At 39.6% G+C, this 144179-nt stretch overlaps 2 protein-coding genes, 1 long non-coding RNA gene, 1 other non-coding gene and 1 pseudogene across 11 annotated transcripts; 2 read left to right on the top strand and 3 right to left on the bottom strand.

The window, feature by feature from the left end:
- Positions 1 to 25842: 25842 nt before the first annotated feature.
- Positions 25843 to 108311, top strand: SGMS2 (sphingomyelin synthase 2). Of its 6 annotated transcripts, XR_012059741.1 has the most exons (8): positions 26068 to 26396; positions 57484 to 57634; positions 83863 to 84563; positions 87931 to 88048; positions 93266 to 93419; positions 98051 to 98217; positions 99497 to 99756; positions 108047 to 108311. XR_012059741.1 is itself a non-coding variant. In XM_031690623.2 (7 exons), exons 3-7 carry the CDS (start codon positions 84109 to 84111, stop codon positions 99698 to 99700), a joined length of 1098 nt encoding a protein of 365 aa, XP_031546483.1. In that variant the 5' UTR covers positions 25843 to 25986; positions 57484 to 57634; positions 83863 to 84108; the 3' UTR covers positions 99701 to 100107. The 6 variants fall into 6 exon arrangements, 5 of the variants coding, with proteins under 5 accessions (XP_031546483.1, XP_015101399.1, XP_006212127.1 ...); XM_031690623.2 differs by lacking the exons at positions 26068 to 26396; positions 108047 to 108311 and adding an exon at positions 25843 to 25986 and having other exon boundaries at positions 99497 to 100107; XM_015245913.3 differs by lacking the exon at positions 108047 to 108311 and having other exon boundaries at positions 57484 to 57548; positions 99497 to 100107.
- Positions 41710 to 41813, bottom strand: LOC116276738 (U6 spliceosomal RNA). The gene has a single exon (XR_004186238.1). It is a non-coding gene; the product is annotated as a U6 spliceosomal RNA (small nuclear RNA).
- Positions 71626 to 81651, bottom strand: LOC140700119 (uncharacterized). Of its 2 annotated transcripts, XR_012078346.1 has the most exons (4): positions 81374 to 81651; positions 77430 to 77607; positions 73497 to 73611; positions 71626 to 71937 (listed from the first exon to the last, which is right to left on the bottom strand). It is a non-coding gene; the product is annotated as an uncharacterized lncRNA (long non-coding RNA). The 2 variants fall into 2 exon arrangements; XR_012078345.1 differs by lacking the exon at positions 71626 to 71937 and having other exon boundaries at positions 73154 to 73611.
- A 7456-nt stretch (positions 108312 to 115767) lies between the features above and the next one.
- Positions 115768 to 142492, top strand: CYP2U1 (cytochrome P450 family 2 subfamily U member 1). Of its 2 annotated transcripts, XM_072939135.1 has the most exons (8): positions 115768 to 116368; positions 128427 to 129062; positions 130794 to 130955; positions 132129 to 132296; positions 133712 to 133840; positions 134560 to 136807; positions 141781 to 141868; positions 142424 to 142492. In XM_072939135.1, exons 1-6 carry the CDS (start codon positions 115879 to 115881, stop codon positions 134568 to 134570), a joined length of 1596 nt encoding a protein of 531 aa, XP_072795236.1. In that variant the 5' UTR covers positions 115768 to 115878; the 3' UTR covers positions 134571 to 136807; positions 141781 to 141868; positions 142424 to 142492. The 2 variants fall into 2 exon arrangements, with proteins under 2 accessions (XP_072795236.1, XP_072795231.1); XM_072939130.1 differs by having other exon boundaries at positions 115769 to 116368; positions 133712 to 136807; positions 142424 to 142488.
- LOC102541905 (capZ-interacting protein-like) lies at positions 137941 to 139133 on the bottom strand (annotated as a pseudogene).
- Positions 142493 to 144179: the final 1687 nt, after the last annotated feature.

The following is a 144179-nucleotide window of genomic DNA, read 5'->3' as shown; positions in this document are numbered from 1 at the left end:
GGAGCATGGCCCAGCCTTTACCTTGATTTCAGGCTCCTGGCCTCCAGAACTGTGAGATAGTAAATTTCTGTTGTTCTCAGCCACCTAGCTTGTGGGACTTCATTACAGAAGCCATAGCAAACTAATACACAAGACAAACGCTTCCTCTGTTCACTCTGCTGGCGATGACCTGGCCCTACAAAAAAAGCCTACATGTCCTCCCCAGGCTGGAGTCAAACCGGGTTAAGTGTTGGCAGGGAGGTGGTGGGTCATATTAACAAACCCATTAGCCAGGCTCCTTCTCTAAACAGCTTTTATCTATATCACAGCCATTAGTTTGAGTAATGTCTTATTTCTCAATTTTTTCTTAATTTGAAGTAGGGAGTGAGGCCTGATTTCTGACCTAAACTCCAAACCTAGGCTGAGGCACACAGTTTACATGTATTAACTCCTTTAACCTTTGTAACAGCCATGTAAGAGTCTGTCTCACTGTTGTGCCCATTTTACAGATGAGAAAGTTTAGGCAAGAAGAGGTTAAGTAACTACCCAAGGATAATGAGTGCTAAAGACTCAGTTATAGACAGCTTGAGGCCAGAGTCTGTCCTTCCTGCCTCTGAAACGGCTACATTCCAAGGAGCAAGTCATTAAATGGTCCCATTAAAAGAGATCCCATGGCCAAATATATATGAAAAGAAACCTGGGCGAGAAAAAGTAAACTTTTCTTTAATTTCTCCTGACCTTCTCAGAGCTTTTACAATGCCAATATGCCCTGTGATGCTATCAGGATATGGAGTGCAGCATTTGACCAAAGAGCACTTTTCAGCGACCATCTCTTGGGACTAATGTGCTGAGGAATACCAGTTTGGGAAACACTGAGAGAGTACTTTGGGTAGGAGATACTCTTTGGTTTGGATACAGTTCCAGGATTTTTTATAATTTTTGTATGCCAATTAAGATACTCAGAAATCTCTTCATTTAAATTTTATAGACACCTCTTTGGTTTACATACATAAGGCTGGGCCTTGATATCCAAGGGCAGAAGCTGACACAAATCCAAGCCACTGCAATAAAAAACAGTGCAATTGCTATAACAGAGGTACAGAGCAAGGTCAGCAGAAGGTAAGGCTCCTTCTCTGGATGGAGGAAGGGATGATCCCATGGAGGAGCTGGGGTTTGAGCAGGCCATGAGGGTTAGGTAGGACTTCAAGCAGTCATTTGGACTAAGTACGTCAGGCCTGAATTGATTCTGCTCCAGGATGAGGTCAGCAATCCTGGCGACTCTAGAGGTCAGTTATGGTCTGAGAGTTTGTATGGGGCATTACTCCTACAGCTAAGCAGAGACCTCAAATTGGTAGCCCCTAGGAAAGATGTGAGCAGCAGACCCTTGTTTGGCCAGCACAGTTAGGCTGGTGCATGTATGTGTAAGTGCAGGTTTAATTTAATCCATGTACTCTTGATTCCCACTGTCACTCCCATTTCACTCATCTGTCTGGTCCCTGATGGCAGCTGAGCTTCCATCTTCTAGGCTGGTGCAGACACATGCTGCAGCTAAAAGATGTGGTGCTTTCACTCCTCTATCAATATTTCAAAATGATGGGCAGTACCATGGAAAACATCGGGAGTTAGGTCCCTGATGAGGAATACTTATGAAATACTCCTCTGGAAATGGTTGGCTGATTCTTCCCACAACCTCCATCCAAAATAAATTCCCACTCCAGGGCAGTGGCATATATTTGTGCACTGAAGCATTTGAGTTCAGTAATTTTTATAATGGATTATATTACATTAAACTTGGTAGCTCTGTCATCCTCTTAAATATGCTGGAAAAGAAGAAGCATAGGATGCCAAATAACTTAAAATATAAACTTAAAAAATCATTAGATAATAATCTGCAGGCCAACTAAGTCATTCTCCTTAGGGACTTCAAATTTTTGCTTTAATATCTCTTGGGGTTAGTAAGGGAGAGTATAGCTCAGTGGTAGAGTGCATGTTTAGCATGCACAAGGTCATGGGTTCGATCCCCAGTACCTCTGAACACCTCTCATAGTTTTGGTTTTTGTTCTGTACTAGTATGGTTGTTTCGTTAATGTTCAGAAAGGTAAACACTGTATGTTTACAACATATTGTTATGGTTATAGGCACTTAAGTGCAATAAAATTTATCCCTACCTACAGTACCCTCAGTAGAAGTGTGACCACCAGGACTACTCTATGCCACTTCATAATTATGGCCATACAGGGTCTGGATAAAGATACCAAAAGGAAGATTTTACAAGCCTCTTTTCACCTTTTCTTCTCATTAGGGGCAGAGATAGGAAATCCTTCTCTTGACTTCCCCAGATTGGATTTAGCCCTCACAGCTTTAAGCTATGCCGCAAACAGAACTGGACTTTTCTTTCCTCTTTGCACAGGCATTTTCCCATGTGACACTGCAATTCTGAGAGATCACAGGATTCTGCAGAGCAATAACACACAAATGCCCTAACTGCATGCAGGCTTCCTTGCTTCCCCTCTGGGCATTCCTCTCCCTGTGGGTCATGGTGAGACCTGGGCAGAGAAGTGTGTCCATCTGCTTAGTCACAGGCTGGTGAGACATTGCTGTCAGTTTGCAGAAATCTTGTCTATGTCCTCCTCTCTAGGGCAGGGAAATGCATTCGTGCTACTGCACTGAGAGGAGCCATACTTTGACATGTTTATAAGTGAATGCAAAGCGATGTGTTGGAAACGGGGCAGGGGACAGAAAATTTTGCTTTTCATTATAAACCCGAAACTATTTCATTTGTTAACTAAGTATTCTTACTTTAATTAAAAATTATTTATATCCACCCTTGAATATTGGAGCTGTCCCATCCCTTTTCTCCCCTTTGCCAGGAGAGCTTCCTGAAAGAGCTGTCCACACTTCCCGTACAATATATTTTATGTATTTATTTTTTTAAATTGAAGATAGTTGATGCACAATATTATATGTTTCAGGTGTATAACGTAGTGATTCAATTTTTAAAGGTTATACTCCATTGATAGTTATTATAAAATATTGGCTATCTTCCCCATGTTGTACAATATATCCTTGTAGCTTATTTATTTCATACATAGTAGTTTGTATCTCGCAATCCCCTACCCCTATCATATCCCTTCCTTCTCCCCACTGGTCGCCACTAGTTTGTTCTCTATATCTGTGAGTCTGCTTCTTTTTTGTTATATTCACTAGTTTGCTGTATTTTTTAGATTCCACATATAAGTGATATCATGTAGTATTTGTCCCATACTATACACACACACACACACACACACACACACACACACATATATATTTGGGGGGTGGTTATTGAACTATACATGCAATATATTTTGAAAAGTTATAATGTGTACCTGAATTTTATCCAACATATGCAAATAAGCTTTAAATATTCTACTAGTGTTAAAAGGCTTTCATGAAAACTGACACTCCCCTTGCCCAGTCTACAATCCTACTCCCCCAACCCCACTCTCAGTGGAAACTTCTTTCAACTTTTATGCTGTTTCTACTAGTAATTACTGACATATTTTTATAGTATTGTATTGCTATTTCTCGGTCTATTTTAAACATTTTCTAAACACCTCCTGTTATAAAAGTTAAAGTATGTCATCACACCCACATACACACACACAACTTCCTTTTCCTTCTTCACCCTCTCCATGTAGACTTATAACTTTTGGCTAAGTCAGCAGACATTAATTACTAGGACCAATAAATATTCCCTGTTTAACTCAAGTTGCATGTTATGAATATTTCCTTTTCATATAACATTTTGTTTTTCCTGGAGTTGAAACTGCCTTTGCTTAGCCTCCCATGAGTTTACCATTTATTTTTTTTCTAAATGGGTCAGTAGACTTGGTGAATCTTTACCAATAATTTTTCCCAAATGTTTGACCACATCAGTTCCATTTTTCATTTGGTGACCTCCCTCCAAAAGCCCTCTATCTTCTTGCTCTAGGCAGGAAAGTTTGGTTGCCCTCTAGGAAAGCTTGGTTGCCCTCTAGATAAAGCTCTCATCACAATTCTCCTCTGTTCGATCCCCTTGCATTAATTGAGGTGGAATAACCGCCATTATGACCAGATCCCAAATGTATAAAAAGGCACACTATCAATGTATATTTCTTGTTCACTGATATGGACTGAATTGTGTCCCCCACTAAATTCATATGTTGGAGCTATAATCCCAATGTGACTGTATTTGGAGATAGGGCTTTTAGGAGGTAATTAAGATTAATGAAGTGATAAAGATGGGGCCCTAATCCAACAGGATTGGTGGTCTTATAAGAAGAGTGCAGAAATTTCTAACTTAATGTGTACAAAACTGAATTTTTAACTTTTTTCTCTTAAATCTATTCTTCCCCACAGTCTTCCTTATGTCAGTAACTGGCTCCACCCAGAAGCTAAAGCCAGGCACCTATGAGTCACACTTGTTTCCTTCTTTTCTATCATCTCCTTCTCCTTAAATCTGTTAACAAATCTTATCCCTAATCTGTGAACTCCTCTCCATCTCCAAGCCATTATCCCTGGTCAACAACCATTGTCTTTTGTCTGTAACAAAAGACAGCAGCCAAGTCAAATAAGATTCTGGCCTCAAATCTGTGACAATTACTGAGGTCTCCTACATTGGAGCTGCCAACAGCCACAGGGACACATCTTCTGATGATGGGGTGGGGGAAATCCCTCACTCACTCAGACCCTTCTGCCTTTGTATACCCCAACTGATACTTCTCCCTCCATCCTCCAAAAAGTAAAATTTTTTCCATTAATTTTTTAAATATTTTAAATCTTTTATTAAAAGAATGCTGAGATGATCTTTGAAGCAAGTCATTGTAATAGAAACCATCAAAATGATACAGAAATCAGAAGCAGCAACAATAAAATTTTTCCATTTGGGAAAGGGATAAAAACACAACTATGAAAGTATTCCTTTGCTTTTTTCTCTCTGCCACCCAAGTTCTATTTGTACTTGACAAGGCCAAACTAAACTTTTCGCCTTGTTAGGAACTGCAAGGATTTTTCCTTTTTTTTTTTCTTCTCCCCAGACCACAGCAGTTCTCTTCCAATATAGCTGGTTGACTTTAACTTTTCACCATAATCCCACTGGATTTCCTTTGCCATTTTCTCTAGAGAATGTGATTTGAGTACCTATTTCAGTGCCAAAAAGGATATTTTAGTTGGATTTTTTTTTTAATCCCTGATTACAACTCACTGAAGCTGGGATGCTCCAATATAGAAAATGATTTTTTCTTTCAGACATGTTTTTATTTGGCGGGAACTATGCATCTGTCTTTCTGTGAAGACTTCGCAGGAGGGATTCTGAAGGACTAACAAATTGCCTTTTTAAAGGTGGTCTCGACTTGCTTTTCTTTATTGACTGTTTCATTTATTTCCTTAACATTTCTGCAATTTGGAGTGTTTCTGCTCATGTAAAGGACGAGCAGTATAGTGGCTCAGACTGCAGCAGTCATGAGCCCACCTGCTTAGGTGACACAATCCCAGCCTGGCTACTTCGCTGTGTGACCATGGACAGGTCACGTAACCTTTATCTCAGTTTCCCCATCCTACTGACATAAGGTTGAGATATGCTCAGCACATTCTAAGTGCAATGTAAGTGCTTACGTCTAAAGGCTCGGGTATACATTTGTTGCTAGGGATCAGATGAAAGGTGAGACTGACACCATCTTGTCTTATGGAGCTTTCTAGCTGTAGATTTAAGCAACTGGCCTAACATCAGCCTCAGTTTAATTATTTGTAATCAAGTATCTCCCTCACAGGATTGTTATGGAAATCACACGCAACATGCCAAGGGAAAATGCTTAATAGTGTGTGATGAATATTAACATTCAACGTGAGCTAATATTGCACAGTAAGACAGGTAAATAATTAAGCAGCCTAAGAGGTGTACTAACTTACGATAGGAGAAGTTTAGGGTGCTACAGGAGCACCCACTAGGATGTCTAAATTAAGTACTGAAGGAGGAGTTAGCCAGAAAAAGAAAAGGAAAGGAGTTCCCAGAAGAGGAAGCCAGAGAGCGTCACTGGTTTAAGCAAACTAGAAGTTTAATGTAGTGACGAATGGATGCTGGGAGTGGCAAAATTAACAAACGGAGTGGTGGGCAGAAATCAAGTCATTAACAGAGCTTTCCAGCTATACTCGGAGTTGACTTCATCCTGAGAAATGGGAGACATGAGAAACCATGTAATGGGCTCAAATAGGGGGTGATAAAATCAGAATGGCATTTTAGAAAAAGCCTGCTAGCTGCAGAAGATGGAATGGAATGGAGGAGGCCAAGACTGGAGGCAGGACACCTGTTGGGAAGCTGCTGTAGGTTCTAAGTGAGGGCTGGAAGGTGATGACCTGAGACTGGGTCATGACAACGGGATGGAGAGACAGGGTGTCCTCTGCCTTGGTGAGCACTCCATGTCTTCAGTTTGAATCTTCTTCCTTCCTATGTAGATTCCACAGTGACTGTTTCTTTGGCTCACCTCTCACCTACTGCAGTGAAGGGTATTGTTTGTCCTCCTGAAACTTCCTAAAATGTCCTGCCACAGCAGCAAGCACCAGAGGAGAGTTCACCAGCTTTGCTGCTCGCAGTGCTAATTGACTCCCATAAAGAGAACAATTCTTCATCAAAGATTGCTTGAGGCTCTGTATCACTTGTTTTACCCGCTGCCATCTGGAGCTGCCCCCAGCTATGTCATGTGACCGCAGTGCCGCCAAGATGATTAGGACGGCAGTTTTCCATCTAGCAAGTTAATGTTTACCCCACTGGGAGGAGAAGAGCAAGTACTTCTTCATAAAATAAAATAATGAGTTACAAACTTCTACACCACCTGACCAGAATGTATCCAATTACTTATAAATAATTCCTTAGAAATGACCCAGGTGTTGGGCAGTGGGGAGGGTAAATTAGCTCTGTCATGGGAGCCCAACCCTAATCTCTTAATCCACCATGAGAGTTCAATGTGCCTGCCATGACATAGAGGTTGTGGGTTGTGATAAGTGAGCAGTAAATATCTAGTCAAATAAAGAGGAAATGCCATTTTAGAGGTCATTGGCCTCACTGTGATTCTCCTTGACCATTATGGGATTTGGGTAGGAGGTTAGTTTTATGGTTTGTTTTTCTTTCTGTTGTCATCTTTGCTCAATACAAGCCCTGATTGGAATAGCCTCAAGCAAAATTGTAAGTAAGGGTGGTGAATTTAAACAGCATTTTTGACTTTCCACTGCTGATTGCTTTCCAGCCTTCTGTGCCTTCAACTGATGCTCTCCTGAAAGTAGGGAAATGGATAAACAAATTCACAACAAGACTTTAGTTTGTGTGTCTTAGTGTAAGGTGAACCCAGGCCCAAAGAAGCAAAGGTGATCTGACTCAGGGGCCTGAGACATTCACTGAAAAACATGAATTTAGGTTCATGAAGATAACAAGAGGAAGTGCAAGTCAGAACTAGTTCAACTGAGATCAATGTTCAGTCTGAGAGCCATGAACAAGTCTTCGTCTGCTCCTCCCCTCTGGTTATGCCCTCTGCAACTTTAACTTTTAACTTCACAAACTGTCCAGCACCCTAACTTCAGATCTTTAACTGCCATACTGTAGCAAGCTCATGGTACTTATACAAAAAGTCCTTTGGCCAGAAATAGGTTAAGTCATATCACATGGAACTATGCCCACTCCAACATAATAAACTTATAAATCCCTCTCTGAAAACAATGGCCTCAAACCTACACTTCAAGTTCATGGAAACTTCCATATTTATCCCTTTTCCCAACCTCAGCCCTTCCTAGATTCAGAGCCTCTCTAATCAAACCTGAATTCCATTGACTGAACTTTAAATTTATCAGGTTTGTACTTTATGTTAGACATTCTTCTAGACCAGTTCTTCTAATCTTTGGCTGTAGACTGGAATTATTCAGAGACTTTAAAAAGTACTGTACCTGGGAGCCACCCAGAGATTCCAATTTAATTGGTTCATGGTGCAGTTTAGTCATCAGGAATTTCTAAAGCTCTCCAGGTGATTATAATCCACAGAGAAGTACCATTGCTCCAGGAACTGGAGATTCAGCAATGAGCAAACAAATAAAGCAGAACTCTTATTCTAACAAGTTCAAATTCTGTCCTTCCTCTTATTACCACCTGCCTAATTCTTTTGCAGCTTATCCTTTCGATGGCACTTGCTCTTCCAGGTCCTAGATGAAGCCACCTAACCACTGTTCCTTCTCAAGCACCCAGGTGTCCTGGCACAGCTGTGTGAAACACAGAACTCTGCTGATAAGCTTCATTACAAATTTATGAGCTCCATTCTCAGTTTGGCTCTCAACACTGGCAATTTTTTGCTTATCTTTTGCCAGCTTCCTTTCTCATTTCTGATAGCAGATATTTCAAATCTTCATTTTGTTCTTAAAAACCCATATCAAGATCCTGTCTTTCTCACTCTCAGTGGATAACTCAACTTCTCTTTCACAAAGAAAATAGTAGCCAGCATAGTGAACTCCCTCTTCTACCCTTCCACCTTAACATTGCGTACCTTTCCTCTCCCTTGTATCTTGAATTTCTCTTTATGGCCATATCCTTCTCTACTGTCTACAAATGTCCTCAAGCATCTGTCTATTAAACCTGATTAGAATCAGTCTATTTGCTCTCTCTTCTTTCTTTTATTGACGTATATGTCTTGAAATATTCTTTATATTCAGAGCCTCTACCTCCATTTCTCCACTTCGCCCTCCTGAATTGCAATTTGACTTCCACTGCTATCATTCTACAGCTAGGCTTTCCAAACTTTTCCATGTTGTGGCAACCAGAGAAAATTGCTATATTTATTTAGCATCCTGAGAACAAGAATCAAGGTCACTCTAGCCCTGCCCTGGCCATGTCAGGAACTTAAGTGGCTTAGTTTTCAGCTCACTTGCAATCCTCCATGACTCCCCAGGCTACCTTGGCACACCAGGTGGGAGGCTTGGCTCCACTGAAACTACCCTGGCAAAGAACACCAGTGACCTCACTAACAAATGCAGTGTCCGCTGCTCTGTCCTCATCCATTTTACAGCAGAGTTTATTGATCAGGGAAATTCTTTATTTAAAATGACCACAGTTTGGTTAAGAGAATGTGGAATTGGAGGCCAGGAAGTAGGTGGAGATGAGGTGAGCAGGCTACTTCCCTTTTGCTGTCTCCTTGATGGAAGCCCAGGCGCTCAGGAGAATCAACAGGCAATGCCTGGGGAATCCATGGTCAGACTATGTGGCCACAGAAGGTCATTTGCTACAGGTAAAACACCCCTAGTCTTAACTAAGACGTTGCTAAAATGTGACACTCAAGAGTAATTTTTTGTGGGGAGGGTACAGCTCAGTGGTAGAGCCTGAGCATGCACAAGGTCCTGGGTTCAATCCCCAGTACCTCCATTAACAACAATAACAAAAAAAAGAGAATCCTTTTGTGTATTACTGTACCCCTAGAATGTTTTCACAAATTAATTAAGATTCAGAGCATGGGTTATCTACATAGTTCTGAGGAGAGGCCATTTAGGGAATCTTTGCATCACAAACTTTAGGATGATTTTTGTTGGGTGTGGTTTAACTTGGGATTGTCCACAACATCCTTGCGTAAATGCCTCCCTTACCTTCATGTTGGCTTCATTTTTCTCCCAGTTGTCCCTTACTATAAAGGTAAGGTTTGGCCTGACAAGAGAGCAATTTCTCACCAAATAACAGGGGACAGAATGTCAACAACTTGGCTACATTTAAGCTGTATAGTAGTTGATATGGTGGGAGGGGGTTTGAGAAGGTGACTCACTAAGTTGAATTCTAAGGTCATTGGCCTCTTCAGTTTGCCCTGTTGTGCCTATTCCCAACTAGGCTGAGGATGCTGGAGTTCACTGCCTTAGAAATACCCTATCATAAACCACCGGCATGGACTCCTAACACTCTGCAGGGATTTGTGCTGGTTATTCTCTATTTGCCCATCCAGATCCATTCGCACCCATCTCAGCTCTGTTCTTTACCCCTGGACACTGCATCTTTACCAACGACATCATCGGGGCTTCCTTACCCTTCAGCTTTGGGTTAGGGTCACTTATCAGCAGGCAGTCTGAGGGCGGGAGGAAAGAGAGGTAAGGAACACTGTTCTTTTCACTCTCCCTGCTCTTGCTACAGTTCTGGGTGGCTACATTCCTCCACCTAAGGCCCCAGCTCCTGTCCAGAAGCCCCTTTTCACAGAGCTGCCTCTTACCTAGTGCTGGGAACATCTTTCCCTTTCTTCCCCCTTAAGGCAGCTCTCAGGGTGGTCATGACTTCCCAGTATCCTTGGGTGCTTCATCATTTCTTGTTACATCTTTGTACTGGCCTTTCTGACCACACCCTTTATAAAGTCATTGAAGTCTCTGTAGTTACACTTTTTGGGTATGTCATCTTTTTCCTGCCAAGGCCCCAGGGCATGTTATGGTTTAGCATTTCGGTGAGTATAATTACAATTGTCATTCTATGTTTTCCTCTTAACTTTTTCTGCTAATTTAGTTACCTACAACTTTAATCACCTAGTGTGTTTCAAAGGGTATTATCCTAGGGGTGGAGGGGCAGTGGGAAGCGAGAAGCTGTTGGCACTCGTAGAAACAATTAAAGTGGGTTCTCAGCAAAATGGCATGTCATCCATGCGTTGGGTTGAAAACCTTTGAAAACAAATGTGAAATAAGGACAATTAAGCTTTAAGTTACTTCCAGTGAAATATGACTACATTTTGATCAGTGTAATTGTAATGTGTTTATCTTATTTTCCTAACTGTACTGAGAACACTTGGTTTTTTTTAATGGAGGTACTGGGGACTGAACCCAGGACCTCTTGCATGCTAAGTATGCATGTACTGAGAACACTCTGAAACCAGAGACACAGGCTGTACTTTTGTCTCTCTCTTATAAAACTCAGTATTTTCAATAGTAAATTCTACAGTGCTACATGATCCACAGTTGATTGAATTTGCGGATACGAGGAACTGAGAATGTGGAGGGCCAACTATAAATTATTCTTGCATTTTCAACTATGCAGAGGGTTGGCTCCCCTAACCCTTGAATTGTTCAAATGTCAACTGTGTAATGAATGAGACCATATCAGAGGAAGAGAGGGTTAAAAGAAAGACACGATTAATTTATGAGACCTAGCTAAAAAGGGGCAAGGGCAGGAGAGAATGAACAATGCTAGGTTGGGTGGGTAGGTGGGTGGAGGTGATATAATGTCAAGAAATTAAATTTTAAAAAATGGATTTTAAAATTACAAAAGAAAACAGGAAATGTTTTTTATAAACTTTTATAGTTGATTACTTTCTTCTGAATCTTTGAGAATTTGATATTAAATACTGAATGCAGACTAAGGAGTCATCAAAATTTAAGAGGATGTTGTAAAGATATAAGAAATGAGTTACAGACATGAAAGTACTCTGGATTCTTTTCAATAACAACATTAGTATAAAAGCAAGATGTTATTTCATGTTAAATCTATAGATTGCATATATGATACATATTTTAATGGCCACTGTCTGAAAACATGCCTAGGATTAGAAGGCTTGAAGAAACTAAATCAAAGATGTCCATCTATTACTCATCTTTTATGTCTGTTTATTTCTGATAATATTTAACTACTAGAAAGTTGTAAAGATGATTTATATAGTATTTACTACATGTCTGAGGTCATTGACTGAATATTTTCATATAGAAAGCACAACACTGTGTAATTATTACCTCCCCTTCACTACAGAAAAGGCTTAGGTAAACAGGCAGACTTTGTACCTTTCTCGTTAGATATTTTAGTTTGAGCTAACGCTGAAAAATCAGGTCTGCATAAAGTTAGCATGTCCTTCAGCAAATTCATCCTTCTTCACATTTTAAATTAGAGGGGAAAAGGTCTGTTTTTGGAGTAAGGCAGTATAATCATATACAGTGCCCTGAGAAACTGTATTGGGGGAGGATGTGAGTGTGTGTGTGTGTGGGGTGTGTGTGTACATTCTAATTGGTATACAGCCAGGGAAACAACTGGAGAGGCAGCCAATGAAGACACTGAGTGTGGCCTGGGAGGCTAGCAGGCTGTCCAGATGTGTCCTACAGGGAATCATTTTCCTGCTATGAGCACCAGTCTGTGAAGTCCAGCCTTTTGTTTGGTGGGCTTAAAATTCATCTTTGCCAGAATAGCAAGGTGGCTGGCCTTCTAGAGACAGACTCACAAGAAATGAAGTCACAGAACACAGTAAACATCAGAATACAACTATTAAGCTTATTAGGGGATTCTCTTCCTCTTGACTAGAATCTAGACCAGTGACTATCAAACAGGGAAGGAGGCTGGAATGGGATGGTGGGGGATGACCCTCCCTATTGAGAAGTCACCCCAGTTTCTCCGGGACTGTCTAAACCTACTTAAATCTCACTATCCTCCCTTCCCTCCTCCTTCTTCCCCAACCCCAGGTAACCTTGTAATTCTGAGAGCCCTTCCAGGATGGCACAGTCCCTGATTGAAAATTATGGCTAACATTTCTCTAGGAAGAGTGTAATTTGCTCAACTATAAATTAAAAAAGTAGAGAATCATAGCCTTAGGCTAAAATTTTCCAAATTTTTCTCAGCATAGGAAACTCAGGCACGCACTTAAAGCGGTACCTGGAATCCCTCCCCTGAAGATTTATTAAGTCAAGGGTGAGCCCCACACAATGATGATTCTTACGCAACTGGCAAGCTGGGGCAGTGTTGCTCCAGGCTAATCTATCTGGGAATCAAATCATTGTCATGCAGGCCTCCTTTTTGCTGCTGCTAAATTTTCCAAGGCACCTGTTTCCACTACCCTCCAAGAGACTCAGAACTATATCTGCCATTTCTCATGTGGTCCCAATACCTACCCCTTTATGGTAGAAGTGAGAGACAAGTGGTAATAACAAAACTATCTCAACATTAGCCAGTCGAGCATATACAGAGACCCCAGAGGTTAGACCAGCTCTTACTTCTGGTTCAAGTGCTCTATTTCAATCAACCAGATTCCCCCAAATGATAGGTACTTGGTACTATTCTCTCTAGCCCAGTGAGTTTACTGCTCCATTCACAGCTGTATAGTATCTTGATTGACTCACGGCTTCCTATCTTGATCAGCAAAGCATGGCTCCCTCAACCTCCATCCCTACTGCAACTCTCTCTCTTCTCCAAGAGTGCTCAGTACTTTTAAACCAATTTTCTCCTGCCTGTTCCCCAAATATGGCCCTGATTTGTTGTTCATTATCAAGTCCATATAAATGTAGGTGGTTAGGAGAAAGTCAGTGATTCTTGGAACCTGAGGGAGGAAAACGGGAGGAACAGCAATCCTCGTAGTAGTTTGGCTTCTGAATGGACCAGCTAATATAAAATAAGACCATTGCACTAAGATTAATCTCCTCTTGACGTATCTCTTGAACTTCACTATGCCAAATATGTCTGCATTCCAGCCTTGAGTTACATTACACAACTCTACTTTCTATTTACCCTGGCTTTGGCACAGAGTCAGGCTATCAGCTCCAGAAAAGGCAGGAGTAGGTTTAGGGAGAAAACTGCCCTCACCCCACTCACATGCCTATTCCAGTTTCATACACTTATTTCCATAATACTCTGTGATTTATTTCCCCTGATCTCCCTGATTCTACCCATCACTCCCTAACCCTTCTCTTATATCCTCTGAAATCCCTACTTTTGATCACAAACTCTCCTATATGCTCAATCGCATCTCTGAATATTCCCTATATTTTTTTGGCCTTAACTGAAATCTGGGCACACACTTTGTCTGCAGCCTGCCAAGGACGTCTGATTTTCTTCTCATACTCTATGTACTTGGAGTTGAAAGGTGAAGTCTGTGTCTCTTTGATTTCTAGATCTACTTCTAGATGGAGATTATGCCAGGCTTTTGAGATACGCCCTGCTCCTTTGTGGCATTCATGTCTTCTAGGCCATTATTTTTCTCTCCTCCTTCCAACTCATCGTTAATTGTTTGGCACCTGATTTACTGTCTTCCCTATCTCTAGTCTGGCCATCTGTCTGGGTAACTTCAGCATCCATGAGAATTACTCTTCCAATGCCCCGAACTCTGAAGTGACCTCTTTCTTTTCGCCTTCCTTTCACCTCACTCATCCACTCACAGCCACATGCTAGGCCCTACCACTGCCCCAAACTGCTCAGATAAATAGTTCATAAATCTCACCTCCTGATCTCCATGCATCCAAATTCTTCCATTTATTGCTCCCAGTTTACATGTTCTGCAATGTCTCTGAGATCTCTAGGCCATGGATCCTTTTACTTTTCCCTTGCCCATCAGTCCTTCCTCCATTTGTTTGTCTCCCTGACCATCTTTTATTTCCTAGTCCATCATTTCATTGACATGATCCTAGACCATCTCCTTCCTTGGCCTGTCTATTTCACCACTACCCCCCATTCTCTGTGCTGTGCCCAGGAGGCTGAGTGCTGCCAGAGAAAGTCACTCTTGGTATCACTATGGTCCCAACTTCAATTCAGTCTTCAGTGCCATCTGTCACATTTACAGAGTTTCTCTAGTTGGTTCATGTTCTTACTCCCCAGGTGGCTACTTCAAACTTTCTGTTCTTTCTAAAACCTCTTCCACTTCCTGTTCTCAGTTGATGATGTCACTTTGTGGTCAGCAGAATGGACCCCCCAAAAGATGTCCATGCCCTAATCCCTGGAAACTGTGAGTATGTTACATTACATGGCAAAAGGGAATTTGCAAATGTAATTAAGACTATGGATGGGCTTTACAATAGAGTATCCTGAATGATCCAGGGGGGCTCAATTTAATCACACGAGTCTTTAAGAACAGAGAACTCTCTCCAGCTGAGGCAAACAGATGTGGCAGTCGAAGAAGTCAGAAAGCTCCTGATAGTGAGAAGGATTCAACATGGCGTTGCTCGCTCTGGAACAGATGCCTCTGCTGCTGACAGCTGGTGGGGAAATAGAAACCTTGGTTCTGCAACTGGAAAGAACTAGATTCTGCTAAGAACCTGAAGGAGTTTGGAATCATGTCCGAGCCTGCCGATAAGAGCCCAGCTAGCTGCACCCTGATTTCAGCCTCCTGAAACCTGGAGATGAGAAACCAGCAGACCCGCAGAACTGTGAGCAGAAAGTTTGTGATCATTTGTTGCAGTAACAGTGGAAAACTAATACACCCCTCCTAACTCACAGAAAAATGGAAGCATTGAAAGGAGTGATTTCAACATTCTACCAGCAGTCCACACACATAACTGCATCACTCCCATGCTTCTCTTTTTTCCTTTTTCCCTCTTGTTGTATCCAATTATCTGTTCTTTCTCATCTCTCCGGCCATTCCTTCCACCTGTATTCTGCCATCTCCCCTTGACTTCTCCTGAGCTATCACTGTTGATCATCCTCCCCATTGTCTCTCTTCTCATCCCTTCTACTGATTCCTTCCCACTACCATTCAGCCAGTTATAGAACATTTTCATCATCCCCCAAAGAAGCCCTGTACTTACTAGTCAGTCCTTACTTCCCACCAACCCTGAATTGTATTTTACAAATTTATTCTGGTAACACTTTAGCACCCCTTATAGATCAGCCCTCTAGGAACCCAGCTGCTCCTCCCTCCCACTCAACCAGGATTCATTCCCATCAGAACATAACCAGACTCCCTCCCATTAAGGCTAACAAAGATCTCTATGTTACCAAGTCCAGTGGATTTTTACATCTTTATTTGACCTGCTCTTTCAGGAGTATTTGGTATGGATAGCCATTCCACCTTTCTCAAAAAGCCTTTCCTTGTTTTCCTGGATACTACACTCTCCTGGTGTTCTTCCTATTGCTCTAGTTATGTATTTGCAGCATCATCAGCAGTGTTCTTCTCATCAAACCTATAATATAGGGCTCTCTCTTGGACATCTCTTCTTTTCACTCTGTACTCTCTTTCCAGACCATCTCATTTTTAACTATGGCTTGCTTTTTTAAATTGAGGTATAATTGATTTATAATATTGTATTAGTCTCAGGTGTACAACATACCGATTCACTATTTTTATAGATTATACCCCATATATAGTTATTATAAAATATTGGCTGTGCTGTATATTCCCTGTGCTGTATAATATACCCTTGTTGCTTATTTATTTTATACACAGTAGTTTGTGTCTTTTAATCCCCTATTCCTATCTTGTCCCTCTCCCTCCCTTCTCCCCACTGGTGACCACTAGTTTGTTCTCTGTATCTCTGACACTGTTTCTGTTTTGTTATATTCATTAGTTTGCTTTATTTTTAGATTCTACATATAAGTGATAACATAGTATTTGTCTCTCTCTGTCCAACTTGTTTTACTAAGCATAATACTCTCCATGGCCAGCCATGTTGTAAATGGCTAAAGTTCATTCCTTTTTATAGCTAAGTGGTATCCCATTGTATATGTACATCATATCTTCTTTATCCCTTTGTCTGTTGATGGACACTTAAGTTGTTTCCATATCTTGGCTATTGTAAATGAGTCTTCTATGAACACTGAGATGCATGTATCATTTAAAATTAATGTTTTCATTTTCTTCAGATATATGTCCAGGAGTGAAATTGCTGGATCATATAGTAGTTCCATTTTTAGTTTTTTAAAAACCTTCATACTATTTTCCACAGTGGCTGCACCAATTTACATTCCTACCAACAGTGTCCTTTTTCTCCACATCGTCACCAACGTTTGTTATGTATGATCTTTTTGACCATAGCCATTCTGAGGTGATATCTTACTGTGGTTTCAATTTGCATTTCTCAAATGATTAGTGATTTTGAGAATTGTTTCATGTGCCTGTTGAGCATATGCATATCTTCTTCGGAAAAATGTCTGTTCAGGTCTTTTGCCTATTTTTTAATTGGGTTGTTTGTTTTTTTGATATTAAGTACAATGAGCTGCTTAGATATTTTGGATATTAACCCCCCAAAATATTTTCAAGTATTTTCTCCCATTCAGTAAGTTGTCTTTAGGTTTTGTCAATTGTTTCCTTTGCTGTGCAAAAGCTTTAATGTTAAGTAGGTCCCATTTGTTTACTTTTGCTTTTGTTTCATTTGCTTTAGGTGACAGATCAAAAAAATATTGCTACCATTTATGAAAAAGAATGTTCTGCCTATGTTTTCCTCTAGGCGTTTTGTGGTTCCTGGTCTTACAGTTAGGTCTTTAACCCATTTTGAGTTTATTTTTATATATGCTGTGAGAAAATATTCTAATTTCATTCTTTTACATGCAGCTGTCCAGTTTTCCCAGTGTCACTTATTGAAGAAATTCCTTCCTCCATTATATATTTTCCCGCCTTTGTCTTAGATTAATTGACCGTAAGTGTGTGGATTTCTTTCTGTGCTCTCTATTCTGCTTTATTAGTTTATATGTCTATTTTTGTACCACTACCATACTGCTCTGATTAGTGTACTTTGTAGTATGGTCTGAAGTCAGGAAGTGTAATTCCTCCAGCTGTTTTTCTTTCTCAAGATTGTTTTGGCTATTTGGGGTTTTTTGTGTTTCCATACAGATTTTAAGATAATTTGTTCTAGACTTCTGAAAAATGCCATTGGCATTTTGATAGGGGTTGCATTGAATCTGTAGATTGCCTTCGGAGTATTGTCATTTTAACAAAATTAATTCTTCCAATCCAACGACACAGTATATCTTTCCATCTGTTCGTGTTATCTTCAGTTTCTTTCATCAGTCTCATAGTTTTCCTAGTACAGGTCTTTTACATCCTTAGGTAGGCTTATTCCTAGGCATTTTATTCTTTTTGAAGCGATGGTATATGGGATTGTTTCCTTAATTTTTCTTTCTGATAGTTTGCTGTTAATGTTAGAAATGCAACAGATTTCTGTATATTAATTTTGTGTCCTGCAGCTTTACTGAATTCATTGATGAGCTCCAGTGGTTTTTTGATGGCTAGTAGTTTCTTGAGGATTTTCTATGTATAGTATCATGTCATCTGCAAACACTGACAATTTTACTTCTTCCTTTCCAATTTGGATTTCTTTTATGTATTTTTTCTTATCTGATTGCTGTGACTAGGACTTCCAATACTATGTTGATTAAAATGGCAAGAGTTGTCATTCTTGTCTTGTTCCTGATCTTAGAGGAAATGCTTTCAACATTTCACCATTGAGTATGATGTTGTCTATTGGCTTATCATATATGGCCTTTATTATGTTGAGGTATGTTCCCTTTATACCCACTTTGTGTAGAGTTTTTATCATAAGTGGTTGTAGAATTTTGTCAAAAGCTTTTTCTACATCTATTAAGATGATTATATGATTTTTATTCTTCAGTTTGTTAATGTGGTGTATTGCACTGATTGATTTGCAGATCTTGAAAAACGCTTGCATCCCTGGGATAAATCCCAGTTGATCCTAGTGTATGATCCTTTTAATGAATTGTTGGAGTAAGTTTGCTGGTATTTTCTTGGGGATTTTTACATCTATATATGTTAGTGATATTGGCCTGTAATTTTCTATTTTTTTTTTGTATCTTTGTCTGCTATCAGGGTGATGCTGGTCTTATCAAATAAGTTTATATTTATTTATATTATATCATATCTATTTGGTTTAATGTGTCATGTAAGACCAATGTTTCCTTATTGATTTCCTGTCTGGATGATCTATCTGTTGATGTAAGTGGGGTGTTAACTTCCCTTCCTATTATTGTGTTGCCGTCCATTTCTCCCTTTATTCCTGTTAATATTTGCTTTATGTATTCAGGTGCTCCTATGTTTACATATATATATTTACAATTATTGTGTTCTCCTCTTGGATTCATCCCTTGATCATTATGTAATGTCTTTGTCTCTTGTTATAGTCTTTGTTTAAAAGTCTATTTTGTCTGAAATAAGTATGGTTCCCCTGGCTTCCTTTTGATTTCCATTTGCATGGAATATCTTTTCCCATCCCCTCATTTTCTGTCTGTGTGCATCTTTAGATCTAAAGTGAGCCTCTTGTAGGCAGCATGTAAATGGGTCTTATGTTTTTTTTTATCCATTCAGCCACCCTATGCCTTTTGACTAGAGCATTAAGTCTATTTACATTTAAAGTAATTATTGATAGATTGTACTTAGTTAATCCAATTTAGTTAATTGTTTTCTGGTTGTTTTTGTACTTCTTCTCTTTCCTATTCTCTTGCTCTCTTCATTTATGATTTGATGGCTTTCTTTAGTGTTACGTTTGAATTCCTTTCTCTTTACTTTTTATGTCTCTACGTTTGGTTTTGGTTCATGCTCACCATGAGGTTTATATATAGCAATCTATATATACATGATAATTTTAAGTTGCTGATCTCTTAATTTCAAATGCATTTTAGCAACCCTGCGTTTTTACTCTCTTCCTAGCATGATTACTGTTATTGACATCATATTTTACATCCTTTTTTTTGTATCCCTGAACTACTTATTGCAGATATAAACAATTTTACACTTTTGTCTTTTAATCTTCCTGCTAGCTTTGTACATGGTTGATTTACTACCTTGACCATATATTTGCCTTTACAATGAGCTTTTTATATTTGTAATTTTCATATTTCTAGTTGTGGCCTTTTCTTTTTCACTTAGAGAAGTCCCTTTAATATTTCTTGTAAAGCTAGTTTGGTGGTGCTGAACTCTTAGCTTTTGCTTATCTATAAAACGTTTGATCTTTCCATCAAATCTAAATTAAAGTCTTACTCAGTGGATTATTCTTGGCTGTAGGTTTTTCCCTTTCATCACTTTAAATATATTGTTCTACTCTTTCTGGCCTGCAGCATTTCTGCTGTAAAGTCAGCTGATAGCCTGATAGGAGTTCCTGTGTATGTAACTTACTAATTTTCCCTTGCTGCTTTTAACAGTCTCTCTTTATCTTTAATTTTTGCCATCTTAATTACAAATTATCTTTGTATGTTCCTCCTTGGATTGATCCTATTTTGGACTCTGTGCTTCCTAAATCTGGATTTCTGTTTCCTATCTCAGGTTAGGGAAGTTTTCAGCCATAATGTCTTCAAATATGTTCTCAGCGTCTTTCTCTCTCTCCTCTTTCTAGGACCCCTATAATACAAGTGTCAGTATGCTTGATGTTGTCCCAGAAGTCTCTTAAACTGTCCTCATTTCCTTTTATTCTTTTTCCTTTTATCTGTTCAGTAACAGTGATTTCCACAACTCTGTTTTCCAGCACACTAATCCATTCCTCTGTATCATTTAGTCAACTGCTGATTCCATCTAGTATATTTTTCATTTCAGTTATTGCATTCTTCATCTCCAGTTCTTCTTCTTTAACTTCCTGTTGATTCCTTCCAGTGCATTTTTCTTTTCAGTTATTGTATTCTCCATCTCTGGTTCTTCTTTTCATTTTCTAACTCTTTGTTAAAAGCTTCTAACTTTTCACTCTGTTCACCCATTTTTCTCCTGAGTTCTTTGATCATCTTTACAATCATTACCATGAACTCTTTATCAGGTAGTTTGCCTATCTCCATTTCACTTAGTTCTTCTTCTGGGGCTTTATCTTGAAACATTGTCCTCTGTCACCTCATTTGTCCAAGTTACTGTTTTATTTCTATGTATCTGGTAGGTTGGTTACATTTCCAGACATTGGAGTAGTGGCTGTTTGTAGGAGATATTCTATGCATCTTCATAGTGCACTCCCCTCTGGTTACCAGAGCTACATGCTCCAGGGGTATTCCCTAAGTTACACTGCATAGTTCTTCTGTTGTGATGGGCTGATTACTATGAGTGGTTTCATAGGCGTGGCTGGCTCCTCAGTCTGGTTGGTTGCTGGCTTTGACTTGTGTGGAGGCTGATAGCCACTAGTTGACAGAGCCAGGTCATGAGGCAGCTGGCTGCAGAAACCTGGGCTGTCCCAGGACTAGTGCTGCACACAGTGAGCAGAGCCAGGTTCCGTGGTAGGTGGTTGTGGGGCTGGCCTTCCCAGAAATAGCATTGGCCTGCTGGTGGATGAGACCAGTTCTTGACACAACTTACTGCAGGTTCTGGGGTTTCCAAAGCTGGTGCTGGCCTGTGGTGAATGGGGTTGGAGCCCAGGGTGGTTGGTTGAGGAGTCCAAGTATCTCTGAGCTGGTGTTAGCCTGCTGGTGGGTGGGCCCAGGACTCAGGAGGGTCCCAGGACTAGTGCTGGCTCACTGGTGTGTGGAGCCAGGTCCTGGTGTCTCTAGCTGCAGAGCCCTGGGGGGACCAAAGCTGGTGTCAGCCTGCTGGTGGGTGGGGCTAGATTCTGGGGCTACTGGTATCCCAAGGTGTCCCGGAGCTGGTGGGCATGGCCAGTACCTGGGGATTCCCAGAGCTGGTGTGTTGGCTAGGTCCTGACAAGGTAGGCTACAGTGTCTGCTCACTTCTGGGTGGAGGTAAGGGTCTAAGAGATCCCAGGGCTGGTGTGTCGCCCACCTGGGTGTATGGGTCTTGACTATATTGTGACTCCACCCCTCCTACCCATCTCTTTGTGGTTTCTTCTTTGTATCTTTAGTTACAGAAGATCTTTTCTGGTAGAATCTGGTCTTTCTCATCAATAGTTGCTCTCTAAATATCTGTAATTTTGGTGTGCCTATGAGAGGAGGTAAGCTCAGAGTCTTCCTACTCTACCATCTTGGCCAAGCTCTCCTAAGGCTCTCTTATCTATATGTTGACTATTCTCAAATGTATATATCCAGTTCCTTGGCTCTTTTCTGAGTTCCTGGCTACTATTGTCAGCTGCCCACTTGACATCTCCAATTATACATCTCATATCTCAAAGTCAGTATGTTTAAATAAAATTCATGATCATCTTTCATAAACATGTTCTTATCTTGGCATTCCCTGTCTTGGTAAAGGGCACTACCATCCACCTAAGTGCTCAAGTAAACTAAAAAAGCAAGAGTCATCTTTGGCCCCATCCCTGTATCCAATTGATCTGCAGGTTCTGTCCATTATACTTCAAATCTGCTCTAATTCCTACTTTCCCATCACAACTCTCCTAATGCAGATCACTGCCATTTCACACCTGGACTGCTACAGAGCTGCTTATTACTCTCCCTGTACCCTCTCCATTTTCCTCTATCCAGAAATAACATGGACAGTAATGTTAGCAAAATGTGGCAAATAGTACATTTCATTTACTTTTCTGAATACCCAAAACACTTTCATCTAATATAGAATATTTGTACATATAGTACAGTAGTACTAACTAAAAAAAGATAGCCCAATGATCTTCATTAACAGAGAATGTGAAAATATTAAACTAAATTACTCCCCAATCAAGAATTAGGCTCCTAGATTTCAGAGACTAAGTTCAATGCATGCACATACATGCACAAGCACATTTTGGGGGGGCACACCATGCAGCCTCTAAAATGATAATTTTGAGGAAAGAGCATCTGATATTATGATAAATTTTTAAAAATAGGAATAAGAATCATTTGTCTGACGTTGTTGAAATGATCTTAAATCTAAGGGAAGGAGACCAGACAGCAAAATGTTAAACAGTGGTTATATTTTTTTCTTCATTTTCCAATTGCTCTATATATAGTAGTATTACTTTATATTTTTTGATAAAGTGTAAAACATGTTTTAAAAACCAAAGTAAGAGTGTTGTTACATCAAAAGAGTTGTATCAGTGTAGATGCAATTTAAGGAATTGTGGCCCAAAGCATGAACTTTGTGGCCAGAAGACCCTGGTTTTATGCCCCTATGATGTCACTTATTTGAATGTGATCTCTGGAAGACGACAATCTCTCTTGCCTTTGGTTACCTCATATGTAGAGGAGGAGGGCATTAGGAGTCTACCTCAGACTGTTGCTGAAAGGATTAAATGAAATAATAGAGGTATGAAACAATTTGCATAGTCCCTGGCATACAGTATGTACATGGTAAGTGGTAGATGTTTGCACTTTGGATGGGCCTGGCACAGGGTGAGTATCTGAAACCCCAAATCCAGAGGGTAAGCAGCCTTAAACTCTAGCTGTTCTGGGTGTTACTATCTCTCCAGCTAGACAGTAAACTCTGTTATGCCATGGATTCATTTTAGTTCTAATATTGCCTGTGTTGTTGTTTTTAATTTCAAAAGTAATACAGGCTCATTGAAAAATAGTCCAGAAATACCAGTTTCCTCCTCACATTCTTCCCTTCCATACAGTTGCCTGGAATTGGTTCCAGGATTCTGGGAGATAGGGAAATCCATGGATGTTCAAATCCCTTACATAAAATGGAGAAGTATTTGTATATACCCTATGCCCACCCTCCCATAGACTTTAAATCATCTCTAGATTACTTATGATATTTAATGCACTGTAATTGCTATGTAAATAATTGCTGGTGCTGTGAATTCAGTATTTGCTTTTTGGAACTTTCTGTAATATTTTTCTTAATACTTTCTACCTGCAGTTAGTTGAATCCAGGGGTGCAGAATCTGCAGATACAGAGAGTTGACTATATCTCATTGCAAGAATTTGGTTCTGGATTTTGGGGGAGGAGGTGTGTTTGAATCACAAAAATGGCATGTGTCTATGTGTGTGTGACTGTATTTCCCATCTTACATTTTTCACTTCATAAGGACAGTTTTCTAAGTTCAAGTCTATGGAACTAATTTTTTTTATTGCCTATATAATATCTCATAACATGGAGTTACTTCACTATTAATTTCTTTTATTTCACTCACTGAATAATTACATGCCAGGCACTGGATCCTGGGAAAATTATAAATAGCACTACAATAGACATCCTTATGCAATTTTTTTTAAAGCAAAATTCCCCATTGCTGAAATAGGAGACATATGTTTAGAAGATGCACATGATGATTCTGAGATAAACAATGTGGGCACAAAGTGGTAACTCAAAAAATATCTGTTGGTTCAGTCAATGACTTAGGTACTTCCAGAGTACAAGTTATTATAGAGCAGATAAGTACTACAGATATATGTTTTCCTAACTTAATCAGTATGATTTATAATACCAAAGAAATATCTGTAAAACTCGATTTACAGTATGTACTGAGTTAGGAAAAAAAAATGACAGGAACACACATGTCAGCCCTTTCCCTCCCTTAGACCATTCAGCATTATTATTTTTGGTAGGTGACTAATCAGGGACTTAGTAAACTTTGATATGTTGTAAGAACAAAAAGATTCAGTTAAAAAAAAAAGAGAAGAAGAAATCATCTCTCTCTGTGAAATGGACAAGTCAATAGATGTTTTTCAAACATGGAAATTAAGACGAATAATTTGCTTCTCATATTGGCAGTGACTAGAGTGGGAAAACTTCTTGGTTTTTTTTTACTGGAGAATATTTAAGCGGTTTAATAAAAAATCATCTAATCATTTCACAGTATTTAAACTGAGACATGATAGTAACTGCAAATTCAAACATTAAACAGCCTCCTATACAGCCGGTGATCTTCCTCCAACGGAGCTGCAGGATTTACATCAGGAACAAGGGAAACAGGATGGCAGGCCTTCTTTTGAGCTTTTTGACTTCATCCATGTCCATGGGCCCCAAAGACCACAATATCAGTTGTTAAGATCGGTAGAAAAATCTTATTTAAACATACCTCCATAATATCTCAACATCTGGGTCATAAAGTAGGGAGTAGGTGTGATATTTACTCAAACTTGCCTGTGGATAAACAGTTGAATCTCGTACTTACGTGTCACCAATGGACACGACCCCCTAGCCTCTGATTAGATCTGTTGTTGTCTATAAAAACTGTTGGTTTGAATTTCCATTTACTTTGACTGCATCCTAGCAAACCAATCCATTTGCTATTGCCTTCTGGGCAAAATGCCTGGGCTTTGTAAAATTGAAAACGAACTCCTATTGCAAACGTAAAACAAACCCAAGGAAAATAAATTTCGATTGTTGTGTTCTCTTTTGGGTTCTTACCTTTCTGTAGCTTGAAATTGAATGCTGTTAAACCTTTGGTTACTTTCAGGACCATTTTCATTTGGGGGAAAACTTCTGTAGTGACAACATCTTACAGTTTCCGGACTGTCCTGTTTTTATCGTTACCGACATGTTTAATTACCATAAACAGAGGATTGTTTACCTCCATGATTTCTGCGCTGGGCACCCAGAGATGACTCTGGATTATTTTTGTTGCTTATATGGATAAGCCAGTGCAAATTCTAGACATAATTACCCCGTCTTAAAGTAGAAATTAACATAAAATATATTTGTCAATTAATTTCAATAAAGATGTGGCCAAATTCCCTCCAATTCATTCTAGTTAGAATCTGAGGGTGCCATCATTTACTTTGAACACTGCCCAGCAGGTGTATGAATAGCAACACCAAGAAATATAGAGCCTTGACCATTTTAAAGAGGGCAACACCCTTTCTAAAAAAACATAAGTGCTGAGCTCATCAAAGAAACCACACACGGCAGCCTTGTGTTCCAAAAGCTGCAGAAAAGCACAGTGTTCCGTTGAGCAATGAACTACTCTTTCACTGTTTATTTTGGTGACTGTTTTTTATCCTTAATGAGAAGCAAATCAATTAACAGGACAAATGACATGGTGGTTAGTCACCGAAGGGAAAGTATTATTAGCCTCATTAAGTTGGAGCACCCTTCCAGCTCACGCCTAGAGTTACCGTCGTGCGGATTCATGACTAACCCGGCCAGGCAACCCTGTGAGGTTTGGGAACTCACCTCTTTGACCTAGGCCGGGGCAATAACCTGTGAATAACTGTCCCAAGCCCACTCACACCTACGTCAGGAAGCAGTTCCCGAATAAGGCGAGGTGCGGGGGTGGGGGATCCCTTCCGGGCCCCACCCTTGAAAGTTGCAGGGAGTGGCACCCAAAGAACTTTCCCAGATTGATCTCTGTCACCACTCGGGAGGTCCGCTCCAGCCTTTCCGCCCTGAGCCAATCGGCCCTGCCTGCCAAGCCCCTCCTTCCCTGCACCTTTAACGGCTGCGAGAGGGAAGCGTTGGCTGGGGTTTTCTTCTTAAGAAGTCGCACCGGTTTTTCGAGCTCCGCTCTGCGCCTGGAGAGCCACAGCAGCGGGAGCGGCCGCCGCCGCCACCGGGCCGGCGGGTGAGTCACTGTTTGGAAATGGAGTGGGCGGGCAAGGGTGTGAGAGAATGAATGATGTCAGGAGCGCGCAGGGCGGCGGGCGGGGAGAGCGGGCCGCGGGGCCGCGGTAAACACCGAGCGCCGCGCCGCGGGCTGAGCGGGGCGGGGAGACCCCGCCCTCGGCGCGCTCGGAGCCGTCCTCGGCCGCCCGAGCCCGGCCGGTGCTGCAGCCTCGGGGGCGGCAGCCGCGGGAGCGATCGGGGCAGCTGCTTCCCTGGCGGGGCCGAGGCGCGAGAAGACGAGACCCCCAGCAAACTTTCCAGCGGCTTCGGCCGTGGTGGCTGCGGCAGCGGGCTCCGTCCCCTGGCAGATCCCGGGCCCGGGAGCTCGTGCCTTCAGCTGGGAAGGTCTGGAGCCCCAGCTGAGAGCTGGTAAGGAGTGCCCGAGGGGCTGGGGAGGAGGATGGGCTGGAAAGCGGCGCTGCGGGCGCAGCGCGGGGAGGGGAAGGTGGACCGCGTACGCAGACGTGGCTCCAATTCGGCCCCCAAGCGCCCGGCCTCGGGGCATCCTTCCTTGGTTTTGCCTGATTGAGGATGGATTTGTGGTTTCGTGTCCTTGCTCCGAGCAGTCATCTCATTCATTTGCAACCATTTCGGGTAACTCGGTCCTGGCGTTGAAAGGACACAGATGGAACCGTAGATTGTCCAGAGCCACTCTGGAGGAGGTCAGGGCTGAAGTTCAGGAGGTGGAGGAGGGACTGTCTTTTAGCTTTTTTGAGAGGCACTTACTGATGATGTGTGAACAGTAATAGCCCACTTCTGGGCTGCCTACACTGAAACCTTTCAGCGTTTGGCATGCCAGAGCTACTCCACTTAAGGAGAGGGAGGCTTGGTTTTTCAGCGCAAATAGGTAGCAGTGGACCTGTCTACCTTTCTGAGATTTGGATAATCGTTAATAGCCCGCGATTACATCTTGAAACAACTCAAATGTTTTGTTTGTCTCCTGTAATTTTTTTTAATACCAGCCTTTGCCATTCTTCTGTTTCATCTTGCTTACTCTAATATGAACTTAAAATCGTTTCGACACGCATGTTAAATTTTTGAAGAGGTTCAATTGTTTAGTGTCTCTAGGTGGGCGTGGATTTTGAATTTAAACTTAACTTTTCAAACTCTTGATTTCATTCCTAGTTTCATCTATGAACGGTGGGTTCTCAGTCACTCTAAACACTGTGAACCAGTAAAATGGGACTATAACTACTTCAGCGGATAATAATGAGGATTAAAGTGCAAAAGACCTATCATAATGTCTGGCACAAAGCAGACCTAAACAAATTGTAACTGTATACATACACAAATTGTAAATTGTAATATATATACATATGTATTATATATACATATATGTAAACACTGTGTTCCAGCTGACTTAGGTAATCACCAATTAATTTACACAAAATTTCTTACTTATAAACCTGGTGGGCTGAGGTTTAGTATATGAAATCCTTTTGACAAGTTCCTCAGAGTGAGAAGTGATGTCTTGGTAATTAAACACTTCTGTATGGATACCTGAACGATTATTGTTGCCCACACCATATACCGGAAACTGCCATTCACTGCTTGAACAGAGAGCAGTGGCTAAAAGTGACAAACCTGGAATTTGGAGGAAGATTGGATGTGTGAACTCTCTAACTTTACCCTTAACTTTTTTTTTTTCCTTTTTAAAAAATAAGCAGTACAAAATTATAGCTCTTTCCTTGGTTTGCTTCTGGTCTTATTTCACAACAGTCTTCTGGTTGAAGTGTTTTTTTGAGTTAATATTTAATTTGGTTTCTGTACTTTCATTTTTAAGTAAGGCTGGTTGACTTAGGAACCTGGAGGGAAACACTTGGACACCCGTGGGGTGCTGCTTCCTGTCCTCAATTTCTGTTTTCTCAGAATCTTATACAAGCTCCTAGGGAATATTTGGAAGGATAGGGAGCATTTGCTCAGGGTTATTGAAAACATTTCTTCTTATAGCTGCAACAACTTTTAGGGTCAAAGGTCACAAGGAATGTATGTTTTTCCCAAAGTGTGATGCAGAGAGATCTTGGCTATCAGAATCCAGAAGACCTGAGGCTATCTGGGTGGTAACTTACTAGCTGTGTTACTTTGAGCAATTTAAACTCTCTGGAATTCTTGTGGGACTTTAAATATACACAGGGAAAAAACAGAAATAATCTTATATCTATTAAAATAGACAACTTAATACAAATGAGAACTTTTCCTTTTTAAAGAAGTGGTACTTTGAAGTGAGATGTTGTTTGTTTTCTTTTTTTAAGGAGTAATTACCAAGAATTCTAGACAGTTTCAGACTAGAGTAGCCTATTTACCTTTATCTAATTCTCTTATGGGGGACTTGAAGCCTCTATCCTGAACTACTATTATCAGATATTTATTCAATTCAGTTGTTTAGTGAGCAGCTACTGTATTCCAGTCACTAAGCTAGGTATTAGCAATACTAAGAGGAAGGAGGCACCGTATCTGCACTTGAGGCTTACAGTCCAGTAAAAAGAGCCTCTAGGTTTTGATTATGCAGAGGAAGAAGGGTCAAAAGAAGATGGCTGGGGAGCTGGGAGGAAACTAGACGTGTTTAGGCTATGATAGACTGCCTCCCACTGATAATTCGAGATCTTCTGGCTTTCTAATGGATATTGAACTGGGGCTCATAAATTCTTATGAGGCTGAACAATGCTAGTATGCCTTGCTTTATGCAGTAAAAATATTATAGACAAATTTAGCCCTTAAATTAAATAATTTTAAATGTACCAGAGCAAGCTCGTTTAAAAGAAATCTGAAGGGTAAAATCAGTTCAACCACGATTTATTTACTGAGTGAAGCGCTATTGTAGATTTTTAAGAGAATAGTCACTGTGCAAATAGTGTTCCAATTTATTTATTTTTCCTCCTGTTATGAGTAGTATGTTGCTTATAGAAGTATAAAAGTACAGGGTAAACAAATCTGCAACCACCCAGATCCTCAAACTCTTTCTCACCGCTGGGAACACACAACACCAAGAGCTAACATGTATTGTGCTTACTGTGGGCCAGGCAATGTGCCAGTTCCTTTGTACACAAGACTTTCCTGTTCTCCCTACTCCAGTCCTGTGAGGTAGGTAGGTACTGTTATGGAGGATAAAACTGCTTTAGAGAAATTAAGTAACTTTCCTAAAGTTACACAACTAGAAAGTTATTCTCCACAAAACTGGGTTCATTCTCTGCATACTACCTTCTAACTTACTTTTTTTCACCCACATATGGACATCTCTATATCATTAAAATATACTTGTATAGCAGCTTTTATAATTTTCTGTTGTATGGCTGTATCCTGACTTAACCAAGCCCCTGTTGTTGGATATTTAGTTTCCAGTTTTCACTATTTTAAGCAACTCCGCAGTTAAGTATCCTTCTAGCCCTGTGTGCACATTCATGATTATTTTAGTCATTTTGCATTTTAAAAAGTGAATTTAATTTTTAATTTAGCTGCCTTTTTTTTGTTTGTTTGTTTTTACCAAATTCAGAATTAGAAAACTTTCTCCTTTCTCTTTAAAATTGGTTTTAATTTCTGTGTTCCTTTAGTGTTTCTCGTAAGATCTGAGCAATAGGATCAACATTCTCTGTGGAGCTGCACAATAGGTCAGTAGCTCATTACGCAAGGGATTTATCTGATGAAAGCGGAACACAGAGGCTTTCTTAAAGAACTGTTTGTGTCTTTATTATTATTAGCCATAAGGCTAAACTTTTGTGAGGAAATACTGTAGAAGGGAGCAGTGCTAATTTTGCCAGACAGAAAAGAAATTCTGCTTCTACAGTTTGCCTCCTTAGTACCCAGAAAGATAGACAGGTTACATTTTGTAGATAATCACGTTTAGCAGATTTATCGCTAGGTTTAGAATGAGCTCCATCACTTTTAAATAGGTCACCTTTTAAAAAATCTTACACCTTTGTTGTTGATCTCTTGGAAAGTGTATCATTCATTGCTAAGATATTTTGGGGTTGATTTAATAAAAGTACAAGATATTTCCATTAGCTACCTTTCATTATAGATATAAAGCATTTCTTCATTTAAACATTTCTCAAATTTTACTATAATATCTTACCCTCTTTGCTACTCTAAGTCAAAATTTTAATTTTACTTGGGGCTTAAATTTACATTTCCATTGCTAGCTACTTTATCCTTACAGTTTTGGTAAAAGATACTGGAATATGAGTGGTCAATCCAGCCTCTTCAGACAGAAATCCAGATCAGTTCAATTTATTTATTCCTAACAATGACTTGTAATTCAAAGCAGAATGTAAAGAAACAGCTAATATAATTAAAGTATAAATAGGATAACCATTTATTTGCTAATTGGTTTTCCACACTGCCAAACCCTAATTTGACTATTTGCTTAAAATTTAAAATTCTATCTTACAATTTTGTGTCTTTAGTTTGATAGCGTCAATTAAAACTTTCAAACCAAACTTGGGTACATTCTTACTTTTTTTTTTTTAAGCATTAACTGGATTGAGCATTTTATATTTACATCTTTTCTCTCAACATAGTAGTATTTAAAAAGAGTAAGTAAAGCCACATATTAAAATTATTAAAGGGTAGAGGGAGGAGATGAAAGATAACAATGTTGAAGCCAAAGTGTCAGAAAAGACAGCCAGCTACTAAAAGTCAAATAGGAAAAAAGCTCTGGAAGAGCCCTTCAGGTGAGTGTCACTTCTCTGCCTGGCAGAGCCTGTGCTGAGGTTCACCTAGAGCGATACCGTCTGACTGTGGAAGGAGAAGTGCCCAAACGAATGTCAGGGCCAGCCTCAGGCAAAATTGAGAAGGAACTGAAATACCTACCTCAGGGCATCGTTAACTCTAAGTTTACCTGGCAGGACTTGCCTTCACCAGGAAAAGTGCTCAATGAGTATCTGTATAAAGGCCCATTCCTATCCAACTGAAACTGGACCTGGAGGCATCATATTTATGGAAAATTGAGAGAGGAGAATTTATTTGCCTCTGGAATTTAATCACCTCTTTTCAATTAAGATGATTAGAAATGCAAAATATAAGATAAGAATTAAACTTAAAAAAAATCTATTCATCAGTGGACACAGGTTGTTTCCATGTCTTGGCTGGCTATTGTGAATAATGCTACCATGAACATGGGGATGCAGGTACCTTTTTGAGATAGTGATTTCATTTCCTCTGGATAGATATCCAGAAGTGGAATTGCTAGATAATATGATAGTTCTGTTGTTTTCTAAAAAAATTTTTTGAGGAACCTCCATAGTGTCCTCCACAGTGACTATATCAATTTACATTCTTACCAACAGCGCACAGGGGTCCCTCTCTCCACATCCTTGGCAACATTTGTTATGGCTCGTCTTTTTTTGGGGGGGACAGGTAATTAGGTTTATTTATTTGTTTGTTTATTAACAGAGGTACTGGGGATTGAACCCAGGACCTTGGACATGCTAAACCTTCTGCCACTGAACTCTATCCTCGCCTCTCTTGTCTTTTTGATAGCAGACATCTTATCAGGTGTGAGATGATAGCTCATTGTGGGTTTTGATTTGCATTTCCCTGCTGATTAATGATGCTGAGCAACTTTTCATGTACCTATTGGCCATTTGTATGCCTTCTCTGGGGGAAAAATGTCTATTCAGGTCTGTATTTAATTAAATTAATTAATTAATTAATTTTAGGAGGAGGTAATTCGGTTTATTTATTTAACAGTGGTACTGGGGATTGAACCCAGGACCTCCTGCATGCTAAGCGTGCAGTCTACCACTGAGCTATATCCTCCCCTCAAGAATTAAACTTTTGAAAAGCTTTTCCACAAATGGCAGTGACTGAAGGGGGCAATAGCCCTGGAGGTGGGAAAAACAACTGTAGAAAGAAAGATGCACATGTGCCAAAGGCAGGTTCTGTGTGCTTTGGCGAATTGTACCGAATCCCACGGCCTGCTGAGAACTGGCTCCTGCTGTTGAAACTGTGGTCACATGTGATCCTGGAAGGTCTGGCCTGGGAGAGGTGAAAACACACACTGGGGCCTCTCTGACCTGCTCTGCTGATGAGAGTCATCCTGGGAAGTCACCTCATAACACACCTCCCACTGAGATGGGTTAAGGAGACGTTTCCTTACTTCGGAGAACTTTAAATAGGTAGTCTGATCTGACACTTAGAGAGGTTTGAAAGAGTGAGTTTTCATTTAGGGGTAGGGAAGAGGCTTACAGAAAGCATGAGTGGTTGGGATCACGGATCACTTACCTGGCTGGGGTGCCGTGGAGGGATACCTTTAGATAGCAGCCCGCCTCCAGCTTGAAGTAGAGGCCTCTCGGGAAAAGGTTGGCAGCAGTAGCTGAAAATGAAGCTAAGCTTTGAAACAGAGAGAGGCCAAACAGGTTGGTTCCCCAAGCTTCTCCACACACAGAAGCTGGAGATAGTGCTGTAAAATGGTGATGGTTAGATAACAGTAGATACTGAGATAAGCTCTAGAGAAGATTAAGTCAAATGCTCTCTTCATCTCCAGACAGGCCTGCAAAGTAGAAATTGTGTTATCTCCACTGTGGAGTTAGGGGAACAATTTAGAAAGGTTAATGTACTCAAGGCTGCAGAGCTGGTAGGAAGTGGAGCAGGGGTTTGAAGCCAGGGCCAGCTGATTCTAGTAATGCCCACACACTGCCTAGTATCCCCCAAGGCTTTCTCAATCTCTCCACTAGCTTTGGAGGTGTGGCAGGTTTGGGGGGATATATATTTTGATATGGGACTGCGTGTCTGCTAACCCATCTCCTGGAATGTTTCTGTGGTCTGTGCTGCCAGAGAGGTGAGAGATGAAGGCAACTCGCACTCAGGTCGCAATACCACCGCTCACCACTAGGTGACCTTGAGCAACTTTGTCAGATGAAACTCCATTTCCTGGCTGTAAAATGGGAATAAAATAGTATTTACTTCCTAAGACTACTATAAATTATATGACTTTATGTGTATGAACCAACGAGGATAATACATGGTTCCTAGTTAATTTTGGGGGAAATCAGCTATCATTTTTTGCATGTAAGCTGGACCTCTAACTTTTAAAACAAAAGATTCATTCTTACTATCTCAAACACCAAATTGTTTCTTATTAATTCTTATGAAAGGAGTGTATTTCTCTTGTAATGGAATAGCCATTTGTACATCTTTCCTGTATCAGTAAGGTCTGGGGCCCATTCTTCACCCCGCCCTCCTCCTTTCCTTCAGGGTTAAGATAAAATTATTGAAATTGACTGCCCACTGCCATTGAGTTCAACAACTTTTGTAAGCAGTATATAACATCAGCTGTGAATGCTGAAAAGCTTTCAAAGCTGCAGTCACAATATGCCAGCCCGCTCAGCAGATGCTGGTGGTGTTAGTGGGGCACAACCGCTGCTGTCCCTCACAGAGCTCAGCCTTCTGAGGAGTATTGTACCATGAACACCACTGTCCCAGAAAATGCCGGGGCCATTAAGAATCACAGACCCTACTGTCCTCCCCGGGCAGTATGCTGTGTGTCTTTCTTTAGGAGGCCCTGAGATGGTTTATTTAATACAACTGCTACTGTTTCTGTGATTTGCATTTGATCTGTAAGTTATTTAACCATCCAGTTATTACTACCCCAGTAGTTTCTACCAAACTTTAGTAGCAACAAAGGGCATTGTTTTTGTTAATTTTTTTTGTGTGTATGTATGATATGTATGATATATGTTTTTGTTAAGTTTTTGTGTGTATATATATGTATGATAATCATATCCTCTGTGATGGATTAGTTAGTGTTGAGAAGTACACTCCCTGGGTATATAGTTTGATTGGCAAGTTGTAAGCAGCAAGCAGGAATATTTAAAATTTTATTTACCAAATAAAGTGCTCACTATGTGCCAGGGTTTGTTTTGAGCACTTAGAACTCTTACTCCTTTGTCCTTCTTTAAACACTCTGAGGCAGATATTATTATCCCCATTTTGAGAATCCTTATGTGAGACACAGAGAGGTTAAGTCACTTGCCTAAGGTCACAGAGCTAGCATGAGGCAGAATTAGGTTTTGAAAGCGGACAATTTGGCCGCAGAGTTTAACCATCGCACTGTTGATCTAGCATATATCTCACAGTTTGGGCCTCGTTTGTGTCCTTGCACATGCAGTTTTAGCAGAGGGAGCATCACACCTATCCAAACATAGTATCAACTCCGTATGATTTACCATGTGGAGGTCTACAGCTAGGTCATATTTCAGTGTTGGCATCAAAAGATATTTAATTTTCAATATGGTGTCAAACATTTCTCTCCAAAAGCTTCTGAGTGCTCAGTCAGGCCTGGTGTGTTGAGTCCGGGAAAGAAGTACGTTCATTCTCCCATCCCCCTGATTGGCACATGCAGCTGTAATCTGTTCCTGCTGCTCTAACGCTACTTATTTTTTAAGTTGTAGGGCTTTCACCTATTGTAAATTAAAATATTTAAAAATCCTCATTGGAGGAGAACAGCTTGTATATGGTGAGGTTTCTTTGACCATTTTCTAATTACTCTCGGAGACGGTAGTAGGCAGAATAGTGGCGCCCCAAAGATGTTCTCGTCCTAATCCCCAGACACTATCAGTCAGTTACATTACATGCCAAGGGGGAGTTAAGATTGCTAATCAGCTGATTTAAGATATGGAGACTATCCTGGATTAGCTGGGTGCACCCATTGTAATCACAAGGGTCCTTATAAGTGGAAAAGCGAAGCAGAAGAATCAGAATCAGAGAGTTGTCACTATTAGAAAAACTCAAACAGCCATTGCTGGCTTTGAAGAAAAGGGGGCTACAAGCAAAGCAGGGCTTGGCATCTCTAGAGGCTGGAAAAGGCTGGGAAATAGATTTTCCCCTGAGCCTCCAGAAGGGACCACAGCCCTGCTGACATTTTGGTGTTAACCCACTGAGACCCATTTTGGACTTCTGATTTCTAGAACTGTAAGAAAAGGGATTTGTGTTTTAAGCCACTAAATTTACAGTAACTTACACAGCAGCAACAGGAAACTAATACAGAGTTACTAGAACAGTCTGTGTTTTGGTTTGTTCCTCGTGCCAGCCGTGCAGAAGAGCTGCTTAATCTCATGATTTATTGTTTGGACACTTCAAGTATTGCAAGTATTTACGTTTTGGTGGCTGTTTTATTTTGCATGTAAACCGAACCACTTTGGGGCAGAGGAAGTTGACTTTTTGTAATTCTATACATTTTTATACCTAGCAAATATCTTAAATGACAGTGTCAAGATTTTAGGGAAAAAAGTCTTGTTGATTTCAGAGCAAGTCGAGCCATTCAGGCCTTGTATCAGAGTTGCCTAAAAGAAATGTGGCTCTGCACCCCATGTGGCCATCCTTATAACCTTGCATTTTTGTTAGGTAAGGCGATGGTCCACACATGATGGTAGTGATGGTTGCGGTGATAATTGCTTGAGTTTTAACTGCAGATTCCCTGTATTTTTTTAATTAAAAAATATTTTATTGGGGTATAGTTGATTTACAATATTACATGAGTTTCAGGTGTACAACATAGTGATTCACTATTTTTAGGTTAAACCCCATTTATAGTTATAAAGTATTGGCTATATTCCCTGTGTTGTGCAACATATCCTTGTAGCTTATATATTTTATACATAATAGTTTGTACCTCTTAGTCCCCTATCTTCTCTTGCCTTTCCCCCTTCTCTCTCCCCACTGGTAACCACTAGTTTGTTCTGTGAGTCCGTTTCTTTTTTGTTATATTCACTAGTTTGTTTTATTTTTTAGATTCCACATGTAAGTGATAATGTACAGTATTTGTCATTCTCTGTTGGACTTACTTCACTAAGCATAGTACCCCCAGGTCCATCCACGTTGCTGCCAATGGCAAAAGTTCATTCCTTTTTATGGCTGAGTAATATTCTGTTGTATATGTATATACCACATCTTCTTTATCCGTTTGTCTGTGATGGACACTTAGGTTGCTTCCATATTTTGACAGTTGTAAATGTTGCTGCTGTCAACATTGGGGTGCATGTATTTTTTCAAATCAGTGTTTTTGTTTTCTTTGGATATATACCCAGGAGTGGAATTACTGGGTCATAGTGGTAGTTCTATTTTTAGTTTTTTGTCCTCCATAGTGGCCATACCAATTTACATTCCCACCAACAGTGATCAAGTGTTCCCTTTTCTCCACATCCATGCCAGCATTTGTTATTTGTGGTCTTTTTGATGATAGTCATTCTGACAGGTGTGAGGTCAGATTCCCTTTACATTTTAAAAGTCTATCACTTGCTCTGCTTACCTGGCAAAATTATGAATTCTTTGAGAGCAAAAGCACTCCTATACAAGGGCTTTTAAAATTGTAATTAATTAAACAAATAAAAGGTGAATCATTCATTGGATCATCTGTAGTCAGCACCCAGAGGATTATAGACCCCAAAGTAGATAATATCTTGGAATTATGGAAATTAAAAATAGCAAGAATCATCAAAGCCTTTTTTTTTTTATAAAGAATCCTCCAATAACAATCTCACACTGTGATTTGGAGACAGCTTATATCATTTAAGGGTCTCCCTTTGTGTAATGTAGAAATAGCACCAATGTACTAAGTAAAATCTGGGGAATTTTCCTGTTTCAAGAAGTGAAATAGGGGATAATAGAGGATTTCTGGTAATTTGAAATAAATATGGGTGGACCATTAGCTGGATAGTGTAAATATATGTTTCTAAGGGGAAGAGGCTGTCTTGTGTAGAAATATAAAAAAATTGAAAACTCTTAAAACTATGGGGACAGGATATTTTCATATTTGCAATATATACCTTTAAAATATACCTTTTTAGATTTAGAGTCACTTTATTAAGAACTTATTTTTAGAGTGTATTTAATCCAACATATTAAAATGTTATGTTTAATATTGTCAATTATAATTAATATGCAACATAGATGGACCTAGAGATCATCGTTGTAAGTGAAGTAAGCCAGAAAGAGAAAGAAAAATAACATATGATATCAGTCGTGTGTGGAATCTAAAAAAAAGAGAAAAAGAGGACACTAATGAACTCATCTACAAAACAAACAGACTTGCAGACATAGTCAACAATCTTATGGCTACTTGGGGAAAGAGAATGGAAAGAGATAAATTTGAGAGTTTGGGATTTGCATATGTTAGCCACTATATATAAAAATAGATTAAAAAACCCCCCACAAATTTCTTCTGTGTAACACAGGGAACTAACTATATTCAATATCTTGTAATAAGCTTTAATGAAAAATAATATGAAAACATATATACGTATGTATATGCATGACTGGGAAAAAAATTCATAACATTTTAACTTTTTCCTAAATCTTCGAAATCTGGTGTGTATTCTGCACTTACAGCACATCTCAGCTTGGACTAGCCACACTTCAAGTGTTCAGTAGCCACGTGTGGCTGGTGGTTGGTTGCCTTACCAGGCATTCAGCTCTGACCAGCCTTATCCTTAAGGAACAACATCCTGCACGAATCTGAGGTCATTCTCAGAACTATCCCTTAGCAATTACCATCAGTGACTTTGGTGTATTGTGTTTTAAAAACTGAATTATATCCTGGAGTCAGAGAAAACTGGTTCTGGTGCCTTTTGCTAGAACTAGCGGGCAGGCTGAAGGGTACAGTGAAACATCTCTCTAAGGTTATCTGTCAAGTACGCTTGTGAATTTTGATGGCAGGAGGTGTGCCTGTGCCTATAAATGAAATATTTAAGATTCATGCATATAGGAACGATGGCTGCTCATGTGCCTTTGAGAGTTATGATACAATAGAATACGGGCATCATCTGCCCTGGCCTCAGCCCCCGTGCCTCACCGCGCTTCTCTCATCTGTCACCTCACTGCTCACCTGTTTATCCACTGCTGTCTTCACCCTAGCCCTGCCCTGTTTATATGCATGATGTTGCTTACTAATTTGTGCTCTTGTTGAGTTGCTTATTGTGACAATTTAGGAAGCCAGGCCACTATAAAACCTAGATCAGTAATCATTGCTTGATATCAAATCTCAGTCTGCCAGGAATAGTTAAGATTATAATGTAGAAAGACACAGGCACAGTATGAGAGGGAGAAAAGAGAGGGGGAGAAGGGAGGGAGGGAGGACGGAAGGACGGAAGGAAGTGCAATTCTGTGTGGGGAGATACTTAAATGTGGAGGAAGGAAATAATGGTGGAGGGTTTTGTAGCAAAAAATTCCCCCAGATACTGGACAAGGCACTGTTCTCACCAAGTTCTCAAGATAGGTTGCTTTGGATTTCATAAATGCATTGACTTTATCAGATACCTGTGCTACACAGGTGGCTGAGACTAGCTCCAAGCCCTCCTCAGTTCCTTCTGAAATTGATTAATGCATTCACACAATTTTTGAGCACTTGCTGTGTGCTAGACTTTGTTCTTGATTCTAAGAATTCAGTGAGCAATACTCAAGCTTTCTACCCTAATGGAAATTGTTTGAGTTGATGTGTTGAGAGAGAAAAAGGTGCTGAAAAGTGAGATTGAGCAGATGACAAGCAAGTAAAACTAATAAATAAATAAGATCAGTTCAGACTTGGATCAGCTCTTTAAAGGAAATGTGTTGAGAGCGAATGGGGAAGCCTCTCTAGCACAGTCAGGAAAGATTTGTCAGAAGAGGTAAAGCTTGCGTTGGGATGTGCAGGGTGAGAAGGAGCCAGTAGAGGAAACAGGGAAAGTGCTTGGTTACACAAGGCAAGGAAGGGAGGGAAGCCAGTCTGGCTGCAGTGTCTGAGCAGGAGAGAGAGGGGTGAGGGATAATGTGGTGGGGCAGGCAGAACCCAGTTGGGAGAGTCGGGGGTGCTTGCAAACTTTGTGGGGAATATAAATCTTATTCCATATGCAATGAGAAGGCGTTGTGAAGTGATCTAAGAGGGAGCGGGACATGATCTGATTTACATGTGTAACAGAGCTCTCTGCTGGGCAGAGTGGAGTGGAAGGGGAGAAGCAGTTAGGCAGCATTGTGCAGGAGGAGTGATACTGGCTGGAGCAGGGTGGTGGTGTTGGAAATGGAGAACAGTGGATGGATTTGAGAGGTTTGGAGATAGAATGGACAGGACTTAATGGATAGATTTGGATAGGAGACATGACAGAGTAGGAGAAGTCAAGCAGGTCTCCTAGTTTTTTGATGGGTAAGGGGGTTGTAGGGAATAGAGTTCTGTTTTGGCCATTAGTTAGTCTGAGCTGCCTATTGGTCATCGTAATAGAGACAGTTGTCAAACAGGGAACAGTGATTCTGAGAACTGCACTCATAGGCAAGCTCGGAGCCAGAGGGTGTCAGCATTGAAGTAGATTATGAAGTAATGGGAAATCTAGAATTACCCAAGGAGATTTAGCAGGCAGAGAAGAAAGGCAGAGATCAGGCCATGAAGAATAACAGAGTTAATAAATAGATCGAGTAGGAGACCAAGGAGTAGTAATGAGGTAGGGGGAGAACCCAAAGAGCATTGCTCCAGATGCCAACAAAATCGAGTGTTTAAAGCAGGATGGAGTAATCAATTTTGTTGTGAGTTCTTGAGTCGGGTGAGAGCACAGTGTTTGTCGGGTTTTACAATGCCGAGGATTCCTTTAGGTGGTGATCTTGTTGAGCACTTTCAGAGGAGTGATTTAAAGCACAAATGAGTTGACCTCCAACATCCTCTGCAGGGAGCTTTCCTGTCTCCCTTCCCCGCCTCAGTCCCTTGGGCTAGGTGTCCCCTCTTTGTTCCAGAATACCTAGGCCTTTCTCTGTCACTAGGCTACCATGTTGTAATATGATTTTCTGTTGAAATTACGGTTCTTCCAGACTGAGCTCCCTGGGAGCAAAATTTATACATTTTTTCCCCCTAGCATGATGTAGGCACTCAACACATGTTTTCTGAATTAATGAGTAGTCTCAAATACTGCTTTTTGGCTCATATTGCTTACCCCTGTGTTGCATCAGGCAGAAGCCAATGAAGAGCCCAGGTTTCCTGATTCTCAGTCTGCTGCCCTCTGCCTTCTCTGGCCACTGTGAGGCTACCTTTTGCCCAGGATCGACCCTCCCTCCCCCTTAGCTTAGTTAACACTTGCTTAGCTCTAGGGCTCTTCTGAACGGTTCCTTGTACCCTGCCCCTTCTTGGGAGCCACATGCGAAAACCTGCGGAAAGTCACTTCTTATCTATTTCAGAAACCTCCTCTCTTCCCCACCTCGGAGTTCTCTCAGTGAAGTCATCTGCAATTGTTCCATACACTTCATCATGTTAGAGACTTTTATTTGCTTCCTTGCATACTTAAGTATCTTAAAGGCCTAGTAGCAACTGACTAAAACGACCTCAAAATGGTTCTTTTTAGCAAGTTTTCTTTTTTTTTTCTTCTTGGTAGTTATTTTCCCACCAAGGCTGTGTGAAAGTTGTTTTTTCTTCTATACCACTTCTATCACCTTGTTTTCCACTTCATTATCCTCTGTTGCAACACCCCAATTATACTAGTTGCTGTGGAGATATTGAGTGTATTGCTAATAATGGAGGATTATTCCTTTAGGTAGAAGAACAGAAGCAAGAAAAGGATGTAAATCTTGTTTTCGTGCAAATGTCTCCTAGTAACGAAAATAACAAAGTGGTATTAGAGGCTGGTGCAGAAGTGTCTGTATGGGGTTGGTTTAAGTTTTTAGAAAGGATTGGCTTCCTTAATTAAAGAAAACATTAATTTAAGCCTCTGGTCCTAGAGATTAATTCCTTGTTTTAATACTTTACTATTCATTCTTTGATTTATACCCTTTGTTTAATTGGATATTTCTTCATATGGAGAAGATCTTTTGTAGACTTCAGCTTTTAAAATTCATTTCTTAAAACTTTTTTTTTGAAAAATCTTTTTTTTTAACTTTACTAAAGGAGACACATTTTAATATTGTCCATCCAATTTGTATTTCACGAAATCTTATAGTTCTCCATGGATTTTATTATAATTAAGGTGATCATGTATCCTGATTCGTCCAGGACAGTCCCAGTATATACACACTATCCTGGTGTAATTATTAAGTCTCTCTTTCACTCAAAACTGGCCTGGTTAGGATACTAAATTATATGGTCATCCTAATTAAAGACCATGTTTAATAGGAAACTGAGGGAATAAAGTATTTTATATATTTTTGTTTTAATCCATATAACATATATAAATAGATATGAATATATGTGGATTATATACATACATACATATATGCACTCAACTGTATATATGTTTTTGTTTTACTTTATCCAACTAAATTTATAGTTTAGAACTTGCTAAATATTTTGATACTGTAGAAATAGATACATATATTTCTTGTCGTAAGCAAATCAGAAGAATCTCATCTTCTTGATTTCCTCATGTTCTGTTTTCACTAAGATAAATTTCACTGTAATAACACCTGACCTGGCTCCTTCAAGGTGAGCAGGATTTATTTTCAGGGAGTGATATGGTCTCAACGTTAGCTGTTCTGATTTGAAATAACTTCCTGTAGGTCAAGTTTTGTTTCCCTCTGCGCAACACACATACTTACCTCTTGTTCACATTAAAATTTCCCGTCCTGCGTGTGGAAAGGGTATATGTCCCAGACTGTCCCATTGCCTCGTCTCTCTGTTAGTGGCTCCAGTATTGTTACACCCGAAAGTAGAACAGCCCCTAGGATAAGAAATGAAAGGTCTTTTAAAATCTTGGGCACCTTGAAGAATAAAAAGTGCTATTTTGATATTCAGTCTTTTTTTTTTTTAAATATAGAACACTTCACAGATTTGCATGTCATCTTTGTGCAGGGGCCATGCTAATCTCCCCATCATTCCAGTTTTAGTCCATATGTTGCTAAAGTGGGCACTGATATTCAATCTTACATTTTAAAAAATGCACGTTCCTTCTCTAATCCATTCCCCTTAATGTCAAGTTCAGTATGATTTTCAGGGTTTTTGCAATAATAAAATTTTTATAATTGATCAAAGATCTTTGGGAAACTTTCTGGCAGATTTTGGTCTGAGGCCAAGGGGACCTCGAAGTGAAAAAAAGAGTGAATTATTATTAGTATTGGAGACCATATCGTGGGGTTAATCTCTGGAGAAGGGTCCTGACACACCCGTCAGTATGTTAAGATAGTAAAAGTTGGTCAAGGGGAAGGGAACCAGCCAGCAGCTTGTTTTGTGCCAGGCTCAGGGTACTACTGTAAACACAGACACAGTCCATCCCCTCATGGAAACTACCACCCAAGGTGGGAGACATCCAGTCAAAACAAGGAAACAACTATCCAGTTACAGACTGTGAAAGTGGATCAGTAGTGCTGAGAGAGAATGAGGGGAGGCTTACTTTAAACAGTGGTTGGGAAAGGACTTTTTTGAGAAAGGAACATTCGAGTTGAGAAGTTAAGGTTGAAGAGATGCTGGCCATTTGTAGTTGTTAATCCAAGGAAGAAACCCAGGATGTTGGTGGTACATCAGGGTGCGGCTCGACTCAGGTTAAGAAATTTGTTCAGGGTAATGTAGCTAATTATGAAGCATATGTAGAGCAATGCGAAGCTCTCGTGGGTTCCACTATCAGTGTTTCTCAACTTTCTTATCCTCCAGTATTCCTTTTTACATAGGTTTTTCCTAACCACACCCTTCCTTCTGAGGAATTTTTACACCCTTCAGAGGACCACAAAACATTTTTCCCACACTTAGGGCACGAATTTTCCCCATTGAGAATGCACGGTCTATTGGTTACTATCTGCGGGCCTCCTTTTGGGGCAGACAGAAAGAAATGGGCTTTTATTGGATTTACTATCCTTGGATCTTCAACTGGATTTTAGATTCCTCGAGGCAGAGAACTATCTACAACATAATTGATGCCACTTATCGTGACTTTTTTTTTTAAATCTTCCAAAAAGTGGGGAAGGGTGGAATAGAAATGTTGGAAGCAGAGCATGAAAAAAATCCTTAATCCTTGGTCTAGTCTAATTTTTTATTTACATGAAGAAACTAAGATTACTAGGAAGTTATCAATCTCTCTAATCCAGTTCGGTGCCATTTCCAGGACACTCTTGGTAAGGAGCGGGTTTGGGAGTGTGCAGTGATTGTTAGGAGGAGGAGTTCAGGTTTGACTGTATAGCCTGAAGATTTGGATGTGCACAAAGTTACAATCAGGAAAATTAACTTGGCAGATTCTTTAATACTTTTCTGGAACATTATGACGATTGTGACAGGTGCCCTGCTGCTAATAGGCATAACAAGGAAAATCTGATTAATAATTGCTTCTGTATTTCTGAGGCAGGACAACATATGTCTACAAAGACAACTTTGTGGGAATGGAGGAAAAAAGTGAACTAAAAATAGAAAACACCAGTAACCTTTTGAGGGGAGGGTACAGCTGAGTGGTAGAGTGTGTGTTTAGCATGCACGAGACCCTGGGTTCAGTCCCCGGTGCCTCCTTTAAAATTAAATAAACAAGTAAATAAATAAACCTAATTACCTCCCCCCCAAAAAATAAAATAAAAAATAAATTTAAAAATTAAAAAAAAATACCAGTAGCCTTTTCCAGAGAATGAAATTGAGAGGGTGATTGTGATATAACTGTTCTTTCCCACTGAGAGTCTTTTGTCGTTAAGGTTGGGATTACACATGTCTAAAGCACGTGGGTTTGTTGAGGATAATTCATGTGATGTATGTTAGTTTGGAAGAAAGGCAGGGAATATATTTGAAACTAGGTCATGGAAGTTGTATTCCAGATCTTTTCCTGTGTCTGTGTGTGTGTGAGAGAGAAATTTAGCTCAGGCGAGTTCTAGTTATCAGGCAGCCACAAAAACTAGAGTAAGGTCTGCCTGTCTCAGTGAACTGTCTTGCAGTTTCCAGTTGTGCCTCAGTGAATTTTGGAGGTAGGTCTGTCTGAATGACCTTACAGACACATTTTGAATTAATTGATTCCATTTGTTTCTTCATTGACTACTAGTCACCTGTATAGATCTTACTTTTTTTTCATGATTCTTTATCCAGCCATTTCATCTAAGCCTACAATTCCCCCTCTTGTAATTTTGTTGTTGTTTTGTTTTCCTTCTTGACAAGTCAGTTGCCTTTAGTAGGTGAGCAAGGAACTGGAAAATTATGAAACAACAGCCTGAAGGATGTAATTTATAAAAGTGTTTCTAAGTGGTTTAGTAGAGAAGACAGAATACTAAAGGTAAAATACGATGTTAGACCCTACGTTTCATTTCTGTTCTAGGTCCGTTTGCCAAGCATTCGCCCTACGCTGCCATCATCATTAAAGAAAACAAGGCTGAATCTTTTTGTTTGAAACAGTGTACTTGAACTTTGCTTCTAAAATGCTATTTGTAAAAACAATCTTAAGGTTGGATACATATACTCATTTTTATATACAAGTAATTAATTAACTATTTTTGAATTCTAAGAATCCTTTGATCCCTTCCAATGTGAAACTTGAAAGAAGGAAATATTGACAAAATGCTTTTTTTGAATCACTTGTCCTCAGGTACATTTTTTGTTCATTGAAATGAGATTTGATTATAATCTAATGAGAATTTGGATTGATTCTTTAAACACAACCAATTTAACAAGTATAGCTGTCTGATGAACCAGCTGACGTACTAAGTATTTGTTTATAAACCGCAAGTGTTAACTACTAGTTTCTAAATACTGTGTCTTGAAGTGGAAGCAGTGGAAGTAGTGTTGTGTCAGCTGTGAATTGCCAAGGACACAGCTGTCAGTGAGAAACCAAATAAGCAGAGGATATGACTACGGTGGAGAACTGGAGGTGGAGCTCTGAGGTCTGGAGTCCTTAGGGTCTATCTCCATCCTAAGGGTGCCTTCCCAGGAAAATGAAAAGATCCCACTCCCTTTGGGTTAGGACCGAGGAGAAAAATAATCACGCATTGGGCTGCTGCTTTACAAAAGGTATTCAGGGTGACCAAGCAGGTCACCTGCACATGGTTGCTTGTGCAGTTCTGAACTGTAGATGTAATTCGTGGAAGCCTTAAGAAGTCTATTTGAAATTGAGGCGTTTTAATTTAAAATCACAGCATAAAACTTACATGGAATTTTGCAAATTGCAGAGAAATATCTTCTGGGATCTGTCTGTTATTCCTGTAGTCAGATTTCTGTCTCGTTCCATCTTCTGCAGGTTCTGTCTTCTGCAGATGTGTATTACGTTAGCTGGATTTTAGCTCGTAGCAAGGTTCTTGGTAGCAAGTTTTCTTGAGACAGGCAGCTTGGAAACTCTTGACTTAGGGAGCTCCATTAAATTGTGTCTTTGGCTATGAGACTGTTCTAAGGGATGTCCTAAAAATGTCATTTTGGAAGGAAAGCAAATCATCTCTTAGGCATAGTTCATCAGGGTACATGTTTGCAAATGGCACATTACAGATCTGTGCTAAGCCCCCTCCTTATATGGGCTTATGATGCACACTGAATGAACCTTTCATTTCAGCAGGATAAAGTATGCTGTAAACAGGTACATAGAGTATGAAAACCTGTAGGGGCGAAGATGGAGTTACAGATCTAAACACATCATACCACAGGATGGAGTGCTGCCCTGACCACAAATGTTGTTTCATCAACATTAAGCAGTGTTTAGAATGTTCTCCATATTTAAAAGGCTTAAGTGCTTTTGAATTGTAAGGCAGATTTAGATCAGTAGCTGTGTTTGAGCAAATTGTCATTGTCCTTGAAGGACATAACTGGGGGCTGTTTTGCCATTCATTTTCTAGTGCTGCTTTACCATATTTGGAGTATTTCTTGTTTTTATTTTTGAAAAAATTATTGCTCTCTTAAAAAATATATTAAAAATGAGTTTATGGGTAACTCTGAGAAGTACTTTTTTGTAAATTAATAGGCCTTATTTCTTGGAGCAGTTTAGGTTTACAGAAAAATTGAGCAGAAAGTGCAGAGTTCTCATATGCCATGCCATCTCCTCTCCCAGTTTCCCTTATCATTGACACCTTGCATTAATGGGGCACGTTTGTTACAATTAATGAGCTGATACTGATACAGTATTATTAACTGAAGCCCGTAGTTTACATTAGGATTCACTTTTGTACATTCTATAGGCTTTGACAAGTGTTTGACATAGCCATCTTGTACAGTATCATATAGAATAGTTTCACCACCCTAACAACCCCCTGTTCTTCACCTATTCATCCCTCCCTCCCTCTCCCCCAACCCCTGGCAACTGCTGATCTTTTTACTGTCTCTGTAGTTCTGCCTTTTCCAGGATGCCATAAAGTTGGAATCACATAGTATGTAGCCTTTTCAGATTGGCTCTTTTGCTTAGCAGTTTGCATTTAAAGGTCTTCCATGTCTTTTTGTAGCTTGAGATAGCTCATTACTTTTTATCATTGAATAATATTCTATTGTATGATGTATCGTGGTTTGTTTATCCATTCACCCTTTGAAGGACATCTTGGTTGCTTCCAGCTTTTGGCAATTATGGGTAAACTTACTATACACATTTGTGTGCAGGTTTTTGTGTGGACATAAGTTTTTAATTCCTTTGGGTAAATATCAAGGATTGCTAGATCATATGGTAATAGTGTCTTTAGTTTTGTGAGAAACCACCAGACTGTCTTCCAAAGTGGTTATACCATTTTGCATTTCCACCAGCAATGAGTGAGAGTTCTTGTCGCTCTCCATACTCACCACCGTTTGGTTTTGTCAGTGCTGCAGAATTTGGCCATTCTGATAGGTGTAAAGGTATCTCGTTATTGTTTTAATTTGCATTTCCCTGTGACATGTATGTGAAGCATCTTTTCTTTTGCTTATTTGCCACTTCTGTGTCTTCTTTGGTGAGATCTGTTTAAGTCCTTGACCCATTTATTGATTGGGCTATTTTCCTACTGTTGAGTTTTAAGAGTTTTTGATATATTTTGGAGAACAGTGCTTTATCAGATGTGTCTTTTGCAAATGTTTCTCCCATTCTGTTGCTTATTTTCTCACTTGACATTGCCTTTCACAGAACACAAATTATTAATGTTAGTGAAGTCCAGCTTATCAGTTATATCTTTCATGGATCATGCTTTTGTTATCTTATCAAGGAAGTCTTCTCCATATCCAAGATCAGTTGGTTTTCTCCTTTGTTATCTTCTAGGAGTTACATAGTTTTGTGCTTTACATTTAGGCATGTGATACATTTTGAGTTAATTTTTGTGAAGGGTGTAAGATCTGTGTCTGGATTCCTTTTTTGCATGTGAATGACCAGTTGTTCCAGTAGCGTTTATTGAAAAGACTGTCTTTGCTCCAAGGTATTGTCTTTGTTCCTTTGTCAAAGACCAGTTGACTTTATTTATGTACGTCTGTTTCTGGGCTCTCTATTCTTTCCCACTGACTTGTTTGTCTATTCTTTCACCAATATGAGACTGTCTTGATTGCTGTACCTTTACAGTAAGTTTTGAAGTCAGGTAGTGTCAGTCTTCTGCCTTTGTTTTTGTCTTTCAAAATTGAGTTGGCTATTCTGGGTCTTCTGTCACTCCATATAAACTTTAGAATCAGTTTGTCAATATCCACAAAAATAATTTGCTGGGATTTTGATTGGGTTCAAGTTGAGGTGAACTGACATCTTAACATTTATTCTTACTATTCATGAACACGGGATATCTCTCCATTTATTTAGTTCTTTGTTATCTTTCATCAGTTTTGTAGTTTTCCTCGTGTAGACCTTGTACATATTTTGTTAGATTTATACCTAAGTATTTCGTTTGGGGGGAGGGTGCGAATGTACATAGTATTGTATTTTAAATTTCAAATTCCAGTTCTTCATTGTTGATGGATAGGGAAGTGATAGACTTTTGTGTATTAACCTGGTATCCTGCAACCTCACTATCATTGCTTGTTAATTCCAGGAGTATCTTTGTCAATTCTTTTGGATTTTCTACATAGAAGATCATGTTGTCTGTGAAACAAAGATAGTCTTATTTCTTCTTTCCCAATCTCTGTATTTTTAATTTCCTTTTCTTATCTAATTGCATGAGCTTGGGTTTCCAGTTTGATGTTATGAAGCAGTGGTGAGAGGGCACATCCTTACCTTGTTCCTGATCGTCATGGTAAAAGTTTGAGCCCCTTGGCATTAAGTATGATATTAGCTATAGGCTTTTTGTAGATATTCTCTACCAAGTTGAAGTTCCTCTTTTTTCCTAGTTAACTGAAAGTTTTTAATCATGAATGAGTGCTGGGTTTTGTCAAATTCTTTTTCTGCATCTGTTGATATGATCATATGATTTTTCTTCTTTAGCCTGTTGATGTGATGGATTATAATAATTAATTTTTCAAAAGTTTAATCAGCCTTGCATACCTGGTATGAATCTTATTTAGTTGTGATGTATAATTATTTTTTTACATTGTTCGATTCAGTTTTTGAATTTTGTTGATTATTTTGCATCTGAGCCCATGAGAGATACTGGTCTGTAGTTTTCTAGTATTGTTTTTGTCTGGTTTTAGTATTAAGGTAACGCTGGCCTCATAGAATGATTTAGGAAGTATTCCCTCTGCTTCTATCTTTGGAAAGAGATTGTAGAGAATTAATATAATTTCTTCCTTAAATATTTGGTAGAATTCACCAATGAATTCATCTGGGCCTGGTACTTTCTATTTTGTAAGGTTATTAATTATTGATTCAACTTTTTAAATACATATAGGCCTATGCAGATGGTTTATTTTTTGTGTGAGTTTGGGTAGATTGTATCTTTGAAGGAATCAGTCCATTTCACCTAGGTTATTAAATTTGTGAACATATAGATATGTTCATAGTATTCTTTTATCATCCTTTTAATGTCTTGGGATCTGCAGTGATGTTCTGTCTTTTATTTCTGATGTTAGTAGTTTGTATTCTTTTTTCTTCCCTTAGTTAGCCTGCCTGGAGGCCTGTTGATTTTATTGATCTTTTCAAAGAACTAGCTTTTGTTTTCATTAACTTTCTCTTGATTTCCTGTTTTCCATTTCATTGATTTATGCTCAAATTTTGTATTTCTTCTATTTACTTTGGGTTCAATTTACTCCTCTTTTTCTAGTTTCCTAAGGTATAAGCTTAGATTATTGATTTTAGATCATTTCTAAAAGTGTGCATTCATTGCTGTAAATTTCCCTCTGCTTTTTAGAAATGTGTTACTTCAGAAAACTGCTGACAGGCAGAGCTGTACGGTCTCTTTCATTGCTTTCAGCTGTGACTCCTACAATAAAAAAGATCACAAAAAAGAAAAGAAATGTGTTGCTTATCCTTCAAGTATTTTGGGATTTTCCACAATGGGATTTTCCATTGTGATCTAAAAGGACGCAATGCATAATTCCTATTCTTTTAAATTTATTATAGTGTGTTTTATGGCCCAGAATGTGATCTCTCTTGGTGAACGCTCATGTGAGCATGAGAAGAATGTGTATTCTGCTGTTACTGAATGAAGTAGTCTGTAGACGTCACTTAGATCCAGTGGATTGTGTTGAGTTCCACTATGTCCTTGCTGATTTTCTGCATGCTGGATCTGTTAAAGTGACTTTTAAAGATCACACTTAGCAATACCAGAATCCAGTCTAGATTCAAGTCTCCTAATTGTAATAAAATATTCTTTGTCCATGCTCTTTTCCTCAGGTCCTCTTTACTTTCTTTTTTATCATATTTCCCACTGCTCTCAATTAGAGAGTGACTCACCACCTAATGCATTATTAGAGTTTAACCAAAGTACCATGAAAAAGTAAAAAATGGATGTGTCTACTCTCACTGGAGAAAGTACACATGCTTGCGTTTCCTTGACACATTTTCATTTCTTTAGAAATGTAATAGGACACTGAGTTTATTTACTGTCTGTAAACATTTTTACAAGGGTGAATAAGAATTATTCTTTACTTTTCTCTCTAGCAAGCTTTAAACACTTCAGGGAGGTTGGGAAGGACCTCGAGGCTTCTTTTTCCATGTGCTAAACCTCATCCTTCTCTTGAAGGTGTCAGATTCTGAAATCAAGGTGGTGTCTACATTATCCGAAGCCCATGGATTGTATTCTGAAAGCAAGAGAGAGGGTGGGACTGTCTTTAACGATGACATCTACAGTGTTTACTCCTTAAACTTTTCCTCTGTGTACTCTGAGGTGTGGCCTCTGACCACATGTGACTCAGAAGCTCAGTGCAAAAGCACATTGGCTGATTTATTTACTTGGTTAGCATCACCATCCATGTTGTGACAGCTCATTAGAGCCTGGGTTCTACCAGCGGGACCTCTGGTTTACATCTTGATTCTCGCCTCTGGCCCCTACCCTCAAAAATGTATTCATCCTCCCTGAGCTCTGGGTGCTTTGCTTCATTTTCCTTTATTTTGCTTGGGGTTCAGTTGCAAAAAGCTTTTTAGTAACGTGCCCCTCATTTCACTTCCATCCTTCTTCTTCCCCCTTTCCAGTTATTCTTGGTGCTTTCATTGCTATTTTATTTGGACACCAACTAACTCTTTGTGGTCCTGAGAGTTTACTTTCTTGATTCACATAGTGTTCTCTGAACATCATCCTTCAAGACTTGAAAGAAGACCTTGAAATAGTTGTGTTACCAAAGAGGATTATGTAAATCTGCCAATATGTAATTTGCTTTGAGATTGCTTAGAAGGAGTGTTGGAAACCTGTTGGGTGAGGATGTCTGAGATGGGTGATGACACACAGGTAGATCAGGTAAATTCCTTATAAAAGAGTTAAAGTACAGATTACTCATTTTCTTTTCTTTTTTTCTTATTTGTACTTCATTTGCATTAACTTTAGTGGAAGTGGTTTTCCAGAGTTAGCATCTCATAAAATAATCCATAACATCACTAAGCCCACTGAATATGTATGATTTAAAGTTTTTTTTCCCCCAAATTATTCATTTTCTAAAGGAAGAGAAGCAAACTGCTGATAACTACTGAGGAGACTGGAGTAAACAACCTCTTAAAAATATTAAGAGTATGGACAACAAAAGATTAGGAAAGAGGAAAATAAGAACTAGGGGATATGGATTACAGAACCAAGAGACTTGACCAGGCTGGGAATCCAAAGGAGACTTCCCGAGCAGGAGCTGGAAGGTTTGCACAAGCTTGGCCATCGCTGAGTTACTCAGGTGTAGCTCGTCTGCTCATTCTGTTCACCTGCTCAGATACATACTCCAGGATCCTTGCAATTTTTGTTATAGTACTTTCATGTATGTATCCTGAGGAGTTACTCTGCCTCCCAACAGATGTCCTTTCTCCCTGACCAGAGGTGAACTCCGTCTGGCAGCCTCTTTCTAATAATACCCCCACCCCAATTTGTTTCTGCCTAAATTCATATTTATCCATGTCTGGTTTCATTTTTACTTCTAGTTTCATTTTTATTTTCAAAGACAGGATTTTATTTGAGCAAGAGTAATAATCACAGTAAATATGCACATTTTACTTTAGTTTTATGAACTGTATAATTATGCTATATTTAACTACAGAGGCTGAGCTCTTTGCTACCTGGTGGTACATCACCACAACTGGCATCTTGCTAAAAAGAAAAAAACCTTTTAAGTTTTCAGGACAGAGTATTTTTATTTGCCTACCTCAAACATAGTGACCAAAATGAAAAATGAGGTTTACTATTTTTATCCTTAGTACATGATATGAAACAGACTATGTGCTTATCATAATAAAATTTTTAAAGAGAATGTCAATATGATAGCTGATATTTGGAAATTTGTGTTGGGAGCTGAAACTCATCTTTTCTCCTTTTAAATTACAATAACAACTTTTGTTTATTTTAGAAAATTTTAAAAATTGATAAGCAAAGGGAAAACTTAAGTCATCTATAGATCTATCACCTGTTAACATTTTGCCTTATCTTACCAGCATTTATGTTTATGCAGGCAACTTTTAAAAAACAAGGTAAATAGGGTCATATACATATCACTGTTTTGTACTCATAAGTATATCATGAACCTCTTTTGTCACTTCCCACTCGACATGGTAAGGAAGCATTTCAGTATTCTGTTGTATCCATTCACCACAATTTCTTTAAGCAATCCCCTATTGATGGACACTTAGTTATTTCCATTTTTTATTAATGATGTCAGAGGCTCAGACCTCAATCTTGTTCACATTCTTAGGGTATTTTTAAAATATAAGAAATGTGTTTCATTGTTGTCATGGAGAGCACCTTGATATTTTTGTTTTTTAAGCCAATTTATATGTATCTCACTTTTTTGTATTCTGACGGGGAGGTAATTGGGTTTCTTCGAGTTCTGCCTGGAGGAGGTCTGGGGAATTGAACCCAGGACCTCTTGAGTGCTGAGCATGCGCTCTACCACTTGAGCTATACCCTTCCCCCGTATCTCACTTTTTTGGTTTGAGTTCTTTGCTCACCAATAAGGTTAAAACACTTTTTCATTTTCAATGTTAAAGCATAAAGGAGTTGTCTTCTTTGGTTGCAGAAGGTCTGAAAGCATTTCTTAAAATTAAATAAATAAATGAAGTTTCACTGTTAACAATACAATGTGACCTTCTTGTCATTTCTTATGACTTGGACTCTAGGGAGATTGGATGTAACAATTACAACTTTGTGTCATGAAGGAAAGAACTAAATTGGTGATTGTTTCTTCATGCAAGACCTAACAGATAACCTGTAGAGGGTGGGAGACAGAGCGCTTTTTAATCTGTTAGTTCAACCTTTCTCTCTGGACTTTAAAAAAGAGGACTCCTATTCCTGGGATGTTTGAATGCTGTCTGTATTAGGCGGAGGAAAGTACAGAGTGACCTTTCAAGATACTTCAAATTTAAGAATCTATAATTAGAAAACACTATTTGAGGTCTCATAGTACAGTTTTACTCTTTAAGTGCCCGTCTAAATTACTGGGTCATCCCTCCCCCATTTTCTCCCTCCCTCTCTCATTCACACCTGCCACGTGTGCATCCAAGGACTCTGCTTCAGAAAATCTTCATGGCATCAAACCTGTGGTTGTTATGGTATTAAACTGCTTTCCTCCCCTCTCCCCTCTTTAGAAGATCACTTCAGTGACTTCAGTATCTTACTTGCAAGGGGCTTACCGGGGCCTCTTTAAGAACACAGCTGGCTGTCTTATAAAGAGGGGGTTAGTCAGTGAACAAATAACATCAACTGTGTGCCATAAGACAGCAGAAAACCTGACAGACGTGGTCCCTAGTCTGAAGAAGTCAAGAAGAGTCTTCTTTAAGGAAGTGGGATTTGTCCAGGAGTGCATGGGAATTAATTGTACCTGCCATCCCTTGCTGAATGCTACATTTAGGGCCTGTGAACTGCAAGTATTTTAATCTATTTCTGCTTTCCCTGGGTGGCTAATTAAAGTGAAAATACATTGCTACAGTTGATTAACAACTTTTAAGATGAACACTATTTCAATCTGAAGAAAAAAGTTCTTAAATAATTAGCCTTAAGAACAACATACTTTGCCTGATGGAATGGAAAAAAGCTGACAAATCGCTGGAACATCAGCTCATTCACAGGACTCATGGAATAGCTGTGGAGGTTCAGCTGTGTTATGTCTTCCACGTACAGTGTGGGACTATCCGAAGGAACAAAGGTCCTTTGCTAGCTAAGGTTTGCTCTCTAATAACTAGTCTTTAAAATAAAAAATTAATCTATTTTCCAACTTACAATAAAATATGCCTTAACCACAATGGCTTTTGTAATTTGAAAACGCTCCACATTTAACTGTTAGGTAGAGCATGAGAGGACTGTGAGAAATAGGAATATTCTTTTGAGTCGTTTAATCCCCTGAGATGATTATGGCTGTTCTTTTGCCAAACAATGACTCTCTAGTCCATTAGACTTAAAAACAGATGCTTCTGTGGAAAGTCACTTTCAGTGTATCATCAGGTTATGTAGTGTTTTTATGTGCTTTTTTTTTGGCCATCTCCTGATGGTAGAGAATTTTGTTCCACAAATCTGGAACTGTCTTCTCTTCAGCTCTTACCAGATGCATGGCTGAGGGAAATGGAAGTAAAGGATGGATTTCTGGTGCAGTTGTGTCCCTGAAATGAGCCAGACCGTCAGAGCTGCTTATTTGTGTTACTTTGCCTTGGCTTCCTACCATAGAAGCTCTAGAGAGTTACGCCTTGGAATTTATTGAGGGTCACGATGGAAAACTATCATATGACATCATACGATGATCTCCCTGGTCTGTGCTATTGCTCATCTCCCCTTGTGTACGGACCTGCAGTGAGCATGATACAGCTAAATGTTCAGAAAAACTTTTTCCCCCCGATGACCTCCTTCCACTACGTCTGTGATCAAGAACCCCCAATCTATATTCACCTGGCTCTCTGATCCTACTTTACTCCTCTTACCAGAGTATTTTACTTTGTAAGTTGTATCATTTACTTTATTCCTTTCTGAAGTGATGCATGGTATATATATTTCAAATGAAAATAAATGAACTTCCATGACACTTTTTTTTTTCAGTGGAGGTCCAGGGGCTTGGACCCCAGGCTTGAACCCAGAACTTTATGCATGCTAACCATGCTCTCTGCCACTGCACTATATCCACCCCCACCCCCTACCATGACACTCTTTTAAATGAGTCTTTTCTTAACTACTTTAGGATGCATGTGAAAAGAGTGTTTGGCATAGTAAGCATGAATTTAGTTCTACCATCCACCCCCTTTACCTATCTCCTTTTTGACAAGAGCACCCCTTTTAAATTTGACTAGATGAAAGGCACCATGTTTCACTGTGTAACTGAAAAAAATCTGTAAGCTAACAATATTATCAATATCATTAATATCATGCTATGAACAATTATAATTGCCCACAGACTTAAGTTATGGAGCCACTGTCTGCTCTTTAATTTGACTTGCTCTTGCTACCTAAGAAATAGAATGTTGTTCTGTTTTGTGAGCTACTTTAAGTTTCAACATCTCATAGCTTGACACTCTGGGCTTATTTCTATGTATGGATGTCTGTAGGTATGTGAAAAGCATCGGACCTTTGGGATCTGTCTCCTTGAGAAATCTCTCTGTTAGCCTGGTTCTTACTTTGTCAGGTATTCATCTAGGCTAAATTAACCCTTGACCTTACAAATAGGTGATTAAATAAAGATTAGCCTGTGAGATTATTGTTGGGTGTTTACATTGCAGCCACTGTCACTGAGGACTGTGACAGGCATGGTTTGGGGATACTTGGAGGCCATGTTGTAGGCACCTTTAATATTAAGAGCCATGTGACCCCTTTGACTATCTGATTGAATATGAATATCCATTAATTTCTTCTAATACTACCTTAGTGTTCTAGAAATGTCTTAAATATGGGAAACCTCTGAAGAATTTAAAGTAAGAGAGCAAATTTTTAGAAAGACCAGTGTGGAAAATGAGGGACAGGAAGAGATTAATGTAATGCAAGGGAAACATGGTGGTGACTGAAGGTAGGGTCAGGTTAGTAGGGGTGGTAGGTAAAGTCAAGAGAGAGGTGATAGCTGGAGCGAGGTCCCAAGTGGACGGAGAAAGACATCCTCTGTGGGTGGGGTGGTCTCTTCAAAGGAATAAACGTGTCCCTCTGAGAATATTCTTGTAGTTTATCTGAAATGTAAACTAAGTTGCTTAACTCATATCATGAGCCTTACTGGAATGCAGCATTTTTGACCAATTGAAGTTTATTTCATCTCTACATGGCATTTAAGATACACTTTTGTCCTTTAATTTTTATAGAAGCTTTATTGAGATGTAATTCACATACCGTAAAATTCATCCTTTTAAAAGAGAAGAGTTCAGTGATTCTTAGTATCTTCACAGAGTTGTGCAACCATCAGCTCTATCTAATTTTAGAACATTTACATCATCCCCCAAAGAAACCCCATACCCACTGATACTCCCCATTCTCCTCTGCCTCCAGCCCCTGGCAGCCACTCATCTACTTTCTGTCTATATGGATTTGCCTCTTCTGCACATTTCATATAAATGGAATCGTGAAATACATGGTCTTTTGTTGGCTTCTTTCATTCAGTATAATGTTGTCAAGGTTCATCCATGTTAAAGCGTCTATCACTCTTTCTTTTTTATTACCAGATTGTATTTTATTATATGGACACACCACATGTTGCTCATCCATTCATCCGTTGATGGACATTTGGATTGTTCCCACTTTTTGGCAATTATGAGTAATACTGAGTGAACATTTGTGTACAAGTTTTTGTGTGGACTAGTGGTTTCATTTTTCTTGGGTGTGTACTCAGGGTGACATTCATTCTTGTCTCTTCAACAGTTGAGTATTTTTGGTGAAAATAGGATCTCAATTGGAAATCGATTTCTGGTTGCAGATGGGCATATATCCTGTAATTGTTAGTTAAAAAGATATATATAGTTATAAAGTTATATATATATATACATATCAGTATCAGCTACCAGATCATGCGCGTTTATACTCTGATCTCGTATGGTGGTTCTGTGCACTGTAAACCTCTGGAAAGTGGCATATATTTTACTTCCACTCACAAGTCAAATTTCAGCTACTTAAAAATCCATTGAAAGAGGAGAGGGAGAGATGAATAGGTGGAACATAGAGGATTTGGGAGGCAGTGAAACTAAACTACTCTGTATGATACTTTAATGTAGATACATGTCATTATATTGTGTCCAAACTCATAGCATGTACGCACCACCAAGAGTGAACCTTGCTGTGAACTGTGGACTCTGGGTGATTATGGTGTGTCCGTGAAGGTTTGTCGGTTGTAATGAATGTACTGCTCTGTGGGGGATGTTGATAATGAAGGAGGTGTGCATGTGAAGGGGCAAGGGAAATATGGGAAATCTCTGTACTTTTCCCTTAATTTCACTGTAAATGTAAAACTGCTCTTAAAAAAGTCTGTTAAAAGTCCATTAAAATATTACAGCATGTAACATATGTATTTCAAAGGGACTCTTCCACCATTTTGTTGGAAGGCGACGAATTGTGCACTGCACAGCAGCCTGGGTTTCCATGACACCGAGTGTGCCTGTGTGTAGGCAGTCCTTCTGCCTGCTCTGTAGAGCCCTGGGTGACCTGGCCTCTGCCCTCTGGCCTCTGCTGCACTTCTCGGCTCCTGGGTCACGATGCTCTGTTGCCTTTTAGTTCTCTAAGCCTGCTCGGTTCATTCCTGCCTCCGGGCCTGTGAACCAGCTGCTTCTTTGGCCTGGAGTGCTCTTCTTCAATTTCCTATCACTCCCTGCCCCACCATTATTATTAAGTCTTAACTTAAATAGCATCCCTAACTGTTTGCTCTGAATCAGCCTTGCCAGCCTCCCTCTGACTCTGATTGACCTTGCTTGTCTACTTGTTAGAATGTGAGCATCATGAGGGAAGGGAATCTGCCTGCTCCATTGCTCCACCTCTGAAAAGGTCTGTCGAATGTTAAGTAAACAAGTGACACGTGCATGGCTGGGTTGCTTCTCTCCTCCTGAAATGCTGGTACCTGTTAGACCCAGTGTTTTCCTGGTGACTCTTCCAGAGGGGCAATATCACAGAGCTCATCTTTTCACCCTCACCCCCAGAAAACCAGCAAAGCATACCAACAGAGCATCATTCTTATTAACCTCTTACTTTCTCTGCCTTTTAGAGCCTTGTCCTCTGCCGCTGCCACTCTGCGCAGAAAGGATCTGCTCCAAGACTACAGGGACCAAGGTGGGATTTGCTGTGCTACCATCTGCAGCCAGCAGGTTTGGTGCTTCCTGGTGCTAGATCATAAGTATAATTTGCATCTGCTGAAGGTTGGTTGCCTCCCAGTTGTCCTGCAATTTCTCTGCTCTCTTCCCTTTTCTAGTTAAGATATTTCAAAAGTGCCTTAACTCTGAGAATGTCTGTTTTATTCTAAGAAGAGTCTTACATTTCAAGCGGTTTCAGGTGAATGGGTGAGTGAATATTTCCTCACTCATGGGACTTTTGTCTTAAATGACAGCAAGAGAAATGTAAGTGACTCCAAAACATCCTAACCTCTTTGCATTACTGCCGAGACAGCACTCAGCAATGTGCGTTCAGAAAAGTTACTGGCACTAAAAATCTTCAAAGAAACATCAGTCAGCTGTGCACCTGTTCAACAATATTACTAAAATGATTGCTAGAAAAGTTGGTGTGTTTCTCTAGTTACTAAAACCAAGGTAAAAGATGTGTGGCAGTTATACCCATTTTCTGCCCATGGAGAAGGAAGTTTTTGCTTTTATGATTGATATTGTGCAACTCAATTCATCGTCTAGGCTAATTCGAATTTAATTCCAGGATAATTTTTTCTTGAAAATAAACTAGCAGTTGCTTTTTTAACACAGAAGATTTTCTCTCTCCCGCTATGCACACCTTATGACTAGGGCTCTTATGGTAGCCGTTCTTTTTCATCATTTCTAATTAGTGTGGTGTTTGTCTAAAGAGACTTTAGCCCAAAGATGGACCCCAGGGCCATGTAATCCCAAGTTAATTAAAAATAACATTTTATAAATATTGAAGAATCATTGTTTAGCACAGCATTCTGTAAGCTTATTTGTTTGTCTTCCGTAAAATTCAAAATAATTGTAAGAATGTTGCTGGGATTAGAATGCCTATATTGAGCTAATACTAGGAATGACAGCTATTTCTGAGTATTTGATGCCTGTGATATCCCCTCTTTGTCTGGTAATATCTGTCCTGCTGGGTGAAAAAAAGAATTCATTTATTCAACAAATACTTACTGAACGATTTCTGTGTGCCAGGCAGTCTTTTCAGTGTGCCTGAATGAAATGAGGCAGTGAACAAAGCAAATTCCCTGCTTTCATGGAGCTTTTAAAAAGCTTCCAAATATCCTCAGCAAACGAATGGGAGAAGGGAGGTGCAGAGAAGTTGACTCACTCTCAGGTGTCCTGGAAAACCCCCTTCAAGATGGCAGACAGACACAAGATGAAAATGGGAGAGTTGGAATCTGATTCGGAAAATGCGAGCAATCTTAATGCTCTAGTTTAATCACTGGAAAAATGTGGAAGCTTATTAAAACAATAAACAAAAAACAGGTGCCGGGGTGATCTGATCTAGGCTGAAAGAAGGATTGCTCTTCAAGTATACCATTTAAATTCATTTTATTCAGGTTCACAGCTTCTGCCCAAATTCAGCCTCCATCATCCCCTCCTAGCCTCAGTTGTCAGTGTCTAATGCAGCTTTCCAGAGTTCCTCTGTGCACAAATCTGAATTCATATTTGCTCCTTTCATAAAATAAAGGATACCAAACTATACTTTTGAGCATTGTATATTTATCTTCTAATAAATGGAGGAGGGTTTAATAAATCAGTACTAAGAGAGTGTCCTCATTCTTCTTTTTTTTCACCCCCTCAACAGTCACAGAGTAGTCCATTGTATGGATGTACCACAATTTAAATAGTGACCTATTGATGGACATTTGGGTTGTAGCCAATCCTTGCTCTTAAACAATGCCACAGTAAATAACTTTGTACATGTGCACAATTATATGTGTATAAATTTGCAAAGTAGAATTGCAGGGCATATAGTATATGTATAATTTTGATAGCTGTCTTGTCAAATGGTCTCCCGGAGGGGGTTTACCTTATTCTCACCCCTGCTGGAAACTTGTGAGAGAAGTTGTTACCTGGGTATGGACATTTTCCCAGTCTGGTAAATTAAATGATGTCTCGGAGTTTCAATTTAGGAATCCTATTCATTCAGAATTCTCAGTAGTATTTTTTTAAAAAGAAAGTGTTCAGAAAAGTAAACAAAACCAGAATTCAGCTCTTTTTATTGTACAAAAGGACACTAAAGGCCTTAGATCTTCTCTTATGTAAGTTAAGATAACATTTGTCCACATTAAAAATGCTACATTTTAAATACTGAAAACATAGAGGGTTTACCCTGTGCTTCTTAGGCTCGCGATGTACCTAGGTGACCTGCTGAGAGTAAGACCTCTCTCCTGTAATTTGGTCCTGTATGATAGCTCATTGAAATAGGACAGCGTACAAAAGCAAGACCTGGAACTGCTCTCCTTAGAAATGCCTGCCTGGTAACTTAGATTTGAGGAGAGTTCCCACTATTTCCTGGTAAGAATGGCTCGCTGTGCCTTAACTGTTGTGCAAACAATATGTTTTCTTTTGAATACCTGCTTACATTCTGGGAGTATAGCATTTGGGTACGTGGCCAGCAGAAGGTTCCTGTGTGACCAACTCCAATAACAATCCCAGACACTGAGTCACTAATAGGCTTCCCTGGTAGACGATATTTCACAGGTACTGTCACAACTGGTTGGGGAAATTAAGCACAACCTATGTGATTCCACCGGGAAGGGACCCTTGGAAGTTTGCTCCTGGCCTCCTCTGGACTTCACCCTGTGTGCCTTTTTCCTTTGCTGATTTTGCCTTGTATCCTTCTGCTGTAACAAACAGCTGTGCGTACAACTATACACTGGGTCCTGTGAGTCCTAATGAACCATCACACTGGGAGTGGTCTTGGGGACCCCACCTAGTCAGCTTTGCAAAGACTTTAATATCCTTTCTGTCTGCAGGGTTAGTGGTGAGTGACACAGACACTTAGCATGCAGTTAACTGACCTTTGGCATTATATCTTGACTTACAGTCTGTGTTCTGTTGTAACCTGTTTAATGCTTCGGATTTCTAACAGTGATTTAGCATGTACATCTAACAAATGGAGGCAACAAGGAGGCTGCTGGGTACTGGAGAGTTTTATGTTTAGTGGTGAATCTACAAATTCGGTCTTCCCCATGTCTGTACTTAGGCTTAAAAGCTTCTTGCTTTAATTTTCTATAATTTGATTATTAGGTAAATGGATTTACACAAATCCCCTTGGATTCATAGCCACAGAATTTTAGTTAGACAGTCTGATTTCTAAGCATGCTCTGATTCTGAAGCTTAACTGCAAATCAGTAGTCCTGGAAACTTCACTTAGGATGGCAGATCTTTGTCCAAATAGGATATAAGGCCCAAAGATTGAAATAAAGCTTATTTTTGTATAGTTGTGTTATATTAGCATCCCATTTTAAATTTTTAAATATTAAAATGGAAAACTGATAAAAGTGTTAAAGATTTATTTCTTTAAGCTACTTTTTGTTTTGCTTTTGATGGGTTTTTTTGGTGGGGGTAGGTAATTAGGTTTGTTTGTTTGTTTATTTATTATTTTTTAAATGTAGGTACTGGGGATTGACTCCAGAACCTCATGCATGCTAAGCATGTGCTCTACCACTGAGCTATACCCTCCCGCTCCTTAAGCCGCTTTTTCGAAAAGATGTTAGGTGGCTTCCGAAGAGAAGTCTTCATATGGCTTAAAAATATTAAGTGTAGGACAGAGTGATGGTTCTTAATGCTTCTTGCTGATCAGAAAAATGGTAGATCCATAAAATATTAGGGAACTGGTAATAACTGGTGAAGAATGTACGTGAATTTTATTTTTATTCTTGATTTTTGGCTTCTAGAGTGACCTAGGCATGTGAGCTAACTTATGTTTAAAAACAAAGCTCAGTGAGGTGGACCTTAGGCTGATAGTGACATTTCTTTATATTCATGGTGGTATTCGAGGCTGAACCCCTTCAATTATGAAGCTACTTGTATTGTGGTATCAATTTCTTTCAGGTAAAAATGTGTAAAAGTATAAAACATGTAAAAGTGTAATAGTTGTTCTGGCCTGGAATGTAGCTCACCAAATGAGTCAACCCTCTGGTAGCCTGGGAGAAAAATTCTTTTTTGACTGTAAGGCCAGAATTACTGACCCAGGGCTGTTTAGGAATATATTATATTAACTATGACTTCATGAGGGAACTAATTCTTATGGGGATGGCAAGTAACTTCCATGACAGCATATAATTCCCATTCACTTTTATATGTAAGAACCCAGTAATTGCTTTTCTCAGAACTCAGAAGAAAAAATAACATAGCCTGTATTTCAGCTACAAAGGATCTGTTGATTCTGCGCATAGCATAGTGCCTTTTGAACTCCCCAACTTGAAAAGAATTGAAGGAGCCTCTACTCCCAGGGACCTGGGGAAGAGCAGTATCGAGGTTAAGGGTGAAATCAACAGTCTAGTTAGTGCCCAGAGGCGTTTGCACTGATAAATGTCTGTCCTGCTTCTGACTGTACTAGTGCCTGAGTCACCTTCCTCCTGCCAACCCCAAACGTGTTACTAGGCGACAGGAGTGATTAGATTCTCCAAATATCTCACCACAGTGAAATGACCATCTGCAAGATTTCCAGGAAATGTCCCTCTTGTAAGTCACTGGGGAGCTGGGCAAACATTCACACAGGCACTGAAGGCATCAGATGACCCAGAGCTAGTAGCTGTGTGTTAGAAGGTGGGGTCAGCTAATATTTGGAAGAAAGTCACCTCACAGGGCAAACACAGACTGTTATCTGCATGGTAACTGTGAGAAGGAAGCGTGGAGGAGGGAAAGGTGAAATATCTCTCCAGAAGGACTCATGGGGAAGGAAATCTGCTCTTAGGAAAAACAAAAACAAAAGCAAAAAACCCTAGCACACTCCAAACTGTAAAAATAGACCAAGATCTCAGAAAATCACATTAGCAGAGTGGCTGAGATTACTTGGGTTCAAATCCCACCTCTGACCACTTGCTGGATTTCTAGCAATGAAAGTGTCTCACTTCCTCAGGCCTCACGTGGAGGTGATAATGGTACCTACCCCTTAACGTGGTTGTGCATATTAACCTGTTAATGTTGGGGAGGCACAAGTGTCTGGTACCATAAGCTCTGGGAAGTGTAATTATGTTCTTCACCCTCCAGGCAACTACCTAAGTAAGAGATGGGGGCAAAATTGTGTAGAAACGAAGAAAAACCCAAAGATAGGTGAGAACTTTTCAGGGATTTATCTATTCTTTTATCATTTTGAGAACTGGAACTATTGAAATTATAGTTACAGTATCACTTAAAGAAACCTTTCCAAGGGTTTTCAGCAATACATACTTTAAAAATTATTTATATATTGAAAAACTACATCAGGATTATGCAGGGAGAGCAGGGTATAACCATGGAGATTGCTTGGGGGCTTCCAAGTTACCTGTAACATTCTGAAGCTATAAAGGGTTTTTGCTTTACTATTTTTTATACCTTATGTTATATCCTGCCTTTTATATGTGATATGTTACAATTAAAAATGCAATCACACAAAGTAAACCACTGTAAGTTGGGTGAAATTTTGGGGTTTCTGTATCCCATATGGAAATTATAATTATGTAGGCACGTTATTGACTCCTTTAGAAAAAGAAAGATGACTGCAGTACTTTGGAGAAGGGTGAGATAGAGCAGGTGTCTTTGAGTGTGTGAGCTGACACATTTATTCACAGACACTCTAGTGCTTCTGAATGCTGGGCATTTGGCTCGTGGCCAGCGACACTGACACAAATCAGACATGGATGGTCCTTGCACCTCCTGCCCCAGCAGAGGAGATAGCCTTGGGCAGGCTACAAACTACAGACCCATATAAGAGACTAAAGAAATGGATGGAGCATAAGTAAGGGGAGAAAGCCATGGCATTAAATCCCAATCTGATCCTTTAGGAGTTCTCACTTCCTTTGAATTTAGTTTTTGAAGGAAAGCGGAAGTTAGCAAACTGGGTTGAGATGTTGTTGTGCATCGGGCTAGGGTCACAGCAGTGCCTGGGTGATATTATATGTTACAAGTGTACAATATAGTGATTCATAGTTTTTAAAGGTTTACTCTATTTATAGTCACTGTAAAATATTGGCTACACTCTCTCTGTTGTACAGTATATCCTTGTACCTTATTTTCTGCCCAATAGTTTGTGCCTCCCATTAATTTAGATTCTCAATCTTTCATCAGGAATATATTATCTGATAGAAAACTGTATTAACCATTGTTCATAAAAGCTTACTGAACAAACATAACTTATTTTCAAAAACAGAAGAAGCCATAAATAATGCCTCAAATGATTCACATAAACTTTGATGGAGTTCACTTACTTTGTTTATTTGTTCTAAAAATGTTTGTGGTAGGAATTTGTTAATTAAATTCTAAGACATGATCAGCTGCATTTCCAAAGTTATTTGGGTGTGTGTGTGTGTGTGTGTGTGTGTGTGTTTGATGTCTGAAGGTAAAACTGAAATAGTCTGCTGCCCAGGAAAAAACTCCAGTCTAGGATTGCCAGTCTATTACCAGAGAAATCTAGTCCAATTTGATGCTGTAAATTGTCTGCCTTTAAACATGAATCCTAGAAGAGTAGATAGTTTAACTCTTTAAATCAAGATACCCAATTACAGGTTACTTGGGATATTTTTACTTTTTAATTTTAAATACCTTCGAAAAAGCCTTTTTAAACATAGTTAATACTAATTTGTATTATATTATTACCTAATTTTGAATCTTCACTCACATAATGGTTAGTTGGTATAATGAAGCATAATCCTGATTTGTTTATATCCTTTGGTGTTGGCACCTGAGCTCACTTAATAACTTTCTTAACCATCTCTTGTTATATGGGATATGACCTTCACTTCAACCTTATAAAAGTATTTTCTTCAGTTTTAATATCTTATTTCTTCTCTAATTAACCTGAGATCAGAAGCTCTTTGTTAAGATCTTATTTAATTGGCCTCCATCATGGTAGGAAAGGGGATTCTGCATCAGGCCCCCAAAAATAGTCTTCTCACTCCATTCAGGTGCCTAAATAGTGTATGGAACCTAATGGATGATTCTTCCTTGGATTTATTTCCGTCTTCATGTGGCCTGTTCTCACAATCTGATGTCTAACCACGAGAAATAAAGACAGAAGACAGGCCATTTTTAATTGTAACATGCCAATGGCCAGTCATTTAACATAGTTCCTTATTTGAGAATGTGGGAGAGGTAAGGCTGAAGAAACTGCAGACCACGAGGATTGCTTTAATTCCCATCAAGTGGTAGAGTCTGGTTTAGAACCCCGATCTTAGGATTCTAAAACGTTACCTTGCAGGTTTGACTTGTATTTAATTTGCTTCTGATATTTGCAAGGGCATGTCGTCGGGGCCATGATGTCGAGGAAACTTTTGTTCATTGTTCATTTTGTGAACATTGTTTTAATAAACTCACATGGACCTGTTAACCCATAAATTACCCACATCAAGCTAAATTAAAACACACACAAAAAAACTGTGAAATCTTTGAGGGAGTCGATTTCTCACCCGCAGGGCCCGCCTCATGGTGCTGCTCTGAGCACCAAGAGGAAGCACCTAGAGCCTCTGCTGGCTGGTACCCTCTCTATCAGTACATTATTTCACCCTGCTGCTTTTCTTTCTGTGAGAATGGGATTTTTGTTTGCCTTCTTTAACTGTCTTTGGTGAAATCACTAATACTTCTTTTTATATAATGATATTTTTTATACGTCTGGGAAATCTGAAAAATAATGAGGTTGTATTAAATGAGAACCGAAACCCAAAGTTGCTAAATTACCTACCCAGGATTAGTCACAGCTGGTTTGTGGCCAAATGGAGATAAAGATTCTGGTTTCTTAACTTCTGATCCAGGGCCTTGCCATGACACCAGTAGCTTTTAAACTTTCTTAGCCATTGAACCCATATTTCAGATGAGATTTTGGGTAACCCCTCCAAAAGAGACATCTTTGGTTTGTTTGTTTTTAATGGAGGTACTGGGGATTGAACCAAGGACCTTGTGCTTGCTAAGCATGTGCTCTATCACTGAGCTATACCTCCTCCTCCCTTCCAAAATAGAAAGAAAAGCAGAACTTCTCTAGTTGAAGCAAGAAAGGGGCTGGAGTCGTGTCCGCAAGGTCTCATTGAGACACCGCACTTCTTTCTTCTCAGCATGATTCACAACACAGATCAAGGGTGTGGCCCCTCTCTCATCCCCCAACGTCCTTAGCACAATAGACTAAATCTGATCTAAGCCTACTTTGCTGGAGCTTTTCTGTCCTCTGTATCTAAAAGTGAATACACATGGAAAAGTTGACCCAGTCCAGGAGTCACAGCTGTAAAGGAAATGTCAGGTCTTCCCTGTTGACTCTGAAACATTTTTACTGTGTGTCAAGAGGAAGCAACAGAAGAGATCTGGCTATGAGAGTTTGCTGATCTCCAGCGCTGGTTCTTCTGATTTAGCAGGAGCATGCTATCTTGTTTCTTTTTCTTCGCTGTAAGAATTCAACATGAAGCTGTGTGCTAGTTTGTAGATTTTCCCCCGAAGAATGGTAGAATGACATACTGAATCAGAGCCACCAAAGTATCAAACGCTGGCTGCACCATTTACTAGCTGGTGACCTTGGGCAATTTTACTTAACCTCTCTGTGCTCATCTCTGAAATGTGGGTAATAATCATGTCTACCTCATAGAGTAGTGTTGAAGATTTAATAAGACAAATAAAGCATTTAGAACAGTGGCAATAGTAAATACTATATGAGTGTTAACTTATTCTTAAGTCTAGGCTGTACACATTTAAATCATTAATAGGATGCAGATTCAAAAAACTTTAAACACTTGAATATTCTAATCTAGTGTTGATAACTAAAAATGTATATTTTTTTTCTTGTTAGACTATAGCACAATAATGGTAGATCCCAATTAACTTTGTACGATCATGTGTTGATAAAATTGTAAATACTTTTCAAAAAAAAAAGCTTTTCTAAAGTAACTACAAAGCTCAAAATACAATAATCAATTGGCTTCACAACATAAATTAGATTTGTTAAGGCCCCAGAGAAATGTTCTTTTCTACCTAGTTATTATGAATGGTCTTACTTTTGTAGATGAGGAAAGCTATACACAGTGGCCAACCAGTATTTCCTAGGAAACTTTCTGACAGTTGATCTTTAAACATAGGTTTCTGATTGCACTTTGGTGAAAATCTCTGCAAAGAAATTCTGTCTATTTAGCTGGTTATTTATTGACACACAGTAATGCCCTTGATGAGTGAGTGCGATTTTGTTTTTAAGAGTTGGTGCCACTCTCAGAAGAAAATGAAGAAATTATCTTCTCTAGTAACAGTAGGATTCCAAAACTGGCTTTAGAGTTAGGGTCTTCTTTTGCCCACTAGCTCTTTTGTCCCTGTCGCTACCACACCCAGATACTTGCCAAATATCTAATTCATATTTGAAAGCCTCATGATTATTAATTTATAGTATTTAAATGAGTCTGTGGGTTTTCTTACTATTGAAATCTCTGCACTAGTCTGATTTGCACCTATAGAACACCATTTTTATAAGAGATCTGTATAATAATTGTGCATGAATATATAGTCAAAAAGCAAAGACTGGTGACCATACCATGAAAATGTAGGACACCAGGCACCCCAGAGGGGAAGGGTGGTTTTTAACAAGTTGGAAGTTATAAATTGGCATTTGTTTTTCAATGGGGATTTGGGGAAAGAGGACTCTAGGTTTTGTTACCTCCCCAGGCAGTGGGTGCTGTGTTTGACAATTTGTTTCTGGGTCCAGGAGTTGTAGCAGGAAAGGTTTCTTGGAGAAAGTGACATCTAAGCTGGGACCTGAGCAGAAGAGGCAGGCATGTAAGCAAGAAGGCAGGGGCGAGAGGAGGTTTGGGTTGCTGAAAAACTCTGAAAAGGCCTGATAAGAGCGGAAAATGCATGTGATGGGGACAGAAGTTAAGTAACTATGCCTAGAAGCACAGGATGAAGGGAAAGGGAAAAAAATGAGTCTCCAGTTGAGCCCGGAAGGAAGCCGAGGCCAGATTTCAAAGGTCCTTTTAAGCAGTGTCACCTGTCAGAAGGACACACCATCTGGAGGAAAAACTAAGGTAATTGGGAAAAGGTGATCTGACTGGATATTCGTTACTAAGGAAATAATGTTAATTTTGTTTAGCTGTAATGACATTAGTGTTTTTTATTTTTTTTTAAAGAGTGCCTTGAAGAGGCATACTGAAATATTTACAAGTTTACAAATAAGATGTTTGGGATTGTTTCAGAAAGACTCAGGGTAGAAGACAGATAAAGTAGATTTCCCATGATGATCATTGTAGCTGATGAGATTTGCTGTGCTATTCTCTGTACTTTCAATATAACATTTGAAATTTTCTATTATAAGTTGTTTTTTTTTTTTTTTGTAAGTCAAAATAACCAATGGACTTATGGCCACAGAGAGCCATTTAGGGGCTTTAGAAGCAGCAGCCAGTAAAAAACAAGTTTCTTCTGTATAGCACAGGGAACTACATTCAATATCTTGTAATAACCTTTAATGAAAAAGAATATGAAAACAAATATATGTATGTATATGCATGACTGGGACAAGAAGCCAGTAGAGCAAGAAATGGACCAGGAACAAAACCAGAGCGGGAGGGAATGCTGCATTAAGTACTTGATCATCAGTCCTTTCCCCCCAGTGGTTGTGGTGCTTCAGTTTCTCCTTGTGCAAGATTATTCATAACTTCATGTCTTCTTAGTGACCTGTTCTGTATTATTCATTTCCTCATAATTTAGCTTTGTATTCAGTAGTACAAAATACTAGAGTATCCCATATTCCTAGGACTGCATAAACTTTCTTTTTAGTAAAAAAATAAATAAATTTTTTGTATCTTTTTGGTGGATGGATTTAATCCGTTAAAAATCTGTTGTGGCTACTGACATGTTTGGATTAAGTCATGCCCTCTGTAAGGAAGGGTGTTTGTGAGCTAGAGAAAGCAGAGTTACATAGATAGATGGAGAATTAAATTGGAAGGACTTGGGGTGATTGTCAAGAAAGCAGAGGAGGGACTTTGAAGCTGAGATAATAGCTAAGATTTTATTTACCCTCTAAATAACCCCCATTGCATACAATGGAATTCACTCATTTCATTTAAAGATACTGCCCATCAGCCCATCATCCTTTCTGACATTCGTAAGATGTGCCTCTGAAGTACAGAGACATATTAACCAGAATGTCATTTTTGGTCTTGTCAGTACAAGCTTTGGAAATGGGCTCACAATATTCTGATATCTTTAATACTGCAGATTATGCTACAGGAGATGTTAGAAGAAAAAAAAAACAAATCAAAAACAAAAAACTTCTGGGCTGTAAATTTTATTTAAACTTCTTGGAAAATGCAGGGTTTTTTTTTTTTTTTCTTAATACACGTTTTTGATAGCATGTTTTGGAAAAAAAAGTTTCAAGTGAATATTTCTGGTCAAATACTTTTTTTTTAAATGTAGTAAAATCAATGAAAATTACATTTAATGGAAATAAGATTAAATATGGAATTACATCTTTTAGCTTCCTGATGCTAATTGAACATTGAGAGTTTATAGCATTTCTTGACTACCTCTTGGCTAGATGTTCAGGTTTGGAGACAGTGGTTTTAATCATCCTGTGTTTTTCTAAACCTGCTTCACTCTGTAGAAAACAGTTTCTGACCATAGTTTACTCCCAAGAATAGACCAGTGCTAAACTGAATAGAGTAACTACTTCACTGATGTTCTATTCATTACTGATTTGTGGAGCTTGGCATTTTACAAGTCTATTAAAAAAGACTATTCTACTTTTTTAAAATTTTGTTTTCAGTTTTCATCTGTATACCCTAGACTTTTAAAATTCCCAAGATATATAGTATGTGTGTATCCTCCATTGTATGTTCATTATTTGAATTTTCTTTTCACTTTTACATCTATGTAGTATAGTTTTACTAAACTTCAAATGTTATTTCTTCTTGAATTTATAAAAGTTGTTTTTATTGCTCTTTGGTCTTTTTAAATGGCTTCTGGGTGGATGGGAAGGGGTGGGAGTTACTTAATCAAAAAACCTCTCCAGGATAGGCGCCTTTTCTTCTGCTACCCTCCTGAGCCCTTAGAGCTGGATTCCACGCGGAACGGGATGCCAGAAATCATCTCCGTTCTGCCTGGCCGGCCATTCACTTGCCTCACCCTCCAGGCAGTGAGTCCAGCAGTTATTATATGTCTAGCCCTGGAGTATTGCTTATCTTGGGTTTGGTCGCTCTGTTTCATTAAACTCAGGGTATAGCTTTTGCAGTTTTCTGTATGTCTATTTTCTATCCTACCTATTTAACATAAAATAATACAACTTCTGCGTCAAAAGTCAAGTTGAATACTGAATCCTTATTAGACATTTGATAGCTTTAACTCTTCTGCCCCCACACAATACCTGTTTTTATTCTTCCTGTGTTTATAATATTGTGTCTTTAACCTTTTCTTAAAAGCTTCATGTGGGTTAAACATTTCTTAGAAGACTGTACTGGGGTGATCAATTTTTAAAAAGTCCATTATGGCCAGTATAATCAGAATGCTGTACACGTACACACGTTAATCGATTAGAAATGGAAAAGAACTCAAAGGCAAAAATCCACAGTTAAGCTGTGGGAGCATTTTTAGTGGGATCCAGTTTTAGTTTAAAAGAAGTTATATTTGCGCAGGTTTCTGGAAGCTATTTACTGTGATTCAGTCTCGGCAGGTGGGAACATAGATGTTCTTGATATTCTCTTGCCTTGATGGTGTACTGATTTTTTTTCTGATAATGAGATTTCATTTAAAAATTTTAAAGTGTTGCCTCATAAGCCTGGCGATCCTAGTTTGAATAGCCCTCCTGCTTGATCTTCCTTCATTGCACTGTAAGTCTTTTTCTTGTTGTAGTAGGACACCAGCAGTATGTAAACCCCATGAGAGAAGGGACTTTCTATGTACTCACTAAATATTGTTGAATCAATAATTATCTTTGCTTTTAGGCTGCTTATTTATTTTTTCAGTACAAAAAGGTAAAAAGTGGAGCAAATGATCCATCTAATATCACTTTTCCAGGAACCATGTTTATTTATTTATATATAGCCCAATTTTCTCCCACACTAAAGAATTGTGCTACATACACCGTTTTGTAACTTCTTCGCCTAACATTGTATGATAGTATGATGGTATTTTATTGTACAGATAATATTTATAATGTAACTAGTCCCATCTTGATGGACAGTGTGGTTTCAGTCTTATAGGTCCAGAATCACTTACCTGCAATTTCAAAACCTAAACTTCTAAAAATAAAAGGCCCTTTGTCCTTCCTTCCCCCATCCCTCCATCCCTCCTCTAATTCTTGGTGTCAGAAACTGGTTGAACTGACCAAAAGTTTTTTATAGTTTTTATTCACCCAACTTAGTGTGAATATATCTACACCTCATTCAGAGATATTAATATTTGAATATCTGATGTTTCCCAGATCCGTCAAGGTGGTAGTGGTGAGTTCTGCGACCTAATATAGTTTTTTGAAATCTAAAGTTCTGAATTGTAAAATGTATCTGTTGCCAAAAGATTCTGATGATTGTATTTGGAAAATAATCCACAGGTACTTATCCAAGTATCTTTAGTAAATCCCTAGTAGTAATTCACAGTGGGTAACATATAGTTTTTGAAATTAGGGAGAAAAATACTAATATAAAAAAATTTTAAGAGGATATGGAACCAGAATTTTGGAGTACCTGGGATTGTTATTTGGTAATGTTTTTATGGATTTTTGCAAGATTAATTAGTGTTTAATTAGTGTTTCCAATAGTTCTTTCCACTTAAATAATTTTTATATATAGTGTATATATACTCCTTTAAAGCTATAATTTATTTAACTGATCATTTGGTGATTTTAGGTTATTTCTGCCATCTTGGTTGCCACAGAGTACAGAGGACAGAAACTCTCAGCTGATAATGAGTACAATAAAACAAATATATATGAAATATCCAGAAAAAATGTTTTTGAAAATGCGTAAATACACAAGCCTACTAAAACATCCACGGTGCATGAAAATTACCTATATTCACGAAAGAGGACTTGCAGATTCGCATTTTTGTTTGTTTGTGGTTGTCTTTTTTTTTTTTCTTTATTTTTTCCTTCCCTTAAAGGAGGCACTGGAGATTGAACCCAGGACTTCGTGCACACTAAGTGCATGCTCTACCACTGAGTTATATCCCCCACCCCACGGATTTGCATTTTTGACTGAATTGTCTTCTCCATCTAAATCAGATCTGGCCTCATTCTCTTCTCTTTAGCAGCTGGTTTTGCCCAAGGGAAACAGCATCAAATAAGTGGTTTCTTTTTGTGAAATAATGAGTGACATCCATTATGTGGCAATTTATAAAGCAGTCTTCATCCTTCTTGCAAATAAACCCTGCAGAAGACATCACACCTTATACAACAAAGTCTCCTTTTGAAAGTTGACACTATGTAAAGACTAATTTAATTGTCTCTGTACTTGAAGTTAGGGCTGTACTGTCCAAATAGTTACCCGTTTTACCAGGCTTTCTCAAAAGCAGCAATAATGCAGACTTATCCAAAACACAACATTCTAGACATACATTTTTTTTATTGCAGTTAATGGAGGCTGAGTGGAGACATGAAATAAACAGATTTCTGTTGATAAATGCTTCTTGTGAAATAAAGCAACAACTATACATGGTTTCCAATACTTTTAGCTATAAAATAACACACTTGTAATGAAAATATTTTTAAATGCAGACTGTATACAATGTAGGAAGGAAAAAAATCTCATACTCCTACCACTTGAACAACTATTCTTAATATGTTAGTGTACTTGTGCCCTGGCTTTTCTGTACATGCATTTTTTACATACTTGAAGTTGTTCAAAACAAAATACCTTTTTAAGAACAGAAGCACATTTTCCCTATTAACTCTGTCAATACTTTCATAGTTAAAATAATCATTAGGATTTTCCTGATTGTCAGGATGATTAATGTGGAAAATCAGAAAATACAATCCAGAATAAAGAAAACAATTTAAATCACTCATAAATGCAAGCAGTGTTAATATTTGGTTTACTTTCTTCAGAGTTTAAAAAATATATGTGTGAAGATCTTTACATTGCTGAAATCATACTGTAATTTCCTCACCATTAAAATCTTAAACATAATTTTTATAAACTATTTGAAAATACAATTGTATCTAGATATATGGGTGAATACTTTTATTGCAGAAAATTTGAAAAAAATAGGAAAGTACCAAAGAAAACAAAAATAATTGGTAAATCCCACCACCAGCATTAACACCTTATATTCTTGTTGGTGTATTTATTAACTTTTTTTTAAAATTTCATACATGTGCATTTTTGAACAGTAAATGCTATTTTTTAAACAGTAAGTTCAATGTATTTCATGGATGCTTCAAAATGTCTACTATAGACATTTAGATTGTTTTAATGTTTCACCAAATATATATTTGGATAATGTTTTTTCTGTATTTAAAATTTGTTCCAAAATAAATTCTCAATAGTAAACTTAATATGTCAAGAAGCATAAGCATTTTTAAAGCTCATCATGTGTTTAAAAAGAGATTTTCCAAAAAAATTATAACAATTTATGATCCTACCAGCAATTCATCATAGGTTTTATGCATCTTTCTGATTACAGCTTAAATTACATTCTGATGGGCTTTGTTTCACGGTAAAACTTTCCAGTGTTCTTATCCATGAGTTACAATAGGGTAGGAGCTTGCTTATGTAATTTGTCAGTGAGACATTCTGTAGGAAGTTTTTGTTATTAGTAATTAGGAGGCATTTAGTCACAGGAACCCTTTTACTTAGGATTTGTCAGAGGAGGTGCAGGGGAAATCAGCTCCAAGTAGAAAGTAAGGAAATGAGTTCTGGCTATGAGACGGAGCCACAGCAACTTTATGCTCTACTTCTGTTTCCTTTCCAGTCCATTCTTCACTCACCACATAGGTATCCCACCAAAAATCATTCTCTATTTCCTCCTGCCTCTTTCCAGGTTCTCCCAGTGCTTTTAATGGTGGACTTCAGGGGTTCGGTTCGTGAAATGATCTGCCCTTACTGCAAAGAACATGAAAATGAAAAGCTGACTTAATGTGCAAAGAAAGATGAGCTCCACATGAAAGCCTTGATTAAATAATCATAATTATAATGCATTTTATATATTTATATGGAATCTATTTATATTTTTTATAATTATGATACATTATGTTTTTGTCTATTTACATGTAATGGGTAGTAACCATTTCTGCTAAATAGACTATCTGACTTTCATGTGCTAAATTAATTTTAATTGTGGTTGTGTTTACTAGTGCTAAGGTAGAAATGTTTCAGTAAAGGTAGACTCTCAAAACTATGTTGTTGTGTAACAGCTCCAACCCCCAGTCCCTACCATAGTTTTGGTTCTCCATCCAAATCCTTGGGGGTCCCCTGGTTTTGATTCTGATGACAAGGATTGGTGCTCACCTCCAGTGCCTCTCTGTACTTCCCAAGCTCTAAGTGCCCTTGCACAGAACGTGTCTTCCTTTGGGCCCTATGAGCCATTTACGTGCAGCAGTAGTATCTGTTCTTTCCCATATATTCTTTCTCTTTAAGGGTTTCTTATAAAAACCCTGACTCTTGTTCTGTTATGTCTTTTCTTTCCCAACTCTTCTCTCTCTTTTTCTAATTATCTCCTGGAGGGACAACATAGGTGTATTGGAATTAAGTTCCTCATGTTATGGTATTCGTAAAAGAAATACAAAATAGAAGCTGGGTATCCTGTTCTAGATTTTTGCTTAGGGGGAATGGGCAGTTGGCTAAGGGTCACTAGGAAATTAACAGTGTGCAAATAGTCACTCTAAAGTCTGTTATACCAACAGCCACCTCCGCTTTGCAGCGGAGTGTTCAGGCTCCATCCTTCACGTTGAGTAGAGCAGGCAACAAAAGACACATTTGTTTATCAGAAACCTTGCTTTGCAACTTTGTGAACCAGCACAGTTGGTCACAAAAGGAAATAAAATTCTTGAGTGAGCTGTTCTCCTTGTTTGGAGAGAGAAATGCGTCAAAACATTTTGACACAGCTGAGGGTTGCTGGAGCGTTTGCTCTTGCTGAAGACATTGGAGTTTAGTTCTCATTTTCCCTAGCAGACCATATGTCTGTTGACTATTATTCTGAATATCCAGATATTCACTAATATTTCCTAAAATAATATTTAAATACTGTGGTATATAAACCAAATTTCTTTATTTCCTTCAAATGAATTTTTAACATACAAACTTTCTGGCGAGATCATAGAAAAGGACAATTTGTGACAGTTTTCTTCTTTTCCTTAATTTATTAGGATAAGTGAAAATTCAGTAGATAAATATTTCATAGGTCTGTTTCAAGTAGCAATATAACACACTTGCATTCCTTAAAATTGTTAAAATGGCATTCTGTTAGGCTCAAGAATTTGATCTTTTCAGTTGCCTTTTGCTGCCTCTCCTCTACGTGTGTCATTCCTTGTGTTGGAGTTATTTGCAGAAACCAAAGCCCAGATTGGAAGCATTGGTCAAATAAGTGCCTTTGAGAAAGAAAGAATTTATTTAAATACAACACAGAAGTTTAAGTTCTGGGAGAAAGTAGAGCCAAATATAGTGACCTTAATGGCTTTGGGGAAGTTATTGCTTTTTATAGCCTCATAACATTCGAAAGCCATAGCTTATTCAGCCAGTCATGCAGAAGAACCTTTCTGTGGCTGGCATAAGAGAATGAAAAAGGGAGGCTTTTTACAGACCTCTCTAGGTCTTCTATGCTTGCTTTCCTTTCCAATTTTTTCCCTTTCCTTATATGAAACCGTGCTCTGCCTTGAAGATGCCAGCTGGGCTGCAGCACAGGACTTTAAGATGCAAAGAGTTGTCCAGCCTTCCTGCTCCCCACTTGCCTTTCCCCTCTACCCGAGCCTGGAGAACACCATACCTAAACTGCAACTAGCAGATGGGACTAACCTGTGATGGTGCAATTTCTAGAACCTTCCTTCTTAAGTTTTCAGTGTTTAATTCTTGCTAACAGGAAATGCTCCCCTTAATCTCTTAGGCTGAATTGAGCTATTTCTTGAATGTGTTTTGTTGGCATGGAGTACTAAGCAGAAATATAACAAGTAACCCATTGTATTTTAAATACATACCAGAATGTCTAATTCTAGATTTTAGAATTCTACAAGGAAACTGTATCAAAGTGTACTTAGGTGTCATTTCGACAGCAGCACTGGGGAGTGAGTAAACTTCCTGTTCTTAGGCCTGCCTCTGCTTCTGACTATGAAATGGACTGACCACAAGACCTGGGTTCCGTGTTTCTCATTCAGTGTTTCTCCTAGAGTCTCGCCTTTGCCTCCACACTACAGCAGGATTATTTAACTCCTTCTACAGATTCTTGCTTAAAGGTGATTTCACTCAAATCTCAAAAGAAAGCGTTAATATTCTCTTCTAATGCACTAGTAAACAGCAGAGTTTCAAGATGTCGTTTTTTAAGGTCGCCTGCTTACAGTATTCTATGCAAACTTTTGAAATTGTATAAAATATACATAGGGTTTGGTCACCATGTGGTAGAGGGAGAAATCAGTAGGTGTATTTTTAAATAATCTGAAGGGCGTGTAGTACAGGAGCTTGATTAAAGTAAATAATTATTAAATTTAAAAAAAGTTCTTTTTTCCCTCTCATTTCTTCTCATGGTTTTCCTGTAATAAGATATCATGCTTCCAAATCTAGAAAACATTTTGTTGTTGATGAAGAACAACACTGTTGACTTTGTAATCTACTTATTTACTTAGAATGAGATCTTTAATATAGTTTAGAAAATGTTGTGTGCTTTGGAGATACAATATTAAGCTATTAGACCCCATTTCTGTTTTTCTCTTGTTCTTAGACAATCCACTGTTAGGAGAAAGTGTAGGCTCCACTATCAGACTTAAATATCTTTTAATAATTTACTAAACAGAGTGGGTTTTATTTTTTAAATTATTGTTTTCAGAAACCTCTCACTTCAGTAAGTAATCTGTGCAGACTCCTATTACAGAGTAAGATATTAAAACCTGTGGGAATGAGTTTCTAGGTATTTAAATCTTTAGGGTATATAAGGAAAGCTAGGAATGGAGAAGCAGATAATTATCACTGTTGTTCCGTTAGGCTGTTAGAGTTAACCTTTCTGATAAAGCCCCCTGGGTGTTTCTGCTAAACAGGTGCTGGCGGGTTTTGTTTGACCATTAAACACGGAGCAGGTCGTGCCACTTAATGCTTGATGATTCTCTGACCAAACACCTGTCCTGCAGGGCTTCTCGTGAATTAACAGAATTACAGTTCAGGTGGTTAAAAGTACAAATGTCTGTTTGAATTATCGAGGACTTCTTTTGCTCGGCTGCTAAAGTAGAAATAAGCTTTTTAACACAAACACCTTTTTCTCTGAGGTCACAGGTTTATCATACTTCCCTGGCTGTAAATTCATAAAGGAGCGGGAAGGAGAAAATTCCAGTCTTGTTCTTTCCTCTCAATGCTGAAAACACCTAGATGAAGGAGGAGGGAACCACCAGGAAAGCCCAGCCACCTCCACCCTCTGGAAATTCTCTAAGCTCCGAGATGTATCAGGAATGGAGGTGGGGAAAGGGGTTTGGGGGAAGCGTAACCCAGTATCTGAGGAAAAGTGCGTGATGTTCCCCCGCTCTACTCCGTAACTCTGAGAACCTCTGATGTAGAATATATCCCAAAGAAATGTAAAGAATTGTTTTAAATATTCCCTCATCTTTGACCTTATTTTACAGCCCTCTTCCATTTTTAGAGTCCCTATCTTCAGGGTCCCATCTGTCTGTCTGTCTGTCTTCTTGTCTAGTCTATCCATCAACCCACTCATTCATGTATTTACTCACTTGTTCATCCATTCCCCTTAACACACGTTCCACATCGCACCAGGGATCGTTAACTTGTCTTTCCCTGTGACTCCTTTCCTCTTTAAGATTCCTCTCCTCCTGCTGGAAAAGCTTTTGTCCTTTGACCCCAGGGCTGCAGTTTTTACCTTCCAAAATATACTGGAATCAGATCTGAATTCTACAGCCACCAATAAAAAGGAAGAACAGTTAGGAAATCGAAGCCAACATTTAAAACATCCTGTGAAACATTTTGCACATCACATTTTAGTAACAGTGCTTTATTCTATCAAACAGTTAAGTCAGAAACAGTGGATACAGGCTGAGCGCTATTCCACCCTCTCAGGCGGCCCTATGGACTGCAGATTATCTTTTCTTGTGAAATACTCGCAGTCACACAATTTATTGTTTTTCATATTTGCACAGCCAATATTTGCCCTGTGTAAATAAGTATTCAGTTCAACAAGTACTGAATTGTCTGCTTCACCAGTTAAAGCGATCAAATTTTTTTTTAGTGAGAAAGAAAACAGACCATCCTTTTCCCCTCATAATCCAACTTGTAGTAAATTTTGATGAATTCTATTACAAAATTCATCTGTTTTTTGTCACTTCATATTATTTAGTTACAAGTTTATTTTTGGAGCACAGTTTACACAAATTTTGTTAAACAGTTTGCATTTTATTGGCTGGTTCTTGATCCTGTCTGTAGAAAACTTAAAAATGTGTGTTATTTCAGAATCACTCCTAAAGAAGTGCTTAGCTAGTAAGTACAACACTTTAAAGGGATAAGTGAGCCTGGGATATAATAACAGAACATGGGTTAGTTCTTGGTTTTCTAATTCTTTAGAAACTATGTCTCTTGATGGGCTATAGCTTTAAAAAAAAAAGCTTAATGGAGTTACAACTTACATCCTATAAAATTCAGGTGTTTTAAGGATAGGTAAGTGGTTTTTAATAAATTTACAGAATTTTGCAACCATCATCCTGGTCTACTTTTACAACATTTCCATTACCCCAGAAAGAAACTTTAGTTTATTTGCAGTCACTCTCCATTCCCACTGGCAACCACTGTTGATAGGCTGTGTCTTTCTCTTATGACAACTGGATATGGAACTAAAGTTGTCCAATCTGCCTTAGCATGGGATAGTAAGTTAGTACCAGAAATCAAAACATCTGTTCTCTACCCAAGCGTCTCTCAGCCAAAGTTCAGGATTAGTTATTGATAGCTGCTTTTTCAATTCTATCTTAAATAAAAGAAAAAAAATTTTCCCCTGTTCATTCTCAGAGTAGTGTCACAAAGCTAACTGACAACCCACCCATTTCCCTAATTTAAATCTATCATACTTATACAGCTGTGGGGCCTAGAGCCAGATGTGGGACCTATGATGGTCTGGCAAGGACTCTTTTCCATGTTACTTTTGTTGGGAAAGTATTTCACAAATATGCATGATAATTTTTTAGTAAACAGTGGATCTTCTTTTCAGTTTTCAAAAAGTTTTAGTAAAAATATTTAACCAATTTTATGGGTGTTTCTGAAATAGAATGCCATGACTCACAAGGCACCCTTGTTTCTGTAAGCATGCTAATGCCTATCCATTTTAGGTAGGAAGACTTTTACAAGTAAGGTGAGCTCTAAGACTGTTAATAAAGAAAAGCTCAGATGTCTTGGTCTCTGAAAAAAACTTTTTTAGACATGAAATTCCTTAACTAAACTGGATCCTGTTAACATAGCAATATACTTATATTATAAATTTAATATGGTGCTTTATTAATTACAATAACTATAATTAAATGGCAGATATGGGGAACAAGGAAATACTTAACAGGCTCTTTCCCTGTTCTCCCCACCACGAGAGGAGAATTATATATTGATTTTTTTCCTAAGTTTATACACTTGCAAAATTATGAAGATTTAAAATATGTATCTCTCTTTTTAAAAGAGAATTTGTCCCTTTATCTTCTTCACTGCTGACCTGCTTTTTCACTGCTTTTTCTCTGCTGGCCTCTAATACATAATAGCACTAGAGATGGTGGTGTGGAATTAAGAACAGGGTCTCCTCAGGTCAAATTCCTGGTTCAAATCTAAGCTCTGCCAGTTCCTACCTGTCTGACCTTAGGCATATCACTTTATCTCAGTTTCTTTTCTTTAAAATCTTTTCAAGCATTGTTACAGGATTAATTAGATAATACACAGGGCACAGTACCTGGCACCTAGGTTAACATTTAATGAGAACGATGATATTGTGGCTATTTTTATTGTACAGCTTGACTTTCTAATGGCTTTTGGTGGCAACTGGGTTTTCTTTTTTAAGGACTGAGAAAGCCTTGATGTCTGTTAAGAAACTCATCAGCTCTTTTGTTTCCATTGATATTCAATTCCGTTTCAGGACCTAGTTTTTCTTAAGCCTTTAAATAATGTGTAAATCTCTTTGATTCATCATTTGCAGTTTGTAAATGTTAGCAACATATTTTCTTCGATCAATGTTTAACCTCTGTTTTCAACAATTATATCTTTTTAAAGATTAAAACTCACATATAAACTCAGATAAGTTTCCTTAATTTTTAAACTATGTTTACACATTTAATACATCTTATCTTCTTAACGTCTCCAAATGCACAACCAGGGCAATACCGACATTTAGCAAGCCAAGCATTTCCAAGGCCATCAACAGGAGCCCATGTCTGTGCTGAGTCTCCTCTGCAGGATGCTGTCTGTGAGCCTCAGGTCAGAACTGCTGGGGGAGACCTGGGAGTTGGCCACTTCCTGGAGCCTAGAATCGGTCACGTGGTCCCTTTACTATTTTTGATAAACCATAATCTCAGATATGAATTACTGAGGTTCTTCTTCTCCTGTTCAGATCTAAGTTTTACTTAAAATCAGTTACTGCGCCTTTGTACTATTAATGTACTTGTCTCACAGTTTTGTAGTTACTGTATCAAAATACAGTATTTTACAATATTAAGATGGCTGTAATTTATTTAATCCCCCTGTTGTTGGATATCAAGCTATTTCTAATTTTTTCCTGTAAATAGCTGTGTTGAAAACCATACTTGTGGAGATACTTTGCATACATCCTTATTTCTTTGGGGTAAATTCCCAAAACAGAATAACTGGGTACTATTATACCAATATTAGTTACCTGCTATAGTCTAATACCTGCTGGTACAACCCTTCTACTGCTGCTCTCATTTCCACTCCCTGATGAACTTTAGAATCATTCTGCCAAATTACGGAAAAAATACTGTTGGGATTATTAGGAAAAAATGACCAATGTTGTATATTAATACATTCAGGTTGAACCCTTTATAGTATGATAGAGGTGATAGAAATAAAACATAGACGCAAAATTATGTATTTTCTTGTAATTTGACAGAAAGATTCTGAAGTTCCTTTAGGGATGAAAAGATGGAGGACTTTTTTCACAATAGATATCAGAACACATCTTACACAGCTAAAATTGTGATATGGCATTGAAAGAGCATAGCCCTATATTTCTGCTCCTATTGTTGAACAATTTCTCTCCCCAAAATCAAACGGGTACTGAGTTTTATCAAATGTCCCTTTGACCTCACTCAAGACGATCATATCTTTTCTTTTTACATCTGTTTGTATTTGATTACAATTATTTTCTAATTTGAAACCTTCCTTGCATTTCTGGAGTAAATCATACTTAGTTCTTAAAAAAAAAAGGAAAGAGACCTAGCAAACACTGTACTAAAAGTTTCAGAGTTTTTCACTTGCCTTTAAAAGGGGGATTAGTCTATAGAGATGTTAAAGTTCTAAAATATTTTCGAGACCAACTTCCAGTGTTTTGCAATTGTAAGAGGACTTGGAAAGCTTTTCATCTGCTTTGTCCCCTGGTGTAGTACCCTAAACAGATGATCTAATGGGGTTGCCATCCATCAAGAGGAACTACTGTGGCTTTTGTCACTTTCCAGATACTTACTGGTAGGAAAGTATCACCATAGGAATGAGTGTGTTGTAATCATCTTCTTGATGACAGACATTGCGTCCCAGGTTTGGTTGACACGTGATGAAGGTGCTTTGTATATTTAATCTTCTTAATGAAACCCCATGGAAGGTATCAGTCCCGACACTAATGACGATAAATGGGCTTTGCACTCTCAGAGTGCTCTTACTCCCAGGAGCTCAGCGCTCCTCACGATTAATTATTTCAGTCATTCTCCTTGTTGTCCCAGGAGGTGGGGGGCTGAATGCGTCCTCTTAAAAATAAAAGTAACTCTTTTCTTCTGTTCTACATTCTACATTCTAGAACTAGGTAGCTACCTTATAAAGGCCATCTGTATGTCCGCTGGTGGACCTCAGTCTCAAAATCACAAGTTTCTTTCACATACGAGTACCAGGCTCACAGCAAATGTGGAGTAGTAAAGCTGGAGGGAATTTGGATGACAGTTTGGCACGATGCTATGAGTGGTGTAGCCTGAAGTTGGTAAAAAAGAGACAGGCAGTGGCTGAGTTAGCGCTGGGAACCTCCATTAGAAGTAGTAATCCATGGCACTGAGGGTTGGTTTTGGAGGTATCTTACTGAGGCACCTCTTAATTATACTTACTCTTCCTCCAGCATTGTGCTAGGCGACTGCAGGGCATCACTGTCAGCCCTGTTTTACAGAGAGGGGCACTGGTCCTTTCTCACCCTGCTCTAATGTGTTAGCACCTGGGGGCTTTTCACAGGGACAAGAGAAAGGTCAGATGTCTGAAATTTTCAGTAATACCTCTTCAGCGGTCCTCATCCTCCAGTGACCCTCTGTTTCTCGCCAAGATAACTTTCCTCTTGCTTTCACTTCAGTACCCACTTGATTCTGGGGAGAGAAAGTATTCAATAGCAGGAACAGGGGTCTATATATAGCTTTGCTCTTCCATGCCAGTATGACAGTCTGAGCTGTCCGCTCTCTGCAGACACACCTGGTCAGGGGAGCAGGGATCCAGCTAAAGCTGCATTGTAGTCTGGTGACCACCTCATCCTTCGTCCTTATACAATAGCCAGTCAGTCTTCAAAGTTTTGTCATTTTAGTTCTGTCTCTTCAGTTAGACTGCAAACTCTGTGGGTGAATGTTCAGGTTGATTTTTTTTCTTTTAAACTCCATTAAATTGCCCCTACATGTATCTCAGCACCGGGACATTTGGGTCCACAATAAACACTTGTGGTTGAGCTCTTTGCCATCCACAACTGTCACCAAATACTGCCTGTACATACTGACTGCCATTTTAACTTTTCTTTCCCCTCTCTTCATCGTTAAATAGAGGCTTAGCTGTCACCACTTTGAGTTTTTATTCCTCCCTGTTTTCCTTTCCTGAAGTTCCCCTGAAAGGGAGTTCTTTAAGATGCAAAGGATTGTGCTTAACTTGTGCAGTGAACTCTGGGTGGGGACTAATTACGAGGTTGGAAAACCCCTTCAGGTGGCTGGGTTCTGGGGCATGACTAAAATGCGGCTTTCCTAAATTGAGAACAGCTGGGCTGTGTGGCTAGCGCGTATAAAAGAGGTGGCACTGGTGCTCTGTGTTGTGGAGACGTCGTGGCTCTTTGGAGCCTGTGGAGCCTCAGCAGAGAGCACCTTTCATCACTGGTGTCGTGACGGGTAAGTGCCTGGAGCTGGCCCTCTGGGTGCCCGTTTCTGTTGTTCCGTAGACATTGTGGTGACCTCATCAAAATGTTGTTAGTTAATAATTTATTGTATTAGTTCTAGTAAGTTTTATTTTATCCTTCCAGTTACAAGTAGAATTTGCTCCCTAAATCCATAGCGAAGGCTTCGTGGATCTTCTTCACAGTGCTATCTCGAAGGCCAATCGGCTTTTCTTGTGTATGGTCTGCATCCCTGAATATAAAGGGATAAATAGAGGTAGTGCCATTTAAAGTATCTTGAACGTGTAGTTCTTGAATGTGTTGTGAAAAGCGGTCACTTAAAAAAAGATCCTAGTTTTTAATAAGAAAATAGAAAGTTGACCATTTCGACAAATGTGGAGAATAACAATGATTTAGTGTCTGTAAACAACTCATCACAGTTTTTTATTCTTTAAGGTTCGTAGAAGAGGTGCAGGCTTGGGGAGGGCTGATGTGAACTCTGGGGAGGTTCTCGCTTATTGTGACTTCACAGGTAGCAACAAGTGCTAGTGTCTGAGGAAGTGTTTGCAATGTTGGGTCCTGACTTTTATTTAAAGAAATTTCAAAGGAATTGATTATTAAAATGTTCCCATTTACACTGACATCAGCTCCAAAAGAGAAGAACTCCAAGATAAAACAGTTTAATGTTTTATAAATAAACTCCATCCCTGCAGCTTGAACTATGTTCTGATGATATATTTATAAAGCAAATGGCTTTGGTATTTGTTTTCTTATTTTGATAATGTTTTTGTTTTGGATAGTGGACAGTTTGGACAGGCACAATTTCTGAACATAGTTCTGTTTTGTTTTTACAGGTGGGATAGTAACATCTTTGGGGGGAAAGAAAATTGGCTTCCTTTCCTGAAAGTGGTGAATGTACAGCAGGTGGCCACACGGGAGGAACAATAGCCAGATGGCCACCTTCCATGTCTTGTCCTAGGAAACAGAATCCCTTGTAAGAGTCCATGTTGATCTTGGAAATAGAAGGATTAAGAAAAGTTGAGTTTCCACAGAGAACAAGAACTTTACCATCTCCTTTTTGATCTGAAGACTGGGGGACAATGGATGTCATAGAGACTGCAAAGCTTGAAGAACACATGGAAAATCAGACCAGCGATCCCGCAAGCACTTACACACGACCTGCTGAGCCTGCTGAAGAAGAAAACAAAAGTGGCAATGGTAAACCTAAGAGCTTATCCAACGGGTTGCGGAAGGGCACCAAAAAGTACCCAGACTACATCCAGATTGCTATGCCCACTGAGTCCAGGAACAAATTTCCCCTCGAGTGGTGGAAAACGGGCATCGCCTTTGTGTACGCTCTTTTCAACCTCGTCTTGACAACTGTCATGATCACGGTTGTGCACGAGAGGGTTCCTCCCAAGGAGCTCAGCCCTCCACTCCCAGACAAGTTTTTTGATTACATAGATCGGGTGAAATGGGCATTTTCTGTATCAGAAATAAATGGGATTATATTAGTTGGATTATGGATCACGCAGTGGCTGTTTCTGAGATACAAGTAAGTAAGGTCGAACATGTTCTGGGGTTTTTGGGCGGGGGTGGGAGCGGTTTGCTATTAGTTTATATTTAAGTGAACAGATGTGTAATTGAAATTCTCTTTCTCGGTTTTATCTGATAAATTCAGTCTTATCCTGGCATTTGATGGAAGGAAGCAATAGAAAGAGCTACAGCATTGAATAAATCCAGTCATTATTCAGTTAGCATTTATCAAGCAGCTGTATGAAAGTGGGAACCACGTATGAAAGTACAGACATACTGTGGTAGATGAGTCAGGGTCTGTAAATTTAAGGTGCCGTTCTGATTTCAAGCAGCTCGGCACTATGGTATTTGCCTGATAAATCAGGAGGCTTGGAAAGGACGAAGATTCACTTCATCATGCTTGTGTTATTTCAGGCTCTTGACAGGTGGGGAAAGGAGTGGGCTGGGAAGCTTTTTTCTCCATTGCTCATAATGTGATGACTCTTATCGGTCTATAGTCAATAGCAGGCTTTGAGGTTTGCTCCTTTGCAAGAGTGCTCAAACTTTGCATTTCTTTTCCTTTTGCCTATTGATAATCCAATCACAAGAGTTTGTTTAACAAACTGCATTTAGAGCTGGGTCTGTGCGGTTTGGGTTTTATATTTCTAAAGTAAACACGCCTTCTAGTCTCCCCACACCGTCACAAAGGAGCCTTTAGTTCGCTGGTTTCAGTCTTCCCATTTTAGAATAGTAGGAACCAGGAAGTAGTAAGCCAGGTACTTTTACTATGAAGACACCTAAAAATAGGACACGGCTCTGCATTGGTTGGTTGTTTCCTTGTGAATTCTGACTGTGAGTCCATAAAAAGCAAGGCCCCTCAGCATCCCCTTTTCTTCTCAGCCACCATTCAGATGGTCTCTTCTAAGATTCTGGTGATTAAATCGCTAAGATACAAGTTTGATCAAAGCATTGCCCATAAACTGAGGCTTTTGAAAATGTAACGTATGCTAACATAGTCGATACAATTCAAAGTCAAATAGGATTTCAGTATTAATACCACAAAGATCATTTTTTAAAGAGGGAATTTATGCTGTATTTTTCTTTCAATTGGTGCTTTGAGATCAGAAGAATTCACTCTGTCTTTGCTTAAGAGTTTGCAGTTTTGAAAAGTTATTCCACAAACTGAAGTCATTCCTAAGCATTTTCTTTAAAATACCTCTCTTAACGTTTCCCTGATATGTATAAGTAAAAGACCTGCCTGTCGGTTGTCTCTTGCTTAGGAGAAGATCTTTTTGCTGCTGAAGTTGTTAGTTATGCCATGCTTTGTGATAAAAGCCAATAATGTTTTTTGTTGAATGTTAGCATTTTTCTTGTTAGTGTCTAGATTTGGCACTGACTACAAGAGAGACTGCTTGGGCCAAAGATACTTGCTTCCCCCTTTATTTTAGAGCAAAGTTTTATTCACATATGTGTGAAAAGAGAAATTTTCCAGGGTCCAGTAAGTAGCTGACTTCTATCCTAAATGAAGTACAACTTCAATTTATTTGCATCTTCACCTAGATAATTGTTGTTAACTGCCTCTCCATTACCACTTTAGGTTTTACCATGTCAAAACCTGTGGTCACACAGGCCAGCCACACATTTTAATGATAACCACTGTTTTGGTCACAACCATCATCAGAAACTTGCGGGGGAAATCACATTAATTTTCCTTTTTACTTTTCAGGTAGAATTGGATCTTATATTTTAGTAACTAGTGGAGTAAGTTTTATACTCTTTTGAACACTCCAGCTGAGTAAGAAATGCTACGGGGGAAAAATCATTGGCAGCAGGTCTTTCTCTAAATAAGGCTGCAGAGTACATGTTTCACTTCTAGGTTAATTTTTATTTCTGAGTACAGCTCAGCTCTGAATACCAGGATGAGTCTAATCGACTCATAATAATTCCTGCTATTACTTCACCCTATAGAGCACAATAATTCAGCACTCTTTTCAAACCTGGGGTTGAATCAAAGGGTGAATAGTTTTTCACTTAACCAAATAGAAACGCTCAGCAATATTTTATCACTTGTAACTTTTCAGTACTGGAAAAGGCAGAGCTAGAATAGCAAGCCTTTGAAAGAAATGCCTTGCAATAAGTAAATACTTTCAACTAGTCAAGGTGGTGTTTCTGTCTATATTTTGACCCCAGAAACCCTGAAATATCCTTAAAATAGCTCCTGGAGACCAGCAGGCAGCTAAAATTATATTTGTACATAATTCTTTAAATTAGGAGTCCTAGCAGTTAACCTGAATTAGACCTTGATCCATGGCAGACCACCGTCTTGGAGAAAACTTAAAAATATGCAACATGCCTGTAACTGTCTGTTTTTCCAGAGGTTTTTGATCAGTACTAGTTTTGGAAGTCTGAGAGCCCTGAAAACGGGAGACCTAGAATGAGTATATCTTACGTACTAGGGAAGTTACAACTAATAATTCTAGGGGCTTTGTGGATCCCACCCATCTCTTGATCCCCAGAGCCCGGAGTTTATAGACCCACCCACAACTACACAACAGAAAGGGAGTTGCCATCTTTGCCTGGAAGTGAGGACACTCAGCACTCCTGATCCCCCTTCAGGTACCCGTGACGTCCACTCCACCCTTCCCTTTGGAGGCCCGTGTGCTCAAAGCCAGCTCTGGGAGCCACTGCCTTAGAGTGAGGGCTCGCTCACTGGTGAAGGACAAGGACTCATGTTAGTCAAGACAGCTGTCTCCACCAGAACATATAAAGTGAGAAGGGACTTGAGGGGTTTTTTGGGGGTTTTTTGCCCTTTTTAAAAAATCAAGATCAAATAAAGTAAGGGTAAACTAATCAGCTCACAGCCTCACTTTTAAATGTCCTTAAATGCATGAGGACACACTGAACTTCAGAATGTCATTCTCTGAAAATCTATGTAGTCATAGACAAAATGGTTCATGCCCAAGTTGTCAGAATATTTTTGGATGGATTCCCAAATACACCTTGCTTATATAACTGAGGTTAAGCAAGTTGTCCCGTTTCCCTATGTGCCCAATTATGTAGCACCACGTTAGCGCATTAGTTAATTCTTCTGTGACTGTGGCTCGCTTGCACCTTTGCTGTGTTCTCAAGAGAGAGCTTATTTATGCAGTGAGTTGACTGACAGCGTAGAGAGGTTCATTGAATTCTCTGGCAAGGAGTGCTGGTGATCTAGAACCCTTGGTCTACTTTTAACTCCCCCACCCCCACAGACTCGTTCCTTTGGGGCCCAGCCCACCTAGGTTGATTGCAGTATATGAATCTTCGGTTTTGAAAACGGCGATTATTCTTTATTCTGCATTATTTTATATTGCCTTAGGAGAAAAAAAAAACAGTAAACCCATATCTCCTCGTCCCTATTCTTCCTTTAGGTCAATAGTGGGGCGCAGATTCTTTTTTATCATTGGAACTTTATACCTGTATCGCTGCATCACGATGTACGTCACCACTCTCCCTGTGCCTGGAATGCATTTCCAGTGCGCTCCAAAGGTAAGTCCCTCTGAGCTACCATGTGGAGGACATTAAGAAAACAGTCACTGAACACCTGCTCTCTGTTGGACACTCTTCTAGGCACGTTCATATGTGCTAATGGAAATGCAGCATATTTTCTGGTTTTCTTTATTTCTGTATTTTGAGAGGAGAAATTAAGATGTGTTCATAACATTTATATCTTTGTGCATAAAAAAATGCATTTTCTACTAACTGGAAGTTACTATTGGGTCTTTGGCTTTTTTTTTGAACACACTCAATTTTTCTTTTTAATTTTTTTAATTGAAGTTAGTCAGTTTACAGCATGTCAGTTTCTGGTGTGCAGCATGATGTTTCAGTCATACATATACACACATATTTGTTTGCATATTCTTTTCATTATAGGTTACTACAAGATATGAAACATAGTTCCCTGTGCTGTACAGAAGAAACTTGATGTTTATCTATTTTATATATAATAGTATTTTCAAATCTCAAACTCCCAATTTATCCCTTTCCCCCATGGTGACCGTAAGTTTGTTTTCTATGTCTGTGTGACTCTTTACTTTTTGCCTTCTCACTTACTTATTCATTCATGCTCATTTCTAAAGTTTTAAGCTGCTGTTACATACCAGGGGCTGTGTAACACCAATGACCAAAACAAAGTTCTCCTCCTCCAAGGGCTGATATTCTTACTGAAGGATGACAACTGGTAAATCATAGTTTGTCACATGGTGGTAAGTCAGGTGGCTGTCAGATGAAGAACAGTAAAGTTGAGTAAGGGTGAGAGGGACTGTGAGAGTAGGAGCTATTCTGTAGAGTCGTCCAGAGAAGCTTCTTCAGTAAGAAAGCTTTGGGGCAACCAAGATGAAGGAGTGAGCCACGTGGATAGGGTGAGAGCTCCAGGACGAGGAAATAATAGCTTAGTCACAGTGTGTTCAGGGAAGAGCAGGGGGGAAGAGCAGGGGGACCAGTGTGGCTGCGCAGAGCTGTGGAGCATTGAGGTGATGGAGCCACAGGTCCCACGGGGCCATCATGGCCCATTGTAGGAACTTGAACCTTGGTGGTGGCAGTGGGAGTGAGGAGGAGTTGTTCGATTTCAGGATACGTCTTGAAGGTAGGGCCAACAGGATGTGCTCATAAGTTGGATGTGGGTTTAGGAGAAAGAAGTCAAGGATGATCTCAAAGTTTTTAGTAACTGGAGTGACAGTGTGGCCTTTTGCTGAGGTGGAGCGTGAGAATGGATACTGAAACTGTCTTCAGCAGGATTTGTAGTTTCTCCAGGTAGAGTCATTTGGCGAGAGAGCTGTGAATCATCTCAGACCCCAGTGTGCCCTGGTTTGTAAAAAAAGGAAACTTGCAAATCATGTGCTTTTTGGACAAGGGAATGAAGTCCAGCATATTTTACTGAACACTAAGCAGACGTCCAAGGTGGAAGGAAAAACAGAGCTGTTCTGAAGAAGCCAACAGTCTCCTTCACCAAATTTAGGTGTGGTTTGGAGAAGCTGTGTTTTCCCAAAGCCATCAAAGCAGAGAGTGTCTGTAATTAAAACAGTGTACATGTTGAATTTAAACACCGGCTGGTTTTTAGTGAAACTAATCTTGGGCACGAGAGAAGTTCAGAAGCATAATAAACAACTCTAAGGGGTTATTACAATGGGCTTTGAAGAAATGGCCACAGAAAAGAAGGCAAACCCACCCTAGTGATGGGTCAGGTTTGCAGGAATGAATTGCTATGATTACAGAAAGAAAGAAAATTAAAGATTATCTTCTGTAGAAAAGTTGCAATTTTCAGAGGTCACATGAGTAAATGTCCTGCTGAATAACCAGGCTACAGATACTCACCACGGGCGCCCTGGGACCATCCTCACTAATCAGCACCTGTGTTCAGTTGTCGAGACCTAAGACCTCTCCCCGAAGCATCCTCCAGCTATCAGTGCCTGGACTGTGGTTCAGTAAAACAAACACAAATCATTTTGTTTGGCTTAGATGACGTGGTGCGCTAGAACAGGAGTCCGAGCTGCATTTTCAGTGTGGTTCCGCCAGGAGCTTTGAGTGCTCCCTAGATTTTTTGTGGTTACAAAGCCATTAGATCATCTACCTGTCTCCTTTGCTGCTGACACTGTAGAATGTCCTCAGTGACCAAGAGCAATGGCAGACCCGTGTATGCTGGAACCACTTGCTATCGGAAGGTGTCTGACCTAGTCATTGATGCCTGATATCGCTTGTCACTCGCTGGATGTGATCACAAAAGCCCCCGCAGTGATAGGCTCTGGGTGAAATCCTCTGCTCTCAGTTTCCCCCTCCTCTAGCCTCTGGTTTACTTTAAGTCCTTTGCTTACAATTAGCTTCAACCTACCAACCCAAGCTTCGGTTTGTAGTCACAAAATTTGTGTTCTAAAAATTGTGTTTTTAGATAAATGTTGACCTAGTTATTAGGACTCACATGAAGTGATTTAGCTTTTCAAATCCATTTTGCCACAGGAACGTTGGGCCAGCATAGCTACATTCCTTTCCCGGAGAAAGTGCCCCTCTCATCCTGGCCATAGGTGTCCAAAGGTCTTCTCTTCTAAATTGAAGGGGTGGTTTGGAGGGTAAGGTTTCTGGTTTGGCAGCAGCCAAGTTGGGCTCTCTTGTACCTGATTTATTTTTGTGGGAAGTAGTGTGTGGAGGTCACAGTTTGAAGAACCCTTGAACACTGAACCCTGTCTGCTTTGGCTGTTCTGAGTTATGCTGCTTCTCTTAGTTTTCTGCGTCTTCAATTCTACATCCAGGCATAGCACGGAATGGGTCTGAAAAAGGAGGGCATAGCTAGAGGCGGGAGGGTAATAGCACATGCTTAGCATGCACAGGGTCCTGGGATCAATCTCTCATTCCTCAACTAAAAAAAAAATTCAACATTTTAAAAAATGATAAAGTTACTGCACCATTTAAGAAAGGAACGAGTCTTATTGATGTGTGATGGGGGCTTGATGAAATAGAGCAGAACTAGAAAAAAAATCCATTAATCCCACCTTTCTCACTGTTATCCTCTCTTCCCCAGTTTGCCCTCCACCCTCTTCTTTAATTTTTTTCTTAAAGTTTTGTTTAGCATTTACGCTGAGCATGATCTGACATCGTAAGATAGCAGTGACAGAAATGAGAAGTGAAGGGCTGAGAAAGTACAGAAAGAGCAAGAAGACCTTGGTCTGTTCTGTGAAGTCACATTGAATCATATGCTATCAGAAATCTCCATATGCCATCACTGCTGAGAGGAAGAGGGGAGAAGAGAATGTGTAGCAGCGTTTTAGCTCCTGGTTGGTTTATACCTTTGGATTCATCTAACCCCAGATAAAAGGGGTTTAAGTGTTTCTGCCCTTAGAAAATTCGAGTGTTGACTTGGGAATGGGTGAGTGGATAAAAAACATTATTATGGTTTTGAAATGAAGAATAATGTGTCCTCTTAAACTGGGAACACAATGGTCAGAGGGAGTATATGTACCTTTTTATTTGATCTCAGTGTTGACAGTTGTTTGTACCAACCCATGATGAGAAATTCCCAAAGGTCTGTGGCTGATCTGTGCATGCTACTGTCCGCATCAAGGGCACATCCCATTTTGTATGGTTTGTAGGCTGCCTTTCCTGAGGGGCACTTTATGTGAGTCCTGAAGCTCAGTCCTCAGCCCTTATCTTCCTTGGGTATGAGTCCTTTGCTGCCTTGTAGATCCTGGCTTTTCAAGGCAGGCTCACCTGATTCTTGGTTTTGCCACCAGGCTTGGTCTCTGCCGACTTTTGAAGACGGTTACGTTTCTTTGAAACCTCCAGTTTCTCCCTCAGCCCTCTAATTCAGTTTCACGTCATTTTCTGTTGCAGCACCTTATTCTCCACCAGCAACCAATCGCGGTGTGTTTGCCCTTTTACAAGGGTCACCTGAATACCAGAAAGAAATTCCAGATCCATGAGGGTTTTATTGTTATTTTGTTTTTTTTTAAATCAGGGAAATTTTAGGCAAGGAATCCTGCCCCAATTCCTGTTGTACTTGATAGGATGGTTTTCTATCTGCTTTGGAGGCTGACTTCATTTGTCTGCCCCTAGGCTGTCTTCTTACCCATCTGTACACATCTTACCCTCCTCCGCCACTACACGTCCCCCTGGACAAGACACTGCCCGTCTTCACCACCAACAGTTTAACCACCACTGCGGCTGGCCTGGCCGTGCTGCAGGCGCCAGTTGCCCAGAAGGTCATAGTTGAGTATGAAAGGCAGTGTATCCTGCAACTATCCCCCCAGGTCCCAAATGAACAGTAAATAATGGGCTTTCTAGATTTCTCTTCTCGTGTGTACTCTTACTCCGTTTTACTTCTGAGTATCCCTCTTGATTTTCTAAACCTATTCACTTGGTACAGACTGATCTGGAAGCCTGCATCTGGCCCCTCAGTGTTTCAGTATTCCAGTTTTCCAAGTATTCCAACTCAGTCCACGACTCCTTCCTGTGCACTCACATTTTAATGGAATATAGGCTTTTGACCGTTGCCTCACATGCCCTCCCTAGCCCATCCTGGTTGCCCATCCCTCTTGATGGCTTCCTGGAGCTTCTCCACCTTTGCGCAAGGAAGGGAGCTCTGTCCTCACCCCCTTCCCACAGCACACAGGTTATTGCTTTGGGAGATGTTTCTGCTGATCAAAGCTACTCATTTTAAAGCTGCCGGTACATCCCTAATCCATCACTTTCAAACCTATTTAAATTATTTAATGTATTGCAACTCCTCTTTTTAACTGTCAGTGTTTTGATCAGATGTTAATGTGGCAATATGCACACGTTAGGCTGCCCACTTAACACAGGGTCTGAACCCACAGTAGAATATTAGTAATGTGGAGTGCAGCCGAATTAAATATTAACCATCCGAAACCCTGAATTCCCCCTGCAAAGAGGAAAGAAAGAGCTTTGATTTTTTAGTGCATAACTGTAGTGAAGTCATTGGTTATTAATATTTTTAAAAGCTTTGCCCAAGGACACACCACCACCAAAATGTATTATTAGTAGCATGTTGAATAATTTAAAACATGTCACTAAAAACTGGCCAATACAATGAGTAAAACTCAGTTTGAGGAGCTTCCTCTCTTGCATTCTCTCTGACTTTTTAAGTAAAAAAAAAAAAAAATCACAAACTGGCGACCTTTCTAAATATCACACAAAGTAGGCTGAAATGTGATTTTGTCAGCTTGTAAATTTTCTTCCTGACCTTCTTGTGTCATTCAGCTCAATGGAGACTCTCAGGCCAAAGTACAGCGGATTCTCCGGTTGATATCTGGTGGTGGGTTGTCCATAACTGGATCGCATATCCTGTGCGGAGATTTCCTCTTCAGTGGTCACACGGTTATGCTGACACTTACTTACTTGTTCATCAAGGAATGTAAGTAGAAACTCATTCTTGCCATATTGATGGCTGACGTGGGTGGGATCCCTAGGTCCTGAAACTGTTGGGAGCCCTTATTCTGTTGGAATTGATAGCTATGAAAGTGTGTGTGTGTGTGTTAATCATGCTTAAGACTTCCCCTGGCTTCTGGCTAACATTTAGCATGCCTCCAAAATGCCTCCCTCCTCCGTTAGTACTTCTGAAGGTATGAAAAGCCATTTTAATGTTGGAACTGAGAAGAACAGTTGTTAAGTTTATTGTAAAAAGAATCAGCGTGTTCCAGAGTCGAATGGAAATGACTTTTGAATGAAACGTCCATTCTATGGAACGTCCATTCCAAGTACTTCAGTTAATGTCCCCCCCCCCTTAAAATGTTTAAAATGTTTCCTTGTCCCACTTTATTGTGATTTCCTCATTTTCCAGTACCTTCTATGCTTTAATAGGCATCTTCATGGAACATTTTGCCAATACTGACCATTTTCTTCTTGAAAAGCAACATGGAGATGAGACTGTGAAGTATCTTTCCATGTTTACATATTTAATTTCCATTACGCAAAATTGCTGTGTATCCTGGCTGTTTTTGTGGGGCTGGAAGAACGTTCATTGTGGGGGATGTTGTGCTTGGTTTTAGCTGCCTAGCAGGTCCGGTTCTTGTGCATTTCTGAGGTTTTGTATATTTAGGCCCATTTTGTCAAAATCCTTTAGGAGTAGTGATGCTTCTCCCTCCATTTTTACCAACCTGGTTGGTAGCAACCTTCATGTTTAATTCCAAGATATCCCATACCAGTGTTTTTTTGTTTTTGTTTTTGTTTTTGTTTTTGTTTTTGTTTTTTTAAGGCTTATCTCAATTCTCTTTACTTTTGCAGCATATTTTAAGGGAGGTCTTGGGCAGAGACCAGGCCTCCCCTCTCTGTCCTCCTTGGTTATTCCTGCTTTCTTCCTTCTTCTCTGGGCCTGTCATTCATCCAAATGGGTTCAGGCCCATCAGGGTTTATCTTCCAGGGGTACAGAATTGAGTTCTTGCCCCATGGATTATCCAGGATGATAGGTTTTAATTCTACTTTGGGGGCAATATGACAAAGAGTTGAGATTCTCTGTAGTAGATGAAGTGAGTCTGTTTTTAAGTTTGGAAGATGACAATTGTGTATCTTTTAAATTGTCTTCTTTCTAAATGCTACATACACACTTTGAGTAGGGAGAGCCACGTGTGAAGTGTTCACCTTGCATCACACTGCCTGACTTTAAGGTGAGGGGTCTTCTGCACCTTGCCCCTTACTTCATTTCTGTTCTCACATGACTGGGGAGGTAGTGGAGGGGAGGAACCCAGGTCTGTCTGTGCAGCAGTATCCCGTCCTTAAATTTCAGTCTTCTGAAATTTCTTTTTTTTCCCCCTTATTTATATACATATTGAAGTCAGGTTGATTTGCAGTGTTGTGTAGTCCAGGTGTACAGCAAAGTGATTCAGTTACAGATTCTTTTGCATTATAGCTTATGACAAGATGGTGAATACAGTTCCCTGTGCTATACAGTAGGTCTTGTTATTCATCTATTTTATATACTGAAATTTCTAATTTCTGATACCTAGTTATTGGTTCTGGGTGGTGGGTGGAGTGATTTATGTTGTTTGTGATTCTGACTCTAACTTTCGCTGCTGAGAGTTCCACCTGTGTGTAAGATCAGTCACTTTCAGTCCAGAGGTCCATTTAGGTCGTAGAATCTTTTCTCTAATCTGTGGATCATGGAAAGCTTATAGAAGATGAGGATGATGGTAGGGAGGAGCTGCCTGTTAGAATGAAGCTCCTGTGGGTGAAAACCAGAGTAATGAAGAGAAAACACTCCAGGAAACAGAGTGAGTTTTATAAAATAACCGAAGACCAGGTGGTGCTACCAATAACAGCACGTAGACGTTGTACTTACTCCGCCAGGTCCCTATTCTAAGCCCTAGATGCAAATTAACTCATTTAATCCTTGCAGCCACCCCATGAGGGGAAGCACTGTTTTTCTCCATTTTTCGGAGAGGAAACTTAAGCCTAGAGAAGGTGAGTGAATGAGCCCCAGCCCACAGTTAGTAGTGGGAGCCTGGGGCATGCAAACTCAAGCAGGCTGACTTCAGAGGTTTTGCTATCAATGTCTTGGCTCTGTTTAGAATTTTTGGAAACCCAACTTGTCTGATCTTACAGAATTGCTAAGGAATAGTCTGAGTATATTGCTCATTACTGTTCTTTTACCTCACAGCAATAGCAGGGCCACTTCGTGATTATTTTTATGCTTAATAAAGGCTAAGCAGGATGTAGAAACATTTTCTTCCCAAGGTACGATTTGGGCTGGAGGCTTTTTAAATTGTGTACATTTACATAAGGCAAGGAAAGAATTACATTCTACTTTTCCCAAGTTTTGGTGAGAAACAAAACGGCAGATCTGTAATGCTTGATACAAACTCAACTTTAGAATCAGTTCTGTATGTAAACAGAGCAGTCCATGTTTATGCCCGTTTCCTATGCAATTAGGAAAAACAGTCACCTTCTACATTATACCATGTGTTCTGAGTAAGCCGTGGTTGCCGTGGTTCCCATGGTTCCTTTGAACAGTCGGCTTCTAGAATTAGATGCATCATTTATATATTTTTTGCTTTCCTGCCTTTTGATCATTTAGACTCTCCTTGTTTACTCCGTCGTCATGAGGGGATTCGAATTTAATCGTAAGAGTAGATGAAAACATGGGACTGGGGTCATTTTGTGGGTTAACAAGAGAGGGTTTTACACAGTTGTGCCAATATTATCACTGGGGCCTAGGTTCCTTATAAAATTAGCCTGGAGAAATCAATCTAGCTCTTGGCACTAAATGTCTTGCTAGTCGAGAAAACTTTTTTTTCCTACCTTACTGCTACACCAAGTCCATTGTCTCTATTATTCACTGACGTTAGGGCTAGGATCCCACACAGACAGTGGAGTTCATTAATAATTGTGTCATCATGTCTCAGCTCGAGGTTATCCCTGTGAGTAGAAGGAGAGAGCAGAGAGGATTACCATTTTGCCATTTCTATGTCAAAATAGTTTATTTTAAATCTGTTCTTTGGGCCAGCTGGTGTTCTCAATCAATGAGCCAGTGGTCCAATGTGGTAGCATAACAGAGGATAGATACATTTTTTATGGGAAAGCAATGCAGGGGCTTCTGGCCCCTCCTAAAACCTCATGTTCAACTCCACGAGTAGAAAAATGACTATTCAGGCCACCTCCTCACTCCCTACATACTCCAGCTTTGCTTCTTGCGGATAAACAAATACAAAATAGTTCTGGTTCGCTCAAACATTTTGAACTTTTAAGGTCAATACCAGATGACCTGTAAGGAAGGGAAGCAGGGCTGATGTGAGACTTCGGGGCTGGGTGAGGGCTGTGGTGCTGGAGAATGCCTGTTGAGCAAAATCTCCAGATTTCTAAATGTTACTTCCATTTTTAAACTTCAGAGCCTAACAGAACAGTTATGGGGACTGGATCTGGCCCCTCAGGCTACAGGAGTAAGGCCTCCCCCAGCTATGAAATTCCTCTGCCAGAACCTAGTGGCAGGATGAGCCAAAGGAGAAACAAGTTGCATATTCAAAAGTAGAAAATCAGACTTTCAAGTGCAAATGTGGATTTCTCATCTTACTGTTCCACTTGGGACCAAAAGAGCAACCTCTGTTTTACCAAAAAATGTTTCATTTAAATGACACCCAGTTTGATATTTCATCTAAAGTTCTGGAAATGAATCTGTTGTTCAACCATTCTCCCACACTTGAAAGTAAATATCACTATAAAAACAGTTAAATGTGAAATTTCAGTTTATTATGTTATTAACTTTGTGAGCGAATAAAGCTTTAAAAAGAAAGTTGTTAAAGAAGAAGAGCAGTTGTCAGAGGTGAGCTCTGGTTCCGTTCACACCTGTGTCATTACCATGTGTGTGGGAAATCGGTGGGGCTTGGCTTGTGATCATCTTTAACCTGATGAGCACTTTGGTTCTCTCGTATGACCGATCAGTGCCGTGAACTTCTTAGTGGCCTCGCTGGGTAAGGCTCAGATCCATACGTGAGTGGGCGAGAATCCTAAGCTTTGCATAGGAAGGGTCTTACTGTTGCTATTGGCCATAACAGTATAAAATTGCTGAGAATCAAAATATTGCCAGCCACAATGCCATTTTTCTCCCTGTGGAGAAATCAAAGTAAGTTTATGTAAGACCCGAAGTCACTCTGCCTGTCTCACCCAGCCCCGCTGTGCCCCCGTATTTTCACGGACAGCTACCTTTTCTTTTGACCCTACTGTTTTTCTCTCTGGTGGGGTCCGTACATGAGCCAGTGTGAGCCACTTCCAGCCAACCCAACGTGAAACGTTTCTCTTCCTTCTTAGACTGTGAGTGTATCTCGTGTTACCAGCCTCCCCAGCCGTGACTGTTGTACCTGCCCTCAGCGGTGCGCCCTCCTCCCTCCCTCCCTGAGCAAGTCCCGGGCAGTTCTCAGTGACTCATTTTGGGTTATGCATTTTCTCCTTCAGTGACTTCCTGGCCTTAGACTTTCCTAAGGCCTTTAGGTTAGACTGTCATCATTCACCTCCTCTCTGGGAGTCGTGTATTAACCCTGTGATTTTTCTGCTGTCCAGACTCGCCTCGTCACTTCTGGTGGTATCATTTGATCTGCTGGCTGCTGAGCGCTGCCGGGATCATCTGCATCCTCGTAGCACACGAGCACTACACTGTCGACGTGATCGTGGCTTATTACATCACAACACGGCTCTTTTGGTGGTACCATTCCATGGCCAATGAAAAGGTGAGAGCAGTGACATTATCCTTGGATAATTTCTTTTCTTTCAATGCAGGGGACCCTTTTTCACACGGGGGTTTCTGATAGCTTAATGGGAATCGCTGCTGTTGCTGCCTAACTGTGTGGTTTGGATCAGTTCACTTAAATTTATAGTAATGACGGCCTCTTAATGAGTATCACAGATATAAGTGGCGTTTAAGGGTAAAGGTGCCGTATAATTATAGAGCTCGAATTCAACTCATTTACAGGAGAATTAAAATTAAATGAAAATCTAGGAAGCTGCTTTGTAGAAGCATTTGTGGTGCAGCTAGGTAAGACACTCCCTGCCCTCAGAGTACTTCATTCTGAGAAAAGACGGCAACTGTTTTAAAAAGTTGGGCAGGACAACTTACAAGTAACTGGATTCAGTACTCCTTCTGGTGATACCGTGCTCTCTGCCTTCCCTTCTCGTCCTTTCCTTATTTGTTTCTGCTGCCTCCAGTTCCCAGACGACTTCTTTTCTTCTGCCATCGTTCTGAAAGAGCTGGCTTAGCTGCCGTCTCTTCTGAGAAGCCTTTTCCAACTCCTGCTCTCTGCCTCTAGTCCCACGTGGGAATGATGCCTTCTCTGTGCCGTCTAGCCCTAGCGTGTGTCTTTGTTGTAACAGAGTTAGTCTGTGTGCTATGACTGACTTATCTTGGGATGGTCTTACCGTATTGTGTGAGGCATATCATGTTTGGAGACTTTGTGCGCAGCTGAAATATGTCATTCCCCCCAGGATCTAAATCCAATTCTCAGTTAGCAGTGTCCACTAGGAAATGCCCTCTCTATGGACATTATTGTCTTTGTGGCTCTATTTCCTATTCTTTCGTCTCCTATGTCCGTCTTCCTCCTTACACTTCATCTCAATGTCTAGTGATGCCACTGAACCAAAATTTTCGCCTTTCCCCTTACATACGCTCAGCCTTGTGAGCTCTCCTTCCACTCTTCCATCCTCCTTGACCCATACATAGACCTGACCACTCACACATCCTACAGATTGTTCCTGGAGAGCTCGCACATCCATCCCTGAGTCTCCATTCTTACTGGAGTTGCAGGCAGTAGATTCACCTGAGCCACAGAGAGGAAATGAATGTGGGGCGGGTCCTGTCAGAGTCAGGGGAAGAGGCGCAAAGACAGTCATTGCCTTGTGGTCCCCATTCGGGTGCTTCCCTTGTTAAGTCACAGCGAATGACAATTCAGAAAAAAATTATATTGCAAGTTATGAAAAACGTGTCTCATTTTATTTTTTTCCTACCTTTTACAGAACTTGAAGGTCTCTTCACAGACTAATTTCTTGTCTCGAGCATGGTGGTTCCCCATCTTTTATTTTTTTGAGAAAAACGTACAAGGCTCAATTCCTTGCTGCTTCTCCTGGCCACTCTCCTGGCCTCCCGGCTGCTTTAAATCATCCTGCAAGAAGTATTCGCGGGTTCAGAAGATCGGTGAAGATAATGAGAAGTCTACCTGAGGAGCAAAGCAAAGGCATCAGCTCTTACACCAAAAGAGTCATTGCTGTAACCAAAGGTATAGTTTTTTTTGTTTTTTTATTTTAGGAGAACTGACTGGTAAATGAAGAAGTGGACCAAATTTTGTGCAAATGCTTAGAAAGATGAATGAAGTATTACCCTTTGACTGGTTTTCTATTCGTCCTGAGAAAGTTACTTTCTCCCGTGGCTCTTCATTCATTGGTGACAAGCCCTCAATCTGGGACTTTACTAATGAGCTTGTTAAAGAGGTGCCAAAGAACATACTACTCCTTTCCTCATTCTTTCTCCACTAAAGCGCTCCACTTCAGACTTTTTTCAGGATTTTTTTCCCCCTCCAAGGTCAAAAGAATTTGTTAATGTTTTAAATAAAAATATCTGGATATATACAGCTACTGTGTAAATAGAATCACCTGATGTTAAGAGTGGTTTTTAGCATTAGCCCTACTGGTGAGGGGGCGATCCACTCACTGGGCCGTGAGTGGACTTCGGGTGAACATTGTTTCTGCCCCGTCGAGGGGAAGGTCAGGGTCAGGTCTGGGAATATGCACTGCTGCTGCTCCCAATGTACTGTGTATCACTTTTACTTTATTCTTTTTAAACTGGTAATTTTATAATTTAAAAAAAAGCTTTAAAATAATATAAAAGTATTTGGCGCACCCCACATGTGTGTAAATATTTCATTGTAAGATCTCTGTGACAGACACACAGGGAAACATGGGGTGTTCCTGCTAGGAATGGTCTTGTGCACATGCTTACCTGCTGTCTGCCTGGTAAATTGGCACCTGTACCCCCAGGGCAGTGGACTGTGTAGCTCAGGCTGAAGACACGTATGTGTGTGAACTGATGCTCATGCCCTTTGGGGAACAAGCCCGTGTTTTTCTCCCAGGTCATGCCCTATGTGAGATCTGTTTTAGAGCTGCTCATTGGAACTCACAAATACAATTGGTCACATTTCACTGAAAACCATTTCTTCCTAGTTACATTGGGCTTTGTGGAAGAACCAAGATAGAGTCCAAAAGTTTAAAGCATCCTTGCCTTTTGGTAAGAGACTTAGCTTCTTATATACTGGTCCTAAGGACACATACCACAATTGAGTAATTTTACTTTGACCCTGAAATGATACCACGGTGCTGCACTATAATCTACGGCTGGAACCCGTGTATTAGACAGTTACAGCTACTCAGTAAAGGGGAATAACTGTTTCTAAAGTTCTTTCAGGTGATGCAAAAAAAAAAAAGGATTAAAAAAAAATCTGACCAGATTTAGTACATTGATTAATGCTGTTGAATCTTTTTGATAATTCTTGGCTTAATTTCTTTAGACTTCTAGTAACCTTAGAAAAAGATTCAAGGTTACAAAATCATTAACACTAGTCAGAGTGGAGAGGCCAACAGGGGTGGAAGGGAGGCAGTTACATTTGTATTAAAGGTGAAAACTCCCTCCACTTAGAATGAAAACATCCCTCGATTTGTCCTTGTAAATGAGTGAGCCCTGATCTGGTGCACAGAGCTGACCTTAAATCGTTTAAGAGAAGCACAATACAGATCTGTTCAGAAGGGTCATCGTCCTTTGGTGCTAAAATTCTGTATACGTTTTCAGTATGCCTTTTCTCCGTGTGAAAAAGAAACACTAAAGGTTGAATTCAAAGGCAGAAAGAAAGACTAATCTGGTTACATTTAAAACAAGAAAGCAAATCCTAAACATCCTGGGCAGGCTTCAAAATGCAAGAAGTTTTTCTGGTATTTATTAGTAAGTAAACCAGTAAGAAATGTTTGTGTAGCTTACTTGATGTGTTTAGCCATAATGCTACATAATTTTCACTTATTAAATATTGACACGTGATAGAATGGTGTGTTCTTCTTGAAAACACTGATTTTAAATTTCTGCTAATTGTGAAGAGAAATATCTGGCACTGAAGCCCAGGTTTTGCTCTCCTAATACTGGTATATTCCTTGAGCCTCTAATTCAAATAAAACAACCTGATATATACCTTAGAGCCTTATTCAACTGCATCTTGGGTAACCCAGTCCTCTGCAGATTGAGGAAGGAAAGGTGTATAAGCTTTGAAAATCATAGTGTATTGATTGCTGGAGATCCTTGAAAACAGTTTAAACCTTGCATTTTAGTCAAGTAATCTAGTTTTTTTTTAAAATAATACTATCACCTTTTAAAGAACTTTAAAAACATCCATGACTCCACGTGTAGACATTATTGCTCCTGTGTTCTTTGCACATACATGTCATAGCTCTCTAATAAATGCTGTGCAAGCATGTGGTATGAAAATAAGGGGGCACATATCGAAGTTTCAAGATGGGAAAATATGAGATATAGCAAAGCATATACATTTAGGAAGGCAGACTTGAAGTTCAACCCAACATGCCACTTTGGGATATAAAGCCTAATTACTAGACTTACTGTGGTGATTATTTCACAATATATACAAACAAAAAATTACTATGTTGTATACCTAAAATTAACATAATATTGTATGTCAGTTATACCTCAATTAAAGAAACCAAACAATTACAAGCTTGCCTTTTGAAACAGTAAAATTTTGGAGCTCCTTTTTCTTGCTAACCAAGATACAAGATCTTATCTATTATCCTTGTTTTTGTAATCCAGTGCTCCTGTTACGAGCCTTTTCTGTGATTTAGTCCTCTGTGCGATATCTATAATAGATATATTTCTATAAATGATGCAACATTTAAAAAATATTCTTTCAAATGGAAATCCATTCCTTTCAGATTCTAATTTTTGAGCTCCCCTGCTAGCTCGGAAAATAAAGCATTCTTCCCCATTCAGTTCTACCCAAGGTAATTTTGAGTTTGTTATTTAATTTACTGGCATCTTGGGAAACATGTTTTTCTGTGGAAGGAAGGCTCTTGTGAGTGAGCCCAAGTTTCTAGTCTTGGTTGACACTTGGATGATGCTGCATAAGGTTCTTTGCTGTATACCAGTGCCCCCTTGTGGAAATATGTTATATAACTTGGAACACAAAGGCGACTTTTTAAAGGATATTTTCAAGTTTTTAAAAGGCATTTGTTTTTTATTATTTTTGCCAATAATCTGAAAGAACCACAAAAAAGGAATTATTTTAAAGACATATTAAACCTTTCCCAAAGGGAAAATGTGCTTAGATCACAGGGAGTTGTAATTCTAATCTTTTATCCATTTGATCAAAGAAAATATGCAGACCATTTTTACCTCTCACCATCACAATCATTAATGTCTCCCTTTATAACTACCTATACTTTGTTTACTTTGAAACACCAAGTTTCAAAGTCCTACATGTTTTTTTAACACGCTAGAACTCATGCAGTTTCTTTCTTAATTTGAAAGTTCACATCTTGTTCCTTGCATATTTCGAACATTTCTTTTTAAATTCTTTTATGTTGTTTTTGTTTTGCACTGTAAAACTGATTAAAAATTTAAGCCGGTCTTAACACACTCACTTCTGTAGTGTAAGGAAGTGTGAGAAGGAATTTAATAAATGAGTTTACATGTTTAAATCAAGTATATTATAATTAATATGCCATGTGTTGAAGGCTTTTCTATTTGTGTGTTTAGAGTCCTGGTGTTTTTTTTTTTTTAATGTCATTGTGTTGCAATAATTTAACTCCTTTGACTTACTTGCTAAAAATATTTCTTCTATTAAGAAGTGCTCTTGACTTCAATACCTGAACACTAAAAATCGTGTCAAAAGGTACCCAAAGATAATTTTTTATACAGATACACACCTTATAAATTCTGATTTATATGTAGCTGTGTTCTAAATGAATCATGAATGAGAATAGTTCTTTATTGTGAAATTATTTAAAACTATCCTTTAAAAGAAAAAGAAGAAACTATAAATTTAAGGTAATCTAGTTGCCAAGTTGGAATTCATTATTTAATTTACCTCCTATGCAATGATTAATGCTGCAAAATGTATGGTTATGTTATATTATATTCACAAAAGAAATATCATTACAAGGTTTGAGAGGTAGCCAACTGCTTTCTTTTGGAAGTTTACTGTACTGTTTCAATGTGTTAAGTGCCTTGTTGTAAAGTAAAATTTTAAGTCTAGAATTCATTATTTTCCTGACATATATTTTTCATTATGATATATACTGTATATTATTGTAATAGTTTTATTAAATGCTTATGTTTTAATTAAATATGTAAATTTCAGAAGCTCTTTTTCCTACCCACCAGTACTTTAGTCATTGGTCTATCATATGGGATTTGAATTCAGGTTCCTTTTTTTTTTTTAAAGAGGAAATTATCTTAGTTTAGAAATATGTTTTCCATGCTTGTGCTTTTGTGTTTGTAAAAACATTTCAGGAGGAATTTGGGAGTGTAACTACAGTTTGTACTTGAAAATGCCATTTTACATTTACATTTTAAGTGCCTAATTGTTAGTTAAAACTAATTTATGTTTCTATTCTAAACAGAATATGTCTACTTGGTTTCTAATCTCTTTGGCTTTGCTTTAATAAAAAAAAAGCAAGAGCCTATACTTTGTATTTATCCAATAAACCACCATGACATCGAGTCTTTTCAAAATTAGTATTACTATTTCTTACAAATTAAAAAATTTAGTTTTCTTTAAAGATTTTTAAAACTTTAGTTTAAAGTACTCATTAAAATCACATGAGGGTTATTTTCTTCAAGCACTTTTTTAAATAAGTTGATAACCTTCAATTAATGGAACACTAAGTAAACTGGAGTGTGTTGTTTTTTCTGCCCTTGGATTTAAGGTTCAAAGTAATTCACAACAATATAAAATCACTCATGGAGAAGAAGAAAATCAGTTACACACCCCCATGATTCTGATTCTCATTGTTCACAGAGGGACAAAAATCATTCATTCTTCCAGGAAAGCAGAGTCCTTTCTGTCAGTCAATTCTGAAAGAAATATCCTCTTCCTTCAGAAAGGGGGCACCAGGGTAACGTCCTCAACTAGACTTCAGTAGTCGTTGCGACAGTGGATTGCAGAAAGTTGTTTTTGGAAAGATGAAGGCCTGGCCCTCAAAGACAAATTTAGTAAAAGCAACTCGGGAGGAGGAGGGGATGAGGATAAGATAATATTGTTCAAAAAGCAAGTTGATGGATAATCCAAGTTTCTTTGAACTCTCTGGAAATGATAGAATATAAATCACAAGTCTTTCTGCCACCTCCACCCAGGCCTGGGATGAAAAGCCTGTCCTATCCTCCTATTTGAAACACTGGCGTGTTGATTTTGCTGGCCAGAGCCCAAAGACTGCCCTGATCTTGAATGCATTATATAATGGAACTAAGGTGATACTTCATTAACCTTGACATCTAACATTTATTTTCTTCTAATAAAGTATATAAGAACATCAGAAACACAAGACCAGGTTACTCACTGATGTAAGTTGCATTGTATCAGTAATGGATTCTGTGCTACTATGTGTCTCTACGTGGCGTGTTTAATTCATGTGTGAGGCATCGCATTTTTCAGTTTTCATGCTTGACATACATTCTTTCATCTTCACAAAACCCCACGAGGTAGGCAAGGAAAGAGATGGTGACCAGTATTGTGAGATGAAAGAGCTCTTGAGTGTTGGAGTTGGAACCTGAATTTCATTTTCTCTCTTTTGCTGCCTCCCTGTCATAATTGCTCTGGTCACCATCACAGGTTGTTAGAGGTTTTGTTGTTACTGTTGCTTGTTTTTTAGGGGAGTTTATTCCCTTATCATCCAGTTAGTTCGTTAGGAGGGAAACTGGTCCTTGAAACAGGTTCTTTATCGAATGCTACTGACTTTTCTTACAGTTGGAATTAACTGCATTTCAGAGGGAAGAAAATCAGTGCTCCTAGGGCAAAATGACCTTGAAAGCAAAAGAATCCCCAAGTGTTTGAGCTTACAAATTTGTTAGAATAAGCAAACTCGTTGCAGTTCTCTTGTTTGCTAGGACGTAGTGATGCCACCTTTGCCTTTCTTACACAGGTTAAGGGGGGGGGGGCACCACAGTGCACCAGGCTTCATTGCTAAATGTAACTCTCTCAGAAATTATTCCTGGGGGATTATCAAAAGGAGGAGAGGTACAATGACCTGCCTTCAAAGGATAGCAAAGCTCTGAGGAAATGAAACAGAGTCTTGGGAGTCATAATAGTCTAGGCTGACTCTGGGCTCCCCAAAGGACCAAAGTGAAGCCATAGGATTGTCTGGTCCAGGCATGAACTGGTGAGTTCTCGGTGCTAAAAGTCTGTCCAACATGTGTGCTTGCTTCTGGCCAAGTTTCTGAGCACACTTTGCTTCAGTTCTTATATCCAGCATTTACCTCTTTTTCTTCCTAAGTTCCTTAAGTGATGTGTGTATTTGGGTAAAGAAAAAAGCCACTACTTTTGAGAAGCTACCACAGGTCAGGCGTTGCCAGTTGGGCTCCTCTTATTTAACACCAGGTGAATCTCATTATGCTCTTTTTCCAATTGAGGGAACTTAGACTGGGAGAGGAAACTAGGGGGCAAGGAGCCCACCTTGCACACTGATGGCTGCCCAGGGGTGCCAAAGCCCATCATTTCCCCACTGCACCAATGTGATGGAAGAATCACCCCAAGTGCGAGGAAGGAGGGAGAGGAAGAATTGCCTCTTCCGTAAATTTCTGGACAACAGGTTTCGTGTTGCTGAGAGCAGAGTTAAGGAGTGCTTGAGCTCGAGCCCTGTAAGATTCTGTGACCCACATTCAACAGATTTCCTGTCTCCATGTGAACTCTGGTCCTTTCCTCTGTAAATCTGCTCTAAGTCTGCGTGCCCCGCCACCGATGTGTGTGGGGAGGGGGCAGAGCCCTGTTGCCTGGCATCCCTCTCCTTTCATCACACACCTGCTACCTCAAGCCAACGGCAGGGGTTCTGGCTCCAGGAGGAGACCAAGCCTCAGGGCAAACACCTGTGGTCCCCAGGCACTCAGGTCTTTGCAAGGAGGAAATGATACTTTTGAACATCTTTTGTATTACATTTGGTCGGTTTCCCAGGCCATGGTTTGAAGGGATTGTTCACATTTGCCGCTGAGGGAGAGACATTTCCCTAAAGTCCTCACCAGTTAGGGCTGCTGAATGCTGTGAGCTGGGTGGCTTTAACAGCAAGCATGTCTTTCTCACCGTTCTGGAGGTTGGGAAGTCTGAGACCAGGGTGCCAGCATGGTCAGACTCTGGTGAGGGCCCTGTTCTGGGTTTTCTCATACGTTGGGGAGAGAGAGCTTTAGTCTCTCTTCTTTTAAGGACACTAAACTTGTCCCCTCCATCTAAACCTAATTACTTCCGAAAGACTGCACCTTCTAATATCATCCAGTCAGTGTTTCATCATATGGATTTGGGGGGACACAAACGTGTAGTCCATAACATCTGGGTTTCTTGATTTTATACAAATAGATCTTTTAGGCAAAGTACACTTAATAGTGCAAAGCCTTAAGCCCTTTTGGTACCATGGTTCTTCATAATCTGTGAACCCCATCCATGCAAGGCACTTTCCCACTGCTTCCACGAACAGCGCCCTCTGTCGGCGTCGGGCTGCTCTCATCCCCGTGCTCTGTACTGCTCTCATCCCCGTGCTCTGTACTACCGAGCTCAGTCCTATGAGATGTGCTTGCCCAACTCAGACCATCGCCTGCCTCCTGAAGAGGGCAAGGTAACAGGATGGCCCTGTCCTCTTTGGGTTTGAATCTCAGTTCTTCCAGTGCTGGCTGGATCTGGAAGACCTTAAACAAGTTGCCTAACCTCTTTGAGCCTTGGTTTCTCTATCTGTGGGATGGAAATAATAGTCCGTGTCTCACAAAATCACTGGGAAGACTAAATGAAAGTTCAAAAAGTGTTAGCCAAATTCAGCTAACAAATATTTTAGGTACCATAGTTATAGCTCTGAAATTATTAATCTTTATCCAGCTCTTGCTTGTCCTGAAAGTTCAGCTGAAGTCTCATCCCCTAAAAGGTTTGCCTTACTTCTCCAAATCTGAATTCTTCCTCAGAAAATGCATACAAACTAATTGTCAAAATGTGAGATACACTCACTGCTTTTAAGTTTTAAAAAAAAGTCCTGTTTCCATACCAAATTAAAGTTCCTTAAGAGAAAAGATTGTCTTAGTATTCCTTCCAGTGGCTAATAAAGTTCTTATTACATACATTTGTGGAATGAAATTTTTTTAATGCCGTCTTTTGTGTTTGGATTATTAACAGAATTTGTGGAGATCTGATGGAAAGGAGACTGCCCATCATGGCACCAAATAATTGGCTTTAAAATAACTGAAGCACTTACCAAACTATAAGATGTTTATAACTTGAAAATCTTTCAGTAGCCATCATATCATATGTATTTTTTTGATATTTTTAGACAAAAATATGGATTGAAAAATAAAGGCTGAAGTGGAAAATCCAAAGACTTTGGACTAGCCCCTAGGTTTAATTCCTAAGCAAGTTACTCACCTTTCTGAATCATCATGTCCATCCCTTCTGTAAAATGAAAGTGAAGAAACCTACCTCCCAATGTCATGGTGAGAGTTATAGATAATGTATAGTAAAGCATTTGATACTACCTGATTCATTAATATATGATAAAGTCTAATCAGAAAATAAATTCATGGGAGTTTGAAACTTTTTTTAATTCTTATTTTTTATTGAAGTGTATTCGATTTACAGTGTTAGTTTCAGATGTACAGCAAAGCATTAAAACTTTAATTTTATTATAAGGGATTTTAGAATTTTTACAGTGTAAGAATTTAAGAATTTTCTACTTAGTACAAGACACATATATTTGTCGTGCAAGGTTTTGGATTTCAGTTGAGAACAATGTCAGATATTTAAGCTTATGCTTCCAAAGACCCCTCTCTGTCTACCTTCCCACTTTTTGTACATTAATTGGGCACATGAATTGTTCTGCTGTATCTCTCCAGAAATACCCAAAAGTGTGAGTGATGAATTGCTAGTGTGGAAATAATTTTTTCTAATGAAAAAGGACAATTCATTCAATAAGGTAAACCGTGGCTCACCCTGACCCCACTGCCCTTGACCATGGGATTAAGAGTTATTATTTTATCCCAGTCATAAATAGCTACAGCTGGTCCTTCCTAGTGGGGTTATATGTCTGATACAATGTTGAACTACCAACAAAGTTACTAGATTTCACCAGTAACTAATCTAGTGTGCTGACTTTCGAATGACTTGCCTATATACTGGGGGAAACACTAGAGTTTTGGCAAACCCCAAAGGGTCTTGGGATTAAATCACATCAAAGGCAGTTAAACTCAAAAACAGAAGAAGTTTTTCAAGGCTGTTTCGCTATACAACAGCCCTCCCAAGGAAGTGAATGAGAAATATATTGCCGAAGCGATTTAAAATGAACTGTCTACAGAAACATTTACAAAATTATGAGAATTAACCAACATACTCTTAACCAACAGGTCAAGAAGTCACAAGGGAGATTTGAAAATACTTTGAGACAAATGACAATAAAAACAACATACCAAAATGTGTGGGGTACAGTGCTGAGAGGGAAAGTTATAGTTATAAATGCATACATTAAAAGAGGAGAAGGATCTCAAACCAATAACCTAACTGTAGATCTCAAGGAACTAGATGAAGAACAGCAGACTAAACCCAAAGCTAGCAGATGGAAGGAAATAAAAATTAGAGATAAATGAATAGAGGATAGAAAAACAATAGAAATCAACGAAACCAAAAGTTGATATTTTGAAAAGACCAACAGAATTAATAAACCTTTAGCTAGATTGACTAAGAAAAAAGAAGGCTCAAATTAGACTAAAATCAGAATGGAAGTGGGGACATTCACTACTTGATTTTACAGAATTAAAAAATTTATAGGGGGGAGGGTATAGCTCAGTGGTAGAGTGCATGCTTAGCATGCATAAGGTCCTGGGTTCAATCCCCAGTACTTTCTCTAAAAATAAATAAACCTAACTACCTCCCTTCCTGCCAAAATAAAAATAATTAAGTAATACAATGACAAATAAAAAAAAACTTTCCTTTAAAAAAATTCATAAAGATACTATGAATGATTATAAGCATATTTGATAACTTAGATAAAAGGGACAAATTTCTATAAACACAAAGCCAAGCAGCACTGAATTGTGAAGAAATAGAAAGTCCAAATAAACTTTTAAGTTATAAGGAGAATTGAATTAGTAGTAAAAACCTCTCAAGAATAGCCCTGGACCAGATGGCGACATTGATGATTTATACCAAATGGCACGTGAATATATACAATCAGCACATGAAAAGCTCAGCATCATTAGTCATCAGAAAAATGTAACAGCCGCAATGAGATACCACTTCATAACCATTAGGATAGCTATTAGGAAAAGGAAAAAACAGCAAAATAACAATTGGTGATGCAGTAGAGAAATTGAAACCCTTGTCATTGCTGATAGAAATGTAAAAACGGATACAGATACTGTAGAAAAAATTTGGTCATTCCTCAGAGTTGAACATGGGGGTTACTACGTGATTCAGCAGTTCCACCCCTAGATATATACCTGAAAGAACTGAAAGCCGGGGCTCGAGCAGGTATCTGTGCACCAATGTTCACAGCAGTATTGTTCACAATAGCTGAGAGTGGAAGCAACCCAAAGCGTCCATTGATGGATGAATGGATAAACAAAGCGTAGTATATACATACAGATGGTCCCCAACTTAACGTTATTTCCATTTAAGATGTTTTGACTTTATGACAATGCGAAATACCTTCAGCAGAAACCACATGTCGAATTTTGAATTTTGACCTTTTCCTGGGCTAGTGGTGGGTAGTGCCATACCCTCCTGTCATGCTGGGTTGCGGCAGCGCCACAGCTGGTCAGCCAGGCAGTCACGGGGATAAACAATCAATAAGCTTAAAACCATCTGAGACCCTATTCTGTTTTTCACTTTCAGTGCAGTATTCAGTAAATTACATGAGATACTCAACACCTTATTATAAGATAAGCTTTGTGCTAGACGGTTTTGCCCAACTGTAAGCTAATGTAAGTGTTCTGACTACATATAACGTACGTTTGGCTAAGCTATGATGTTTGGTAGGTTAAGTGTATTAAACGTATTTTCAACTTACGATATCTTCAACTTAGGGTGGTTTTACCAAGATGTAACCCCATCAAAAATAGAGGAAGATCTGTGCAATGGAATATTATCCATGAAAAGGAATGAAATTCTGATATGTGCTACAACAAGGATGAATCTTTTAAACATTATGCTAAGTGATGTAAGCCAGACACGAAACAAATGTATGATTCTCGGTATCTAGAATGTGAAATACAGAGAGACAGAAGTTACCAGGAGCTGGAAGAGGTAGGGAGTTATTGTGTAATGGGTACAGAGTTTCTGTTTGAGATGATGAAAAAGTGTGTGTGTGTGTATGCGTGCCTGTACTTTTGTTCTACGTGGAATAGCCTTAGTACCAATTCTAGTTATTGGTATTTATCCTACTAAAATAATCAAAGATGTATATATTACATTGTTGTTCATAATGGCAAAAACATTGAAAACAGCCTGTGTTGACAACAGAGTATTGGTCAGATAAATTATGAAATATTCCTAAACCATGGACTAGATTTTTAAAAGCCCAGAAGTCAGCCAATAACGGCCTGCCGGTTAGGTCCATCTGCTGTCTTTTTCTTTAATGTCTTTTTTTATATATATATAAATAAAGATTTATTGAAATATAGCCATGCTCATTTATTTACATATTGTCTACAGCCAGTTTCTGGTTCCTGTGGCAAAACTGTATGGTTGTGACAGAGAACAAATTGCCAGTAAAGCCTAAAATATTTACTGTTTGGCCCTTTACAGGAAAATGTTGTTGAACCCCTGGCCTAGAATATAGTAATTAAAAATGATTTGTGGGAGGACAACATGGAAATTGTTAATGATGTATTAAATAAAAATATTGAAATAAATAAAAATATAAAGATTAAAAATAGAGATATATGGAGAAAAAGACTGGAAGGGTACATACAGAAATAATACTGATTATTATTTCCTCCTTTACAGTTTCTTGCATTTTCAAGTTTTCTACAAAAACTATGTACTGCTATTTTTAAATCAGAATAAAAAATTGACTTTCAAATATCTGGTTCACACTTTAAATAGGTGAATGGTATGGTATGTCAATTTATATCCCAATAAAGCTGTTAAAAAATTTAAAATTTTTAATAAATTAAAAAAAAACTGGTTCACTTTGAGTATGTTTTTGCATAAAGGAAAGAGTATGTAAACTTTCAATGTCCTTTCTAAATCGTGATTCTTCACGAGACTTGGAAGTGAGGCTTCATTATCAGGCAAAGGGCCAAATGATTACTGGCACCAGAAAGTAAAAACCCTATGCTTTGTTGAGGCAACCAGCTTATCCTTTACCTTATCAGTGTACTTTATTTTTTTCAGATTTTATTGACTAAGCATGCTATTAATCAGGGGCCAAGTTCAAATTCCTGAGAATCTACTTAAGAGGGCGAATGTTAGGGACTGGAGGAATTTCAGGCTCCTTATGTTAAGCTCTCTCATTTTACTCCATGAAGGAGAAAAAAGAAAGGTTAACAGCCTGTCCATGGCAGTCCAGTTAGATCTGGGCAGACTCCCTTGTGGTTTCCACACTGACTCCTGCATAATAAATGGAAGTAAAAAAGGGGGAAGAAAGGAACAGGGATTCGAATGCTTCAGCTTGCAGAGGAATCAGTCAGGAGCCGGGCACCATTATGGCCATGCTGATTGTAAGAGGAAGATTATGTTTATTTCTTAAGAGGAATGTTAGTCTTTAACCACTTTCTCTTCTGTCCTTCTTTATTTACATTCTAAACTACTAGTCGCTGTTGTTATAATAACAGTATGTCACATAACGGATAATGCGGGCATACATTTCAAAATAGGTAGCTAAGTCTTTTTACTTCACTATGTCTTCAACCAGGATATTGGATTTTTTTTTCCATCTGTTCTACTGAGATAATATTCACGTAGAGCAAAATGCACAGTTAGGTTTTGACAAATGCAAACGCCCAAGTAACCAACAACCCGATGAAGATAGAAAACATACCCACCACCCCAGAAAATGTCTCATGTCTCTTCCTGGTCAGTCCTGCCTTCTGTTCTGAGTATCTCACCATGAGTTAGTTGTGCCTTTCGAGAACTTCTTATAAATGCAATTATTCAGTATGTATTCTTTCATGCCTGGCTTTTTCACTCAGCATGTTGTTTTGAGATCATCATGCTGTGAGGTGTATCGTAACATATTCCTTTTTATTGCTGAATAGTAGTTTATTTTTACAAATATGTCACCGTTTCCTCCCCCCACCTCTCTTATTGAAGGACACCCAGACTGTTCCCAGATTTGGCATTAAACAAAAATTTGTTCTGATCCTGGCGTCACTTTGTCAAAATAAAAAGTTTTGGAAATTGGATTTTGTTACTTTTGAGATTCTGCCTTCCACTTATATTTTTTAGGGTCCTCCCTTCCTTCATCGCCTCTTCAGGAAAATCATAATACATTCAGCTGGAGAAGAATGAATGGGTAATATTGAATATGGGCAAATTAATTTTTTCACCATACAAGGTCTAAAGGCTGAATATAGAAAACAAATTAATATTCTGGCCAGTCTCACAGTCTAATTTTGGAAAGGGAAAGTAAAAATGCAAGGGGTGCAAAGGAGGTTGGCAATAGTGCCAACCCTTAGAGTTTAAAGCATAATCAGGGCCCCACTAATAATGATTACAATTACAACTTGTACTTATGAGGCCTCAACTAAATGCTAGACATTGTGCTAATTACTTCATCTAATCCTTACGCTCAATGTAGGCACATTTGTCATCTTAATTTCATAGAGGGCACAGGGATGCTCAAGAGTACATAAACAAGTACCTAAACGCTATATGTAGAAGAAACTCAAAGGAATATATATGAAGCAAATCATAGGAACTTAAAGGAAATGAAGGGATTCATTTTGAAATGGCTAGTGGAGTTGTGCAACTAAATAGTATAAATAGCATTTCAACTTTCTCTTTTCATTGGCGTTTTGCAAACTCTTCTTAAGCCATAAGCCCTCTCTGTTCATGCTCACTGACTCTGAATGGGACTAGGGTGCAGCGTTTACCTCCCAGGGAATTATAAACCAGCTGGACAACTGTAGTTTTACAAATAGAGTAATTTAACACCACTCTTGATAACATAATAATAAGTACTTATTTATTTTGGATATACTGTTACCAACAATTTTAGCAAAAATCCATGTACAGCAAGAAGGACTTCAATGGGAAATCAAAGGGTAAAATTATCTTGGGGGATTCAATTAAAAATACATTTTTTTCCTTAATGATCTTCTTGTCTTCCTTTCCCTCTCTCCCCACCCCAAAGGTCTTTTAGTATTCTCTTCCTTTACTGCTACTGATTATTATATTATTCACCCACTTAAATAGGGAGGATGGAACAGAAAGTATTCCTTTTTCTGGCAAGAAAGCCCTGAACATTATTTGGGACACAATTCAGCCCATAACACTTCTATCTGCATCACAGAGCTGTTAACCTAAACAAGATAATTATTTAGAAAAACAATGTGAATTCAATTATATCCCGTACAAGAGGGTGTCTGTTAGGGTTGTTAAATTAGTCGCCTAGTCTTCAACTATTTTTAAGTCATTTGTGAATTTAAGTTGCTTGTCAGGAAACATGTTAGTGGCTACTGTCTTCAGAGAACAGGCTACGAAGACAATCAGATGACATGCTGAAGATCACACCTGCAAATAAGTAGTTCAAAATTTTTTTAATTCTCTAAATTCAAAAAAAAACAAGAAAAGTAATCTAACAATTAATGATTAATTATAGAAGATATGAGGTGTGTTTTTTGGTAAGCTGAATTTATGAAGAGCACGGCAAATACAGGATTAGAATAGAGTAGATTTGAAATTTAGCATATCCCACTGGAATCATTTGTTAAGAGAAAAAAATGGGATGACCACAGAATGAATAAACGGGGCCCTCTATGCTTTGGTCTCTTTTATAAGTACAGCATGGTGTTCAAACTTTCAATGTGTGAAGAAAAATAAAAAGGATTAGAAGACCGGAAACAAGCAAATTTGTTCATTATGATCAATTAAATTGACTTACATGAGACTGATCTTTCCATAGATTAAAAAAATGGCTTAATATCGACAGTTCTGTGTGTCAACCTAACATAAAAGAGAAACCAGACGATTTACCCTGTGGAAGAGAGAAAAAAAGAAAGTGCCTAGGAGCCATAAATCACTTTGATGAACTTTGTATTTAAAGTATTATACAATTCTTAATCTCTCGATCTCAGCATTTCAGGTTTGGTCTCATACTAATAATAGCATTGTGACACCTTCTCACTGACTGATATTTTAATGTTATTAGCTACTTAAATCCTCCAAGCAAATTCCTGGATTATCTTCTCCTTTATCCAGGCCACACTCTGAAATGGACGCTGTGCTTTTACTCGTCGCGTAAGAGATAGTCCTGTCTAACGTAAGTTCTAAGAGCTTTACTCCATCACCCCACCCACCCCTCTATCCCCTGCACATCCTTTCCGGAGCGTTGGCCACCTACGCCTACAAATTCTACACATTGCCTTTCCATCATCCTGCTGTCTCTGGATAGAGGAACGGGTCACTTCTTCCTCCAAATCCCGATTTGAATAAAGCAGCAGCCCCGTCTTTTTGCTACCCGGGAGGGGGCGGGGACCTCTCTCTCCCAGTTCAGATTAGAAGTACTGGTGTTGAGGCTGAGTCGTGTGAGGGGCCTGTGGACCTGGCACGGTTTCTGCACTCAACTGCCAAACAAATGACACAGAAAACCCGACAACCAATCAGACCGCAAGGATGCATTGCGAACATCTTTTCTCAGAGGCAGTCACTACGAAGCCCGACCCAGCGCAGGGGGTGCAACTGAGCTCTGGGGGCAAACTCAGATCGCGCGCCCAGCCGGGTCCGCGGATCTCCACTGCGCGGTTGCGAACGCGTCTCCGTTTCCGCTGCGGCGTTGCTGATTGGAGGGGCTGGGGGGAAGACAGTGGGCGCAGCCAATCCGGAGCGCCCTCCGCTGCTCCCCTCCCGCCCCCGGGCTCCCAAGGGAGCTGGCACTGAGGCCGGGCACCCGTGTCTGTGTGCAGTCTCTGAGGTCAGGAGCGCAGGGCTGAGGACGCCGGCGCACAGGTCATGGCCGCGCCGGGGCTGCCCCAGCCTTCCGCCGAGGGCTCGCCCTGGCCTCTCAGCCTCCTGCACGCGCCCTCGGGGCTGCTGCTGCTGGACCCCACGGGCGGCGCGCTGCTGCTGCTCGGCCTGGCGGCGCTGCTGGGCTGGAGCTGGCTGTGGCGCCGCCGGGCGCGGGGCATCCCCCCGGGGCCCACGCCTTGGCCCGTGGTGGGCAACTTCGGCTTCGTGCTGCTGCCGCCTTTCCTGCGACGGAAGAGCTGGCCGTACCGCCGGGCGAAGGCCGGGGGACTGAACCTCTCGGGCCTGGGCGCGCAGTTGCTTCTGGCCGAGATGGCCCATAAGTACGGCAACATCTGCAGCTTCTTCATCGGCCACTACCTGGTGGTGGTCCTCAACGACTTCCACAGCGTGCGCGAGGCGCTGGTGCAGCAGGCCGAGGTCTTCAGCGACCGCCCGCGGGTGCCGCTCGTCTCCATCATGACCAAGGGGAAGGGTGAGCTGGGCCGCGGCCGCCAGAGGCTTGGGGGTCACAGGCCGTGTGAACGCGCCGATGGGTCTGCAGGTGCGCCGGGGCTGCGGGTCCTGTGCCGCTGCAGCTGCGCGCACCCAGTCCGGCTCACACCTGCATCCTGAGGCCAAGGAGGAGGGCGGCACCGCCTTCCTTTCCTGGTGCCTTTTACATCCCCTCGAGCTCCTTCCCGGAACAAGGCCTCCCTCTTCGGGCTGTGTTCCTAGGAAGAACTTTGGCGGCTTTAGAAAGAGAGGCGTATTTTCACCTTCTGAGTTTTGAGTGCAGGAGTATAAGAAAATGATTTTCCTATTAAGATACAAAGTCTAGAAAACATGACAGGAGCCTACTGGCAAACCTAATGCACTGGGTTTGTAGCCTCTGTGATTCCTGCTTATGGAAGTCTACCTCAGGCAGTTCTGAGGGTTGGTAAACATGATTATCTACTGCAGTGGACTGTCACATTTACCCTTTGTTTATCGGTCCCCTTTGTCTTATTGGCCGGCACAGGTTCCAGACTTTTTTTTTTTTTTTTTTTTTTTTTGTGGTCTGTGTCACTCCTCCCCTTCAGTCCGGTGTTAATTTAAGTGTCCTTCCCTCGGAGTTTTTTTTTTCCTCACTTCTCCAGGTAAGTTAGGCCCCCTTGTTAGAACTAGTTTCATTGCGCAAGTAATTTTCCTTCCCTGCACGTATCAGTCTTGAGGCTTCATCATTTTGTAACCTTGGGCCTGAATGTGAGTCTTCACCACTAGACTGACATCTGGGAGGACAGAGTAATTCCTTGTCCTGCCTGGCACGTAGTAGGAGTCAGTAACTATTTATTAAATAAGTGGAACTACTACTTCACGTTCCTGGAATGTGACATAAAGAGATCTAGGCTTTTTAGAATCTGATTAAGCCAGAGTTTTGCATCAGGTTTTTAAATGAAGAATAATGATGATCTTAATATATAAATGTCCCGCTGGAAAACAAATGTCACAGTTCATACCTTGCCCTCTCCATGCCGTCACACATGCTGCTTCTGCAACCTGGAATTCTCCTGTGATCTCATGGCCTCCTGGAGAACTCTAGTCTGCTTTTCTTTTCTCTCTCTTTTAAATAAAAATTGTGATGAAGTACATATAACATAAAATTTACCATCGTAGCCATTATTGTTATTGTTTTTATTGAAGTATAGTTGATTTACAATGTTGTGTTAGGCATCTTAACCATTATTAAGTGTACAGTTCAATGGCATTAAGTCATTCACACTGTTGTGAAACCATCACCACTATCTCCAGAACTCTTTACAGCTTGTGAAACTGAAACTTGGCACCCATTAAACAAACACTAAAAAATCATCTTCCTCAATGTAATAAAAAGAATTTTATTTGCAACAAAAACCCTATTAAACATCAAAAAATTCTAACCCCTGGCAGCCACCATTCTATTTTCTGTCTCTATGAATTTGACTATTCTAAGTAGTTTACATAAGTGGAATCACACTATATTTGTCCTTTCACTTAGCATAATGTTTTGAGATTCATCTATGTTGTTGCATGCGTGAGAATTGCCTTCCTTTTTAAGAGTGAGTACTTTACTGAATGTATATGCCACATTTTGTTTACCCATTCATTCCCTGATGGACACTCGGGTGTTTCCACCTTTAGGCTATTATGAAAAAAAAAATGTGGCTATGAGCATGGCGTGTCTACAAATATCTGTTCAAGTCCCTGCGTGCAGTTATTTTGGATATATATCTAGAAGTAGAATTGCTTGATCGTATGGTAATTCTGTGTTTAATTTCTTGAGTAGCTGCCAAACCGTTTTCTATAGCAGCTGCACCATTTTACATTTCTACCAGCAGTGACCAGTGTTCCAGTGTTCAAGTTTCTCCACATCCTTACCAACACTTATTATGTTTTTTCATACCTGCTTAAATGTCACCTCTTTGAGAATGTGTTCCCTGACATACTTCTGTACCCTCTAGGTAGAAGTGAACTGTCTTTTTCTCTATGATGCCACTGTTTTAATTTTAACACCCATCTCATCCCCTACCAGTCAATCAACAAGTCTTGTCTGTTCCTACTGCAAATACATCCACATTGTGCATCTATCCACTTCTCTCCATTGTCAGCACCCTCATCCAAGCTACCATAGTTTCTCATCTGATACATTAGAAGCCTCTTAACTGGCCTGTGTGCTTCTGCTCCAATCTCTTATCCACATAGCAGCCAAAGGGATGTCTTGTATAAAAAAATCATGAATCAAAACAAACATGTCTCCCTCCCCTGCCCCATCCCCACTGAAACCAATTTCCTCCAACTCCATACTTGACCTGCTATGCCCTGACGGATCCTGTCCCTTCCTGCCTTTCTGGCTTCATCTCTTTCCACTCTCCCTTTACCTGTACATTTCAACCTGCTGTAGACACACTACGCTGATTCCTGCCAAGCTGGTGACCGCCCCAGGCTACTGGATTTGTTATCCTTGGGCCCAGAATAGCTTTTTACTTTACTTCTTGTCATCTCTTAGGCCAGTTGTCACCTTTTCCTCTTATTTTAGACACTGCTCACTATCACAACTTATTTTATCTCATTCGTATTTCACTAAACTCATTCACTAAACACTTTGAAAGTATTTAGCCTGTTACCACCAACCCCAGCCCCCACTGGAATGTAAACTCCATGAGGGCATTGATTTGTCTCATCTTGTTAACTGTTGTATCCCTGTTAACTGGCACAGAGTAGGTAATAAGAAGGAAATGAATGCGTGCATGCCAGCATCTGCTGAAGCCCTCACCACATTGTATTGTAGCTGTTGTTGTGTGTCTACCTTTTCCTGCTGGTTTTTAAAGGTAGGAGTTAGATTTTCTTCTTTGAGGTCCTTCTTGGTGGGTGTATGGTTTGGTAAAGAATCTATAATAAGGTAGGTTCTAAATATTAATTGCATCACAGCTCATTATTGGATCCCTCTTTATTTAGGAAAGGATGGGAAGCCTGGGGTAATTTGGTGCTTCAGTGTCTCAACTAAAGCATTAATTTCCCCAAGAGACAGGACTTTTTAGGTGATGCTGCTCTGGTATTGTGGTGGGTGTGTGTTGGGCAAATGTGCAGTGAAAGAACTGAGAGAAGATTCTGTAGCTGGTGAAGATGATTGACTGGAGAAGAAAAAGCAGGAACCATGTGTCACAAGGAAAATGCTTGTGGATTTAACTTGGACTAGAGAAGAGATCATCTGAATAGGAAGGTATGGATAGTTGAGGAATTTTTTTAGGGAACTTTTTCAAGGGTGGAGAATAAATGGGGAGAATGTGAGTTTATTTCAAGATGCCCATCGAAGGATGAAGGAGCAGATGAGTTCTGAGGACACTTCACAGGTTAAGAAATGGGCAGCATGAGCCTGATAAGAGAGGCCACGGGACCCAAAGGCTGAGCGGCTGAGCTCAGCAAGACTTGAGGAGTCCCCGAGCCACCTTTGGTGCTGTTTCCAGTGGCAGGACTGTAAAATGTGAAGTTGTCCAGAAGCAGGATTTGTAGACTATAAGAGAAAGAGAAGGGATATTAGGAACTGGAGGCCTGTACTGTTATTAAATGTTTATCACAGAATATCTTTAAAGAATTTTGCTGTTAAAGTTGTGTCTAGCAGAGGAGAAATGTTTCATAAGCAGTGATGTGCTGGAAATAGTTCACTTAATTCATCGCCAACAAGCTCTAGAATATGGGAGGTTATTTTTTGTATTTGAGTTTTTCAAAATATCATGCTTAGACAAGTTGATCTTCTTAAGCCCATAAAAACTGCAGGAAGCTCAGAGGCCATAAAGGTGTTCTGCATTAGCTTCACCTGCCGCGTTCTCCGTCTGACTCTGTTCCTGGCCAGGAATAATTAATAAAGTTACAACGTCAGATTAAGAGGTACAGACTACTATGTATAAAATAAATAAGCTACAAGGATATATTGTACAGCACAGAGAATGTAGCCAATAGTTTATAATAACTTTAAACAGGGTATACTCTATAAAAATTTTGAATCACTGTCTTATATACGTGAAACTAATGTAATATTGTAAATTGACTATACTTCAACTTAAAAAAATGTTACAAAGTCAGAGCCAATTCTACCAAAGGAGGACTCTACTCTAAGTGTGGTCTATTTCTTCTAAAAGGTTTGTGCACATCACATTTTTATTATAAAATATTTCAATATAAAGTTCAGAGAACAATGTAAACTCATTCATCCACTATTCACATTTGCTTCAGATTCTTAAATAGTACATAGATTTATTTGGTATGTTTTTTAAAAACTTGCCAATGTCATATATTTGAAGTATCTTTCTACTTGTAGTTTTTGATTTATCTGTTTCCCTGTTGATAGAAATTAGATTGCTTCTAATTTTGAGACATTGCTGGAGACTTAGAGCAAGAGTCAAAGCAAATTGCAAAGACATAAAAGTGGGAGGCAAAAGGAAGTTTTGAAGTTTAAAAAGTACAGGATAGATCAGTCAGTATTGAGCACCTCAAAGGGGTACAGGATACAAAATGAAATTAGGAAATAAAAATAGAAAATGAAAGTTCATTTGAAGAATTTGAAAATGAGTGAGGAAAATAAGATAACTGAATCTTGTAGCAAATGCAGTGAAGAAGGTATTTGAAATAGTTATGTGCTCATGTCAAGAAAGCCTGCATTCCCACTAAGAAGGATACTTCTGTGACCTTGTGGAAGAAAAGGGCAGATATAATCAATAGATAATACTTTTTCTGCTTTAAGAGGAAGAAAACATATGTGATCAATGTAGAACTACATCAAATTTAATGTATTTTAACTATTTTATGTGTTATGTTACAACACATAAAATATGGAAATGGAATAAAAGAGTTCGTTTTCATTCTTTTCAAAAAGAATTAAAACCATCTGAGATCATTATTATTTTGAGAAAGCCATTGTTGGCATTTTTACATACCACCTTTGTTTTAGTCTATTTGAGCTGCTATAACAGAGGACCACAGGCTGTGTGGCTTATATACAGCAGATTTTATTTCTCACAATTCTGGAGGCTGAGAGGTCCAAGGTCAAGGTGCTGGCCGATATGGTGTCTGGTGAGGGCCAGCTTCTCGATTTATAGGCAACTGTCTGTAACCTCACATGTGAAAGAGGGGAAGGGAGATCTCTGGGGCTTCTTTTATAAAGGCACTAATTCTATTCAATGGCTCCACCCTCCTGACCTAATCACACCCAAAGACCTCCCTTCCAAATACTATCACACAGGGCATTAAGATTTAATGTATGAATTTTGAAGGGACACAAACATTCAGCCTGTGGCAACCTTCTAGTATTTTTTTTATATGTACAGGTATTTTTGAAAATATATTTGCTTCCTTAAAATAAAATCATATTCTTCACACTAAAATTGTTGTTTATCACTTAAAGTATTGTGAATATATTTCCATATTGTTAAATATTCTCTTGCAAAGTTCTTAAGAGCTATACAGTATTCCTTTGTGAGAATGTATCATAGTCATAGCACTTACTCTTCTGAGAAGAACACCCCTTCTTCTGAGGAACTATTTGTGCCCACCACCCTTTGGTGTCCATTAAGTGTGGTCGGAACAGGAGATGCTGTATCGTTATATGAATTCCCTCTCTGGCTGCAGTGATTAGTCAGGGCAAAGACCCCTGATCAAAGGTGACTTGATCAGAATATCTCACTAATTTGTGGTGGTTAGTCTGTGGGCTGGGTAAAGAACTCAAGTTCATAACTATGGATCGATCCTCACAGGGTAAGAATTGATGCTTGTGGCATAGTGTGGAAACCTCAAGCCACAAAATAAACTTAAAGTGTTGCAAATTGGTGTCACTGTGGAATACTGCCTGAAGCATTTGAATCCTTCCCTAGCATTTTTCGGGTTGGAACTAGAGAAAAGAGGCCCTTACAGGGCTTTTCTCTCCAGTGGTGGAAATGGGAGGATGGGCATCTCGAGATAGCTCCAGGTTCTTGGAAAAACGGGTTTGCAGTAGGAAGGAATGAAGTCAGTCAGGCAGAAAGGAGTGAAAAACAGGTGCAGAGAGAAGGAGGTCTGTAGCATTTAGCCTCCTCTGAGGTGGTAACAGCCAGCGCTTCTTGTCTTTTGGTTCCATCCACAACCTAACTGGCCTGTTTGTCAAACTAACTTGAGGGTATGTTTTTGTCATTTGCGAACAAAAGAGTCCTGATTTTTGCTTTGGAGCCATTTTTATTTTTCAGTGTTATTCTCCTCCTTGAGATGAAGTCTTTGTACGCACCCATGGACACCACTGCTTTTCAGGGCTGAGAATGGAGATGTCAACAACTGCAGGCTGCGCTAGAGCCTCTTCCAAACACTGTCAGACTGTAAGCCATTGTGGCTTCTCAACCTGGCTGTTTTGTAAAGTTTGAAACCCCAAGGCTGTTAATCCTGCCGGTGCCTCCGCCCCCGGCATCCTCTTTGACTCTTTGGTCACCTCTTCTGCCTTGCACTTCCTACCGCTCAGCTTGTCATCAGATACACCGCCGCTCAAATATCAGCCTCTCCTGAGAAGTTCCCTCCACTTCCTTGCGTTATATGAACCTGGCTTTTCCCTCAAGATAATTCAGCTCTTCTTAAAAATAGCTTCTTTAAATTTGTTCATGTTCTTTATTTTTCTAAAATGTGCCTTCATACACATTCTTATTTACAAAGGAAGTGTCGCTCAAATGTCCTCTCTTCTGAGAAGTACTGCCTCTCAGCTGACACAGTGCTCCTTCCTCTGTCTACACTGCAACTTCTGTACGGTCCAGCATAATAACATTCCATACCACGCAGCCAACAATGCAACATTCAGTGCCATGCATTCCAACTGTGCAACTTCAGTACAGCTCACCATACAACTTTCAATGTGATATGGAACTTCAATAGGGTTGTTGGTTTGTCCAGTTCCTCATAAAATTATAAGCATCTTGAGAACAGGGACTGTGTCTTTGAAATCTGTGTGCTCTTGTATCTGGCACATAGGGGACTCTAAACAAATATTGGAAAACTGAATTTAAGAAAGGGCATTTGGCTAGATAAACTGTTTCTAAAACCCAAATGTGTGGTTTAAAAAGATGATGATTAGATGACACAGACTGAGGACTTCACAGAGGAATAAAGCTCCTTGAGAAATAGGACAGAGCAGAGATGTCAAACGTGATACCTTAAATTAGACAGTAGTTAAAATTAGTCTCAAATCCTGCAGTTAAAGTGAGAGACCATATCTTCCCAAGAAAAGAAAAAGGGACCCATAGGCACTTAGCATCTGAATGCTGAAAGCAGCAAAAGACTTGGCCATGGTTAAAGACAGGAAGAGTGAATGAGCTGTGGTTGCTGAGGAAATGGTTTATGGGACTTTATTAAACAAAGGGAGAGTTCTGGTTTCAGGAATGGTTAAGATGTTTCAATTCCTTCTTTCTCTTGACAATCACACACTAAACCAGAGAGAATTTTAACAGAAGTGCATACACTATCCATGATGAGATAAATCTGCAATCCTGTACCACAATATCTGAAGACAAAAAGTAAACATAGGATTGGCCCAAATGACTTTAAAGAATAGAGGGTGACCACCCTTAAGTTTCTACAGAGAGAGGTACTAATGGGGTATGGGACAGTTTGCCCTGAAGAAGCCCAAAAGTTTCAGGAATTGGAAGTACCAGGGATCACAGGAGGCAGGGGTGAGCTAGAGGGCTGAAAACAGCTATTGCTTGAAGTACATATAAACTATAGTTAGACCAGTTCCTTATCACCACCCTCTCCCCTGCAAAAATAGAAAGTAGATGCGCTGGAGAACTTTGGAATTTAGTGACCTCTTAGCCAGCCAGAGATGTGAATTGGGTTGACAGAGGCATAAAGATAACCTTGTACCACGCAAGATGAAAAGTTGCCTGTAGATGAAGAGGGGCTCCTGAAGAGCCTCACTCTGAGTGGGAATTAGACAGAGAACACCGAACAAGCCCGGCCAAAAAGAAAACAAGGAAACTTGCTTGTCTTGGCCTGAACTCTGGCAGAGGAAATGTTCTCCCTACACCTCTAATCTCTGTTGCAACTACTCTGCCATTTTAGTGCACGAGCAGCCATAGACTGTATGTAATTGAAGCTCAGTGGCTCATTAGCTGGCTGTGTCCTAGTTAAACTTTCCTTACAAACCCTGAAATTTGAATTTCATTTGGTTTTCACTTATTGCAAAATATTCTTTTGATTTTTTTCAATCAGGTAAAATTGTAAAAACTAGTCTTAGCTCTCTGGCCATACAAAGGAGGTAGCAGGCTGGATTTGGCCTGTGGGCTTTAGTTTGCTGACCACTTGTAGTATGCTTAAGTAAAAACTTAAGGGTGAGCATTCAGCCTGTTTCTCTCAATGCAAAAAAAAAAAAAAAGTGAGAAAGGAAGGGGAAAAAGAATAGACACAGAAGGACAAATAGAAAGTTCAAACTAATATGATAGAAATAAATGAATAATTATATTAACTGTAAATGGACTGAACATACTGGCTAAGAGACTGATTGCCAGAATGGATTTTAAAAAATTCAGATATGTGTTGTGTTAAAAGAGACATGTCCCACACCCAAAAAAGAAACATACATACCCTAAACATAAGGGTACATTAAAGTTCAAAGTAAAAGAAAGGGAAAGATTATACCAAGAAAATACTTTAAAAAGAAAAGCTGATGTACTTTTGACAAAATATTCTTTAAATCAAGCTGCATTATCAAGAATAAGGAAGGCATTACATGATGATAAAAGGAGCCTTTTCTTTGAACGAGGAAGATAAAATAATTCTAAACTTAAATGTACCTAATAATGTTGTTTAGCATAAATAGGTACCTAAAACATAGATAGATACATAGATATAGATATAAATATCTATATAGCTGTGATGGTTAGCTACACATAACAAACACTTACAGAACTGCAAAAAGAAATTGACAAATGCACCATTATATCAAAATATTTTAACATAAGTGTTTGTATAGTCGAGAGATCAGGCAGACAAAAATTTGATAAGGATATAGAAGATTTGATTCCAGCAATTATCACGCCTTCTCTGTTGGAAAGAGAACCCTATACCCAACAATTGCATATATAAAAACTCTTCTGAACTTTATTTGGAGATTTTATTAAAATTGATCACATACTAGGTTAAAAAGTCTCATCAGTGTCAAAAATCCATATAAGCCAAGTTAACCAAGGTGGCAAAAGAGAATCAAAACAGAAATAAAAAAAATTTTACTTAAAATGCAGTGCAAATGCACGCATCAGTGCTTGCAGCCTGCAGCTGAAGTGGTACCCAGAGAAACTTGTAGAGCCTTAACTTACTCATCAGGATAAAGGCCTGGAAATTAGTGACTTAGATAGCCAATTTTATTTATCTGGAAAGAACAAAATAATAAATTTAAAGGAAAAAAGAAGAACATGACATTATAATTTTAGACAAATTCTTTCAGAGAGAAAGGATCATCATGGCTCATTTTAGGAGGACAGTATACCCAGAAAAGTACATTATGAGAAAGCAAATTTGTAGTCCACTCTCATGTATTAATATGAATTTTAAAAAAACTTAACATATTAGGAAACCAAATCCAACAATGTTTTTTAAAAGAGCATAGAAATACCATAACCAAAATTGGATTTATTGTTGGATTGCAAGTAAGTCCAATGATCATAGAGAAGGCAATTTTCAAACAAATCTATACATTAAATGCAATTCCAATCAAAATCTCAAAGGTGCTTTTGTAAAAGTAGAACTTGACAAGCTGATTAACAATTTTATAAAACAATTTTATAAATATAAGTGAAGAACCAAGAGTAATCAAAAAGAATTTTGGAAAATAACAAGGTGGTGGTGGGGAATTCCCTATTAGATATTAAGACTTATTATAAAGTAACAGTAGTTGAGACAACGTGTTTTAAACACAGTGATAAATAAATAGACCAGTATAGAACATAGCAGACTAGAAAACTTATCAACTGACCTGCCTGTGTATAGAAAACATACAACAGAGGCAGGGTTGTAAATCAGTGGGGAAAAGGAGAGGCTATTCCATAAATGGTGCTTGAACAATAGGTTTTCTAACTGGGGGGAAAGAGTGGATTCCTACCTCACAGTACATAGGAATACCTAACATAAATATGAATTCCAGGTAGATTACAGAGACTTAAAGTTGGAAAAGCAAAATTTTTAAATTTTACAAGAAAATATAGCATGTATTTATGAACTCATGGTAGGAAGATATTTCTAAATTAAGATATGCAGTACCAATCAGTAAGAAAAAGACTGATAAATGCGACTATCTTTGTATTTAAAGCTTGTTTATCAAATAATAGCATTAAAAAAAGTGAAAAAGCAGTTCACATGATAGGAGATATCTGCTGTGCATCTAGAATATGTAAGAAAAAGAAAATTGCACAATTAATAAGTGCAAATCACAAAACAGGAAACCTGGTCAATAACCATCTGAGAAGCTGCTCCAACCACTGGTAATAATCAGGGAAATTCAAATAAAAATCAAATGAGATACATTTCAGCCCTCTGATTGGCAAAACTAGTGTTGACAACCACCAAGTGATGGCAGCTATTTGACAAGAGAACGTTCATTTACTTCTGGTGGGTACACTTTTGGAGAGTAATTTGACAGTGTCACATTGAAGATGTACATGTTTTATTACACATCAATCCACTCTTAGCAATGTCTTCAAAATTCCAAGACAGTGGGGAAGTTACAATATATACATTTTCTAAAAAATCTTTAAAAATTCTCCTCTGATGCATCCTTTCTCAGGAAACTGCTAGAGAATATGCTTCAGCAAAATAAGGGAATAAAATAAGAAAAAGACATAGAATCCAGAAAATGGATTCAACACAGGAGAGTCCAAAATTTTTCTAAAAATTTCTAAATGATGACAAATGGAAGTCACAAAACACCTGAACAACAGGCTTAGAAAACAACCACATCAGAATCTTGAGCAGAAGATTCCGGGCAGGAAGATGGAAGTGATAAATCATCCGATACGTTTGACCATGTGGATGTTTATATTGAGAGTCATTTTATAGAGATATTAAAGATTGCAAGGAGACTTAATCATAGAGAGAGGTCTTTATTCTCAGCTGTATTCACATCATCTGAATGTCTGGCACATGGTAGGCACTCAGGAGTATTTGTTAAATGAATGAAGCATGTCCTTGAAGGTGGCAGAAAGGAAGTAGATGGACAATGGGAGAGAAGGGAGAGCTGGCAGAAACAATGATGGACATCATGGAAAACAGGAGGAAGAAGTAAGTGACTGGAAACAAAGAATATCTGAGAACATTTGATACAACATCTGGGAGCACTTCTGTTGGGTTTGGTGGTGGAAGATGTATAACATAAATGAGAATCAAATAAGATGTAGCTGTGAACGACCTTGAGTTCAGATGCTTTTAAGTTAGGACTGTTTTCAGCTACAGACATTTTAGATTATCTGCCAGGTATTCGATCCAAATTTTGATGGCCGGTGTCCTAATACAGTTGGGCTATTGATTTATTTGGCTAATATTTAACAAGCTCCTCCTTTCCATGCAGAACTATGCCAGAAGCTCGGGTTTAAATGATGAATAAAATCAGATATTGTCCCTGCTCTCATGTGCAATCTGTTACCATGCAATAGATTTTTAGATAAATACTGTTTTTAGAATGTGGGTGCATCTAACCTGAAATCTGAATCCACCCTTATGAAAAAAAGATTTTGAAATTTACACTAACTCTCGAAATTGAAACTCATTGCTTTTCATTTCACCAGGAGTTAATAGCTATAATAATAAACTTTATAGTAAAATTTCCTAATCATATTGGAGACGACCTTTGTTATTAGAAACAAACTTGATAACTAAAGTTTGCTAATCATTCTTCTTGGCTGGTGATCTTTATCTGTATGTGCATGAACTTTGCACAAGTGACTTGAGAAATATGAATTCGCTTCATGGTTGGTTCTGTTCAGTATTATCAAGCATTGCCCTCTCTCACCTTCTTATCTTCTTTCCTCGGTGTCCTTTTGCAGGGATTGTATTTGCACATTATGGTCCAGTCTGGAAACAACAGAGGAAGTTCTCTCATTCAACTCTTCGTCATTTTGGCTTGGGAAAGCTTAGCTTGGAGCCCAAGATTATTGAGGAGTTCAAATATGTGAAAGAGGAAATGCAGAAGCATGGAGAAGACCCCTTCAATCCTTTCCCCATTGTCAACAATGCCGTCTCTAACATCATTTGCTCTTTATGTTTTGGCCAGCGCTTTGATTACACCAATAGTGAGTTTAAGAAAATGCTTAATTTTACGTCACGAGCGTTAGAAATCTGTCTGAACAACCAGCTCCTCCTGGTCAACATATGCTCCTGGCTTTATTACCTTCCTTTTGGACCATTTAAGGAATTAAGACAGATTGAAAAGGATTTAACCACTTTCCTTAAAAAAATCATCAAAGACCATCGAGAGTCTTTGGATGCAGAGAACCCTCAGGACTTCATAGACATGTACCTTCTCCACGTGGTGGAAGAGAGCAAAAATAATAGCAACAGCAGTTTTGATGAAGATTACTTATTTTATATCATCGGAGATCTCTTCATTGCTGGGACTGATACCACAACTAACTCTTTGCTTTGGTGCCTTCTGTATATGTCACTGAACCCTGACATCCAAGGTAATAAATAGATGTTTCCTTTATTCACGGCAAACCCAGTTAATTTAAATTAGGGTCAGCAACCTCGGTGATCCTGTGGCTCCTATCAATAAGCAATATATTTAGGCTGGAAAACAGAGTGAAAATATTTGCATCTCATAAGGAACTGGTAAGGTGTTAACAGTGAAACTCCAAGATTCTAGACAATGGAACTAAAGTCACAGCTTGTTTGCACCTGCTTTAAATCTCTACAGGTCAGATTCTGTGTGAAATCTATAATGGAGAAAGACCTTTAGAGCTGAGAAGCCGAAGAGAATCATAATGATCATCTGAACGCATTCATCTTGTTTTGAAAATGCAGAACAGTGTCCCAGAGACGTTCTGTGGTTTTCACAAGGTCACAGGGCTAGTTTCAGTAAGAGATAGTGAATGCCAGTGTTGTGCATAGAGGGAGAATACAGGGAGAATAGTGTATTAGTTTCCCATTACTCATACAACAAACAGCCACACTCCTGGTGACTTAACACAAGTGTGTTATCTTACAGTTCTATACATTAGAAGCCTGACGAAGGTCTCACTGGGCTAAAATCAAGGTGTTGGTAGGGCTGCCTTCCTTTCTGGAGGCTCTGGAGGAGAATCTGTTTCTTGCCATTTCCAGCTTCTTTGGCTCATGGCCTCCTTCTTTCATCTTTGAAGCCAGCAATGTTGCATCTCTCTCTGACCGTTCTTTCATAATCACGCCTTCCTCTGACTCTAAATTCCACTGGGAAAAGTTCTCCAGCTTTAAAACCCATATAATTAGATTGAGCACACGCAGAATATCCAGGATAATCTCCCCATCTCAAAGTCCTTCTTTTAATCACATCTGCAAAGTCCCTTTTACCATGTCAGGTAGCGTATTCACAGGTTCCAGGGGGTTACAGTGTAGACACCCTTGCGGGACCAGTCGCTGCCTACTATAGATAGGATTGTGCCTACCAGTATTTGTTAAGTATTGCTGAGTAACAAACTATCCCCAACTTTAGCATCTTAAGACAACAACTACTTACTATCTCACATAGTTTCTGAGGAATCAGGAATCTAGAAGCAGCTTAGCCTGGATGGTCTGGCTCAGGATTTCTCATGAAATTATAATCAGGATGTTGCCGGAGGCTACAAACATCCATGGAGTTGACTGTGACTGAAGGATCCTCTTCCAAGGTGGCTCAGCCACGTGACTACTGGCTGTAGGCCTTGCCACTTGGACCTTTCCATAGGGCTGCTTGACTTGGCATCTGCCTTCCTCCAGAGTGAACAGATGACCCGAGAGAGAGTGAGTGGCCAAGACAAATGCCACTGTCTTTTATAACCTAAGCTCAGACCTGTCATGCTGTTACTTCTCCCTTATTCTGTTGATTACATAGACCGATTTGGTACAAAGTGGGTGGAGCTGGTGCAAAGATGTGACCTCTAAGAGGTGAGGATCTTGGGGGCTGTGTTGTCATATGAAAAGTCTTAGAGAGTCAGTCCAACATCCATGAGAGAATGATTCAGTGTTCTGAATCCAGAGGCCTTCTCCTTTGCCCCCTTCTGTGTTCTGCAGTCTTCCTTCAAAATCCCAAGGGGTACAGGGCCCCTGGGACCAGCTGGCTCTTCTGGAATATCTGAGCAATGCCTGACTTCGCTGAGACTGAGCGGGCCTGTGCTGCTGACAGGAGGACAGTCTCAACTCTCTCCTGGCTTATCTTCTCACGCTTTCCTGTTTTTGTATAGAAAAGGTTCATGAAGAAATCGAAAGGGTCATTGGTGCCGACCGCGCCCCTTCCCTCACTGACAAGGCCAAGATGCCCTACACAGAGGCCACCATCATGGAGGTGCAGAGGCTGAATGCTGTGGTGCCGCTCTCCATTCCTCACATGACCTCAGAGAAAACAGGCAAGTCCAGGGTCTTCCTCCTGTGAACGCCCTTGAGGGAAGCCTCGCCCCTTAATCCAGAGGAGTTGAGATGAGGATGTGGTGACCCCTCACCTCACTTGGTCCTTCTGAGGGTTTGGCATTGTGGGTAGTCAGATGTCTGGGGCTTGCTTCAGCCTCAGTTTCCCTGATCCGTAGCACTGGCGTGTTCCAGCACTGCTTCGTGGGTAAATAGCTCTCTAGCCTTCAGACTGTGCACACTTACACTGGTCAAACAGATTATGCCACCATTTAAGGTGGCTGTTTTGACAGAAAAGACCCCAGAATTAACGAAGGGCCCTCTCAGTCCTCCTGTTCTTGGAGGTCAGAGGGTTAGTTCTAAATAAAGAATTAGGGATTTTAACTGGAAGTTGTCCTACTTCATTTCTTACAATTCTGAAACTGAAGCATAAGTATTAAAGAATTAGGAAAGAGCCCATCTGATTCTGAGGGCACGTGTTTCAGCCTCCCACCTATAGCATCCATGACATCGAGGCGCTCAGATCCTCTGTAAACATCCCTCGTAACAAGGAATTTTCCTTCTGTGGAGTCAGCCCATGATGAAATGGGCTGAAATCTAGTTAGAATACGGTTGTAGGAGGCAGTCACTTTGAGTGACATTGGATTACTTAATCTTTGGTGTAAATTAGATACATGGTATGGCAGTATCTTTGGGGCATTGTTTAAAGTGCATGTGCACTTGGCAGCTGGTAAGAGCCAGCACTGACTTCCCCGTATGCCCCTTTATCTTTACCTTTCTCGTTGTTCTGCTGTATGGACATAAAAGACTCCATGAACTGTAAAATTTTATACAAGTATTAGGAATTTGTAATCCTTGGGAAAGTTTTTTGGAATGCCCTATGATTTCTGTTTGAGTGTTTTCTCTTGTCATATTTTTATGGTTTGATTTAATTCATTAACTCAGCATCCATCGGAGCAACTCCTGTGCCCTGTCTCAGGCTGGGTCTTGGAGGGGATGTGGAGAGGATACCAGTTGATAAGGCCTTGTCCCCGCCCTCAAGTACCTCAAGTTTAGTCTCAGCAAATTAAGAAGCTAGATATGTAACTTTCTTTTTCTTTCAGATAGTGATATTAAAGAGAACTATTAGTAAAAGCATGTTGAATAATACTGTGTTTTTTTGGGTTTTGTTTTAGTGCTCCAAGGGTATACCATTCCTAAAGGCACGATAATATTACCCAACTTGTGGTCAGTACATAGAGACCCCACCGTTTGGGAGAAACCAGATGATTTCTACCCCAGTAGATTTCTGGATGATCAAGGACAAGTTATTAAAAAAGAAACATTTATTCCTTTTGGGATAGGTCAGTTAAACTTTTCTTTTTCAGTTTTTTTATTGAAGTATAGTTGATTTATAATGTAAATTTCAGGTGTACCACAAAGTGATATGTGTGTGTGTGTATATATATATATTCTTTTTCAGATTCTTTTCCATTATTGGTTATTATAAGATATTGAAAGTAGTTCCCCGTGCTATGTATAGTATGTCCTGGTTATTTATTTTATATATAGTATATATATATATATATGTTAATCCCAAACTCCTAATTTATCCCTCCCCTCCCTTTCACCTTTGGTAGCCAGAAGTTTGTTTTCTATGTCTGTGACTCTATTTCTGATTTGTAAATAAGTTCACTTCTATCTTTTTTCAAGATTCCACATATAAGTGATATTACATGATATTTATCTTTGTCTGACTTACTTCACTTAACACGATAATCTCTAGGTCCATCCATGTTGCTGCAAATGGCATTATTTCATTCTTTTTTATGGCAACTTTTCTTTTTTTAATATATTTTTATTGAAGTACAGTCAGTTTACAATGTGTCAGTTTCTGGTGTATAGCACAATACTTCAGTCACATAGGAACATACATACATTCGTTCTCAGATTCTTCATTATAGGTTACTACAAGACATTGAATATGGTTCCCTGTGCTACACAATATAAACTTGTTGTTTATCTATTTTATATATATTAGTATGGCAACTTCTATTTTCTTAATGGCATAATTTAAAAAGAAGCAGAACCAAAAGAATCTTTTATTATTTTAAGATACTATTTTTAAAATGTTTCTTTCTTGGCAAGCTAATATAAGAGATAATTTAGATAGTACATCTCTACTGTGTTCATTTCAGCTTTTAAAAACAAAATGGAAGCAATTGGTTTTAAATAATTAAATATGACTAGAAATCTTCCTTTCTGAGTTACCAGGTGATTGTTTGAGTCCCAGGGAACTACTGGAGTTAAGAGTAGCTTTGACCTGTCGGGCTGGTGGGTGAGGGTGAGCTCTCCAATCTCACCAGTGCCTCCTTTAGGTTCCTAGATTAGGGTGTGTGTCTTCTTTCTACAGGAAGAGAATACTCCTGCTATTCTCATCTGATGTATTTTCTCTTTAGTCTTCCAGGCACGAGCAAGGAAAGAGATAAGTAGGTATGGAGGAGAGAAGGTAGCCCGCCTTATTGGATTGTCTCTAGTTCCTGTCTAGGATGAGGATAGATTTTTATGAGTAGGAGTTAAAATGTGCACTTGGTATGTGAAAATTAGGATCAGCATAGACTGTGGGAAGTCGTGGGGTATATGTGGCCATTTTATTTCAAAACTCTCTGTGTCTGCTTTTAAAACACCCAGTTTAGGGGCTTCATATAAATTTGTCCTTTTTGAGACAGAAAAAGGGATGCTGTTGTAATCCTTACCTTTTTTCTGATCTTGTTTGTAGGGAAGCGGGTGTGTATGGGAGAGCAACTGGCAAAGATGGAATTATTCCTGATGTTCGTGAGCCTAATGCAGAGTTTCACATTTGCTTTGCCTAAGGACTCAAAGAAGCCAATTTTGACTGGAAAATATGGTCTGACTTTAGCCCCACATCCATTTAATATAATCATTTCAAAGAGATAAAATATAATCATTTCAATCATTTCTTCTCTCCAAGAAGAGATGGTGCACAGAATGTAAATACATGTCCTTCTAAGCTGGTTCTTCCTCCTGTAATTGACAGCAGATCCAGAAACTCTGCGGATCTAGGTTAGGCTCAGATCAGAGGGAGACTGGAAAGAGGATAGTGCGTGGGAGCTTCCATCTTGGAGGAATGATTCCTCAGCAGGATACTCCAGCCGTCTCAGTCATGCGTGTGACTCGTGGGGACAAAGTCTAGGCCGGGGAAGCAGGGCATCTGGATTTTTATCCCCAGTGGCTTCCACCAGTGAGCATGTCTTCTCCTCCCTCAGTGCCTCAGTCATCCCATGGGTAAAGTGAGGGTCACAAAATTTGCCTTCTCTCTATATCTCAGCATGAATGAAGGTCAAACGCCCCGTGTCTTTTCTGACATCACCAGAACACTGTTTACTTCTGCAGAACAAATTCAGGAGAAGAAGGGAGACTACCTGTTTGAGACCCTTGATGACATGAAAGTGGTATTCAGACCTGGATGCTTTGTCAGGGGAGAATGTGGGTTTAGGGGACCGTGAGTTAGAGCTTTTCTTGGCACAGATCATATGTCGGTTTTGGGAGGGCTCGTTCTGTTATTGTTATCTTTTTGTTTATGATTTTGGTTTTTACTTTTTGTAGGCATGAGATGAAGTGGACCCCTGTTCAGTATATTGAGGAAAGGTTATTGTGTGAACTTATGTGCCTGTCCTCTATTTTAACTGCATGACCAGTGAGCCTGGCTGAAGAAGTGACTTCGTCGCAGAATTCCTTTCTGCTGAGCTTACTGCAGTGATGGACCTCTAGCTTTTGATTTGAGCTTTGAATAGTGAGCTGGGGAATTTTGACACTTGGGATTCATTAGGAAAGGATTCAAACTGTACCGAACATTCCTTTCCTGTTCTCTGCCACCAGGCCTAGTGTATCTCATCCCTGAAGACTCTTAAAGACAGGAAGGCATTCTTATTCGTATTAAGAGAACTAAATGATTTCTTAATAAATAAGCTCCCTCTATAAGAGCAGTTCTCATAAAAGGTAATGACCTTTCTCAGGGAGTGTTTGGAAATATGTGGGTGTGTTTTTGATTATTGCAATGATTAGGGTGCTGTTGGTCTTTCTGCTGCCATGAGGCCAGGATGCTAAATGTCTGAGCAGTCCTAGACAATGAAGAACTCACCCAGTATACCAGTATTTCCTCCAGTAAGGTCATGCTCTGAAAACAGCCAGCCCTTTCCTTTATTCTTCTAGAATATTCCTTTTAGAGAAGGAATCGTGATAATAACGTGAGCAACTATACTTCTGAGCCTTTCCTCATTGCTGGCACCATACTTAATGCTTTACTCGTGTACTTACATGATTCTTACAGAAAGTCTGGTAAGAGGGTGCCATGGTGTAGCTGATGAAGCTGAGGCTTAGGAGTTAAAGCACGTGGTTGAGAAGCACCACTGCCTATTTCAGACCTACCAGTCTTTGTGACTGGAGAGTTCTTCCCGCACCACTTCTCTCTGCTGCCACCCCCTGAGCTCAGCAGTCTCCCCCTCTGCATTTTCAATATAGATAAATGAGATACAGGCCAATCCTGAGGTGCCTTGAGGAGTTTTGTTAATTAATAAATGAAATGCCCAGGCACTGTGAGTGAATGGAGAGGTTGTTGTCTAGATCTTAGACAGATGGTGCCTGTGTGGATTACCATGTGCCTTAGCAGGGCAGTCTGTCCTGATCTGGAATTTCATATGCTTTGGAACTGCATTAATGACTTTGCGTTAGCAGGTTTATTACTCCTCGATTTATATGTTTATTTTCATTACTCCTAACCAAACAGTTGTAGCTAACTTGAGGAAGACAACTCTTCCGTGAGATTATGTTGAAATCAGATGTTTATTAAACTTTTCAATATAATGCCTTAAAAACTGTAGCACTTTACAAACATCTCTATATAGCAGATCACTGAAAGGACGGTTAATGCTTTCTTTGTACATGTTGATGTTTTATGATTTTGTACTTTATGATTTATTTGAAATATAAAAATAATAGTACTTTATTTTGTAAGTCTGCCTAATATCTACCTTTTAGTCATCTTTAGCATAATTTGTGATGCTTTTATTAAACTTTTAATTTTAAATGAGATAGTGTCATGTCTGGTTTTGGGGGTTTTGTTTTTGCTAAACAAAATTCTGTTTTGCCAGATGTCAAGTTAGGAAATGGAAGAGGGAATAGCCCTCCAAAAAGAGCCACAGATATACAAGAATGATCTCTGCACAGGAGGATAATTCTCTCAATATACCCTCTCAGAGCACAGTTACTCTCAGGACTGTATCACAGCCCACGTTTCTTATCTCTCACATCAAAGTCCAGCATTATTTGAGGGAGTGATGAATCTACACAAGCCCATTGGGGCAATGTGTCTAGTGCTTGTCTCTGCAACACTTCTTAGCTCAGGAAGAAGAGTTTTTTAACCACCTGAACCTACGGATTTTTCCTAGCGGTAAGCCGACTCCAGCTTGTTCCATGGCCCAGTCTTCCTCCTGCAGGTCACAGCTCAGAGGTCACCTCCGCAGGGCAGGCTTCCACTAATGCCTTATCTAAAGTGGCCTTTCCTGAGAACTCTCTGCTATAAACTGTTTGTGCCCCCCAGAATTCATTTATTGAAACCTAGTCCCTAATATAATAGTAGTTGGAGGTGGGACCTTTGGGAGATGATTGTCGTAAGAGTTGAGCCTTCATAAATGGGATTAGGGTCCTTATAAAAGAGACCCCAGAAAGCTCCCTTGCCCTTTCTGCCTTTGTGAGAATGCAGTGTGAAGACGGCCACCCACGAACCAGGAAGTGGGCTCTCACAAGACACTGAATCTGCTGACGCCTTGATTTTGGACTTCTGGCCTCCAGAATGGTGAGAAACAAACTTCTGTCATTTATAACATAGTCAGTCTATGATACTTTTGTTATAGTAGCCTAAATGGACTAAAACACCCCCTGATTTGTCCAGTTTATTTCCTTCGGAGCCTCCCTCACATTCTACAGATACCTTTTTAATTTAAATGCTCGGTTTCTTTCTTTTTTTTTTTTTTTTAGTTTTACTGCAGTTTATTTTTTTAATTACTTTTTTTAATGGGAGGAGGTAATTAGGTTTATTTGTTTATCTTTAATGGAGATACTGGGGATTGAACCCAGGATCTCATGCTTGCTAAGCATGTGGTCTACTACTGAGCTATATCCTCCCCCCATAAATCCTCAGTTTCTGTCATGTCTGAGACCTGTGGCCAGAGGTGCCCTTTGATGCACAAGTTTTCAATTTTGATGAAGTTCACTTGGACTATTTTTCCTTTTGTTGCCTATGCCTTTGGTGTCCTATCTAAGAAATCATTGCTGAATCTAATGTCATGAAGCTTTCCTCTTGTTTCCTTCTAAGAGTTTTATAGTTTTAGCTGCCATGTGTAAGTGTTTGATCCATCTTGAGTTAATTTTTGTATATGATGTAAAGTAAGGGTCTAACTTTTTTTTTTTTTTTTTTGCATGTGGATAACAATTTCCCCAACACCATTTGTTGAAAAGACTGTCTTTGCCCCATTGAATGGTCTTGGTACCCTTGTCGAAAATTATTTGACCATGTATGTGAGGATTTATTCCTGGGTTGATACTATCTTTTAAAGTAATGAGTTGCTAAACAGTTTTATACTAATACCAGAATATTCAAACCAATCAGTGAGGGGAGAAGATACATCAAGGAAGGGACAGAGCATCCAGGCCCACAGGTTGACCAGTATCCCTGGGGAGTTGTCACCAGAGTAGATTGTCCATCAGGTGACACAAACTCAAGCTGATAGAAGTCTGCTGCCCTCAGATCCAATCTCTGCCTGGGACGGCGTTGGGGTGGGGACACGGCACCCTGTGTCTTCAGGCTGACTCCTGAGCCTCAGCGCATCCTGCTTCTGTGATGGCTTCCCTGGCTGCTGCTACTATTGCTGTGACTACTTCCAAAGAGACGGCTCCAGCAGCTTCCTCACAAGCACAGTCAGTTCTTTTTCACATTTTAGTGTCCTGGACAGAGGGGTTCTCCTCTGTCTCGGGGACCTCACTGCTGGTGTCCGGCAGCGCATGGCCAGTGGTCGCAGCCTGACTCGAGAAGGGCCCCCTCATCTTGCTTTTCCTTGCATTTCCCCTGCTTGTGGCTGTGGCCACCCTCTACTCCTCGGGGAGGACTTTGGGGGTTTCCTCCCCTACAGCTGCCTCCTCCGGCCCCTTTATGTCTTGGCTTCTTTGTCCGGGCTCATCCTCTTGGCTAGCTGCCCTCTCCTTCGCCTCTGTAGACTCCTCTGTCTGCTCTCCCACCGGTTTCTACTCTGTGGGGTTCCTGCGTCCACTCTCTGCCTCTGGGCTGGAGGCTTGGGCTGGACGCTGGCCGGCCCCCTCTGTGCAGCTGCCCACAGCCTCCTCGTGCTGTGGGCCTTCCCTGTGGCCTGCCCTTCTCCTTCTGCTTCTCTTTCCTGCTGGACATCTCCTCAGAGGAGGGGATCCTGGGGCTTGGCTCTTGGGTGGGAACTCCTCATCCCCATTCTCTTCCTTGGCACCATTCTCTGGGGAGGACTTCATGGCCCTGAAGTCTCTCAGGTCCCCACAGCCCGACTGGGACCTTCGGAATTGCCTGGAGGGAAGGTGCCTTTTGACTGAGTCCCTTGTCTGCACCTCATTGTAACAGGGCAGACGATTATCTTCAGGAGGCTGGTCGAGGCTGATGGGCACGTCCTCTGGCTCGCTGGCCTGAAACTGTTCACCAGGGCTGCTACAGGGAGATGGTGGGCTGTGAAACGGCTATACCATGACCTTGAGTCCAGGACTTTTTTTCTTTTTTGAGATACTTTGATAGGTTTAATTGCTTCTCTCTCTGGGTGTGTGATGGTTGAGTCCAGGACTCTTGGGTGAGGCCCCAGACTCTTGGGTGGATCAATGGCTAAATTGGCTGGAAGCTTCTCCGTCAGAGGCTCTTCACCTTGATTTTAGGAGGTGGTTTGCATTGGTCGGTGACTTCTCACCATTCTGACCCAGCTCTACCTTGGAGGGGAACAGAGAGGGAGCAGCACGGTTTCCTTCTCTTGGTTTACTGGCTGGTGTTTCCTTTGCAGCGGCTGCCTGCTCCCTAAAGCCTGCGGCCAGCTGGGCCACGGACGGGGCGCCGAGTCGTCCACGTTGGCTTTGGTCTGTGCCGGCCTTTCCTCCATGTCCTTGGGGCCAGCTCGGCGGCGGCTGCGCAGACTCCTTGCTCTTGCTCTTGCTCTTTCCTGGGGCTCACGATCCCGCCTCTCCGCTCGGTTCCCGCCCGGGCCGGTTCGGCTGCGACAGCCCATTTCTAATTCTAAAAGATGACACTAAACCGGGAAACCCCACCAGTGGAAACTGTTCTCCCGTCATACTCTGTTTGGCAGCATTTGTCCTCCTCATATTTTTTTCCAGTTTGAGTTTGTTGCTTAGCAAACTCTTCCCACCTGATCTGCAGAGGTTTGTAGTGAGTTGTCAGTTATAGTTTTTGAAGGATGTCTTCCAAGGATATTTAAATCCTTTATGTGGTTTCCTTGAACACAAACATAATGTTCATGGAAAGCCAGTGCCTAAACATAAAAATAAAAATAAAAATAAATTAACTAAAACCTCAAAAAGCTGTTATTTTTCAAGAGGGACAGAATGACAGATGGTAACTGAATGCCATACCTGCCCCTAGATTGGATTCAGTAGTAGAAGGAAAAAAAACTATAAAGGGCATTATTGTATTAATTAACTAAATTGGAATATGGTTGATCAACTGAATAGAAATGTATCAACCTTAAATTTACTTAAGTTGATTACTATGGTTATGTAACAGACACACCCTATTCCTAGGAAATATGCACCAAAGTATCATAAAGGATCATGATGTGTATAGTTTACCCTCTAGTGGTTCAGAAATTATTCATATATATAATCTATTTTATCTGTTATAGGTAGATATAGACAATAGATAAAGATAAAACGAATGATAAAGCAAATTTGATAAAATGTTACAATAGGTAAACGTGGATAAGGGGTATATGGGTTTCTTGGCACTGTTCTTGCAATTTTTCTATAAGTACAATTACTTCAAAATAAAAAGTTGAAAAAAATTTAAATGTGATTGTGATCATGACTCTCATAAAAAGGTCTACTCTGATCTGGCCCCTGCCTGTGTTTCCAATCTCATCTTTATTCACCCAGAAGGACCCTGTGCTTTTGTTATCCTGCATTAGTTATATTTCCAAACCTTTTATTCTCTATTCTTAGTTCCTTCACAGTCCATATTTACATTTTTCTCTCTGTCTGGAATGTCCTTATAACACTTCTGCTTGAAAACCTTTGAATCATCCTCACTACTCTGCTGTAATATATCTTTCATGATGAAGTAGTTTAGGACACAGGTTATGAGCAACAACTTTGCACTCAAGTAGACTGGGGCTCAAGACTTGGCTCTGTAGTTCTCACCTATCACCCCTCAGACAAGTTATTTCCCTCTCTAAGCCTCAGTTGTCCCACATGCAAAATGAGGATAAAAATAGTGACATACTTCATCAAACTGATGGGAGTGGATGAGAAAATATATACTACATGCTGGTCTTACACAGAGTCTGGTAAATTGAGCATTCACTAAATGCTAATTCCCTGCCTTCCCCAGCTAACCACCTCCTACAGTCCCTTGAATTCCCTCCTGGAAAGCACCTAAAACATTACTGTCATGACTTATTTTCATGTTTATTTCTCCTACTGTATTATGAACCCTTGAAAGGCAAAGACTACATTCTAGTCTCCTCTGACTTTTCCAGCATCTAGAGTGATGTTTCTTACTCACATACGGCAATGAAAAATTTGTTATTTCCAAAATCAATGATTTTACTTTTTAAAATAAAACAAGAAGTCACTCTCAGCCTTCCTTAAATATCTGGCTCTGAAAATGTCAGAACTGTAGTTAGTCAAAATATATTTTAGCCTTCAACTCATTTATTAATATTGGGGTCTTTATGAAAGATTTCTAAGTTAGGAAATCAGCTTGGTTCTTTGTGCCTAGAAATTAAGATCCTTGAGAAGGAGTAGAAGGAAGTAGGTGAGTTTGGAGTGTTGCAGCCAGGATTTACAGGTTTGGTCTTTACCCTGTGGATGAAGTTTCTAAAAGGAGGGGAGTGCAGTGATCCAGTTTATGACTTGAGAGATCAGTCTGAGAAGAATGTGAAGTATGAACTGGGATGAACAGACACTAGCTACGGCAAGGCTCGTTGGGGATGGCCTCAGTATCTACACAGGAGACAAGGGCTGGGCTAAAATGCCAATAATCAGGGACAGAGATAAGTGAGGGAAAGGAGGCAGGAAGCTTGTGTGTTTCTAAGGTGGAATCAATGCTATTTGATCAGCTGGGTGGGGATGTGGTGGTGAAGGGGAAGGAAAATGCCCTTGGTTGGGGGCCATCATGAACGGAGACAGAGAATGCAAGAGGAGGTGAAAGGTATTTGGGAGGTGGGAAATAATAGGTTCAAATTTTGATAAGTTACATTTGAAGTAGCTGAGGGGTTTCCAAGTAGAGGTGATCAGTAGACAATTATAAATGAATGTTTGTGTTTGAAAAACGTGAGTCTGCATGCTAGAAATCAAGGTGGTACAAAACACACAGCTCTAAGAGAGTCTTCAGGTGTAAATATTGGGAATCACTGTGTGAAACTTACAGTTCTGGGGTTTGTTAGTAGGAAGATCTAAATAAATTAATCTGCTTAACTTTAATGATAACATTAGTATGATAGTTAAAGCTCCAAATCTAGGCATACATGTTTACCACAGACCACTCTCCAATTTTTCTTTCCTCTCTGGCAACAGCAGTTCTTTCTAAAGAGTATGAAATTATGAAAGGAGTGGGAGCCTTCAAGTCAGAATGGAATCAAATCTGAGTCTGGCCGGTTATTAGGTGAGTTAAACTTAAAAAATGATTTAACTGCTCAGAACCTCAGTTTCTTCACCTTTAGAGGAGGATAGCAGTAGTAGCCATAGGGTTGCTATGAAGAGAGGCAAAGCAACATGACAGTCAAGAACATGTGCCCTGAAAATAGACTGTCCTTGGTTTGAATTCTGCCTGTCCCAGTCATTAGCTATGTGATCTTGGCTAAATTCCTGAACTTCTCTGGGCCTCAGTTTCCTTACCTATAAAAGACGAGTACCCTTAGTGCCTACCAGTAGGGTTACAGTGAGGATTTAGTGAATTTCCCAAGTAGAGGAGAAAATGGAGGCCGAGAGCAGCTGGTGTTGGGATGACTGCTAGCATGATAAAAGCCAAGATGCATATTTAAAGTCGGCCATCATAACATTTTTTTCTAAAAGCTTAAGAGGATAAAATTATTTGTAAAATTGTTGTGCTATTAGAAATTTGGCCTTGTTTTATAAGTCATTTTGAGACTATCATTCAGTAGGATATACAGCTACATGACTGTGCCTTTCTCAAACTATGTACATCTTGTTTGTGCAGATCAGTTATTATTTCCTTGAAAACACTGCTGGCAAGCATGGCAATGTCAACTCTCACTAACTCTGCAGTAGGTAAGTTTTGGTTGAACTTTCTGGGCTTTGCTGTTGTAACACACTGAGCAGCCACGGCTCTGTTTTTCTGACATATGAAATCTCAAAATTGCTCAACAAAACAGGAGAGGCAGCATTAATTTTTCATCCTTTCCCCAGTGAGCCAGAAATCATTAATTTCCCACAAATAGAAGGAAAATTCCAACTTACGCAATGAACCCTGGCCCCATTAACGCTCCAGTTAACACACCCTGTCCTTTGGTCAACATGTCTGTCACACGACAGTGTGAGAACTGAATGTCAGCTTAGGTCTCTCTGCCTGCCTGTTTCACAAAGCGGGTCGGCTAGGAAGGCTTTGATGGAGGCAGAGGACTTAACTGTACTTCCTGCTTCTGCTGCTCAAAGAGCCCACTACCATGTATATTTTCAAATACTGCTTTTTTAATATCGATTTTTTTAAAGTAGTACAGCTACCCATTTATGAGACAAAAATAAAAGCAGTCATTACTTACTCTGTTCTCTGTGCCAGCCCTTTCCTTTGCTGTTTTTGAGTTGGTCAGTGAGCGGAGTCTTGTTTCCTAGTACTCCACCCTTTCTGCAGATAGAGGCAAAGCCCCGCCCAAAGAACAGGGTGAAGGTGCAAGTCTGGGACCACAGACATTGTTACGGGTGCCTGAAAGCTCAAGGTCACACTTGAGAAAAGACTTGCAGTTCTGGCAAAAGGATGATTCTACTGTAGCTGTCATCTGACCAGGACTGGGCAGGAATAGAGGGCAGAGTGGCCCTCCTGGCTCAGAAGAGTGTAAATGAGAGACTCTCAGGATGAATCAGCTGGAAAGTTATCTGTCTAGCCCTTTCTGTTGATAGACAAGGACCCTGGAGCCCAGCGAGGATGTCTGCAAACAGTCATAATGCACACCAGTGACCAAGCCAGGACTCCTAATTCTCACTCCAGTGCTTCTTTACACCGCACCTTTACATAATACAGATGGCCTCAGACTTGAGAATTGCTTAAAAAAAATACTGTCATTATTCTTTCTTTTCTGAAGAAAACAAATCAGAGCTCTGAAAAGGTGCCAAATATTCAGGCATTATATTTTACATTACACACAGTTAAAAAAAATATATATATATATTGACAACACTATAATTAGAGTATGTTTGGCCTTGCATTAGACACAACCTGTAAATTAGAATGAAAAATTACAATCTACCAAAGAATCATCTAGGCAACCTCCTAATCTACCATCATAGGTTCACCTCTAACCACACCTAATTCCTCACCTTCTTTTTGTGGCAACATTTTCTTATGTTTCTACCTTCGCATATGCTGCTTCCTCTGCCTAGAATTCTCTTGTCTTCACAAATGGACTCATTTCATCAAGTTACTAAGTTTCTCTGTGTAACCTTCCTTTTCCAATTCTAGTCCAACAGGTTTTTGCATTTGTCAAATTCGAGCTCTTAATGGACTTTATTTGGATGTGACACTGCCTTCTCCGCCAGTAATGATCTCCTTAGTAATGTCACAAGCCTAACGGAGTGCTTAAAGTGCGTCTCCCATACTTTTACAGAACTAGATACAAAAAAATGAGATCAAAGCAAAGGAATGGTGAACACAGGATTCACTATGAAAGTTACTTCCAATAGGAGGGAACGGAATTTGGACGCTGATTTGTGTCCTTATTTTTATTATTTTCTTAGAAACA

The sequence above is a fragment of the Vicugna pacos genome, chromosome 2 (genome assembly GCF_048564905.1).
Source record: "Vicugna pacos chromosome 2, VicPac4, whole genome shotgun sequence".
NCBI lineage: Eukaryota > Metazoa > Chordata > Mammalia > Artiodactyla > Camelidae > Vicugna > Vicugna pacos.
Note: the sequence above shows the minus strand (reverse complement) of the source record. Positions and strands in the feature narration are given on the sequence as shown.

What these genes read in the sequence shown, in the direction of transcription:
- SGMS2 (XM_031690623.2), top strand. Translation starts at nt 84,109, where the DNA reads ATGGATGTCATAGAGACTGCAAAGCTTGAAGAACACATGGAAAATCAG. An exon ending in TGGCTGTTTCTGAGATACAA is followed by an intron (nt 84,564 to 87,930) that starts GTAAGTAAGGTC and finishes TTCTTCCTTTAG; the next exon opens with GTCAATAGTGGGGCGCAGAT. An exon ending in ATTCCATGGCCAATGAAAAG is followed by an intron (nt 98,218 to 99,496) that starts GTGAGAGCAGTG and finishes TACCTTTTACAG; the next exon opens with AACTTGAAGGTCTCTTCACA.
- CYP2U1 (XM_072939130.1), top strand. Translation starts at nt 115,879, where the DNA reads ATGGCCGCGCCGGGGCTGCCCCAGCCTTCCGCCGAGGGCTCGCCCTGG. An exon ending in ACTGAACCCTGACATCCAAG is followed by an intron (nt 129,063 to 130,793) that starts GTAATAAATAGA and finishes GTTTTTGTATAG; the next exon opens with AAAAGGTTCATGAAGAAATC. An exon ending in CATGACCTCAGAGAAAACAG is followed by an intron (nt 130,956 to 132,128) that starts GCAAGTCCAGGG and finishes GTTTTGTTTTAG; the next exon opens with TGCTCCAAGGGTATACCATT.